This window comes from Eumetopias jubatus, unplaced genomic scaffold (genome assembly GCF_037043125.1).
Source record: "Eumetopias jubatus isolate StellerSeaLion01/CBP00866 unplaced genomic scaffold, mEumJub1_p1.0 scaffold_4, whole genome shotgun sequence".
In the NCBI taxonomy this organism is placed as follows: Eukaryota; Metazoa; Chordata; class Mammalia; order Carnivora; family Otariidae; genus Eumetopias; species Eumetopias jubatus.
The window spans coordinates 147,406,757-147,550,935 of record NW_028274810.1 but is presented as its reverse complement, the minus strand read 5'-3'; the positions used below and the strand labels follow the sequence as shown (position 1 = coordinate 147,550,935).

General features: G+C 43.9%; 3 protein-coding genes across 5 annotated transcripts; 1 reads left to right on the top strand and 2 right to left on the bottom strand.

Annotated features, from left to right (window-relative positions):
• Positions 1-32,273: 32,273 nt before the first annotated feature.
• On the bottom strand, positions 32,274-37,513 carry UQCRB (ubiquinol-cytochrome c reductase binding protein). Its single transcript, XM_028109514.2, has 4 exons — positions 37,450-37,513; positions 35,195-35,266; positions 33,373-33,539; positions 32,274-32,485 (listed from the first exon to the last, which is right to left on the bottom strand). The coding sequence occupies exons 1-4, from the start codon at positions 37,466-37,468 to the stop codon at positions 32,408-32,410; spliced, it is 336 nt and encodes a 111-aa protein (XP_027965315.1). The 5' UTR covers positions 37,469-37,513; the 3' UTR covers positions 32,274-32,407.
• A 3,428-nt stretch (positions 37,514-40,941) lies between these two features.
• MTERF3 (mitochondrial transcription termination factor 3) lies at positions 40,942-61,264 on the bottom strand. Of its 3 annotated transcripts, none has more exons than XM_028109502.2 (8): positions 61,137-61,264; positions 56,556-56,904; positions 55,121-55,273; positions 50,279-50,468; positions 45,806-45,953; positions 45,371-45,442; positions 44,042-44,203; positions 40,942-41,242 (listed from the first exon to the last, which is right to left on the bottom strand). In XM_028109502.2, the coding sequence occupies exons 2-8, from the start codon at positions 56,887-56,889 to the stop codon at positions 41,048-41,050; spliced, it is 1,254 nt and encodes a 417-aa protein (XP_027965303.1). In that variant the 5' UTR covers positions 56,890-56,904; positions 61,137-61,264; the 3' UTR covers positions 40,942-41,047. The 3 variants fall into 3 exon arrangements, with proteins under 3 accessions (XP_027965303.1, XP_027965295.1, XP_027965287.1); XM_028109494.2 differs by lacking the exon at positions 61,137-61,264 and adding an exon at positions 60,219-60,313; XM_028109486.2 differs by lacking the exon at positions 61,137-61,264 and adding an exon at positions 59,953-60,079.
• Positions 60,370-123,234, top strand: PTDSS1 (phosphatidylserine synthase 1). Its single transcript, XM_028109471.2, has 13 exons — positions 60,370-60,683; positions 71,805-71,896; positions 85,003-85,047; positions 86,980-87,104; positions 91,268-91,426; positions 95,341-95,492; positions 98,875-99,016; positions 100,938-101,050; positions 103,944-104,009; positions 111,590-111,689; positions 119,357-119,425; positions 120,146-120,215; positions 122,183-123,234. The coding sequence occupies exons 1-13, from the start codon at positions 60,505-60,507 to the stop codon at positions 122,290-122,292; spliced, it is 1,422 nt and encodes a 473-aa protein (XP_027965272.1). The 5' UTR covers positions 60,370-60,504; the 3' UTR covers positions 122,293-123,234.
• The last annotated feature ends 20,945 nt before the right edge of the window (positions 123,235-144,179 follow it).

Sequence of the window (144,179 nt, the reverse complement as noted above, 5' to 3'; positions counted from 1 at the left end):
TGAGTGAGCCCTGTTCTCACAGCCAGTCTCGGGCCGGGAGGGAACCGTGAGAGTAACAGCCTTGAGCCGAGTACCTGCTTGGCTTGAGGACGAACACGAGAAATAGGGAAGCAAATCACTGCGGTCAGGAATTCATGGCACCGGCTCACGAAAGCCGCGACACCTGGATCTGAGAGCCAGGCTCTACTTTCAACTTGTTACCACCCCACTGGTACCCTATTGCTCTGCTGACCATAGCGTAAATGAGGACTCGGTGTCACAACATGACTGACATGCAGTCGGGAAGTGATGACTGGCCCGTCATGTGCACAATCAGAACGTGGTATTTCAACAACGCAGATATACTCTCTATTTATTTGCTGTATGTATGTGTTATCCACAGTACAAGCATACTATAGCATATATGGTATATAATGCCATGTGTACATTAAAAAAGTACAAGCCTGGTTTTTTACTGAATGCAGGCTTAAGGTGACTAAAGAAAATGTTGAATTTTAAAGTTAAAAGTTAAACAGCTATTAATATTTGACATACCTACACTTGCTCAGTAACTTTTAAGGTCATTTATTTAAGTAAATTGTATGTGATTCAGTGACTTACATAAATATATAATAATAGCAATGTAATCAAATTTAAATAAATTCCTCGATTATTCAAGATTCAAGAAAATTATTTTCCAGCAAAAGAAACAATTAGGAAATTAAATTAATTTTTTTAAAGAGTTTATTTATTTATTTATCTATTTATTTATTTATTTTAGAGAGAGGGAGAGTGAGAGCAGGGTGAGGAGCAGAGGGGGATGCTTAAGCAGACTCTGTGAGCTGAGCAGGGAGCCTGATGCAGGGCTTGATCCCATGACCCTGATCTCATGACCTGAGCAAAATCAAGAGTCAGATACTTAAATGACTGAGCCACCCAGGCACCCCAGGAAGTTAAATTAATTTCTTAAATTATTTTTAGTGAACTTAACTTTTCATCTTAATTTAATCTGAGAAAATAATTTTTGCTTTAACTAGCAGATAGATATTCACTTGATATTGTGGACATTTTTTTCTTTCCAACACTTGACATAATTATTGGTGGAATAGCTTTTGTAGAGTTTAACAGTAAACACATACTTGTATTCAGCCAGTTATTTGTTAGTTAGCTCTTTTTATTTAATTCTTAAAGACAGAGGCTCTGAGGAGCAAACACAAACAACATTCACAGAACAGCTACTATTAGCCACCTCTCGAGACAGGACTCCAGGATTGCACAATCAATTGAGAGAAAGACCTCTGATTGCACCTATTCACCATATTTTTGTAGCATTTCGTTTATTTTCCACGAACTCAGTGTCCGTGGTGAAATTATCGATAATGGTAAAATTTAGGGTAAGACCATGGGAGTAGGTGGCTAACAGGCTGCAAGAAAGGGTCACTGGAGGTGGTGAGGTCAAGGGATGAAGGTCAGAGTGTTGGGGGAATCATCTGTGTGGATGCCAAAACCTCCAAAAGTGGTGACTGGAGCGAAGACTCACCAGCTTCCGAGATGCTCTGAGCCATCTTATGCCTTAGTGTTGGTGATCCCTATGATGTTCATTCGTCTCCATTAGAGGAATCCTCACTTCTGGAGCTGCACAGAGAGTTTCCATTCCTTGTAGTCGAAAAGGCACAATTAGAGTTCACCAGGACTTCCTCCTATTTTCTCTTTAAAAAGTCAAGTTTCTATTTTATTTCCGCTGAACTAGAATGAAAGACCCGGGGGGCTAGCATGAGAGATGAGACGAGCTTGGGTCCCGGGGCAGGTAAGAAGAGGGAAGACTACATATACTTCAGTTGGTTTATTTTTGACAGTAGACTGGCCAGGTTGCTCTAAAATTGCCCTGGACTCTGCTGTTACAAGATACATGAAATCTCCTTCTTTGCACATTCTAGCCATGGTGGGTGTAGACCCTGCTCTACACATGCAGGCCAGCCCCATTGTGCTTTGTAAATTCTACCTTTAAACTTTGATTCATGCCCCAGATTCTTAAACATCGTCTTTTGCAGAGAAATGACAAAAATTTCCAATCAGATCATGCATTTTACTGGACTTTCTTGACTCTGGGTCATGATTTATGGTGAGTTAAAACTCAGTTGAATCACCTGGAAAGATTCCTTTTTGGAAGGAAGGAAGGAAGGAAGAAGGAAGGAAGGCAGAAAGGAACAAATGAAAAAATATACACAATGGCATCATTGGACATATCCTGCTTTATTAAAACTCATTGGCCCATCATTGAAAGTGATTGAAATTTTCAACAACTCCTAAGTTTGGGCTGCCTTCAACAGAATATAACTCACAGGGAGGCACAGCTGCAGCTGTCCTTCTAAAATGAAGAAGAATCATTCTCAGAAATGAGTCCCTAAAACGTGTTTAATATGTGGCAGATGTGCCCCACAAGCTAGACTGTCATCAGAATGCTGGTCTTTTCCTTGTTTCTCTGCAGGGAAACCATGTAACACAATGGATTTATCAGGTGTATTATCACTAATGTTCTCTAGATGCTTACATGTCCCTGTGGATCGGCCCAGATAACTTAAAAACAGCTGCTGCCTAGTAGTGAGAACACATGGAACAGATGAACAAGGTTAGCACATCACAAGAAAGAAACAAAATCCTAAGGGAGTCGCCCACCCCATCATGATCATCAAAAGGCACTTGGCATGTGGAATGCTTACTTCCCTCCCCAGTGACAGCACCAACATGTGGGAGACGCATGAGAACCTGAGGCTCCTGTGAATTTGTCTGCCTTTTCCTCACCAAGGAGCCATAAGGGGATTCTGGACACAAGCTAGAAGACTTGCCTATGGATTTCTATGTCCTCAGACTAGCCATGCTCTGACCTATAGCTCTATGAGCCAGGGCGGCACCACCAGCCCAGTGCGAATCTGGACATGAGGAGTTTTTCTTTGTTATTTCCAGAATGTGTGCTTAATACCTCACCGTGTGTGTGTGTGTGTATGTGTGTGTGTGTGTGTGTGTGTGTGTGTGTATTTAAGTTCTCTTAGGTTCGGAACTTTCTCTGGAGAAGGGAAGGAAGGCAAGAAAACTAACCTCATTTCCTGAGTGAGAAACTGAGACATGAAACTAGAAATTTCTATCTGTAATTATCAGAAGAAAGCTAGCACTTGGTGGAGAGTTCCTTACAGATGCAAACTGTGTCTTATTCATCTTTGAATCCTTAGTGCTCTGAGGATTCAGAAACAGTATAGGACTTGAATACAAATTGCACGTTCGAGGAATGTTTGTTGGAATGAACTGTGTTCTCCCTGTGATACTCCAGGCACATACATGATCTTATGGATCTGGAAATTATTCTGGAATCTGGAAACTGGAAACTGTTCTGTTAAATAGACGTCATTGCCCCCATGTCCCAGATAAGAAAACGAAAACTGAGAGGGCCAATAACTTTGTCAAGGTCACACAGAGCTCATCATACAGTGTGTAAAATCAAGTCTTGGCTCCCCCTTCGGCCTTGCTGCCTTCTTTTCAGTTGCAGATTAGTGGCCTCACCACCAGCCTGCTTCCTGCAAACCTTAATGACCTTGCTGAAACCCAGTTTCCTCCTCTGTCTGTGCAACCAGGGGCCAGGGACCTCTCTTAGGCCAGACCTTTAGAAGAAAACACTCTGCCCTGGGCTGCTGTCTTATTTTTTTATCCTGAGTGTCTGGCTCAAGGTGTGGCACATTGTAGGTAATAATGAAAGTAAGAAAAACAGAAAATCAATAAGCAAATTGATTGTCAGTCTAAACTACTCTCCACAGAAACCAAACCCTTGCTATGAACCATACGAACCATGTTCAGGAGCTTCATGTCCATTGTTTGACGGCTCTGTGAGTCTTACCACGTAAACGATTTCTCAGTGATTCATTCCTCCATTCGTCCCACAATGAATTGTCATGTAACCATGACTATAAGGAAGCAGACTCTCTCTTGAGCCTTTGTCCACTTCTCCAGCCCCATCTCCCCAACTGGCTGCCACCTACTTTGCCATGTTAGGTGCCCCAGAGGACCTGTAGCCCTCTACCCCCCACCAACCCCACAACACCATTGTCCTATCTCCTGCCTCTTTACCTTTGCTCACATTTGCCTTGGATTCCTTCTCCCCACTCCCCACTCTGCCTACCTGCCCCTACTCCTAACTGTATCTTAGGACTCAATGTAGATGTCACCTTTTTTTTTGGAGGCCTTCTGGGATTTCCTCCCAGGCTGACAGATAGACCTTTATTTGGAGTTTCTGCGTATCTCCTGAGCGCCGCATTTCCTCCCACCAGTCTGTGTGTGAGTTTCTCACGGACGAAAACTGTGTCATCCATCTTTGTGTCGCCATTTCCATGGGAGCTTAGAAAAGGGGGAAAAAGAGGGAGAGAGAGGTTTCCCATAGATGGAAATAGAGGTTGGGACAGGCAAAACATAAGGAAAGAGGGTAGCGGTTCCCAAAATTGGGGGACAACTTAACGAAAGACTGCGTTGGCCAGAACATTTTAAAATATCAGAGAAAAGGATATAATTACAATAGGACCAACAGGGGGGGAAAGCAGGAGAGAACAGAATGAACTTCTTGGTATTCACTGCCCATAGCAAGGGGACAGGCAACAGCAGAAGCAATCTGATTCTCTAGGTATATAGACATTGCCAGGGTTTGTACTCTCACTACTTAAGTGATGCTTACAGTATGTGCTGGACTTTTCTAAGCTTATATGGCTGGGCCAACTTTGCATAGTGTGCATATTCTGGAGAAATGAATATTTATGCTGAGTTAGTTGGACAAATACACAACTCGTTGAAGTTTCTTTCCACAAAAGCTATCAAAGTGAAAGAGAAGTCGAATCCACAGTATAATGGGATTTGCTGAATGTTCTTCCCAGGGCTGTGCCAATGTGGGACTAGTAGGAAAGTAATTCTGTGTCTATTAGGTGGTTAAAAAGCAGTTGCATAAAATCATCACCACGTATCATTTTCATAGGGCCCCAATTCACTCTCACCAAGTAATTCTAGAGTTAGGAATCTTTCCAAAGAATTCCTGCAGAGCTATCCCGGGATAAAATCTGGCTCATTGTGAATATAAAATGGCAATTTTATTTAAACAGTTGTAACTCCTTGGGTCTCTTCTGGCTGACTCTAATATTGTTCCTTGTCTATATACTTTGGACACATTTTCACTTTCCTCTAAAAAGAGTTTTACTGCTTCATCATCTTCCTCCTGCCACCTCTCCCTTCTAGCGAGTTCTGTGTCGGGACAATGGAATAATCTGTACTTGGCAGTCCAATTCCATAGGAAAGTTGTCACTAGTGACCCTCCATACATGTCCCTGAATCTGGCACCTGACTGGGCCACTTAACCTTGCTATGCCATAATTTTTCTAGCTGTAAAACTCAGCTGATGAGTCCTAATGCCTCCACTTTCTCGGCAGTCAAGGGTTGCATGGCCTTCCTATGGTTTCTTTGCCAGCGTGAGTCATGACTTCCAATTAAAAAGGCTGACTTCCATTATTGTCCCCCCTGTGTCACTTCTCTGGCATGGATGTGACCTGGAAAAGCTTTAGTGTTTTTTTGCAAGGTATTTCTAATTTATGGCCATACAATGGAATTGACTGTGCATGGGCCAAGGAATCTCAGCATCAGACTTAGCCGGCAGGATGGCTTCGAGCTTCATCCAATAATAGATTATGACTTAATGTTTGATTCGAGGGAAGCATAGATTGATTGATGCAGCCAAGAAGTATTTGGTATGTAGTATGAGCCAGGCGTGGTGAAGGATGGTAAGGGGGTAGGTTGGTTGGTTTTTTACCCCCAGTGGTGGGAATGCACTGAAGAGTAAGAAGTCAAATGCTCAGGGGCCATGCAAAAACAGTTTCCGTGGCAACAGGTGTTAACAAGAGGTGTTTATCAGTGCCTGACAGTGTCTGAGCAAGGGCTCTGTCCTGGTTCCATTCTGCCCATACTACCTGAGTATGGCCATGACTTTATGCTTTTCTCTACCAACCCCGTGGCTGGAGTAAAGGACCAAACCCACATCCGTGGGAGTGAATGAGACCTGTGGTAGGGCACCACCATCAGCTGCATCAGCCTGAATTTGAGCCCTTCCCTAAAATCTATCCTAAAAATTCCCCTCAAGTTATCAGTTTTCCTTCCCTTTGCAACCCAATGTCTTGAAACAGAAACCCATCTTTGCTGCCTTATTTTTTTTTTTTACCCCACTTTGTCCCCTCTCCAGTTAATCTTCAGCGCCACTCACATTGAAGATCCAATTGCATGACAGCTCAAAGAGCTTTTCTGGCTCCCAAGTTCTTTTCTACCCTCTAATGAGATGTATTGATATGGGAAAATAGTTAATCCTTATTGGAAACCTAATATGTGCCAGGCATTGTGCTACAAGCTTAATAACTCATTTTGTCCTCACAGCAGTGTGAAATTGATGCCATCATTAGCCCAGTTTACAGATGAGTACAATAAAGCCCAGGGAGCTTTAGTAGCTGGCCCAGAGTCAGCTGCTCAGGGTGGAAGAGGCAATCGGACCCAGATCCCCCTGGTTCACCTGGAGCCATCAATGCCTGCTGCTTCTTGTCACTTTCCTGGAGGCCCATTTAAGTGAGCCCTTCCTCCTCCACATCTCCCATCCTCACAGGATGGCCCAGTGCAAGAGGACAAGGGGTCATGCCCTTGAAACAATGTCCTTTTCCTTATATTTCCTTATAGTTCTTGGTGTAGACAGAGGCCTCCTGACCAGCCTCCCAATGGAGGCCAAAACCATGTGGGAACACAACGTGAGGTCTCGAAGAATAAGCCATGGGTTTCTGAATGACACCAAAAGCTGCACTCCCACGACAAGACATGGCCCATGTATCTTGTGTCACGTTGGCAAAGACCTTCTCCGGACAGAGGAGGGGAAGCGTATCTTTGAACTAATTTCAGCAAATACCTGTATTTTTTACCCCACCTTGTCTGCTCTCCAACTTCAAAATCACCTACAATGAGATCCAATCACATTCCTGTTGCAAGAGCTTTCCTGACTCCCGTAGGTCTGCTCTCTGCAGTGACCCCATGCCCTACACACACTGCACACCACCGGCCTCTCCTTCCGTGGGGCTCCACCATGCCCTGTGCAGACTTCCAGGTCAAGTGTTTGCTTGTTTACATTTTTTGAATTGAGTATAGTTGACACAGAATGTAACATTAGTTTCAGGTGTGCAACATAGTGATTCAACAAGTGTATACCTTATGCCCACCACTGCCGCTGCAAGTATCGCTACCCTCTGTCCCCATCAAGTCAAGTATTTTGTTTCATAATCTCAGTAGATTGTAAACCCCTAAAGGACAAATACCTTGTCTTCTTGTCTTTGCCCCTGGCATTCAGCAGAGCGTAAGCATGTGTTGAGTGGTTCAGCTCCATTTCTGGCTCTCTGAGAAGCCTTCCCTCACACCGACCCTGAGGCAATCTCTCATTCCCAAGAGAATTAGCAGAGCCTTCTGCATCCCCAAAGCACCACATTTGCACCTCTAGCAAAGCACTTGTGTTATAGAGTTCCCTGCCACCTGACCCCTGGTTATCTCTCCAACCTCACCTCCTTTACTGTCCCCTTGTTTTTCCTGCTCCATCCAGACTGGCCTCCCGCCCATTTCTCAACCAAGCACATTCCCACCTCAGAGCTGTGTACTTTCTGGGAACTCTTTCACTTCCTTGCTTCCTTCAGGTCTCTTTTCAAGGGTCACCTCCTCAGAGAGGCTGCCCCCAAACACACTACCAAAGTACCAACCCTACCATCATTGTCTAGCCCACTTTCCTCAGAGCACTGATGCCAACCTGGCTGATATTATCTACTTCTTCGTGTGCATGATTACTGTCACCTACAGTAAAATGTAAGCCCCTCAAGGACAGGGATTTTGTCTGTTCACTCTTAGAACAGAGCCTGACACATAATAAGCCCTTAACGACTATCAGCTGAATACATAAATTCCCTAAGGGACTGTGAGACCCTCAGGAGCCAGGACTGTGTCCTTCTTCAACCTCCAGCATCTGGTAATGGTGGGCCTAGGACAAAATGTAAGTTTGTTACTTGCTTTATGATGCAAATGAGAGATGTGTGCAGAAAAGCAACTGCAGAGTGTCTACCCTGGGACAGGTCTCTGAGGGCTCAGGTATATGATTCATTCCATCCTCACAGCTTCATGAGGTAGTTGCTACGCCCCCCCCCCCCTTAAGAAGGGAGGAGACTCAGCGTCAGAGAGCCAAGGTGACTTGTCCCAAATCATGGCTAGTGTAGGGCAGATTGGGGTCCTGAGACCCCACTTACACTTAAACAAGTGGATATTTGATTCATATAAAGTTCTATAATCAATGAAGTAAATCAAGATAGAAAATTTTAAAAAAATTTTTTTCTAAGTAATCTAGTTTACTTTCTGTGATTTTTAAATTTATTTTCCCCCCTAGGTCAGTGAGGTCAGTGACATTTTCAGCTTCCCTTTCCAGAGGAGGGAGAATGGAACTGGTTATGATAATGAACACGACAGTCCTTGAAACCAATTATGAATATAAAGTGCTGTATAAAGCACAGCAATTATGAAGCTAAAGTCATTGTCATCGCTTTCAAATGAGCCACATCTCTCTCAGAAAATTAAGTAACTTGTTCTTGCAGCTCTTCCAAGTTAACCTGAAGAAATTCATAAACTTTTCATTAAAAAAAAAAAAAACAAGGGATTTGCAAATATACTCCATTTCCCCGAGGTCTCAAGGAAACACTCCCTTTTCTCATAGGTGTGCTGGTTGGGGTCTGCCCTTCTGCGGTGGGAAGGGAAACGCAGCACCAAGTAGAGCTCTTGTTCAAGCTGTGTTCACAGAGGACTGTCTGGAGACTGGGGGTGGGGGAGAGAGTATTTTGCAAGAGAGCTGAAGCTTGGACTGATTTTATGAAATTACTGATTTTTAAATATTTTGCATTTTCCTAAGTCTGAAGGCAGTAGCTTTGCCAGATGACGCCATCATCCTGGTGGTTGCGCTCCATGTGCTCAGAGTCGATTAAGGACACATCAAGAGCCAACCATTATGAGTTTAGACATCTAGAGGCAATCAAGGTTTTGCAGTGCGGTGGTCCTGTCCATTAAAACACAACAACACAAATGGAACAAACACTTGCTCCCACTTGAAGAGCTAAGATGTCTCGGCTTAACTACACCCCGTGTGCCACTGGCACCTCGACTTACATCGCTAGCCTAACCCCGCACACGACTCTGTGCCATATAGCAGCGGCTAGTCAGTATCTGCGTCTGCAGGTTTAACAGGCAACTCAGAGGTAACCCTGAGTCCCAAACTGGCCCTTTACTGGCGCTTCACCTCGCCCACCAAAACCAGGTCCTACTGCCAAATGCCCCATCTCAGGAGCAGCAACTCAACTCTTAGATCCTGTTGGCTTTACCTTTGACATGTATCCAGAACCTGAGCCTTCTCACCAACTTCACTCTGCCTTCCTCCTGGTCCTAGCCCCCATCTTTGCTCACTTGAACTCTAGCAGGGGTCTCTTAACCGGCCCCCCGACTTCTGCCCCCTTGGGCCCCACACCCCGACACAGTCCCCAAGGAGATTTTTTTAAACAAAATCCAATCATGTTGTTCTACTACTCAGAACCCTCCGATGGTTCCTTATAGCACTCAGAAGTCATATTCCTTAATATGAGCTCTCAGCCCTGTATTACTTTCCTAGGCCTTCGGTAACAAATTACCACAATCTTAGTGGCTGAAAACAACAGAAATGTATTCCCTTGCAGTTCTGGAGGTCAGAAGTCAAGGTGCTGGCAGGGTTCCTCGCCCTCTGGAAGCTCTAGGAGAGAAGGCATTCCTTGCCTCTTGCAGCTTCCGGTGCTGGCACTCTGGCTTATGGTGCGTCTCTCTGCTCCGTCTTCCTCTCTCCTTCTTCTCCATGTGTCTATCTTATAAGGAGACCTAGGATTGCCTTTAGAAACCACCTGGATAATCCTAGACAAGCTCCACCTGTCATGATCCTTAATCGTATTTTTTGCCATACATGCATATTACTTCAATTCACCATTTGCCATATAAGGGAACCTTCACAAGCTCCAGAGATTAGGGTGTAGACATATATTTTAGGGGCTACCATTCCATCACCATAGGGCCCTACGTGACCTGTCCCTGTCACCTCTCTGGCCCCATCTCCTGCTCCTTTTACCCTTGTTCTCTTCATACTCACTGGCTTCCTTGCTGTGCCTTATGTTCCCGCCACAGGGCCTTTGCATTTGCTGTTTCCTCTGCTGGAGTGCTGGCTCGTTCACTTCCTTCAGGTCTTAACTCAAAAGCCACCTACTCAGTGAGGTTTTCCCTGGTCGCCTTATTTAAGATTTCAATACCTCCTAGCATTTCATTTATCCCTTCCCTGCTTTACTTGTCACTTATATATTTTGCCATTTCATCTAACTTACTATAGATTTTACATAATTGTTTATTATCTGTCTTCCCCCACCAGAATGAAAGCTACCAGAGGGCAGGGGTTTTGTCTAATTTACTGATATGTCCCCAGCACCTACAACAATGCCTGGCACAGTCTTTCAGTATTTGTTGAAGGAATAAAGGCATTGAGCACTTAACTCCTCACTAAACACTGTGCTAAACACATTGCCTCATTTTAACCCTCACAACGTTACAAGTGTAAACCATTAATCCCCGTTTTGCAGAGGGGAAAACTGAGGCTTCCAGGTTTACTAAATCATCCAAGATCCCACAGCCAGAAAGAAGCCCAGCCAGGATTCAAACCCATGCTGGCTGGTCCCAAAACCTGTGTACACAATGATCACAAATACCTGTTGTACGGCTTAGCTAGAGCTGTCATAACAGAACACCACTGACTGGGGGGCTTGAACAATGGAAATTTGTTTTCCCATAGTTCTGAAAGCTACAAGTCTGAAATCAAGCTGTCAGCAGTGTTGGTTTCTTCTGGGGCCTTTCTCCTTGTCTTGTAGATGATTGTGTCCTTGCTTGTCTTCCCATGGTCCTCCCGCTCTGCCTTCCTGGGCTGACCTTTTCTTATAAAGACACCAGTCGTGTTGAACTAGGGCCCACCCACATGACCTCATTTTACCTTAATTACCTCTTTAAAGACCCTGTCTCCAAATACCGTCACGTTCTGAGGTACTAGGGGTTAGGACCTTACCACATGGCGGCACACAATTCAGCCCATAACACTGCTTCATCAAACACCCGACCAAAGAACGAAAGGGGCCCCCCTCTTAAATCTTTGGTTCATAGTTCAACTTTCTATCTTCCGTGGCTCCTCCTCTTCAGCCCACAAATACCTATAAATCTATCCAATTCAAAAAAAAAAATTCGTAAGTTTCCATCACCTTCAGTTCATATACACTCTCTTTCCCTTCACTGCCAGATTCAACAGAGCCTCTGCTGGTCTTGTTCCATGCCTTGAAATCATTGTTCTCCTCCCAACATCCATTGGCATCACTTTTCCAAAAGTCACAAAGCCAAGGCCCATGGCTTCTTCTCAATCTTCCTCAACTCTCCACTCATCACTGCCCACCATCCACCAGCCCTCTGGATTTCACTCCACACCACACATTCATCTCTGACAACTATGATGCTCTCTATTTAACAAAAGGGAAAAGAAGGCCAGTGGTTAATTTCTGCCATTGGTGTAAGATCAGAGATGTCTGTTTAGGGTTTCAATATTTAGGGTTCGTATTTAGGGTTGCCAGGTAAAAGACAGGTTACCATGCACTAGTTGAGATGTACTTACACTAAAACCTTCCTCGTTGTTTATCTGAAATTCAAGTTTAATTGAGAGTTTTTTGCTAAGTCTAGCAACCTTGCTGGTATTCAGTTTCGGTGAATGGATTCTCCTCTCCCTGAACCTTCAGTAAAGTCTGCTACTCATGGTCAGTTGTGGTTTGGAGAGTAAGGGAACTAAGATAGCATATTCTAAAGAAGCAAGGGTTTGAGGAAGGGAGAACACTCACAAGAGACTGTAAATTCAGAGAGAGCAGGAGAGAGGTGAGCCCAGAGATCCCCAGAGATCTAGGAAAGGTATATTAGGTATCCACCTTATATGAAAAAAAATTTCAAGTCAATTGATTCCAACATTAAAGGAAACAAGCACTCATATTTTCTGTAACATCACTCAGAATACCTCAGCATCGACAGAGTGGTAAGTATGTCATCTACACCCAGGGGTACCCTATCAGAAATAGAGTTAGCATTTTGGAAGACAATATTAGGCATCCACCCTCTAGAAACAGCTACTGTAAGAGTTCCAGTGCTACAGTCGGTTCTGTAAACTAGCATTAAGAATGTTATGAAAATACCTTACAATGGAAGGGAGTGGTGCCAAAGATACAAGGATTGGCTAGACACACTATGTAGGCACTTTGCATGAACGGGATATTGGATCTGGTGAATCCAGCTACTTAATGCCTTTGGAGAGGCCTATTTTAATCACCTCTTATTCACCGCATTGGTGAAAGGAGCTTTCCGGCTGTGGGGTCATGAAGATTACTGAACACGTGGTACTCGACACTGGACAGGTAAGATGGACAGCACTTGGTAAGTCACGTACACTCACAGCCTGAGGAAAAAGGACCCAGAATGTCCCATAGGGGTTGTACTCAGGAAGAGAGGAAACAACCAGGGACTGTGGGAGGCAGGCTTTGTAGTATCAAGATGGAGAAGAGGCCCTTGGCTCTTTTGGCAGGATATGATCAGCTTGTTTGAATAATTCCATGCACTGGCAGGGAACAGAAGACTGCTACTAGGGATAAGCAGGAACTGTGTCTGGTTCTTGCGATAAGGCTTGTTTGGCCAGAGGACCTTACCTGCAGGAGCAGAGTGGGGAGAAAAATTTGTGACTAGGCCATCTGTGGCCTTCCTAATTTTACAAGATGTCAAGGCAGCATAAAATATCAAGCCTTGATCCTAGACCACATGGCCCCTGGCTTCAGGTTCCACGTGGTCCTGTGTGTCCATACGTCAAGGAGGATTCATCCCATCACCCTAGAAAAAAAACTGATCCCACCACCGTTGTCACATCCGTGCAGTATCAGACCTATGGATACAGAGAACACACTGATGTTTGCCAGAGCAAGGAGGGTGGGAAATGGGCAAAATGGGTGAAGGTGAGTGGTAGATACCAGCTTCTAGTTATGGAAGCAGTGAGTCATGGGAGTAAAAGGTACAGCGTAAGGAATATACTCAATTATAAATTGCGGTAACACTGTAGCTCCAATCACTATGTTGTCCACCTGAAACTAACGTAACATTGCGTGTCTACTAGACTTCAATAAAGAAAAACATTTTTTTTTTTAAAAAGAGAACATTGATTGCAGAGTATTGTTGGAGATCTAGGACTTCACCAAACTTAAAATAAAAGGTTGGGGGAGTGTCTTTTGCTGTACTTGCTGATGGATGTGTGTGGCATAATTCCAAGACTTGCTTTTTCCGTTGCAACATACCTCCCCATGGAGACATTTTGGGGAGGGACAATATACTTCTCATGCATGTCTAATCCTCAGACTTCTCTTCAAACTGGTCTGGCAATTGTGAAAGGCCAACAGGGGCCCTAGTGGTCTGGAAGGCTGGGGGACACCCAGGGAAACACGAGCCACCCCCCAAATCTGCGTTCAGTACCTCCTCTTCTCACTCATACTCTCCAGTGTACCTGCTCCCCGGGCTTCAGTTACATTCTCTGCCGATTTTCCTGGAACAATTAGATGCTGGTCTTCTTTGGAGCACCAGATTTACTTTCCCAGCAGTATGGCGGACATCTCCACATGCTGCCATTAATTCATTAGTTCAAGCATTTTACAGTTATCAGGAGTAAGCATTATCGATACAAAGCACGTGATAGGTCATGCTGTCTTCCTGGGGTGCATGGTTGGGTGGGAGATGTCATGTAGGCCCATAAACTCAACACATCCAATATGTTATTATTGTCATCTCTCCCTAAATTGGCTCTTTCTTTTTCAGTTAAAGACATCACCATCCCACCACCTGCTCAAATTCACAACTCCTAAGTCACATGGGTTTCTTCTCTCCCTCCCTCATCCCACGATTCCCTGTTACCTTTCTACCTGTGGCCCGATTCCCCTCCCCTTCGCTAGGCAAGCACATAGCAATATAACTGCAATAAAGGTGAGTCGGGCTGAACCAAATTTTATTAGAGCCCCTGAGCCTCCACCTGCACACTTACCACGTTAATATTTTACCAAGTTATCATTCTTAAGGTCCCCTTTAACATAGACTGTTGCCTACAAAGAGTGGCGCTTTGTACATTGTTAACATCTGCCTTAGATCTTTTACCACATATTTTTAAATCAAGGTTCTCATTCCTTTTAAGGTAACATTTCTAAGACTTCAAAAAGTTTGAAAACTCCATTGTCCGAGAAACCAAAACAAGCCAGCGGCCACGGTCTGGTTTTTTAAGGCCAGATCTGAGGCAGGGAGAGAAACATCTTAGCGGCTTGCGAAGATGCTGATGATGCCTTTTCAGAAGAGGACCCCAAGGATTCCAGTTTTAAACAGACTCTAATAACAAAGCACTTCCAGCCAAAAGAGAAAGCTGAGCTCCTGACACAAAGGTGTCAGCCACACCACCTTCCTCCCTCCCTCGGTGCGGCTGCTGACGCGTGCTGACGCATCCTCTACCCCGTTTGTGGGAGAGCCAGTCAGTTCCCTTTGAACGAAATCTTTCTTCGACTGTTGAAACACTCCTGGGGGAAGGGAGGGAGAGGGTGAGAGGAGCATTTCAGAAACAAATGGAGACCCAAATGCCAAGTTTCTGTTCTTGTTACTGTTCGGGTTTTGGCCCCGTCAAGACGGTCTCAATTCCATGTTTTTCGCTAAGCTGGTTTGTTTGGCAAAATGCAATGATAAATACAGAACTCTGAGGTCAGTCTCACCTTACTCAGAAGGCTCGAGCCGGGAAGCTGAGCTTTCTGTGGTTGGGGAAACCTTGGAAGCCACCGATCTGCCGTTGACAACGGGAGGCCAAGATATGGGCCAGATAGTTTTTTCTTTACAAATGTATGAATCTGGGACGTTTCCCTCTTAAAAACCCAGCAGACAAGCAACCCTTTGTTGATAGTTCAGAGCTAGAGCTGCTGGGGTGGGGGGGAGAAGGTAAGGGGGGGTGTTCGGATCGAGTGAACACGTGGAATTCGCAGATAGGCCACGCTCTGTTCTTCAGTGGGTCATAAGCACCACAACTGACCTGTGCATCTTCCCCCTGTTTTCTTATCCTCAGCTACTCGGGGACAGTCACACCCCTATGAGGATAAGACATTCAGGGTAAATGGGAGGGAGCAGGGCCTGGGTATAGACAGACCAGCTGGTCAACCTGGAGGAGGTGACGTTGACTTCTTGGGCCCCAGATCTGTTTCCCCAGTGTTTCCCTCCAGGTTATGAGTGCCTAGGGCAGCTTTTATCCAGGTCCGTTAAAGAAAGCCCCCCCCGCCTTTTTTTAAGATTTATTTATTTATTTGACAGAGAGAGAGAGCAAAAGCCGAGGGAGTCAGACAGGGAGAAGCAGCCTCCTCACTGAGCAAGGAGCCTGACTCGGGGCTCGATCCCAGGACCCCCGGGACCATGACCTGAGCCAAAGGCAGATGCTCAACTGACTGAGCCACCCAGGTGCCCCATAAGGAAGCCCTTTTTAAATTCCTGCCACATCAGCACCTCTCACTTAAAAACAAAGGGGTCTAAACATGAAGAATAATCTGCTTTTGTGCTGAAAATATGAAGGTCAAGGTGAATGTTTAGACGTGTTCACAACCTATGATTATGTGGAATCATAAGGGGCAGCATGTATTAAGAGCTTACTAAGTACCAAGGGCTGCTCTTCGTGCTGACCTACTTCACCAAGCAATCTTATGATCATCATCCCATTTTTTCTAGATGAGGAAACAGGGGCACAGAGAGGCTGAGTCACTGGCCTAAGGTCACACAGCTGGGATTTGAACCCAGACAGTCTGACTTCAGGGCCCTTGCTCTTAACCACCCCCATATGGACCTGGCCTGTCCCCTAAATAAAGGTGTTGGACCAACGGCCAAGTGGCCAAGTGGCCTGGACAACACTTCTCTCCTGCATTTATTTCCATAAGTAAAGGGCAGCAAACGAGGGCTGCTTGGAAGGGCAGAGAGAACCATACAGGGATAGGGCAGCAGCATCATGACTCCGTGCACTAGGTTCTGCCAAGAGTGCAGGTCTCACAGCACAGAGCCAGGTGCAGGGCCCCTCCAAGCCAGCATGCCAACCGACCAAGCGGAGAGGCCTGAGAGGGGCCTTAACACTGCATTGTGGTTGGTGGATGCCCACCGTGATATGAGAGAAGGCAGAGCCAGCAAACTGCCCTCAACTGCGGGTGAGACTGAAGTGCCAATGCTGGACATTTTGTATATATATATATATATATATATATATATATACACACACACACAAATATATGTATTATTATATTATATTATATTATATTATATTATATTATATTATATTATATTATATTATATTATATTATATTATATTATAATTAGTCATTCAGTGATCCACCAAAGATATGGAGCTTGGATTCAGTTTATGGACTAGAAAATAAACACCTTGGTGACCATAATACAACCAAAAGATCTCTTAGTTGATGCCTTAGTCTGCGCTGCTATAAAGAATACCATAACACAGACTCCTTACAGTTCTAGAGGATGGGATGTTTCTGATGAGGGGCCACTGCCTGGTTTATGGACAGTTGATTTCTCATATGCTCACATGTTGGAGAGCAGAGAAAGACGAACCAAACTCTCTCATGTCTGTTCTTATCCCCAAATCCATCACGATGTCTCCACCCTCATTGCCAAATTACCTTCCAAAAACTCCGTCTCCAAATGCCATCACACTAGGGTTTCAACATATGAATCTGGGAGGACATAAACTTTCAGTCCACAGTGAATGCCATTCTATAAGGCTTCACAGTCATCATAAAAAATTATACACACACGCACGCGCGCACACAGAAACTGTGCAGGCCTGGACCAAGCTCAGAGATTGAATTGCCCCATTGTTCCCAAATGGCTTAATGTCACTGTGTCACTAGGGCAGACCGCTTATCTGTTCTATTCACCACGTATACCCAACGTTCATCGCCTGGAACTTAGCAGAATTGTTGAATTCAGTCACTGAGATTTTCCCTTTCCTCCATGTAACATAGTCTGTCTGTACTTTTATACCTTCTTCCCAAAGCCTCCGTTTCTCTAGATTCTGATGACTCACAGCAGAGATGGCCACACTTTGTAGTTGTGACCCATGTTTTCATAATTAAAAGAAAGTAAAGGTTCTAGAGTAAAGGAAATAGTGGGTCGAGATTAATTCAAAGATTTTCCAAACTATCAGAGAGAAACCCAAACACACTGGCTCTCTATTGTTGTTTAACTTGGGCACAACCCCTATGCTTAAAAAACAGATTTGTTTGCCCAGTGACAGATTCTCTTCAGACATTTGAACAGCTGCTTTCATCAATCCCTATACTCTAAGACCCCTATCTTAAATCTCTGAACCGAAGTCCACAGACACTCTTCTCCCAGGAATGACAGAGTTATGGAATTGAGGTTATAAATTCAGTCAAGCCCCAAGATCTTCCAAGTTGGAGTGTTAGGGTCTAATGTTGATATTTTGCTTTTTTAAGTCAAAGTCATAATTTGAAACAGTTGTTCATCAGCAAATCAGTTTTCTTACTTTTTCCTGATCTTTAGATAACAGTCTCAACAGGTAAAATATTATAATATGGTTCAGTGAGCTAAGCTATGTTTTTTTTTCTTTTTTTTCTTTTATTATGTTATGTTAATCACCGTATGTTACATCATTAGTTTTTGATGTAGTGTTCCATGATTGTTTGCGTATAACACCCAGTGCTCCATTCAGTACGTGCCCTCTTTAATACCCATCACCAGGCTAACCCATCCCCCACCCCCTTCCCCTCTAGAACCCTCAGTTTGTTTCTCAGAGTCCATAGTCTGTCATGGTTCATCTCCCCCTCTGATTTCCCCCCCTTCATTTTTCCCTTCCTGCTATCTTCCTCTTTTTTTTTTTTTTTAACATATAATGTATTATTTGTTTCAGAGGTACAGGTCTGTGATTCAACAGTCTTACACAATTCACAGCGCTCACCACAGCACATACCCTCCCCAATGTCTAAAAGCTATGTTTTTAGTTCTCAATACTCAAGTTAGTTAACTTAAAACATCTTATACCAAAATTTCAATATGGATTGGAAAGAAAAGCAATTTGGGGAGAAAAAAGAAAAATGAACCATTGCCCAAAAATGTCTGTTCCTTCTTTTGGCTCACCCAATTGTCCTGTAAATATTTGAGTAAGGTAAAGACAGGAGGCACTCTCTCTAACCCCAGGGACAAATTCCAGCACGTGGATCAACATGTTCTTTGCCTTCTCACTCAGTTTCCAGTCGGAAGCTCATTCCTGGGGTGGGGGCGGGGAAGGCATCTGACTGTGTTGTTTTATACAAAGTTTTGCTCACTAAGTTAAGTGAGTCTTGTAATTTTCCCATTAAGGACATTAGGATTTGACCCTTGCTCTGGAGGGCAATTTAGGACTTACTCTTTCTGCTGTCCACAAACTGCTGTCCGACTTCAAAGGATGGGCTGGTAGTTGGGTATTTAACACAATTTAAATGGCCGAAAGCAGCAGTGGCTTCCTATACTGGAGGGTTCTGCCAGCAAGTTCAATCCACAACCCTTTTTAGATGATAACAGAGACACGAGAGACGTATTAAAGGGGAGGGGATTTCTAATCAACTTATTTCCAATAAGTTATAATAGTGCTTTCTGGTGAGATGCAAGCTATTAAGAAGAGAAAGAGAGGTGAAGAAGGAAAGAGAAGGGGCCTGAAGAATCAGCAAATATCTTAGGAAGACATGAAGAAGAGAGAGAAGGCATTCATGCCCAGGAAGGTGGGAGTTTGTTTTTCCATATGAGAAATGCGTACACGTTTGGAGGTGATCCTTAACCAGGGGCACCCAGATGATTCCGATGGGTTTTTTGTTTGTTAGTTTGTTTTCTGCATACTGAATCAGGATCTCTGGGTGGAGTGTATTGTGGAGAAGGCCCCCAGGTGGTTCTAACATAAATCCCTGACTAAGAAAATGTGTGCTGCATAATATTTTTCTGTCTTTATTTTCTCCTAATATCACAGCTTAATTTTTCAATGCCATTATTTTTTTAAAGATTTATTTATTTTTATTTTGAGAGAGTGAGAATGAGAGAAAGAGAGAGTGTACATGAGAGGGGGGAGGGTCAGAGGGAGAAGCAGGCTCCCCGCTGAGCAGGGAGCCCGATGCGGGACTCGATCCCAGGACCCCAGGATCATGACCCGAGCCGAAGGCAGTTGCTTAACCAACTGAGCCACCCAGGCGCCCTCAATGCATTATTTTTTTTTAAGTGCTCAGATGATAAAAACTATTCACCAAAAATCTGAAAAAGTACACCTAAAAAGGCTAAAACCATCTCTAAACCAAATAGCCAGACGTACTTTTTTTAGTCCAGGGAGTCTAAATTTAGAACCCCTGTATGATTTCAAGGGGTCTGTGGCCTAAGCCTCTGAAAAACTTACAGAAAGGTACTGTTGCCTTTTCCCCCTTTTATAATATTAACATCATCTGTTTTAATTTGAAACTGCTTTTTTTTTCCTAGTTAACAAGGCATATCTTTAATATCCTCATGTCCGTAAGTACCCTTGGCGAATACCACTTTTAAAGGGTGAGTATATTGCAACCCCCATCCCCTCTCGTTGACAGTAAAATTATAATAAACAACACTGGAATAAACATCCATGTACAGACATCTCTGCATTTTTGTTTATTTTCTGCTTTCCCATTCTGAGATGCAGAATTACTGGACCAAATGGTATGTCCTTTTAAAGGCTCTTGGCACCTATGCTTTCTTTCGGTAAGAAAGATCTTGCCAATCTGCACACCCACCAGGAGCGTATTAAAGAGAGGGACCCTTGTGTTTTGTCTGTACGCTTTTAGAACATACTCTGTGTCTCTGATTTCTTTTCAGATACCTTTTATTCGTATTAGTATTAGTCCCCTTTCTTGAGGAAAATGACAGCCTGATACAGGGCCCAAGTGTCCTGAAGTGAGCCACCCGAAGAAGGACAGACGAGCTCACGTGAGTTAGTCTAGTAGCCTTCTCCAGGCCACCGGCCCCAGCAGCTCCGTCCAGGGTGACGCCCCTGCTGACTGGTTCCTTCCCGGGGTGTAGATGTGCTCGTGTGTCCACATCCTAGCCGCCAGCATCTGCACATGCTCCTGGCAGGGGGCGAGAGGGAACCCTCTAGTATGAGTCCCACAGGGAGGCAATCACCCGCCTCTTGTTACTGGAGCTTCGGAAGCAAGACACCTTCTCCCAGCAGTCAGCATGGGGGGGGCCTGAGCCAAGCCCCACCACCTGGATGTTCCAACTGATGATTCTGTCTCGTGGGAACAACAGAGGTGCAGGGAGAGCTGGGAAATGACTCAGGGCCCCGAAGCTGCCGTGGCCAGAACAGGCCTTTAGTCAGTCAGTCCTGGGACAGGAACTTGGCAGGACTTGAGCCCGTCCGTCCCTTTCTGGAGGCCTCTCTTTTGCCTTCTGTGGTAGGCGGAGTAACGGCCTCCATCCCCAAAGAGGTCCTCGCTTTAATCCTTGGCACCTGTGCGTATGTTACCTTCTGTGGCAAAAGGGACTTTGCAGATGGGACTTAGTGAAGAGTCTTGAGATGGGGAGATTATCCTGGATCACCCGGGGGGGCCCAACGTACTCACAAGGGTTCTTATAAAAGGGAAGTAGCGCCGTCAAAGATACCAGTAAGCCCTGTGCTACCAGCATCAGAAACCGAGGAGCTGGGGCCACAAGCCAGACAATGCTGGCAGCCTCTAGAAGCTGGAGGAGCAGAGGAACAGATTCGCCACCAGAGCCTCCAGAAGGAACCGGCCCTGATGACACCTTGATTTTAGCTCCATAAGACTTATTAGGGGCTTCTGCCCTCCAGAATGGTCAGACAATAAATCTGCATGGTTTTATGCTAAGTCTATGGTGATTTGTTACAGCAGCAATGGGAAATTAAAACAACTTCCACTCATTCCATGACCATCTCCCAATACAGATGTCTGCTTACTGTAGCCACAATCTATTCCAGTTGCTTATCACCAATGACTGTCACCCACCTCCAGCCCTCACCCGGCGTTGGCTGGTTCCTATCCTCCATGCTCCCTCTCCATCCCCTGCTTTCTGCAAAGAAATCCTGCTGATCCTGAGTTGTGACTGCAGGTCACAGGGGCGATCTCCCCTCCAGGCCACAGACCCAGTGAGGACAAGGCTTTCGGGCAGCTCATGTTTGGAAGCCACAGCTTAGCAAGCACAATGCAGGAGTAAATGTTAGTTAATTACACATTAAAACTTAATTTGTACGCGCACATGCACACGAAAGGTGGAAATGCCCTAAGAAAGAAAAAATTTTTGAATAGCTGGAGAAATATTCACATTAGGTACCTTTTCTTTAGACAATGGGAATTATCTATTAAAAAAATGGTATACCTATCTACCTAAAAGGAAAATTCGGTCCTGATTTACGACAGGATTTTTAAAAAAGCTGACTTTTACGTGAACATAAAATACTAAACATACAATATGTTCGCAAAATAGCTTGGATAGAACTGAAAGCAGAGCAAATGTAATCAATTTATGATATTATGAAAACCTAAGGGAAAATGAAATGTCCATTTCAGTAACGCTGGGTGTGTCCATGTTTCTCACACTTCAGTGTTATTGTAGGACACTCCAGCGGCTGGTTGCAAAATCTTGATTGTCTGCTAAACCTGGCTTTATCCTGGCTAGTGGGGAACACGCATTTGAGACACTTGGGCTTAAGAGATCTCTCTCCCTTGCATGACAAGGAGTTTTAAAGGATTTTTCTCCCCTCCCTGCCAACCAGGTCCCCTGTCTAAATTTTTTAAGCCTTTGGACTCTTTCCTACAAAAATGCAAAAGCACTTTTTGTGCAGAAGGATATTCGCTGCCGCTCTATTTTGTAATAGCATTCCACTGGAAGCAACCCAAATGTCAATCAATGAGCAAGTGGTTGAATAAATTATTGGACACCCATAATCTGGAGAGTTCTGCTTTCCTGAAAAAGAATGAGGTAGTTTTATACATACCGCTTGCTTTCAAATCATGGTTCACTGCTCTGCTTAAAACCGTCCCGGGCCTACAGTTGCATTTACATAAAATTCGAACTCCTTCCCCTGGTCTAAAATGTCCTCCACCAGGTGGCTGTGCCTGCTTCTCTGACTTCAGGTTTGCCTTCTCCCCTCCTCTGTTCAGAGTCAGCCCGATAACCTTCTCCATCAGCTTCTCCTCAGCTGCTCCCAACTAGCTACCACCACGGGTCCTTTTCACTTGCTGTTTTCTCTGCCGAGAGTGTCCTTCCCTAATCCAGTGTTTCTCAGCCTTAGTTACATATTAAAACCATCTGCATTACAGGCTGCACTCTCATCTGGTCAATTCAGGATCTCCGGGGTGGCTCCCAGGCATCAGGTTGTTTTGGTTTGGGTTGCTTGCTTGTTTTTAAATTTCCCTGGCGATTCTCTGCAGAGCTCAACTTGAGAATCGGGGTGGCTTCCTATGGAGGTTCTTCTCCAACATTCAGGACGTAGTTCAAATGTTACCTCCTCAGAGAGAGTATGATTACACTACTTTTAAAACAAAAGATTTCATTTGACAGAGAGGCATTTTATAAAAAGAAAAGTATAAGGAAAGAATGAGTACAAAATGGAATTGAATTTGTAAATGTTAAGATGGTAAATACAAAATGTCAGGTATTGAAAAGACAGCATGTCGTTTCGAAGCCAACAGAATTTAAATTTCAGTTTGCTCTCCTGCTGTGATCTTGTATCAGTTACCTAAGATCTCTGAGCCCTTATGAAAATTGTACCCACCTTAAAGAGATTTTGTTTTGTTTTGTTTTTGTTTTTTTTTTAAGGAATAACAAGACTGCTATGAGCCCATAGCAAACACTAGGAAAATAGTATTAGCTAACTTTAGATAACAAATGATTGGCTGAAGCAGTAAGTGCTTCAGAAATTCAAAGAAAATAGACATATCAGATGCTTTGGGATCAGAAAAGGCTTCTTTGAGTAGGTAGAATTTCATTTTTGTCTGAAAGTAAAGCTAGAACGTGGGCAAGCCGAGAGAATGGTGAGGGTTGTGAGTGGCATCCCAGGAGAAAGGGAACAGGAGAGACAGAGACTAGAGGCAGAATTTTAAGGTGTGTTTGGGGAAGAGGGAGTTAAACAAGAAGAAAGAGCTTGCCCAGAAAGACAGCGCAGCAGTATGACAGGATGGGTGAACCTTCTGTTTTCTGTCATACAGCATCTTTTTAGCACTGGCATTTCCCTGAATTAAATTGAGTGGAAGAGTAAGTCTCTGATTGGAAGCAGATCCATCAGGCATAGAGGCAGAGAGGTGGGAGTGGTAGGAGACAGGGCTTTGGAAGGTCATTCCCTTCCACAGGAACTTGTGTGGTCTCTTGGAGGCTGACTCTGGGCCAGGAATTGGCCAACCTCAAAGAAGCAAGCTTGTAAAGTTTTCCAGGGGCGGACCACAAACCAGTTCCAAGGGGCAGCACTTGGTTCTCCCATGGGGAAACCCAACTACTCTTGAGGGGAGCCCAACTCTGTCTGAGTCAGTGTCCTTGGTTGCCACTCAGATTCCCGCAACCAAAGAACATCCAGTGAAGAAACCACTAACAAAGGGCAGGCAGGGTTAAAGGACACCAACAAAGGATGGGTGCAGAGGAGAAAGCTGCAGGAAACCTGAGAGGGACTGCTAACCCATGGCCTAGCAGCGGGTGGGCTGGGGGAGTATACCCTAGTCTCTCTTCTTGTCTGCGCTCTCCTACAGGTGACTTTCCATTGGCCAACCTCAAGCCAGAAGCCAGAGGCCAAGATGTCTATTGATATAATCCATACAGGTCAGCCTCCCAGGTGCAAAGCAGGAGGGAGAAGTACAGAAAGTAGATCTGGAATATCCAGCACAGTGAAAACTCTTGCAGAATGACATGCTCACAGAAGGGGTTGATTACCAGCCTGCATCCCCCCTAAAGCATTCCCTTTAGTGGATCCCCTCCATGCTTCCCTCTCTACCTCCTACCTCCACCCCCTGCACATGTAATTGATCATCCAGTCTTGCCAATTGGACCTCCTAGTATCTCTCAAAAATATACTCTGTTCATACCATACACCTAAAGTCCTTGGAGATTAAAGATTTATGGTTTTACTTCTTACAGCTAAAAGTACTGGATGAAAACCTCACTGGATATTTATATAACCTTGGAGTAAAGGGAGGACTTCTCAAAGCATGACCTCAAAGGCAAAACCACAGAGGAGAAGGCTGATAGATTGTGCTACATAAAAATTGGAAACTTCCATTTGACAAAAACCACCATGAACAAAGTTGAAAAGTCATCAAAAATAACCAAAACAAAACTCAAACAACAAAATGAGAAAATATCATCTCAGCAAATTTAAGCAAAGGGAGTACTGTCTAAATACATAAAGGTCTCACACAAATAGATAAGAAATGACCCAAATTTGGGGGAGGGGAACTAAGAAGAAAACCAAACAAATAAGGAAAAAACTGTAAAAATAAAAAATAGAGGCATAGGCAAAGGACACGAACAAGATTGATTAAGGAGGAGAAACAACTTGACAACAGCATATGGAAAAAGGTTTAACTACCCAATCCAAGAAATGCAACTTTAAACAAGAAACTATCCAACCAAGTTCACAAAGATTGTTCTTAAGGGGAGCACTGAGTGCACGCAGGGTGCTGATGGATTGCTTAGAGGCATATGAATCATTACAAAGTTTTGAAAAGCAAATTGGCAGTTCAGTATTGAGAAACTTTAAAATTCATCCCCCTTGACCCAACTTGAAAATTCTGGGAATTCTGGGAAAATTCTGGAAAAGATTCTCAGAATCTTTTCAAATACTTTTCCTGCTCACAAAGTCCAACCATGTCAATATGGAGTTCCCTTCCACGTTTCATCTTGCCCATCCCCCAGCTGACAGCTGCCACTCCATTAATGCAAAACTGCTGTTCTTCCCAAGATGTACACCTTGCACTTCCATGCCTCTGAGCATGTCCTTTTTATTTTCCTCTGCTTAGAAAGTCCTTCACCACCTTCTTGGCTTGGCTGACTTTGCTTACTCTTCTGGAATCAGCTAAGTTGTCAGAGGGTCTTCCCTGATTCCCCTCCAGGTTGAGGAAGTTTGCCTTCTTCCTTGTTTCCTTAATACCCAGTACATATATTTTTACAGATAATTTACACATCTATTTACATATTTATGTATCTCTTTACATATCTGTCTCCACCAGCTTGGTTTCTCTCTTTGTGTCCCTATACTGACAGTTTACAGACTTTCCATTGGCCAACCTCAAGCCAGAAGCCAGAGGCCAAGATGTCTACTGATGTAGTCCATACAGGTCAGCCTCCCAGGTGCAAAGCAGGATGGAGAAGTACAGAGAGTTGGTCTGGAATATACCGTCAGTATAGGGGCAATTCTGTCTCCCATGGAACATTTGGCAAAGTGTGGAGACATTTTTCGTAGCCACAACTGGGGGGGAACCAAGGATGCTACTAAACGTCCTACAATGGACAGGAAAGCCCCCACGACAAAGAATTATCCAGCCCAAAATGTCAATAGAGTCGGTGTTGAGAAACCCTGTCCTTTCCCTAGCTCCCACCTAGTATAAAGCACATAAAAAGCCCACACCAAAAAAAAATTTTAAACTATATAATGAACAATAGTTAAGTGATCTTTTCAAGCCCAATTTCTTCTTCCATACAGTAGATGCAATAATACCTATGTCAGAGGGTCGTAGGGAGGATTAAAAGAGACAACATATGAACAATGCCTGGTACAAAACTGATGCTCCATCAGTGGTAGTTTAGCCTAACAGTCAAGTACATAAATTAAGTCACAGACCCAGATTGTTTTGGTGCTGAAATGAATCTTAAAGACTTTACAGTTAAGCCCCTTCATTTTATAGCTAAGAAACCCCAATATATAAAGGCTAATGACTTGCCTAAATTGTTGGCATCAGATCTGAGTTTCCAGTTTAGTGGCAAACCACATTTTAAATGCATGCATAAGAAAGGAATTATAAACTGACTCTTTTGTAAATGAAATAATTATCATTCTTGGGGGGGTTGGCTTGTAAATATAGTTTTCATTTTTATGTATAAAATTTTCTTTAAAATAGTTAGAATACGAACAGAGCAATGACTCAACTGAATAATGTTACTAGAAGTTTCACAGGGATTTATTTTGAAATTACATTTTTGGCATTTATGCAAAAATAGGCAAATGTATTAAAATACAAAGTAAAACAAATAATACATACTTTTGACTGTAGGAGAGATAGAGTCAGAATCCAGAATAACAATCTAAATAGTTTGTCATAATACATAAACCCCTCAAATATTAACAGACTTTCTGGAATCTATGCTCAAAATTAACTGCCTTGTAATGATTCCACTCTTCTTCCCTGCTCAATTGCTAATACATACAATGACATTTCTTAGCAAAATACAATTCAGAGGCACCATCCAATCTGAGATCTCAGATTCTAACATGTTATGACTTTAATATGAACACCAGTACAACCAGAATTTAAACAAATTATGGCAAATAAATTAAAACATTTATATTTTAACATCTATAGACTTTATTAGGTGTTCCTTATACAGTCATCTGGTATGTTTAAAGAGTGAGCAATCATATAAAAGGAAATATGGTCATAACTGATTGAAGTAATAAAATCCTGAAACTAAATAACATCTCATAATTCATTGCACAGCATATATTAGATTTCATTACATCAGTATACAGCTTAGTTGTAAATTCTCCTGATGGCCGTAAACCTCTAAGGTGTTGTCATCCTGAAAAATGAAGGGGAGGGAGTTGGTGGGGCACAGAATGGGTAAATCTTCAACCATGCTAGTGTGTTGTACCTTGAAGTTGTAAAGTTGTAGTGCATCGCCACCTAGTGGCAGAATCTAGTACCTTATTCTAACAAGGGACCTTTCCTTGTATTTTCTGAAGTTCCGTGATTCAGTCACCCATCGACTCTGTTCATCTCTGATACCATAGTTCCTAAAATTCACGTCACCCATACAGAGTAAACTCAATTCCCTTCAACCTCCAAGTTGTCCCGGGTTTGCTTAGTACAGGTTTTCTCTTCGCCTATTAAATTCCAAGTACTTTGGTTATTTTCAAAGTCACACACAGGATGTCTGTATTAACAAAACCCCATCATGTTTGTGAATGTAGAAGGATTATTATGACTGTAGGAACGTTGGGCTTTGGCCCAGTTTTTATTCTTATTAGTGAGTCTTTTAGAAAGTCAGAATTAGTGCAGAATTAATGCCTTAAAGGGGAATCCTTAAAGTAAACATGAAATCCTTACCAAAATCTACACTTGGGATTTTATTAAGATTCTAGAGTTTTAAAACAGGCCATGGTACTGTTAGTGAAGATTCCTTCACTAACATGTTGGCACCATTCATAGAGCATCACATGAACGTTTAGGCCGCGAGAACTCCATTTGGGAATGTTACCAAACATTGCTGTGCAGTTTGGGATTACCAGAGTCAGTATTTGGGGACCTGAGGCCGCATCATTCCTTACTCTGCTTCCTATACCTGGACACCATGAAAGTTGAGTGAAGCACTACATCAGTGAGCATAAGCTAAGTGTTGTATGGAATTGCAAAGAACAGAAAAATAAAGTAAGTCACCTGAGAGTAAGCAAATCTATCTTTCTTCGAGGACTAGGAAGCCATATATTCAAAACCTAAATCAACTTCAAACTTCGAACAATAAAAGATATCAAACATTTTATGCTGTACACAGTAAACTAGCAGGATGTGAAATACTGGAAGTTTAAAAAACACTGCCAATCCAAAAGGCCAAACAAGGAAAGCCTTGGCTGGGCTCCAACCCAATCAAACTGTCATATGGGTCCAATTCCACCTGTCCTCACCTCGGGTAAAGGGTACTTCATTCAAGGCCAGACATCCAAAGGTGGCAGATGGACCAGAAATGAGAATGCCACATGGGAGGTAGAGGAAAGGTGCTCAGGACCTGGGCCTCGACTACTCCACTACTAGACTTGATGGTCCTCAGCATTTCCCCAGAATATTTATTCTCCCTCTATTCACATAGAGGAGCACAGAAGCTAGCCCTTCTAGTGCTTACCATGTGCCAAGAACTATTCTAGGTGCTTGACATGTAATGAAGTCAGGTAATTTTCACAATATCCCTGTAAAGTAGGTTCTACCATGAGCCCCACTTTAGAGCTGAGAAAACTGAGGCACGGAGCAGTTAAACCAGAGTCCTACAGTTACACAGTAGGTGGATTCATATCTGGGCATCTCTGAATCCCTCTATTCTTTTTTTTAAAAATATATATATATTTTTAATTTATTTATTTGACAGAGCGATAGAGAGCACAAGTAGGCAGAGCGGCCAGCAAAGGGAAAGGGAGAAGCAGGCTCTCTGCTGAGCAGGGAGCCCGATGCGGGGCTCGATCCCAGGACCCTGGGACCATGACCTGAGCCGAAGGCAGCCGCTTCACCGACTGAGCCCCCCAGGCGCCCCTGAATCCCTCTATTCTGTCTGCAGGATGATGAGCCTCTGTATTTCAGAGTATCCCATGCTGCTTTTTCAGACAGTACAGCTTTTGGTAACAAAATGACCCTCTCTTCAAATGAAAAGATTTCATTGACCAATTAAAAAAATTCTCACCCCTTCAACTATTCTTTCAATGGGTCAGATACTGTTTCTATTTTCTCTCTTATTCTTCATAACAAGCAGAACAATACTGGTAATTATAATTAACAGTAAAAACATCGATATAGTGTTCTATGGTTTTCAAAGAACTTTTGCATACTTTTTCCATTTAGAAGAATGAGGTCATTAAGTGATGTAGAAAAGCCTTACAGTTTGGCTAGAAAGAGCTCTCACAAAGTCACAGATTGCCCTACTGTCACACCTCATTTTCTTTTTTTTTTTTTTTAAAGATTTTACTTATTTATTTGAGAGAGAATGAGAGATAGAGAGCACGAGAGGGAAGAGGGTCAGAGGGAGAAGCAGACTCCCTGCTGAGCAGGGAGCCCGATGCGGGACTCGATCCCGGGACTCCAGGATCATGACCTGAGCCGAAGGCAGTCGCTTAACCAACTGAGCCACCCAGGCGCCCCCACACCTCATTTTCTACCTTGAGCAGTGGATGACCCAGTTCCTCCTGTTACACCTTAACCTTGGCCAGCTGTTTGTCCCTGTCTTTCAGTGGAGCTCTTAGGCTTGCTGTAAATATCAACAGCATTCACAAATACTGTCCCTAAGTTTAATGCCTCGGCCTCCCTCCACCCCATCCTTCTCCTCACACACCTTTGTAAGGGTCTGGTGGGAGGTGCTTCAGCTCTGGTCTCCTTGTAAAGGTGCACACTGGACGCTTAGTTGAATGATTATCAGACTCCTGCAAAAGTGATCTTGAAGTTAAAGGAGCCTCTGGAGAGTCCAAGTCAAGGAAATTCTCTGAGGATACAAATGCTTTCAAAAACAGGGGTTCTGGACAGTCCATTTTCTCAACCTTCTTCTGCCAAGTGGGACTACGTTGAAACCTCCTCCCAGTGGGACCTGACCTTTTTCTTAAGAACCTCCAGAGAGTCTTGATCTTGCTTGGGTGGTTTTCTGTCCTCACCGTACTAGCAAATTCACTGGCAACAAAGGAAATACAAGGGCACAGTCTACCTGCTGTTCTTCAGCCTGGTCTTCCTTATTCACCTGAACATGTTTTAGAAAAATTGTTCAGTCTTATTGCTAGCTACCTTCTCACCCATAAGAGCCCCTGGGGCAGGGGGCTCAAGCAAAGCAAGAGATCCTATGACCTACAGGTTTTGTGCCAAGAATACAAACATCTGCTATGGATTTTTCTACTGTAAAAGTGATTGCTACTCAATTATAAAAAATCGACTATCAGAGAAAAGGAAAAATACGAAACCACCCTTACTCACTAAAAGATAACCACCACTGTTACCTTGATGTTTCCCATCTTTCCTTAACAAAGAGTTGGGGATCTTGTTCCACCTAGTTGTATCTTTCTTCACATATCACAAGAAGTTTCCAAGTTTTTTTTTTAAAGATTTTATTTATTTATTTGAGAGAGAGAGAATGAGAGACAGAGAGCACGAGAGGGAAGAGGGTCAGAGGGAGAAGCAGACTCCCTGCCGAGCAGGGAGCCCGATGCGGGACTCGATCCTAGGACTCCAGGATCATGACCTGAGCCGAAGGCAGTCACTTAACCAACTGAGCCACCCAGGCGCCCAAGAAGTTTCCAAGTTTTAAAATTATCTTCATAAATATACTTTTCCCACTCAGCACAGCTTACTTAAGCATGTCCTATTGTTGAAAACTCACATTGTTTGGTTTTTCACTCTGATAAGCAATGCTGCAATAAACATCTTTTTCATAAAGCAGCACTGCATCACAGTTTTGGAGTCATACACTATTTCTGTGGATGCATGACTTGGGGCAAGTGGCTTGACCTCTGTAAGTAAGCCTTTGTTTGCTCATTTGCAAAGGAGTAACGTGCCTGTCTCACTGCATCGTTGTGAGATCAATGATCATGAAGTGCACAGTGCCTCATGCAAAATAATCATAATCACTCAATATAATGGTGGCTGCTATTGGAATTATTTAGACTTTGCCATTCTTGATACATATTGCCAAAATGCTATCCAAATGGATCATACGCTTATTAATACCCAGCAGCAATGTATGAAATTCAAATTTATTTGAAAAAGTGTGAGAGGAAGGAAACTGAATCAGAGACAGCGGGTGGTCCTTGGTTGTCAGAATTTATCTTAGTTCCTTCATTAGGCCTGATAAGGAAGCATCTTCACACAAAAAACTTAATACAACTAAGCATATGTAGTCCACTAAACCATTCTCCAACACTAGCATCTATCACCATCTTCATCTGTTTCTCTGTGATTTGTCATACTGTACAACAATGTATGCAACCAAATGGACTGCCACATCAAATCATAAATCTTATATTAAGTATGTTAAAGGAGAACTGCTTTTACCATGACCAAGACCATTATCAAATGAGGACTCATCTAACTTGGACCAGACTAAAGAAAATTGGCGAGAATGACTAGGCGTTTCAGGAAATACTCTGAATGTGAAAGAGAAGGCTCTTAGAGAATTTAACGAGGCTGATATTTTAGCAAAAAATTTAAGACATTCATGTTCATGTTGTAAAAGACAATCATAAATGTCAAACATCATAACCCATTTTGTGAAAAAAATATACTTTTGATTCTGCTTTAGGAATTTTACGAACCCCAAACTTGCTTTTCACACTATAGTTGTTGTCCAAGGGAAGATCCCAATCAGATGCTCTGTCTGCACACAGCAGAGGCTCGTGAAACCTTGCATAGGCCGCAGGTCCTACACAGCTCCTTCCACTGAAGCATTTTAGAATTCAGGGGTGGGAATGACATTATTGAATGGTTCTAATTTATACTTAAAATTATAACCTTAACACTTTTACTTTGTATTTTTGTCAATTGTTTTAATGTCTAGTTTTTGTTTTCTAATACACATTAACACAAGAGCACATATATGTATCCTACACAGACCCATATTGGGACCACATACATAACTTCTTTAAAAAGGATAGGATGTAAAATTAGTAACATTCAGAGAGCAGTGGTTGGAAAGGGCTGTTTACCAATCCTGGCAAACGAGGGGGTGAATCCTCTTTTTATCGGGTACCTTGTGAAGTCTGATAGCCAATCAGTTAAGAGTGCTGTTCGCTTTACACACCATAAAGTCATGGGCACTCATTTGTTGCTCTATTGCATCCCTGCTAAGTGAGGCCCCGAGGGATACTTCTAAGTATCTTGCTAATCTACAAAGGCAATATAAAGGTGACTATTCTACTTGCAAGAATGTTACATCCTTCAGGAAATTCAGATGTTGTCCAACCAGTGAGTGAAGTTGATTAAAGTGGACTCCCTGAGCTTCAGGAAGCAGTAAAACACTAACTAAAAAATATCTTAAAAGTCTAGAAAGAATCCTAACAGGTAAGTAAATTCAGTAGTTATTCAGAATAAGATTTAGAATTCAAACACTCCAACAATAATCACAATATTTATTTAAAGTAATATATTTGCAGCTCAGATAGTTCTAAATTGTACACTTCAGGTTTATTCAACTTCTTAAAAATATTTGAGGGCAGCTGCAACCACAGAGTTCAACTCCATCATTATTTCTTTGCCCATTCTTCTCTCTCTTTTCTTTCCCGAATAACTTCTTTCAGATATGGTTCAAGGTAGAATTTATCCTAAAGAATGAATAAAAAAATATATATATATTATATGCAGCCATCACATACTGATATATCCCAAACACTCAAGAGGTCTTCGACAAAAGAAATTCATCAAAATTAATTCTTATTTCCAACTTAAGAAAATATATTTTCAAGCAGACTAGGAACTATCTGCTTTTCTAAAATGTAAAAACCCACAAAGATATTGTAATACAAGTTGCTTTGATAGGCTGAAAGGGGAAAGTCTGCCAGAGAAGAAATTAGAGTAGAAGCTTTTGCCTACTTTTTTTTTTTTTTTAAAGATTTCATTTATTTATTTGACAGAGAGAGAGACAGCAAGAGAGAGAACACAAGCAGGGGGAGTGGAAGAGGGAGAAGCAGGCTTCTGGCCAAGCAGGGAGCCCGATCTGGGTCTTGATCCCAGAACCCTGGGATCATGACCCGAGCCGAAGGCAGACGCTTAATGACTGAGCCACCCAGGTGCCCCTTTTGCCTAATTTCAATGCAGTTTAAGGGGTGAGGGTTTACTTCAGAGTCCTTCCTGGAAGCCAGAGGGCCACTCTATGGGCTGATCACACGGATACCAACATTTTTCCATCTGAGCAGGAAACATTGTAGAGGGAGAACAACAATCCATAATACAGAGGATCTGGACTCTAGCCCAGGATCTCTGTATTAGAGACTTGCTTAGTGATTCTGGAACAGTCCATCCCCTCTAAGTCACAAAGTAATTATCTCTAAAATGGAGTTAACATTTGCTCTATTAACCTCACTGGACTGTCATGAGGGTATTTATTTGACACAACCTTAAGAACTCTAAAGCACTATACAAATGAGTGTTTCTGTTTCTAATGCTTAATGCTTAGTGGCCAATATTGTCAGATACATAAAAGCTGAGCTACCTCCTCATATTTTGTCCACTGCTCTTTAGGCAAGATCTGATGCCTCATGGTCAGGTCCAGTGCTCTCTTAATGCGAAACATCCTGTCATTATAAAGGTTCTCAGGAAGCCTTCTTATGGCCTCTTTCACATCATCATTCTCATATATTGTATCATCTCTCATTAACCCTGTGACAGAAAACAAGAGAGTCAGATTGAATACACATCTCAAAAATCAGACATTTTTAAAAAATGAGTGAAATATGTTTATGACATAACTTAAGATTCAGGTGAAATATGTACGCATTTCATACATAATAATGGGTTATTTTTTTTTAATTTAAAATCAATTAATTAACATACAGTGTATTATTAGCTTCAGAGGTAGAGTTTAGCGACTCATGAGTTGTATATAACATCCAGTACTCACTACATCAAGTCCCCTCCTTAATGTCCATCACCCAGTTACCCATCCCCCCAACCACCTCCCCTCCAGCAACCCTCAGTTTGTTTCCTATAGTTGTCTCCTGTGATTTGTCTCCCTATCTGATTTTGTCTTATTTTATTTTTTCCTTTCCTTCATAATGGGTTATTTCTTAAATGGTACTGTAGAAACAATTAGTCTTTTAAAAACCTCTGTCACAAAATTCACATTTTATCTAAAATAATTTTTAAAATATCTAAAATATCTACTTTGTTTTTAAATACACACCAATAAATCACATCTCTATTTTCTTATACCTTGAATCTGAGATCAAGGTATTAAAGAACCTTAAGATGACAGTGTACTAAGGAACCAGTAACATTTTTTTAAATATGATTTTTATTTATTTATTTGACAGATAAAGAGAGAGCACAAGTAGGCAGAGCAGCAGGTAGAGGGAGAGGGAGAAGCAGACTCCCGGCCGAGCAGGGAGCCCGGATGTGAGGCTCGATCCCAGCACCCTAGGATCATGACCCGAGCTGAAGGCAGCCGCTTAACCAACTGAGCCACCCAGGCACCCCCAAGGAACCAGTAACATTTAATGACACTTCTGTCAAGCTTCAATTAAAAAAAGATGAAGTTCATGGCAAATTATAAAGTTCTAAAAAAGTTCAGGTATCCAGTGATTTGAACATCTGATAATTTTAACATTTGAGAAATCTCTTACTTTCAAAGTTCATATAACTTAAATTTTCAAATGCCAAATGGAGGAGTTGGGAGAGGGAGCGTGCAGTAAGGAAAATGTACTGCTACCGTATTTCAAGAACGTAACTTATTTCCACCTCAAACATCTGAGATGACTGATTCTATTACTCTCTTCTCAAAATAATAAAGAGGAAATGATCGAATAAAATGTGACCTAATTTTACAATTTTCTAATGTACACAGGTACAATTAGTTAAGCTGTTTTTCGGAATCATAACAACTCTTGCAAAAGCTAGTAAAACTCAGGCACTAGGTTGGTTGTCCATAATGGAACATCCACAGATGTTGACACACACACACACACACATACACACACACAGTCTAAATCATATATAAACTATATATATATTATGATTAGTATAGAATCATATATAATATATATAGCATAGAATCATATATATATAGTCAATATCATAACTTTAAATGATTTCAATATTTGGATTTTACTGTAATTTACTTATAAACAGTGGTTCAAAAACATCTTTGTAGCTAAATCTTTGGGCAAATTATTTAAATTATTATCTAAATTATTTCATTAGGATGAATTCCTAGAAGTGAGATTGTGGGTCACATGGCATATACATGTTTAAGACCTATGATATGAACTATATATAAAGCAAAAAAAAAAAAACCAAGGAAAAAAATAGATACTCACCCAGTTTATTGAACCCTGCAGCATTGTAGTACCATTTTCGAATACCCTCCAGCCACCGGCTTGATGCTGCAACTGATATTGTCACACTATTAGTTGCTACGATTCACTTATTATACTATATGAAAACCTGGAGAGGCAAGCAACCAGTACTCTTATAGTTACCTTGTTAGAGAATGCAAACATAGGAAGGAATTTCCTTTTGAAAGTATATATTCTGTATACTGTCGATAAAAACTGCTTATTTTGTCTATGAGCAAAAGTGATTACAGGTCAAAAAAAATAGGCAGCAAGTCGTGGGAAAAAAGGGTAAACTCAAACACATGATGTACAAGAGAGTAGTTATTAGCACTCCAGCCTCTTCACGTCAAGTAACCCATCTTTTATGTACCCCTGCTACCATCAGAACTGAAGGGGTAGGGTGTGGGACTGAAACTCGGAACTCCTCCATCTTCTGCAGTTTCGGAAATAAATTACAGGAAATAAATGTAAACTTTTCTTATCAAGGAAGTTGGAGTTATATGTAAAGAAGGTAAGACTTCAGGATAGGTTGGCAAGTCTCAATGACCTTCATCTTCCAAAATCTTTATTCTACATTACCTTTACTTCACTTGCCTAGCCTCTTTAAAAATGTATGTATTTCTGGGAGGATTTTCGATACCATTAGCCAGTCTCTTAATAGTAATATGGATTAGTAGAAGCAGCCCATTTTCCTCCTCCCAAGTAGCTAACTTTCCAACAAGGAAATGGATGAGAAGAAATAGGTAACATTAAAGCTCTTTGGGGAGCAGGACTGAGCCTGTTGGGATAACCCAGTAGGGGCTAAGGGCAACATGATAGTGCCTGATGTTCGTAGGAGAGATGTGTTAAGAAGGGGAGATAGAGCAAATTTAAATTTTCTTTTAAAATTTTGTCTGGGGCTAGCCTCTCACCAAGGGATGAAAGCAAACTCTTTTATTCCAACCCCTCCTCATCCCTACTCCTTAGCATATCACAGATTACACAGCTTTGGTAAATCTTCTTGAAAATTAAGCACCATGTAGAAGATTGCTTCTAGAAAAACGAGTACCAAAGAGTCAACAATCTACAAACATACTTGTAGAAAACAAATGATCTGTATACATATTTGCCATTGACGGTGAGGATTAATATTCACTGAACACTTGTGTGCTAGGCACTATCCTATCTGCTTTACCCACACTGGCTCGGTTTATTTACAACACGCCTGTCCTTGCAGAAGAGTAAGGTTTACAGAACTTATCCTATCCAAGATCAGAGTCAGCCAGTGATAGGGTCGAGACCAGGTCGATCTTGTTCTCAAACACAAGACAGAGCAGAGTGCCTTCTATATCTGTCAAATTAATGAAACAACGAATTCCTAAATGTCTCCCCCACCCCCCAAAAAGTTCAATGTCATTTAGATTAACGGATTTTTCAGGCAATCTGATGTTTCACCATTGCTGAGGGCGACGAGATAGGGGCCAATATTATTTAAAGGCTACTCCAATTTATACCTCCAGAGGGCAGAGACCGGCAAAAAAGGTGCGCGGGAGGGAAAATCTTTGGTGTTCATGATCTGTTTTAAATATTCCGGTAATTTCTGTATTCTACTGCAGAGTGAGTATGTTTGTTTTAGTGCCTACAGTAAATACAAACTTCTCCAAATCTACAGACCGAGCTGACGTTCCAGACAAGCCAAAGTTAATCTGAAGCTTCGCTGCAACACTGGCTCTGCTGCCCTGAATTCCGTTTGAGAAGGGCGAGGGGTGGAAGAAGTTTGCAGACCTATTTCCTCCGGTCACTCTGCCTCGGTTACCTAATCAGCGTAAAAGGGAAACTAATACCGCCCTCGTCACACTGGCAGGAGAATTTATCGCACACGACAGGGCTAGACTCACGGCAAGCACTCGGTTCATTCTGGTCGAAAGTCACGCACTAATTATCTCCTAGTGTCCTTGAACACTTCTAAGGCCGAGGGGAAGGCCTGCCGAGCACGGGCAGTTGGAATGGCAGTGCTATCGGAGCCACCGCGGGCACCTTCACCGACAGCAGATCCACCTCCAACCCTTCGGATGAGCCCGGCCGGCCTGGGACAGTAAGACGGTGGGGGGAAAGCCCTTCTTTAGGCTGGAGCGGAGCCTCCACCTTCCCTGACGTCGCACACCTAGCCACTTAGAACAGAGGAAGCGGAGCAATTTACTGCAAGAATAAAAGGCTGAGTGTGGCAATTCCTGTCAGGGAGGTCATCTGGGACTTACCGGCAGGCCTGCTCGCCATTTTGACCGGAGGCTGCAGCGTTGCCTGCTGGGTAAGTCCTGGAGAACGCTCTGGGCCTTTGCGCAGGCGCCTCGCGTCGCGTCGCGTCGCCTGGCGAGGAAGGACGCCCGCGCAGGCGCAGTTTCTGGCAGCCGACTTGGGGGGGGGCCCTGCGGCTGGCGTTTTTTCCGCGTGGTTCATGCCAATGTAGTGGGGCGGGCATTTTGCGTGCCCCGTTCCATGAACCATTTCGAGGGACCCGATGGGGAAGAACATTAGGCAAGGAATAAGGGGCTTTAGCCTGGGTTCTGTGATGGACGACCTGTGAGAATTTAGGGAGTATTTATTGCTACCTTTGTGCCAAGCAACGCACTAAGCCTTTTACCTGCGTATTATTTTAATTATCGTTTAGTTCCAAATCCGTGAGGTAAGTACTATGGTTTTGCCTATTGTAGAGAGGAAACGGGCTCAGAAAAGTTGGATAAATTGTCCAAGACTACACAGCTAGGAAGAATCCAGATTTATTTTCTAGTATCAGAGGATCCGGATAAAACTTGGACTCCTTAATTCTAGGGCCATATACCACGCTACTAATCTAGGAGACACTAACCCTCTCTGGCCTTCCGTTTCTCCAGCTTAAGGTCTACACCAAGCCATTTTCGTGGTAGGTTAGGTCAGCACACACAAAAAATTTAATACTGACCTAAGATACAGAGCAGAATTTGTGTGTGATTTTGAGATAAAAGTATACTCTTAAGGTCTCAGCCCTAACATGTTAAGTCTAAGGCATTAAAATCTAGGGACAGAAATGATTATAGTGTGACTGACTCATTCAGTTCCTAGTGACCTCCTACCACCATTACTGTCATGGTCAGCTCAAATTTCCATAACAAAACACACAGACTGGATAGTTTAAAAAACAAATGTATTTCTCACAGTTCTGGAGGCTAGAAGCCCAAGATCAAGGTGCAAGAATGGTCATTTTCAGGTGAGAGCTTTTCCCGTGGGTTTTAGAGGACTGCCTCATTGTGTCCTCACAGGGCAGGCTCTTTTGTATCTTACAAGGACACTATTTGCATTATGAAGGCCCTATCTCTAAATGCCATCACATTGGGGGTTAGTGTTTCAACATGACTTCTGGAGAGACACAGTTCAATCCATAACAAGAACCCACGAATATCTACTTTTGTTTACTTCAGGCTTAAGCGGAGAACTGGGACCATATAGAGAAATCCATCTCATTGTAAATTCAGAACGTTAGATTCAGTGGTCCTAGTCACATTCCAGTTTTAAAACTTTTGTTGCCTTCCCCTTTTATCTTCTTTGTGCCACCACATTCTCACATTACTCAGTCCTCTATGCAGCACTAAAAACTGATGAATGTCTGCTCCCAGGCTGCACTAGCCAAAGTGAAGTCTGAAAGACGTGAAGTACAGTACATTTAAACACTGGCACATTGCTTTACAAGAAGTACTCAGTAAACTCTTGTTTCCTCGTTACCCTTAAGTTTCAGCTTGCTGGTTACGCGGTGAAGGTGGTAAGAGAAGGAAGACCTTGTCAAGAGACCAGATGCCCAAGACTGTCCAAAAAAATCCAGCTCCTAGAGGTATTGAGCCTAGAGGTCCTGGATGTTTGCTGGCAGTCATTAGTATTGATTCAAAAATTGTTTGATTTCCCTCCGGGCACGTGGGTAGGATTGCATTTCTCTGCTCCCTTAAAGCTAGGCATGGCCATGTGACGCTTTGGCCAAGAAAAATGTGATTAGTTTTTAAGAGCAATTCACATTCCTTTCCCCTTTCATAGATTGGCTACGCTTAAGACACAGTGGAGGCTCCATCAACCTCCGTCCGTAAAGATGATAAGGAGCAGAACTTTTTTAGTCCCGGATAGGATATGTGAGATAAAAACTTCCGTGGTTTTAAACCATTTAAGGTTTGGGGTACCTGGGTGGCTCAGTTGGTTAAGCATCTGCCGTCGCCTCAGGCCATGATCTCGGAGTCCTGGGATGGAGTCCCGCGTCGGGATCCCTACTCAGCAGGGTCAGCTTCTCCTTCTCCCTCTGCTCCTCCCCCCGGTCGTGCTCTCTCAAATAAATAAATGAAATCTTTAAAAAGAAACCATTTAAGGTTTTAGGACTGTTCATTCTAGCCTATTCTGACTGATACAAGGCAAAATGAGGTTCTGAGCCGTAGAAAGACCAGTTGGGATGGTTCCATGCTTTGTTTTTTAGCTGAGCCTTGTTTCCTGTGTATTGATCTCATCCATTAGAGAAGTCCATGAAGGCCCGTATCTATGCCACACTCACCACTGCATTTTAGGAACTCAAATGTCTGTTGGGCAAATGAATAAAATACCTAACAGGAAGGCCCTGATCAATTATAAATTTAGTTTCTTATGAGGCTTCCGGATCTACAGCACACCACAGAACCCTGATGCACAACAAACTACCCCCAAAGTTAGTGTTTTAAAAGTTTTTTATCCCAATTCTGAATTCAGCTGGATAGTTCTGCTCCATGTTGCCTCTGCTGAGGCTGAAATGTCTAAGATAGCTTCTTCCCCCCCTCCCCCGCCCCAATGTCTGGTGCTCTGTTGGCATGACTGGAATAGCTGAGGTTTGGCCAGACACCTCTTTCTCTCCACCTCATTTCTCTGAGTCACCCAACCTTTTTACGTAGTGGCTCAGGGTTCCAAGAGCAAATGTTTCAAGATGACAAGCCCCAGTGTGCAAGTACTTAATCTCGCCTCTGCTTGATAATGTCTCAGGGACCAGGTCTCATTGGCCCAGAGTCAGTGTGGAAGGGGACAAGGAGAACAAACGCTTCGTTCACTGGAAGCCACCAGTGTTAACTACCCACCCAAACTTGTGATCCCAAGGCAGATAGCTGAAGTCACAATGCCTTGTTTTACAAATAAGGATCTGACCCAGAGGTTAAAATATTGGCCCAGGATTACATGTCTAAATGATAAATGGGGAAAAGAGTATCAGTTCATGCTGTAAATCTGTGCATACTGGCAATAAGTCAGAGGTTTGTTATGGTGTTTTACTATGTCTCATTGCCCTTTACTTATCTTCACACTAGTCCTCTCCTCCCACCACCCCCCCAATCCTTTTTCCTTTCCCGATTCTCGGTAGCCAATTGTGGGCAACTCTGAGTATCTATGCTCAGGAAGATACAGCGCAGATCATCCAAAATGGAATGTGTTTTGTAGCATTATCTACGTGAATAGTAGCTATTAGGTGAATAATAATAGAGCATGCTCCAGAAACTTGTAACATTTTGAAGAAAATAAAGAGGTCTTGTGAGGAAACCACTTTAGAGGACAGTGTGCCAGCCCATAGGAAAGTGACTCTCACTCCGTCTCTCAGCTTGCTGTGGTTTAAGTTCTGTCCTCCCTGAGAAGGAAGGAAATGGTCGAGTTGAAGAAAATTAAGTCACCAGGAACTTGTAAGAAAGATCTGCCACAAGTGTACCCAAATTCACAATATCAAGAAATTGTTTCCAGCATCAATGGAGGCCTGAGGCATTTATTTAAAAATGTATATCATTCATTCATATATACATTCATTTTACATTCTTACATCTTAACATTCATCAAAAACTAAAGAGTTTTTAAGAATTTTTCAAAGTCTTGTACTGAGGCTTTGGCAATCTCTTCACAAAATATTTCATCAGGCACAGACACTAACTTGTCCAAAGAGATGTAGTTAGGTTTTGTTGGATCATATTGTGCTCTTCCTAAATAGGTAAGAAACAAATGCCTTTCTTTGACTTTAAACAACCTTGTATTAAATACCTAAAAAAGAAAAAAAAAGTTTTTAAAAACAACATTGTGCACTGAAAGATGAACAACTAAAATGTTTATTTGGCTAAAAATTTTAATTAGGCTAATAATTATAAAGGATTGACCACATGCTCAGTAACTATGATAAATGCCACAGGGTTTAAACCATATAGCTTCTGCTAAGAAATTATGATTAAAAAGAACAGAACAATTATAAAGTAATTAGGGCTATATTGTAGGCAAAGAACATTGGGTAATCCAGATGGAGGAGATGTTAAAATAGCAAATCCTCAGGCCCTGCCCCCAAAATACTCAATTTTTGTGGGGCCCACAGGCTCTCCAGGTGATTCTTATGTCAGAGTGACTCTGATGACTGCCAAGTTTGAGAACCAAAGTTAGAAATCAAGGTCCACTGGCAACAAAAAGTTTGTAAGATTTCAAATCTTGTGGGGCTTCCTTATTTTTGTAAAATTCCTGCCTGCTCCCTCTCTCTGACTAATATTAGAATGAAATGAACCTGGCCTCTAGGGGAGCAACTAGGGGAAGCACGTCTTACCCGTCTTGGGGTTAAAACTCCTAAGGAGTAGCATGAGTGGCAGCAACTTTATAAAAAGGAATCAGAAACAGGTCAACCAGAACTGTTATGTGCAAGAGAAAATTCGTTTCATACCACTAAGTTTTTAAAGCACCAGCCAAAATTTAAAGCCTATCAGTTCCCCCACAGTCCTGTCAGTTAATGTAGTTTTCCTTTTTTTTTTTAAAACAATATTAGCCAGACCCCTATGAGTCTGAGCATCCCAAAAAGGAAGTCACAGTTCTATAGCTGGGCTTCCCAGAAGCTAGGGTTTGGGGTGCCTAAAAGTCTGTGTTATTTAAGCAAGTGATTTTGATGCATCTGGTCAAGTTTATAGTTTCCCCTACTTAGAAAGTTTCTGTCCATCTTTGAGACCCCACTCATTCTACTGACCACTCAAATGTCAGTTCTTAGAATGGGAGAATATCCTAGTTAAGAGCATGGATTTTTAAACCTGACTGCCAGAGTTCTAATCTTGTCTCTGTTCCTTGTTACCTGGGTAACCACCTTTGGACAATCCTTTCATGCTTACTTTCTTCACTTGTAAAATCGGGATAATAACAGTACCTATCTCATATGATGGTTGTGAGGATTAAATGAATTAATACAAGTACAGAGCTGACACACGGTGAGCACTTAGTAGCTATCATTATTTCTATGATTTTCCTACCTCTTCTAAATTAAATTAATAAGTTCTATAAGGTTAAGACTTATCTAAGTCTAGGTTAAGGTAGACTTAGACTTAACTAAGTCTGTCTGGTTAAGACTCTAATATTATGTAAATCAATTACATTTTAGAGACTTGTCTTCCACACTAGATTACAAATTCCACAAGAATACAGACTATGTCTGATTGATTTTTGCATCCCCAAATTATTTTATCATACTCTGTCACTGAATTATCTAACAGCCCAGGGGAAAACTAACTGTTACTGCTTTTTAGTTGAAGACCACTTACTTTACAATTGTTCCAATAAGCCAAATTTGTACCCCTGCACTTTTAGTAATGAATACATACACATTTGATGAAACAGAAAAACTCTCTATTAAGGGCCCATTCATAGTGAAGTATGATAGGTAAATAAACACTGCTATTTGTGAAGGAATTGTACCAAATGCAATCTAGTTCTGAGTTATATTAAAGCCGTATTTCTTTTGCCTATCTTTATATCAAGAACACATGTAGCAACAGCGTAGGGGGATCACTCTAATGAAATTCAATCTTTCATTTATCCAGTGAATATGGAGTGTCTATTCACATGGCAAACAGGAAAGAAAGGATGACTTTGATGAAATTCAATCATTCATTTGTTCAGCAAATACTTATCTAGTGCCTACTAAATGTCCCGATAGTTCCAGGCACCGGGAATCCAGCAGTGTATAAATCCGACAGGATCGCTGCTTTTAAAGAGTTAACATTCTTGTGGACAAGCAGATAATGTCACTTGCTAAAGAAGAGGAAAGTCTCATTAGCTTGGAAAACATAAATATGGCTTTGGCACAATGGCAAACTAGAAGTGTTTTATGCTTTTGTAGGAGATCATTACAATATGGCTCATTAACTAATGGATTTATTCATTCATTCATTCATTCATTTATTCATTCATTTATTTATTCCAATTATTTAGAGAGACCACACGACTGGGGAGAGGGGCAGGAGAGAATCCCAAGCAGATTCCCCACTGACTGCAGAGCCCACCATGGGGCTCAATCTCAGGACCCATGAGATGATGACCTGAGCTGAAACCAAGAGTCAGACACTTTAAGTGACTGAGCCACCCAGGTGCCCCTAACTAATGGATTTAGATACAGTGTGAATAAAAAGTACACGTAGAATTGAAAGGACCTTTAAGGGAAGTGGTCTTTTCTAATTTAGATGGGAGAAAAACAAAATTGGGAATACGTTAGATTCCAACAGGCAGGATGAGCAATAGGTAACAACTATAGGGAACAGACTCGTCCCTTGTGTCTCCTATGGACATGTACATGTGTGCCCTAGAAGTTGTAAACTTTTCACAAGTGATCCCTCAACTTCGTTTGCTAGATGTGTTCTTGATTTAAAAGATGGGCAAAAGAAATATGACCTTACTACAACTATCAGTCTCAGAACCAGAATATATTGGTCCAATTCCTTCCCAAACAGCAAATCATTTTTGCAGCAGAACAGCACTATGCACACAGAGCAGTTCTGGACGAAGGGCAATGAGAACTTCCAGAGAGAGTTGTGCACTTGTTACCTGTGGGAACCTGACGATGAGGTGGTGGGGAATGCTCATCACATTGTGCACATAGTCAAAAGTCTCGGTAAGTTTCCTTTTATTTGCAGTCAACATCTTTGGGACTTTGGTGATCATATGTTGAATTTCATTATGTTTAAAACCTAGTTCAAGATGATAAACCTAAAACAAAGTAGAGTTGCTTGAATCACAAATGGAAACAGTTACTTTGCTAATATGACAGAGGACACACTGATTATTTTAAAATCTGAAATGAGGACATTAAAATCTGGAGACAGCTATGCCAATGCCCTCAAGGGTCCATAGCTTCCTGCTTCTGGGGTATCCTGAATTTCAAGCCCTTCTCCTGAGAGGAACTCTCACAGCATGGTGATCACCATGAAGATCACCAAAAGGAGCTATCATAACGATGAAACAGAATCATGGTGGATGTGGAAGGCCTGGTCAGGCTATCTGTCTGGGCCCTACACCACAGACCAGCAGTTAAGATTTTCAACGTGTTTTTGGAGCCTCTGCTCCCAAGCACACTCACATACATGTTATCTGGAAAAACCACGTCAAAATTCCAGACAGAGATGGTAAAACTAAATACCCCCAATGTGTGTTAGGTCCTCTGCTCCCCTACCAATCCACTGTTCTTATTACTCTGCAGGCTATGCCCCCACTAGATTATGAGCCCCATGAGAGCAGGGACTCTCTTCCTAGCACAGTGCATGGGCAGGTGCTCAACAAAAATTTCTTCAACAACTGGACATGAAACACTTTAAGCACCTCAGAAAAACAGGCCTTCTATCATAATTTCAAGTACTCCTACAGCTTTGTATACTAACTAGTCAGCTGCCTTTGGCTTTATACTACTCGCTTGGAGGAAGGACAGTAACAAGTGTCTGGTATGTCCTGTGATAGAACTAGAGCGGGCAGTGGGCACAGTTCTAAGGAGAGCAATGTGCTGGCCACTAGTCTCTTCACAGAAGTCTTCTGGATCCAGCCTCCAAATCTCATCTCCCACCGAGGTGACATAAACCTGGAGTCTCACACTGGCAACAGACGCGGTTTCCAGGCATCGCCCAGATACCTAATGCATTATTCTAGGATTACCGGTATCGGGGTCTACAAGGCGATTTACACATGTAACACCTGCTCAATGTGTGAACATATTAACTAGAATAAACTGCTTGCTATTTATTTTATCATTTCCTATGTCCATCTTTTTAGAAATCACTTCTTTCACAATCTAGTGTTCTTTAAGAAGACAGTAGCAAAATCTATCCTCCTCTTAAGCACTTAAAAGAAAGAAGCTGATTTCTGAAAATCTTAAAGTCGACCTACCTTCATGTTTTCTTTCACGGGCTCCAGACTTCCAGTTAGTAGCCTTGGGAGACGAACTACCAGATCTCTAGTCTACAGTTATAAAACAATCTATTATTACTATACATGCACATTCAACTAGTTTGGGAAAACAAGGCATTACTAGGAACACAAAACTGAAAATCAAAATATGAGCTAGGAACCCTGAAAATACATAAACTTAATACTGTTTGAGGGGGGAAAAAAAAAACTGAAAACAAAACTTAAGGCACCAACTTGATGGAATATTATACAATGATACAGTTACACATTTAACCTAGTAGGGTAATTCATTCTTATACAAAAATACCAGGCATTTACAGAATTCATATGGGCCAGGCATCTGTGAGAAACGTGAGATTTAGGTTACTAAATGTAGCTCACATGGAAATATATAAATTCTCCTCTTTTCTTTACCTTCTTCACGCTAAGTTCAAGTTCTTTCTGAAAAAATCCCAATCTGTTATCCAATCTTTCCACTGAAAAACTCAGCAAAAATGGCGCATTTCTGACCATCTGTGCAATATGTGCCTTACTGAAATTTTTTGACTGTAGATAAGCCACTCTAGAGAAACAAACAAAAAATACATGTACATACGATTAACATTTCCTAATGTCATGCTACTTTCCAAAGTAACAAACGAAAAAAAAGGATAAGTAAAAACATTCTATAATAATGGCCCAAATATGGTTAAAGCAAAATAAGCCCCCATCCAACGCTAGAATGGTTCCCATTTCTACTTAGAAACCAAATAATTCTGAAATCTACTAACAGATTCTCTTTTCAGTTAATCTGACTTATTTTATTACTTGGTAGAAAAAAATCAAATAGCTTCTGTTTAAGAATTCTTTGCTAAGAACATAAATCCATAAATTAAGAAAATAAGAGATTCCAAACTCTTTTTATAAAGACCCTCAAGCATGGCAGAAGTCGAGAGAGGAATTTTTTGGTTTATCAAATTTACTGAGTATGTATATTCATAAATAATTTTTACTATGATTTCCATTATGCATTTTGTTAACAACTGTGAAATTTCCTGCTAAGTTTCTGGGACCCAAAATATGGTAGTAAAATACAGAAAGTTTGACTATGAAATAACATTATTGATTTTTAAAAACTTACAAACATAGTAAAAGGCAGTTTTATTAAATGCCTAAAATATACCAGGACACTATCTTGTTTAATTCTGACCAAATATAAAACAAGAAACAAAAACCTGTGAACCAGGTAAATTTCCCACATTGTATCTGAAGAAACACAGATTCAGAGAAGTTAAATAACTCCTCTTAGACCACCAGCTAATTAATGACCAAGCTGAGATTTGAACTCAGGCATGCCTATGAGATTTCTATACCATGCACCACTAGAGCTTATATTTTATAAGTGACGACTACTCCTTTAAGGGACTCCCTTAGAGGATATGAGAGAAAAGACCAATAAATTTAACTACATAAAAACTTAAAATGCAAGGCACCCCCCCCTCCCCGGCCCAAGCATCGACAAAGTCAAAACAAGTGACAAGTATTTACAACATGTCACAGGGAAATAACTAATTTTGTTAAAATATAGAAGAATGCTTACAAAAGAAAGAAAAAGACTTAATTTTAAAATGGCAAAGGATCTATGTGATTTATAGAAAAGGCGATGTAAATAGAAATTCAACATAGGAAAAGATCCTCCAAATGTCATTTCTGAAACAACACTGAGGCATTGTTTTTATCTATAAAATGAACTGAAACCATAAAGTTTGATGACTCTGTATTAGTGAGGGTAACAGAGAAACGGGCACTTCTGTATGACGTTAGTGGGACCATAAACTGGAAAACCACATAACAAAGGACAACTTGTCGATATCTATTAAGATTATAAATGCACATACCCTTTCACCTAGCAATTCCACTTCTAGAAATCCGTCCTACAGATATATAGCAGTATGTGCAAAATGATATATATATATACACACACACACACACACACACACACACACACACACACACACACACACACACACACACACACACACATATGGAGAGTCACTGCAGCCTTGTTGTGGTAGCAGTGACTGGAATCAAGCACCATGTTTATCGTGAGGGACTGGATGATCCACAGTATGAACTAAACTAGCATTAAAAAAAGGGGAAGTCCCAGTACAAAACTATCTCTAACATACAGTTAAGGTAAGAAAGTGGGGTGCAGAGTAGTATGTATAAATGCTACCAGTTGTATGTATGTGGGTTCATGTGTATTTGTACACAGATATACACATATGCTAATGTATGACAGAACATTCTTAGCAGGTCAAACAAAAAACCTGATCTAGTAGCTGCCTCCACAGATGGGTCTCAGAAAGTTAATGAGGGACAAATATAAGTAGGTGGGAAGGAGGATTACTTTTTGTCCCCCCCTTTTTTTCGGTCACAGCAAAAATCAATATCTGACTAAAACATTGTCAAAACTGTTGTCTACCTTGTGATAACTTTTTTCTTTTTTTTTTAAAAAAGATTTTATTTATTTATTTGAGTGAGAGAATGAGATAGATAGAGAGAGCACGAGAGGGGGGAGTCAGAGGGAGGAGTAGACTCCCCGCTGAGCAGGGAGCCTGATGCGGGACTCGATCCCAGGACTCCAGGATCATGATCTGAGCCGAAGGCAGTCGCTTAACCAACTGAGCCTCCCAGGCTCCCATACCTTGTGATAATTTTTCTAATAAGAAACTAAGATATAAGGCCCAGCCAAAAAAAATTTAAATAATTAAATGCAGGTTATTCATTTGAAAATTCTTACAAAGAACCAAATAATTTTAAACATTTGAAATTTTCTTCAAAGGAAAACAAGTATATGAAATCAATGCTATTACAGAAATCCTAGAAATAAGACTACTGTACATACCAGAGACAAAAGCTAAGTTCAATTAAAGATTATCATACTCTTGCCTCTTACAGTAGCTTATTTTTTGCTGTATGTGGATAAACCTATTAAAAAATTCCAAGTAATTAAAATAATGCTCCAGAGTTTAGGAACCATTAGACTATGCTGTCCATGAGAGAATATCCTCTCGTTGTTAGGAGCATGTGTGATCTTGAGCAAGTAACTTCAGCTTCTTTTAAACTCAGGTTTCCTTTACAAAATGAAGAGTAGGGAGACAGCATGGGCCAGCAGCGAGGACTCCGCAGTTATAGACTAAGTGGGCCTGAATCCAGCTCTGTCACTCACACTATCCGCGTAATCTTGGGCAAATTATTAAAACTTTCTGTGTCTCCCCTGGAAAATGGGGATATTAATAATAGTGGTGCAATAGTCAGTGATACTGAAATAGTGCTGTATGGTGACAGATGGTAGCTACACATGTGGTAAGCAAAGCATAACAGATAGCCTTGTAGAGACTTGTTGAATCACTGATTCAACATTGTATGTCAACTATACTTCAATTTAAAAAAATAATATCAGCATAGTAGGCAGTCTCTGAAATGGCTCCCAATAATCCCCACCTCCTGGTATGCACATTTCCTTTGAATAAATCTTGAACAATAGGGCAAACTGGTTTTTGAATGGGGAGGGATCAGTGTTCCAGACAGTCAGGAGAAGCAGAGCTGGATATGTCAGACTGGGTTTCCTAGAATCATTCGTTCTCTCCGCTGTAATAGTCTGTCTATATTATACCAGAAGGTAAGTCCCATGAAGAGAGAGGGTGTGCACGTTCAAGTCTAGCTCAGTGCCTTGCATATACAGGAGCTCCAACTGTTCAAGTCTAGCTCAGTGGTTCAAGTCTAGCTTGAGTTCAAGTCTAGCTCAGTGCCTTGCATATACAGGAGCTCCAACTGTTCAATGTACGGAATCCAGTTTTTTGTTTAGTTCTTTTTCCTAATTCAGACAAGGCATTGGACTCTGATGTTGTTCAAGGAACTGTGAAGTCCTCTGAAATGCAGTGAGGCTCACCATCAGAGTAAGAATAATCTGGGGATGAAGACCAGAGGCAGACCAGTCAGGAGACTGTTACAACAGTCTTCATGTGAAATGGGGACCCAAGGTGATCTTCACAGTGAAGATTCAGAGAAATACACTGACTGATTTGAGAGATTAAAAAAGAATTGACAGTTGATTTACTAGATGTGGATACTATAAGAAGAGAAGCCAAAGTTAACACTAATGTTTCTGATTTGGGCAACAAGGTGAACAGTGCTCCTATTCAGTGAATCTGGGGATACAGGAAAGACTTAGGTGCGAAGTAGGGAGGATGATAAATTCAAAAGGTGAACTTAGGGACAGGGGCTCTGTCTTGTTCTCTGTGGTGTTCCCAGTGCCTAGCAGGGTTCTTATCTCACAGATCAATACTATCTCATCTCATTGTATTGATTCTCACAGATTTAATAAATTCTTTGAATGCTGAATGAAGTACAAAGATGTTTACGGAAGTGCTTTTTAAAGAAGAAAAAAAGGAACAACCAAAATAGCCAGCTTACGGAAATGATTAAGCAAATGATACAATAATGTGCCAAGAGGATATCAGATGTCTACCATCAAAAACTGCCCAGAAAATTAAAACCCACAAAAGTTCAGGCTTTCATAACTCTACGTGCACTCTCAGGTAATTTAGCCATGTGTTGATGGATTAAAAAATTTTTTTTATTCCAGTTTCTGAAGAGAACCTGTTGAGTGTTGACTTAGCAGTTAGTTGAACACATAAAAATGAGAAGTCAAATAAAAGAACTGTTTTAGATACTTAATCTTGATCAAAGAAAGTCCGTAACCAAAAAAAAATAATAATAATAATAACATTCATGTTCATTATCAGCCAATCCTTATGCAGCTAAACTTAAAAATAACTTAGACATATATTTTCTTCATAACCACTTCTTGGGTTATGTGAAAAATCACTGTAAAAGCCCTACCTGGTCTTAAGATTTTCAAGGTCTTCGGAGAAAATAGCATAGTTTTTAGTCAGGTATGTTCCCAGCTGGTTATCCTCTATACCTAAATCTTTAAGAAACATGAGTATTTGCTTAATGTCTTTTTCAAAATCCAGTCGCAGAAGGAGGTTGGCTGCATCTGGATGTTTTTCTATCTTCGAGAGATCCACTCCTATAATAAATTACAAATACTGTTTGAAGATAACTGTTTAGCTAGGTCATTAAACTTCATACATAAAAACACAAGGAATTACTGATGCAGATCAACAACCTGTCCAAAAGAGAACTGAGACAGGCCAATAGAAACTTCTAAATATATTTAAACTAAACTAGTTGCAGAAATAAAATTAAATTAAAATGAAAACATAGTACTTATGTCAAAGTCACATATAGAGGAAAACAATTCATTCAGGGTTAAATTTCTACCTGAAACAAATTCACCAAGTCATAGTGACCTAGCTAGGATCATCATCTTTATCTATGGTTCTTGAATATTGTTTGAATAATGCTTATGCGCTCCTACTGATCTCCACAGTAATTGCTTAACTGGCAATTCTACAGTGTAACAAACCCTTTAAATAAATTGTTACTTTGACATTTGTTATTTCCTTAGTTGTAAGTATTATTTTCGAAATATGTTTATGATCTCCTCCGGGTTGGGGGGAGGAATAAAAATAGCCCTATGTCTTACTCATTGTAATCTCCAGGTCTTCTGCATGGAGACAAGTACCTCTAAGGAGCACAAAAATGTCTGTGTGAGAACAGGTGAGCATATACAGCCCTCAAATATACAACAAAGCAGAAAGTATATAACCTTTGACCTTCACGTATCCTTATAATCTTAATTAGTCTAAGTAAGTGAGACAAGGCATAGGAGAAAGAAAGAAGAGGGAGAAAGCAAGTTGTTACTTTAAAGTATTCTCTGGTTATGGATATAATTAGATGGCAATGTTAATTAGGCAAGGAATCAAAGTAACCTGTAATTCAAAATTCTCATTAAAACTGAGCGTTTTGGGGTGCCTGGGTGGCTCAGTCGGTTGGGCGGCTGCCTTCGGCTCAGATCATGATCCCAGGGTCCTGGGATCGAGCCCCGCATCGGGCTCCCTGCTCAGCGAGAGCCTGCTTCTCCCTCTCCCTCTGCCTGCCACTCTGCCTACTTGTGCTCTCTCTCTGTCAAATAAATAAAATCTTAAAAAAAAAAAACACACAAAAAACCAACTGAGTGTTTTATTCTCTCATATTTTTCTTTTTATCTGATTAAAAAAATAAGCATGGACAGGAAAGCCTCTTCTTTACATTGAGAGTAAACATTTGAAGATAATCTAAAACCTTAAGGTTAGACTTAAAATTTTATATTTTTAAAAATATTTCTTCAGATGAAAAATAACTCTCAAACTGATTTCCAGATGCAACTTTCAAGTCTTAAATATAAAAGCAATGAAATAAAAACATTCTTTCTTTAATGGTGTACATAACAAGAAAAATAAGTAATTTCATATATTATTATATCCAAACATAATTCTAAGCCCAAATTTCTTGATATTAAACAGGCATTGATATAAGATGATCATGACCAGAAAAACAGATTACACAAACACACACACAGAATGAAGACCAGAAACAGAGACAGGATCAACTAAATGAATAAAATAAAAAATTAGCATACAATAATAATGGCATTTCAAATTAATGGTGAAAAGATACACTATTCATTACAATATAATGAGACCACTAGCTATACGTGTGAAAAATAATTGTTTCTATTGCTACACTTATCACGGTGAGCATGATGTAACATACAGAACTATTGAATCACTATGTTGTGTATCTGAAACTACATGTCAATTTTACTTAAATAAAAAAAGTTCCTTCTATATCTTACACAAAAGATGAAGCATCTAAATGTGTACTAACTCTAAAACTACTAGAAGAAAACAGTTTAAAAAATATTAAGCATGACTACATAAAAATATAAAACCCATGTATGGCTTTCTGTAATAAAGATATTTGCATAGGAAAGGTGGGGAAAGCTATTCAACAAATTGGTGATAGGGTTACCTCTGGAAAGTGGAAAAGGGTATGTAGAGAAGGTGAGAGCTCTTTCCCTTATAGTACTTGCATTATTAACAACTAGTTGAAATTCTAATTTTAAAATAATACTAATAAAAATAAATTAGTGGATGGATACATAAACAAGACAGAAACTAGTTCCAAATCTCTGTGATAAATGTAGGAAGGGGTGCTTTGAAAATAACATATAGGGTTCAGACTTGGAACTGAACTTACTCTTACAGCTGACCTGTGCTGAAGTGCCTTGCTCAGCATGAGCCGTCACACACTGACTGCGCTCAAACAGAAATCCTGAAAAGCTGCCTTTTAACAGCAATAGGAGAGCAGAATCTCATCAGGAGAGCACACTGCTGTCAGCACAAATCACTTGGGCTTACTCAAGATTAACTTGAAAAAATAGTCACTGAATTCCCACTATGGACCAGGCACTTCTGGTAGGCTCTGGGGATATAACAAATGAGTAACACACGCCTCTAACTTCTGGGTGACCGCAGTCTGAGTTGCTTTTATCCATTCAGTAACTACAATTATTACCACTGTATTCAGTTATGGTTACACATATCTAGTGTATTCATCAAGGTCTGGCAGGCAGCAGATATTGCCCTAGAAAGTGCGAACAAAAAGAACTTTAATGAAGGGTCTTTACACAATGGTGTGACAGATGAGGGAGCGAACAAGGGCACCCCTAGTGCTCAACAGACAGGGAGCAAAAAATATTCCCTGAACCCAGAGGGAACTGCAAGCTATTAAGAAAGGGCTGCTCAGGAGGCGCTGTTGTCATGGAGCGAGGCAGTTACGGGACCCAAAGCAGGGAAGGAACAGGGAAAAAAATATACTCCCACCTGCCTTCCCTCTCCTCCTGCAAGTGCCTCCCACTGGCTGAAGCTGCCCAGCTTTCCAGCTGGCAAAGAAGCTCTAGTGCATGGAGACTGGCCTCCTGGGACAGAGAATAGGCAGAGTAGGGCAGAAAACAGATCTGAGAAGCAGACAGGCACGGGGACACACGGGTCCTCAAAAATACTATCTGACAAGGCAATCACGGCTCCTCCGCGGTACTGTCACTTGTTACTTCCAAGATGTGCTGTTGACATATCAACATACAGAGAAGGCACGGCTGCAACATATATTCCAAAACTCTTAAGTATGCTGTAAATTATTTAAAGGCAAGGGCCACGTCTTCTGTTTATCTTGTATTAGCCCTGGCACCTATCATAAGGCTGGGGAAGCTGTTCTAGAAGGAAGGTGACTGGCTCTCCTCTTTGTAGCAGATGTCATCTTTCTCTCCCCTTTGAAGCCGCAGAACACTTTGTTTGTATGTCTTAAGTAGCACTTCTCACTTTACCTTTCATCCTTGCAGTCCAGTTATTTTTATATATGTATATTTAGATACTTCTGAGACTTGAAGCTTCTTGAGAACAAAGGCCATTACCTGCACATTTGTGTAACTTGCACAGGAACAGGGAAGTAAACAACTGTAATGCTGTTATTAGTGCTAGAATGGAACTAAGCCGGGGTGATGCGAGGGTCCAGAGGAGGGCCACCAAAGAACTTGAACTAAGCTTTCCAGTGGTCAGAGCTGGCCAAACCAAAGGAGAGAAGGGGCAAGGAGTAAAGCTGAAAAGGTAAGTAGGGGCCAGATTAGGCAGAGCGCTGACATCCCGGGGAGGCTTTGAAGGATTTCCAACAGGTCACTGACATAGTCAGATTGGCATTTTAGAAAGAGAACTGATATTTGAGAGATCATCAGAGCAATGTTGCTGATAAGATGGCTATCAAGTTAGGAAGCTCCTGACTTTCCAGTGAAAAATAAGAGCCTAAAGTATGGCAGTGACTGGAGAATGAGAGAAGCAGATGAATTTGAGAGAGAATCCCTTACCTACCCTGTTCCTCTCAATCCCCTGGGGAGAAAGGAGGTTTATCATCTGGGAAAATGAAATCAGAGATGTGCCAGAGCTAGGGATAATGAGAGAAGCAGATGGCTGCAATAAGGTGCTGGACTGAACAGAAGAGGACTAAGTAAAAAGTCTGCGGTGAGATCCCCTGGCTGTCTTCAACTATCCAGACCCCAGTGCGTCCTCCCAGCCAACAAGCTAAAATAGTTATGGAGCAGGCCTAGACAGAAACCATCCACAGTAGGGGGACAGTGGGCTCCAGGAGGAAGGGCAGGGGGTGGTGGGGAAAAGGAAGGAATTCCTCATCTGGTAGGGTTTACTGCAGGAAACACTGTCCTGACAGGCTGCTGGAAGGTGTGAGAAAATTTGGCCCGAGAAATAAAGAAAACTAATCAAAGGAAAAACAAGAACTATTAACAACTATGGAAAAATGAAAACAATCCCAGAGAGCAGCAAGCTATATTTACAGTCATAATATAATCGCTGACTGATGATTCATCTAAAAATCGTCACCATAACTATACTGGGCAAACTGAATAGGGAGAAAGTATGTGTATACATACAAGAGATCAACCAATGTCTAAAACTGTTGAACCAAACAGCACTATAAACAATGACATAAACAGAGATTAACTACAAACAGAAAGAGCTGTAAAAGTTAAGGAGACACCTCTGGGGAATAGCATGAAGGTCAGGAAGGATGAAGCAGAGTACGGTTTTTCACTAGAAGCTTTTTTCACACTATTTGACTTCTGTTCATCTCGATAAAGATTAAAAGTGCTGATCTGAACAATGTAAGGCAAAAAAGCAAATGAGGAATACACTGAAGAAGTACCTGTAGGTTGGTGAGACTTACACTTACCCAGAAGCACTAACTTCTGCAGAGTCTCAGAATGATCTACGTAGTCTCGAAGCGTGAACGTATCTGGGGGCAGTGGAGGGTCTGCGATAATCTGAATGGCCTCCTCCTCGGAAACCGGCTGCAACGGAGACACCGGAGGCAGGTCGTCCAGTGCTTTGAAGCCAGCCATATAGAAAGACAGGGGCGGTCAGCTCTCCAGTCTGTACACCTAAAGCGAAACCTCTTCCCTAGTTTGCTTCTTTTTTAAATCTTGGGATCATTTCAGAACTAAATATCTGACAAGTTCAAATATTTTCTACCCTCTAAGAGGTAAGGCTAAGACTATTTAGAGAAATCAACCACTGTTCCTCCAAGATAAGCAATCTGTTGGTAAGTTTCTATTCATAAGGAGGAGGTCCTACACAAAATTCCTTTTAGCTCACTTTTAATCAACAGGTAAGAATGCTAAAAATCAATCGACCTTCCAGTACATTTTGAGATAGATTCTACCATAGCTTGTTAAACTGGCCCAAAGTACAACATATTCTATCAGCCTGATTTGTATGAGTTAGAGTCAATTCAATCCTGAAATGTCTTTTGATGGAATCTCCTTTCCTCCAAGTTATTCTCAAGTACGTCTTTAAAAAGACTTCTGTGATTGTTTCTACCACCTGTAGTCCTTCACTATGGACATGACCCTCTCTAGCACAGCCCTGATTCTGAGATTTTGTTTTGTTTAAACCAAATGCGTAATGGGAGACACTGGGAACTGTAACCTACCTTAAGCTAAAGAATCAAGACTATGATTTTTTTTGTTCTATTTTTTGCTTCTCATAACTACCCTTTATTTCTTATAGCCAGTCTTTCCTCTGCCCTCCTTGACCCTGCTGTCTTTCATATTCTACTTAACCTAATATTCCCTCATTGTGGTGAAATATTCCTTGCACGGGAATATTCCCAGAATAGGAAGCATAGGAGAGGGAGGACTGACTTAAAAAGTGACAAGGGAGCTTTTTGGGGTGTTCTATTTGTGTTCTTTTCAGTTTGTTAATTGTGGAGGCTGTTACACTACTAGATGTGTTTGTCAAAATTCATAAAACTCTACACTCAAAACTGATGAATTTTACTTGGATAAAATTATATCCTAATCAGGAATATCATATTAGAATAAATTACACCCTAGTAACTAACTACCACCTGAGAATTTTTTATAAATTTAAATAATAAAGTATTTAAAAAGCAACTGTTACACATATATCTAGAATATAATATTATATATATATTAATCTACAAACCTTTTTTCTCAGTCAAGTAAGTAAATGAATAGAACTGGCATTGTTCTTTTTCTTACTTGGTATAAAGTATGACCTGAAATAGGCTAACAGACTATAAACAGTTAACCTGTTCAAACTACCAAAGTGGGGCAGAGGGGACTCTTCTGGAAGTTCAGAATTACCTTCTAGAGACAGCTCAGAATCAAAGTTGGGTATTTTTTGTGTCTTCTGTGTCTGTTCATTCATGGAAGGAAGCAGAGTACTTTGGGCAGAACCAATCTCTTGCCTACTTGAGTTGGTAGACTGGGAACTATTCCATAAGGAGGAAGTCCTATAAGTCTTGAATCCCCACTGGCGAAAGCAATTGTCAGAGGACATCTGTGGCTGAGCAGAAAAGCCATGCAACAACATTCTTCCTGGTCTCTGGAAATGTTTTCCGCATTGTGTAGCTGTAATGAAGCTACTCAATTTAACTGAATTGAACCATCTGGGTATCTGTTGGGCTGACAAAGCCATTTTTCTTAAAGTAGCCTACAAAGGAAATATATAACCACCAAAAAAGAGAAACTTACTTGACTTAAATGTTTAGAACAGTACTCAAACAACAAAATGATAAACTGGAAAATCTTTTTTCTAATTAAAAAATGTTTAATAGACTTAGATGATTAGAGCAGTCACATGTTACTTAAGCACAGGAAAAGCCAAAAACAAGACAGTCCCAGTTACAAACCAAAAGACAGAAACTTCTGAACTGGAAAAATAACAACTGCTTTACAATATAAAAAAAAAGCAAAACCACTAGTATAAGAAAACCATTTAAAACGAAAATCTGTAAATGTTTAAATTACAGCTGAACCCAATAATCTGTTAATTTAATATTTAAAGGAAATAAGGTGATGCAATTAAGTGTTCTTGAAATTTGGTTTGAAGGACATTGGTTTGAAGAAGCAGATTGTTGATCCAAGACACTGAATTATGCAAATGCATTGTTTATGCATTACTCACAAACTAAAAAACAAGAAGAAATCTACTTTGTCCTAAATGAATTATCACTGTCCTAAATATCATCACTGTTATCTAGAAGATTGTTTCTTGGTTAATCCTCAGGGCTGAACACTGTTGATTATTTCATATAAAGCTGTTCCTCAAAAGGGCATTGAACAAAACCAATTTTGTCAAATTCTGCTTTTTGGCTGTAGAAAAAAAGAAAAAGAGAAGCCTTCAAAAACAAAAGGTCAAAACTAGCAAGCAAAATGAAGTGACAGAAATACATAAGCAACCAGTAAAGAATACATGAATATTTTGACCAAAAATAGTTGTTTTTAAAAAGATTTTTATAAGGAAAGGCTGTTAATATTTTAAGCTCCAGGATTATGAAGAAATTTTATATTTAGACAGCTTAATCAGAAGAGTAGATTTGATGCATATAATTTTATGTTAAATAAGATAATCCATATAACACACGGCATGGAGTCCAGCATACGGAAAATCCTCAACAAATGTTAGCCATTAGTATTATTATTGATTACACATCCATATATAAATGAATTCTGAATTAACTGTAGTATACAACGTTTTTATTTGTTTTTCTACATATTGGAATTCAGCTTGTTTTATGCTCACAATTAGACAGATATTGAAAGTCTAACCTCCTCCTGGAGATCTGTAATTTAGGGAAATCTCCTGAAAGAGCTTTACAAAAGTGAAAGTCTCACTGTCATTCTGAAATGATTTTAGAAAGGAAATAGGTCGGCACACCAGGCTTATGGGCTAGGTGCTTTTTGTTAAATTCTGGCAGGAAATGACCCACCAAATCTGTCAGGTTTTCCCTCAAACCTACAACATTCATTCTCTGCACAAAGTCAGAAGGGAGTAAATTGGAAGCCAGAAGACCTCAGTTGTGCTTGTTGACAAGACTATTACTTGTGGTGGTGGGCACACTGCAGGCCCATGATGGGGGTTCAATAACTATTCTTGAAATAACAATTTTTGGGGGCGCCTTGGTGGCTCAGTCATTAAGCGTCTGCCTTCGGCTCAGGTCATGATCCCAGGATCCTGGGATAAAGCTCGCATCGGGCTCCCTGCTTGGCGGGAAGCCTGCTTCTCCCTCTCCCACTCCCCCCTGCTTGTGTTCCCTCTCTCGCTGTGTCTCTCTCTGTCAAATAAATAAAATCTTTAAAATAAATAAATAAATAATAAATTGTTTAAGGGGGGTAAATCGGAGGGGGGAGACGAACAATGAGAGATGATGGACTCTGAAAAACAAACTGAGGGTTCTAGAGGGGAGGGGGGTGGGGGGATGTGTTAGCCTGGTGATGGGTATTAAAGAGGGCACGTTCTGCGAGGAGCACTGGGTGTTATGCACAAACAATGAATCATGGAACACTATATCAAAAATTAATGATGTAATGTAAACATTAATGATTAATGATGTAATGATGTAATGTAATGATGTAATGTAATGTATGGTGATTAACATAACTAAAAAAATTTAAAAAAAGAAAAAAGAAAAAAATTGTTTAAAAAAATAACAATTTTTTGAAAAGGTTATGGATACAATAATGTGATTCTTAAGGTCCCTATCAGCTTTAAAATATTTTGACTTCTAAGTTTATCTAAATATTTCACCCTACTTCAAAGCAAACTTCTGAAATCCCACATTCACTGTAAAGCCTTTCCAGGCTCAAATTAATACTCGTCCCATAAAGCTCAAATTAACTTTTGAATTCCATCCATATTCATTTAATGACCTTTATGCATTCAACTAATGTTTATCCTGTTTGTATTTACAAGTGCAGTATCCTCTCTACATCATCATTTCATTGCTGTATGTACCTCTTAACAATTGATGAATTGTTCGTTCACTGGACCAGGGCTGGGTCCTATCTCTGGACCCACCCTCCCAGTGACTATTCCCCATTAGCCCAGAGACTTGCATTGCTCCAATGTCTGTTGGATGGAAATGAATCAGTTGCAACTATGATTAATTCCTCTACTCAGTATTCAAATGCGGATAAAGCACTTGCAACGTGCACAAAGGCCCTGCGTGGTGCTAACAGTAAATCTAACACGACTCCCTCAGGAAGATTCAAGAAAAAAGCCCTAAAGGATTCTGCATTAAAATATCATATACCAGGACTTGCTCTAATTCTTCGCTAAGAAAAGGAATTGTCACTGAAGTACTGTTTTCCCAGGGTTCAAGATTTCTAACTCTGTAAGGCTAAGTGAAGTCAGGGGATGAAAGGAGGTGTTGAGAAGATGGCTTCGTAATCAGGGGCCCCTCGTGAATGCTACACGCCCCTCCTAGGCCATTTTAACAAGTCCCCAAAGCGAACTTCCGCAGGAAGCCAGCCGCCACGCTAGGCTTCCTTCCGCGCCCTCCGCAAAAGGCGCTAATAAACAAGCATGGTTGCGTTTTCGTCTCGTCGGCCAGAGAAAAAAACAAAACTAAACTAATCGCCCCGAATGGGCCGCGGGGACCCGGGAGCCATGAGGCCCGGGCCGGCCTGGACGTGGGTGGGTCCGGACCCGAATCCCACCGGGAGCGCGCCCCGAGCGCTCCGACGGCTCCCGCTTTACCTGTGGCGAGGCGCACACTCCCGGTTTGTTTGGGGGGGGGGGTGCCGCCAGGCTGGCCCGGCCCGGCGGACAGTCCCGCAGCGTCTCACGGCCGCCACTCAGCCAGCCCCGCCGGCCCGCGCCGCCGCGCTCCCTCGCCCACGTGGACTGCGGCCGGAGTGGGCGAGACCATCTGCGAGGCTGCGCGGGGGGAGAGCTGGCGGCGTGCGGGGTGGGGAAAGAGCCGGCCCGGGGTCACAGCTTCCCTTCTCCCGCACGCTACTTACCTTAAGCCTCGTCCACTGGTAATGTGAAGACGCCACGAGTCCGCAGAATGCGGCTCCCGGAACGCCGGCGGCGATACTGCCGGCAGCGCCCCCCCGCCCGAGGCCGCGTTGGCGGCGCCGCGACCCCGCCCTCCCGCGCCTGTCCTTCCCTCGGCTTCCAGCCTCTGCTCCGCGCCAGATCCGGCCCCATCGTCCCGCTGCCCTCCTGCAGCGGCTCGTCACCTCCGGGGTCCCAGCCTCCACGGGCCGGGACCACCGCCGCCGCCGCAGGACGGGGAGGCGGGCCATGGCGTCCTGCGTGGGGAGTCGGACCCTGAGCAAAGATGATGTGAACTACAAGATGCATTTCCGGATGATCAACGAGCAGCAAGTGGAGGACATCACCATCGACTTCTTCTACCGGCCGCACACCATCACCCTGCTCAGCTTCACCATCGTCAGCCTTATGTACTTCGCCTTCACCCGGTGAGACGGGCCGGGCCGCGTGGAGGGAGCGCCCTTGGGCGACGGGAAGGGGCTGGCGGGAGGCGGTGGTGAGGAGCGTGGGCCGGTGGAGCTCTGGATGAGGAATCGGGCTGGCTGTTCCACGCACACACTCGCAGACCCACCGCCCATCAGCTCCTCCGCGGGCGCGGTGTCTCACAGCACATCCAGCTTCCTGCCCTACGGCGCTTCTGGACTGGCGTTCGCCCCTACTCTCCAACCCCCACCCTCAACCCCCACCCTATACTACCTCCTACACAGCGCTTCGGGCCACATCAGGAGCACTCGCGGGTCACCTAGCGCGATGCCCACCTCTCCAATCGTACTGAGCATCGCTCCCCACACACATCACGACGCGCCCCCCTCCTCTCCAGTCACCGTCCCTACCGAGCACACTGTATGAATCATCTCCTGTGCACCACTTTGAGCACATACCGCTACACGCTGAAAGCACCCCGGTCCACAGCGTTTTCACGCACCATACACAGGCCCAGGGCACAACCAGGACCCCTTCCTTTGGATCTCTTCCAGTATTCACTACCGGCCATGCACAAAATGCACATGTGAGTTGCACTACCCAGTCTTGCCCATGCAGCACCTCCGGTATCTGTGGCACACAAACCATCTAGCATAACCCTTCCCCCAGCCTCAAACAGACCACAACACAAATGATGTAGATCTGTATCAAAGCTGACCTTTCCCCTTCCAGCGCAGCTGCTACCTATCACCTCTTGTGCACATTGCTGCACAATGAGATATTGTCAAGCAGTTGTGGCAGTGCCTGGTGCATAGTAAGCGCTGTGGAAGTGATAAATAAAACCCATAAACCTCAGCATAGTACAACTCTTTTCTCCCTGAAGACACACACACACACACACACAGTCGCTCAAAGCTCTTCTAATATGTACTTGTGCACAGGAGCTCTCCAGCCCAACTCTTGATACCTACATCATATAACTAGTCACTGAACATGTGGCCCCTCACCTCCAACCCAGCGAAATATTCCATCCCAGGTTCATAATGACATACACACTGTGGGTCCTGCTTAACAAGGATTTGTATTTTCTGACTGAACCCCTTTAAAGGAAAGGCATGCCTACCACACTCTTATGGCTTAAACGATCAACCCAGAGAAGTGTAGTTGTGGAGCCAGACTGTTGGCTTCAAGTGTCTGTGTGTCCATGGTTGAGTTTCTCAACCTTTCTCTGAGCCTCAAGATCCACACTTGTAAAATGGAGATAAAATATGTACTTACCTCATACGGGTTTATGAGTAATAAATGAATATGTGTGAATGCACTTAGCAGAGTACCTCATTCACAATGCACAATTAATGTCAGTTACTTCTCTTAGTATTTTTATCTAGCAATCAATGATTCTCGTTCCAGGTCAGCAGAAAATGTGCAGAAGTATATTGAGTGGTCACAAGCATTGGCACTTACGGTATTTAGTGGGTGGAGATTAAGGACGCTAGATGTGTTATGTGACACACGGGACAGCACTGTACAACAAAGAATGAACTGTCCCCTGTATAAATGCTTGTGTGTGCACATATACCTGCAAGATATACACATGCACACTTGCACACACGCAAGTGCCGGGGGTGCCTCCATTGGGAATCACTGCAATCTTTCAGATTTTCATAAAATGAAGTATCTTCCCACATCACACTTGTTTCTTACCTTCACAGTCCATTTGACTCTTGGGTCTTATTTTGTGTTTATCTGTTTGCATAAGTCTACCTAAAACTATAAAGCATATGTAACGATTACTCTTAATGATTGAGGGATACAGCTACTACGATTGTAGAGCCTTCCGCTAATTCTGTGCAGTGGGATAAGACCACACCTATCCATAATATCCAACCAAGAACATATTTCTAGCCTGGGAGAAAACTCATTCTTGTCCCTAATCATGGTTACTCTCAAATACTTAATTCATCCTGTCATCTGATTTTACTGCTTAACAGCAGTGTGGCCACTTAATTTTGCTAAGCCTCAGTTTCCTTATTGATGTGTAAAATGGAAATACCTATTAATACCCCATAGGATTATCTGTCATGAGGATTTAGTTCCCATTTTTTTAGAGGATCTGTGTTTAGATCAGTGCATGCCACATAGTAAGTGCTCAGTAAACATTAGCCATAACTGCTACATCGTTTCATTGTATGCTAATGTCTTCTAAATTGTATTTGTCAAGGAGCGAGGAGGAAGTATGCTCTATTATTGAGAAAAAGGATGAAGGCAGTGAAATAGTGGACATTCCTTTGCTTGGATAACACACATGTCTGTTTAGTATTAAGTTCGGTTTAACCTCATCTCCTGTGTGGGTTGACAATGACGGAATTAGTGCAAGAGTCTCTTTGGAAATAAGAAAAGTAATTATGGTATTTTATTCTAAACAGTGAGAAAAAGAATGAGCGGTTTGTTTCAGCCTTTTATCTTTAATATTATTCTAGGTCCTCTAAGGATAGATCTCTCTTCCTCTTTTCTATTACAGAAAGTCACATTCTTCTGTAATTTCCCTTTTACAGCATATTCTGCCAAAGCAGTCGATAAACTGCAGCAGAGAATATGAATTTTAATAGCTTGTCAAAAGTAATAGAAAAGGCATAATCTGAACCTCAGACTATGGTCTTTTCCAAAAATAATAATCATTTTATTTCTTCCAATAATTTCATAAAGAGAAACCATCTATTGAAGAACTCATTAATAACAAGTTTCACCTTCTATAAAATCATAAGCACCCTTGGTGCAGTTGGTACTTACTACCTCTTACTCATTTTTTGTAATGATTTGTGACCCTTTAAAGTGGGACATTACAGTGATCGCTCTTTCTCCATAAAGATTGAAAGTAGCGACTTCTTAAATGAAAACTATTCATTCTGTGCTCTTTTGTAATGATTGTCTTCAGTACCTTATACTTACTTTCTAACAGGATTTTAGTTGGATGACTGTTCAGTGCAGTTCCTTCAGTAACAGTGAAAAAGTATGTTTTTCAAAGAGTAGTGATGTAAGAGAACAGGAGATCGAATACTTTTGGGGTGCTGTATGACCAGTAGGTGACCAGTAGGTGAGCAACAGTAGCTGGGTCCTGTCACATACTGCAGAGACACAGCAAGAATTTAGGATCGTGCAGGATTAGATACCACGCACACAAGTCTGAGACAGGTTTGGATTTGTCAAGTAGTTCTTTTGTTAAATAGCAACTAGGCCAACTCACTGTTAATTCATAGTGTTTAAATCTCCTGTCTCTTTCACTATCATTAAAAATAAACCAGATGCCATCGAATCATTCTCCCCAAGCTCATTTTGCCACGTTTTAGAATAAGTCTTCGTATAAGATAAATGCTTTGGCATAGGTCTTGGAAGTTTGTTCAGCCAAAATGGGGCAAGGAGAACCTTTGTCTCGAGTTCAGAGTATAATTACTGAGGTGTTTCATATTTATTCTGCTTTCAGAGATTGGCAAACTTGGACACAGTGAATGGCCCTCATGGCAAAAACAAAAAAACATCAGATTTGAAAACACCCAAATCTACTAAATCCCGTTCACAGCAGCCCACCCTTTCCTTAAGAGGCACTCGGCAATAAAACCATGGAATCCACCTCTCCAGGAGTGCCTGTCTGACAACCTCGTCCAGTCCTCACTTACCCCAGAAGAGATTGCCTTCCTGCAGCTTGCTGTCCCTGAGCTGCTTAGTCTGTCTTGTGCTGGCTTTCTCCTTGATAGGAGACTCAGGAGACAGAGGAGGGCAGGGACATGGACAGACTTTTGGTTGATTTGTTCTTATTTACTTGTTAAGAATGGTTTTTATTTCATTTCCCTGAGTAGACTTGCAGCTCCCATTCTTCTCAGGTCCCTGAGCCTTACTTAGTTCTGCCTTCTTTGTCACCCCCCTCATGGAGACCTGCCAACTTTCCCCATTCTTTCCCCTTTTGCCCATATAAATCCCATTAGAAAACGTCTCCTGATACTGCTGATTCAGTTGTCTTGGTTCTGTTTCCTTTGTGTACGTCATGTTCTTTCTCTCCCATTAACAGAAGGCCTGGATGTCCTTGTTCCCTGACACCAGCTCTGTTAAGTGATGGTCCACAGCGGCTGTGTGCTGGGGTTAAACCAGCCCTGGTGGGGTGGGGGGCGGGGAGCAGAGTACGCTGTCAGGTGGTGCCCTCTGATGAGGTCCAGTTACAAGTGATCTTCACGTTTCTCTTCCCCACTTCCTATTTGAATCCTATTTCTCCTTGGATTTCAGTAAGCATCTTCTCTGTCCTTTCTTATATTTACGTCTGGTGTTTTAGGTCCCTAATACGATTATAAGCTTATTGGAGGGGAAAATGAATCCATATTTCTTTGGGGTCTTCTATAGGAACTAGGTTCCTGGGTAACTTCCGACGTTTATTTGGTTTAAATGCTGCCTGTCCTCAGAGAGATTGCATGCCTACCAATTGCTACCTGGTATTTAGCATTTTAGCTATAATTCTGTTACCGAGGGTAATACAGTTAGTCTTGTGACAATAATCCCTGTAGCCTCAGATTTTTTGTAGGGAAGTTAGCAGGTTTTCGGTCTCATTGAATCCAGAAACCAGGTCTTACCAGTCAGCCACAACTGCTTTCTGAGCTCCTGGCCCTGGTAACCCGTTTAATTCAGCTCAGCTATTCAACGGTCCAGGTGTCTGGTCACCTGGAGTAGACCTAGTTTATCTTCCCTAGGTCTCACTGGGCCTTCACAGCTCTCAGAACTCTTCTCTTCTCTGAGCCAGGCCCAGGCCTTGGCTCAGCAATCCCCTTATCCTTTGGGATAGTATGCTCCCAAACCTTTATTCCACCTCCCTTACACCTGTGTTTCACACTGCTGCCCTCATGACCTTCTAAGACAAAGTTGTGACCCCATCTGTCCCTGCATACAGTCTGTCCCTTCATCCCCATCACCTGTAGGGAATGCTGGCTGGACTCTGAGGTCTTTCGTTGTGGAGGGGTTCTCCTTCTCTAGCCTTGGCCCCCACCCCTGACACCTGCACGCAGGGCACACAGCAGGCCCAGCTGGCTCACCGACCCCACACCCAGTGCCAGGCTGGCGGCCCTCTGCTGCTGGACAGCACCTCCCGGTGCCTCCTGTCTACACACGAGCCCATGGCCTCCTGCACAGTCCACCTGGATGGGTGCCTTCCCGGACACCTTTCTCGATTGTTTGAGGAAGACATGTTTATATACTTTCAAGTATCTTTTATTATTGTGTGTCTCTTACTGGCATTATAATATTTGTTACTATATCAGTTTCTTGAGGCCAAATATCTTCATCATCCCAGGATACACACCCAGTAAATGCTAAATGAATCAAATACAGGAAATCATTTATCCAATAAGAACTTTAAAAAAATATCACTCTTCTCCTTTCATTGATAGATCTTAAGTTATAATTCTCGACAAGGATTGTAACTTACTGTAAAATAAAATGAATGTAGTCTTTAAAGACAATACCAAAGCTAGTTAACACCACTCCACCTTGTAACCTGGGACTAGGTTTTCCACTGGGAGAGAGGATCCTTAACAGGGACCAGCCTTGTCAACATGACCCTACCTGTGTGTCTCAATGTCAAGGACTCCTATTAAAGGGAAGGGAAGGAGAAGATGGGGGGAGGGAGGACAACCTACTTAGCAGCCTTAGGAGTCCTGGGAAAAGGTTCCTTTCTGCCTGGCCCCAGGGAGGAAGCCTTGTCGAGGTGACATGTGAGTGACTGCATGGAGTTTGCTTCAGTTTCCTGAAGTCGGCCTCGCCCACGGCCTGCCTATAGTCAGACACTAAACTGACACAGAATCTGAGTCTACAATTTTTTTTGAGTGCAGACTTTTTTTAGTTCAGGACTTTCCTTATACCTTTCCTGCTTTTAGGACATTCTCTGTTCTCTGGGCAGTTAGTTCCTTACACTGGTTGAAACAGCATTTGACAGAAGGACTTGAAGTGTTTGAATATTTGACTCGCCATCCCCACTGGGACAGGAAAGCCACTGTTAGTGGACTCCGTGGGCTCAGGCTGTGGTTCACCCTCACGTGACCTGAGTCGCTGGGCCCACTCAGCCATAGCGTCTCGCTCATTCTGGCACCCACTGTATTGAGAAGGCCTGCTGTGGCCAAGGATCGTGCTGGGCGCCTGAGGTACCTCAGAGGAGTGAAATGGAATGTGTGCCCTCTGGAGCTTAAATTACAATTTTATTGTAATCTGCGCATTCAGTATTTTCACCGTATGTAGTCAGGGCTACCCCCACATGCTTCTGGAGCATCTTCTAAATTTGGCAGCGAGGGAAAAGGACTTGGCCTACCCCTCCCCTCCCACCCCACCCCCCAGCTTGTCTGTCTGTATCATTTTGGTAAATGTAGCAGTCTTGACCTAGAGCCAATGTTCCAGAAGCCCTGGCTCCTACTTCCACTCAGCCTCTTATTTGTGTGTAACTCTGGGCCAGAGAAAGCAAGAGCTTTATCTCCTTCCTCCTTCAAGTCAAGATAATACACACAGAACTGGGGGGCCATGCAAAGAAAATGCCAGTTGTAGAAGTTGCTTGGCAAGTCCAGAGCATCAGAGGTTGAGACATTTGTGGCCGATGGCAGCAGTAGACCTTGGGGAGAAGTCAGGGCCGTGGTCAAGGTTGTCATAACTGGGAGAGCTGGCAGGGTGGCGTGTGGGCGGGGGCATTGGGCAGCAGCCTCACCAGCCATGTGTTCGAGTTCTTTCCGTGCACCTACCTCTTGTGAGGGGCCAGCCTCGCTGTGGCGGGCACACCCTCTCCGCTCTCGAGCGAGGCTGGTCTCTGATGGTGCTCGCATTCCTTCTGAAGCTCACCCGCTCGCCCTCCCATCTTTGAGCATAGAAGTCCGATCTCCTTGTACTCTGTATTTTCCATTTCTCTAACAACACTGCTGTCCATCTTTGATAGGCTTCCCCCCCATTAGATATAAAACTACCAACTTTCAGACCCCACTGCTACTTTTTTTCAGGTTTAATCAGCCTGTTTTTTTCCCTCCTGAAACTAAGCCATCCGTTTGATCCTGTCTTTCTAATAAAATCGCTCAAAATTTACGAAATTGCAGTTTCATTGGTTTTATATCTTTTTTTATTACTGACCTAAAGTTTTTATACAGTTAATGTATATCTTCAAGCATTTTGACTAGCAAGTAATCTTAAATAGAGACTGATTTGCTGGTTTGCTATCGCCCTTTGTTTAGGCAAAATTTTAATTTAAATAAACACGGGTTTCCTCCAAGGGTGAGAAAAGAGGAGCAGAAGGGAGACTTTTCTGGCATACCCTTTGATATAGCTTGGATTTCAAGCAATGTGGATACATTATTCTTCTCAAAACAGTTAATTAAAATTTATCTCATAATGTCTTATTCTGTAGCAGTCAACTTACAGAGAGCTTCTTCCTTCTTTTTCTGGTTGCCTAGTATTCCATTATGAATAAATAAATTCTGTAATTTATTTCATCAGTTCCCATTCAGTGGACTTTGATTTAGCTTGTTTCCATTCTTTTGCTAATACATATAATGCCACAGTGAACAACTTTGTACCTATGTGATTTTTGTGTAAATTAGGGAATATCTGTGGCGTAAATTCCCATTTGTGGAATTGCTAAGACACAGGGTATATGCATTCATAAAGTTAATATGTTGCCAAATTGCCCTGCATTAAGGTCTTAGTGGTTTCAATTTATACTGCCCCTGGCAATGTGAGAGACTACCTGTTTACAGTTTTCTTCATATCCTTTCCAGCTCAGTCATTCAATGTTTACCTTTGTCATAGGTACATTAAGAAGTGGTCTCTCGGTGTTGTTTTAATTTGTCTGTCTCTTACCACGAGTGAGAGTAAGCATCTTTTGACTTGCCTGAGAGCCACTGGATTTCCTGCTCTTGAACTGTCTCTTCATATCCTTTGCCCATTTTTTATTTGTTTTTTTTCTTTGTCCTTTTGTTCTGTTTTTTTTCCTTTGTCCATTTTGTTGTTCTTTCTGTTAATTGGTTTTGCGGAGAGTGCTATGTGTATTAGGGAAGTTAATTAACTCTTTGCCTTGATCTAAGTTCCAAGTTTATCACTTGTCCTTTACTGATTTCTTTGTCATGCAGATTAACCAGTTTTTTTTCCTTTGTGATTTCTGGGTTGTGTCATACTGTAGAAAGGTCTTCCCTACTCTGGAATTGGTGTGTTTTGTTTTTAGTTTTTTAATTCATCCATTGTTTCTTCCAGAGCTTTTTTGGGTTTTTGTTTTTTGTTTTGGGGGTTTTGGTTTTGTTTTTGTTTTGTTTGTTTTGTTTACTTCTTCGAATCATCCAGAATATATTTTAGTAAAAAGTATGAGTTATAGTGTCAACCTTCTTTTCCCAGGCAACAGTTAATTTATTTCAGCCTTGCTTTTATTATATTTGTAATTTACAGATGTGTGCCCTGTCAAAATCTCTTATACCAGCCCTGTGCATCTAACATGAGTCAGATAGATTTAGGATGACATAATTTTTTTAGGAGGCAGCTTGGCATAGAGAAAGCTCATCATCTTCAGAGTCTAACAGACCTGGTTTCAAATGGGAACTCTGCAACTTCTTACAGTTATAGGCTTGGGCAAATTAGAATTACATAACCTTTCTGAGCCTTTGTTACCTCATTTGTAAAATAATGATTGATAGTACCGCATTTCACAGATGGGTTGTGACAATTAGAGATGATGTTTCGAAATTGCTTGTCCAGCGCCCGGTGCACAGTAAATACTTGATAAAGGGGAGCTGTTATTATTGTCGTTATTGTTACCGATATCAGTAGTGTGATGTTGGCCTGAATGAGGACGTTGTGTCCCCCCAGTCCCTGTGTGTAGCCATTCTTCAATAAAAGCTCGTCTTGGAAATTGGATATAGGGCTTCCCTAAGCCAAAGGCCATGGCAAGTACCCTAGTAAATGATTGGGCTAGCATTTTTAGGGCCATCCGTGTTCATAACTTCTGGGCAGATGTTAAATTGTTGGGGTGTACATTAAAATATGATTGCACTTTGCTGCAAGAAGAAGTCTGTCTGATTGGTAGTTTGGTTTTATAAGCAGATCTATGAAGTTAACAGTGAAGCATTGTTTGTCCAGCATTAGTGTTAGTGCTGTTGGGCCAGATGGTGATTTAAGGAATGGGATCTGTATGATTTCTTACCTCGGAACCTTATGTTCAGTCCTGTTATAAATCTGGAAATCATTTAATAGGGTGCAGAAAGTTAGCATGAACAGAAGTTGGTACCTAAATTAACTTCTCTTTTGAAGCCCAATACCCCAGGACCTAGTCTTTAATTGGGTAATTGATAACTATTTCATTCCACACCTCTTCATGTATTCTGATGTTCTAGATTTTTTTTATGTGTTAACTTGATTTTCCTGTAAGGTTTTTTTTTTTTTGACCTCTTTTCTTTTCCTTCAGTAATGTTTAATCTTAATATCTGTCTTTTGAAAGCTCTTTCACTGCAGTCCTTGCACAGATAAACCCAACTTTCAAAAATCACTTTTAAATTTATTGCTATTAGTCTCATTATGTCTAAATATCTTCTTCCCTTCTGTTCTTCTCTTTTCTGTCTACTCATCCTGCACGTTTTTGAACTGAAACGCTGGACTTCCCTCTCTCGAGCTTCTTAATACTTACTTATCAATAATTCAGAAAATCTTATTGTGTGAGACTTCTGTTTTCCCTCCTTTGTTTGATTCTCTTGAGCCCCAAGTATGCTACTAGACTTCCCTTTTTTTTTTTAAGATTTTATTAATTTATATGACAGAGAAGGAGAGAGAGTACAAGTAGGCAGAGCGGCAGGCAGAGGGAGAGGGAGAAGCAGGCTCTCTGCTGAGCAGGGAGCCTGATGCAGGACTCAATCCCAGGACCCTGAGATCATGACCTGAGCCGAAGGCAGACACTTAACCGACTGAGCCACCCAGGCACCCTGACCCCCCTTTTTTTTTTTAATATAAACTGTCAACCTAATTTTTCTCTGCTATCAATGTTAAGAAAATTTCCATTTGGGAAATTTTACATGGTTTTATACAATAGATTTTCTTCCTAATCAGTAATCAGTCCACAAATATCCATTGAGGGCTTATTGTGTGCCAGCATTTGAGGATACAATGAGTGAATAATGCCCTGCCTTCAGGAGTTTACTTTCTGTATACTCTTTTGTTTTGTTTTGGCAGGACAGGGGAGGGGGGGCAGAAGAAGGAGTAGAGAGAGAATCCTAAGCAAGCCCCATGCCCAGCACGGAGCCCGATGTGGGGCTTGATCTCACGATCCTGGGATCATGACCTGAGCTGAAATCAAGAGTCCGACACTTAACTGACTGAGCCACCCAGGTGCCCGAGGAGTTTACTTTCTATATTGAAGACAGACAACATACCAACTAACAAATGGAATCATTTCAGTTACTAGGGTTATGGAAGAGATAAATACAGCAATAGAATAGAAATGACCAGGCACAGAGGGAGGAAACTCATCCCCTTTCTTTATAGGGCTTTTGCTTCTGGTCTGACCGTAAATCTTGTATTCCATTTTCTCATGATTTTTCTTTTAATAATGTTTTCTGGTGCTTTCTTATTACCCAACATTTTGCCCTTTTCTTTCATCTCTTAGATGACCAACTGCCCATTTTTAAGAATTGATAATCTCATTGCATTGTGCTCTTCTTCATTATAATCTTATGCTTTCTGACTTCAAAAGATTTCTTTGCCACAGTGTACATCATAAAGGTCATCTTTAGTGATTATTGAAATCAAAAGGCATTTCTCCAAAATAAACCTTACCTTTTGACATCCTGGGTGTTTTTGTTTTTTTTTTTAATTTATAAAGAAGAGTGATTCTCAGATGTTTGTCTCAGTGGAATATGTGTTGGTATGTAGGGTTGCCAACTGCATTTCTTGTAAGACTGGGCTTTAGTATAAGATTGTGTTATCTTAGGAAAGGATAGTGAGGAGTAAGTAGCGTGTGTAAAGACTTTGCTTGCAAAATGAAGTTAACAGTCCCCGGTATTTAGAACATGCAACTCTTATGCCTTCTGGATTGACTGTTTAGGTCTGAAAATGAATACTCCTTGTTTTCTTTTCTGTTTTAGGGATGACTCTGTCCCAGAGGACAACATCTGGAGGGGCATCCTCTCTGTCATTTTCTTCTTCCTTATCATCAGTGTGTTAGCTTTTCCCAATGGTAAGTGATGTCATGCTTTACCACATTTCTCCTGTGCATTGTGCCCTTTTGGTGTTTTGTGGGAGGTATGCCATCTAGAAGATGAAACCAGAAAATGGGAATAAAAACCTAACCTGTGGTGGTTAGGGCACAGGCTCTGGAGGCAAATTGCCCATTCCACCACTGGCTAGCCTTGTGGCCCTGGGGAAGTCCCCCAGCTTCTTCCCAAGTGCTTGAGTCTCTCTCTTCTGTAAATGGAGATTGTCAGGTAGGTACTGTTCAAAGGGTTGACTAAATTAATACATGTTAAATTCTCTGAATAGTGACTGACAAATTGTAAGCTCTCGGTAAGTGTCAGCTGTTCCTGTTGCTATTTTTGCTATATCAGCTGAGTCATAAAATACTCAATTATTATTTAGTCCTTTTTGCTAAGGACAGGGTCAGTGCTGTAATGAATATTACTTAAATAATGTGTTGTCCCAGGTGATCTTTAATCACAGTAAATTTTGCTGATCATGCATTTGGGGTATGAATTTTCATCATCAGGTGAAAAAAAAACAATCATTACTGTGAATTTTATCCCCCATCATGATTATAGAGTGAGGAAAAGTCTTTTGTTTTTTGTTTTTTGTTTGTTTGTTTTTAAAGGGGTTACCTGGGTGGCTCAGTCAGTTAAGCGTCTGCCTTCGGCTCAGGTCATGATCCCAGGGTCCTGGGATCGAGCCCCGCATCGGGCTCCCTGCTCAGCGGGCAGTCTGCTTCTCCCTTTCCCCCTGCCACTCTGCCTGCTTCTGCTCGCTCTCTCTCTCTCTCTCTCTCTGTCAAATAAAATAAAATCTTAAAAAAAAATAAAAGCTGCCATACTTAAGATTTCATCCCTTTCCTCTGAATTGTCCCTTGCTTTGTTTTTTATTATTCCTCTTCAGTAACTTCTCCCTAGAATATTCTCTACTTATTCCCTGTAACCATTTCTAAACGCTTCCTTTTTATATCCTGTGTTTTTTACTCTTAAGATATTTTGAAATTGTTCAGTCTTACCTATGCATTATGCTCCAAGGGCCATGTTCGGGTTTAAACACCATACTTGAGGGTGTGTTTCTTCTCTATCCTCCCGTCTATTCAGTAGAATGTAATGTGTAATATAAGAAGCCCGTTGTGAATGCTACTCTTTGCTACTTGGAAATCTACCATGGCAACAAAGTTCTAATACAAATTCCAAATTATGTGTTTTGGGGGAGGCAAGTAGCAGCAGGGATGGGGGTGTTCCCCCACCAGTAAGCAATTTTTGGACACCAGCTGGCGGCCCTACAGTTCAACTCAATTCTGACACTGTCTACCCAGAGTTAGCGTCAGATCCCACGGGTTAAGGGCTCACAGGTTGGCCCCCCACTGCAGATGCCAGTTGTATGTTCAGGTTTTCACCTGTGCTTCTGACCAAATAGTTATAAATCAGGGGTTCCCATGACCCCTCCTTGGGTTCAATTAATTTACTGGAGTGGCTCACAGGATGCAGGAAATGCATTTACTCACTAGATGACAGTGCCAGTTTATTACAAAGGGTACTCGTCAACAGTCAGATGAAGAGATACATAGGACAAGGTACGTGGGAAGGGCCTAGGAGCTTCCATGCACTCTCCAGCGTGTCACTCTTCTGGCGTCAGAAAAGTGTTCACACTAGGGCGCCTGGGTGGCTCAGTTGGTTGAACAGCCGCCTTCGGCTCTGGTCATGATCCTGGAGTCCCGGGATCGAGTCCCGCATCGGGCCCCCTGCTCTGCGGGGAGTCTGCTTCTCCCTCTGACCCTCCTCCCTCTCATACTCTCTATCTCTCATTCTCTCTCTCTCAAATAAATAAATAAAATCTTAAAAAAAAAATTAAAAAAAAAAAGAAAAGTGTTCACCAACCCAGAAGCTCCCTAAACTCCATCCTTTTGGTTTTTTTGGAGGCCTCATTTACATAGGCATAATTGATTGCATCATAGGCTATTGGGAAGTGAACTCAACCTCCAGCCTCTCACCCTTCCCTGGAGGTCTTGGGGATGGCACTGAAAGTTTCAACTCTCTAATCACATGTTTGTCTCCACTGGCAACCAGCCCCATCCTTAGGTACTTCCCTCCGGTCTCATTAACATAGCAAAAAATATTCATTATTCTCATCACTTGAAATTGCAAGGGCTTTAGGAGCCCTGCGCCAGAAAAAGGCACAAAGACCAAATCTATAGTTCTTATTGTAAATCACAGTATCAGTGATTTACAGACCTTCAGTCTTTCCACGATGATGGCAATGGCATTTTGTTCTGTATTTTTGCTTAATCTTATGTAGCGCTACGTGATTTTTGCTGGGAGTGTAGGAATCCAGCCAGTAAAACCATGACTGAATCCTTCAGAGAATGAATTGTTTTAGATAACCAAGTTATTTGACAGCTGAGTTTAACTCTCCCACCACTCAAGCTTCTAGATTAAATTTTTAGTGGAAACCTTTCAAGATGTGAAGACCTGCTGTCTCAGTCAGTGCAGGCTGCTGTAACAGATTACCATAGACCGGATGGTTTAAATAACACAAGATTCGTCTTGTGGCAGAATTCCTCTCCAGCTGTGCACCTATGAAGCCAAACATGTGCTTACAAAGTCCGGTAGTGGGACAGGCACAGGACAGACACTCCCATTCCAAAAGGGAGAAATGGGAAAGAAGGGAGGGTGACAAGTCCCAAGCAAGTTCAAAACCGGGAAGGCAAACTGGATGAGACTTTAAGGGTCAAGAATAACCAATCCTGGGAGCACCTGACTGGCTCGGTCGGTGGAGCATGTGACTTGATCTCGGTGTCGTGAGTTCCAGCTCTATGTGGGGGGTAGAGTTTACTTAAAAAAAAAAAAAAAAAGAATAATCAGTCCTCTTTGGCTCAGTGCTCTGCCTTCCAGACCTACTGGGGTAATAATAGTCTGTTTCTATAGCTCTGCCCACCTGGAGTTTGGCCTGCCCTCATGGCTCTGCTGGGTGTTGATCTTGCCTTTTGAAACTCAGGTGGAGATATTCTCCCCACTCTCCACCCCCCCAGTGGCCCATGCACTCTAAGGCTTGTGGTGGAAATGACAGCTCAGATAATCTCCCAGTTGCCTTTGAGATCCTTCTTCCTGTGTCTTAAAGAATAGCAAATGTTCATAGCCAAGTAGCTCTATGGTCCAGTCCTGTGGGGTCCAAGAGAAGTCTTCACTGTAGGAGTTAGGATTATCACATAATGAATCATGGCAGGTGACACAAACATTCGGTCTATAACACCTGCAAACTTATGCAGATATGACAAACATAGTTTGGCCTTTCCATGATGATTGAGAGCTCTGGTAATGCGCAATTATTGGAGGATGATGATTAGATGTCCATGGTATGGCTAGGTCATGGAATGAGAGGGTATTGACCCTACTATAGAATTTTCTAGGAAAAGTCCCTGATGTCAAACCACTTTTTTGGCTATTTGCCAACTTTCTTTTCCCTCCCTCTTCCAAGACACAGAACCTCAGAGTTCAGCATTTTTGGTCAAGAGGAGAGCTTGGACGTTACACAGCCCATCCTTTCTTTCAAGGGCCCCACGTTGTAGGACAGCTAAGTGGCCACGTGCAGCATAAAGCATTCAATACACACGAACCACCCGAGTCTGTAGGTTGTCCCCTTGAGCTCTGGAACATGGCCTTTTCCTCCAAAGGTGGCATAAAACTACAGGCCAAAGCGAGGAGACGCTGAGCCTGGAAGGAGGGTGAACAGGTGACAGATAAAGGGGTGGTGACGGGCACCCCTCCCTTTAGCCATCCTACCATTCCTATCCTGTGAGAGTCTGCTGCTAATTCCTATGTCATCAGGCAGTGGCATGACCATTATTGCTCTGTGCCCTTTATTCTTACTTCTTATCTAGTCTGTCACTGTCCTACTACCTTTTTTTTTTTTCCAAACATCCATCAAGGCATGCTAGGTGCTTAGGGAACTGGTCAGTCCAGAGGTGTCAGGTCTGCTCTGCAAGCCTTCAGCTTTTCTTGGCCGCGTGTTAACTGCTGCTAAGTTCTCAGAGGTAACTTCTTGGCTCTGAAGATTTCTTTTCTGCCTTTGTTTTTTTTCTTTTTAAACTTGCTTTTTCTTTTTCCAGGGCCATTTTGGAAGTCTGAGATGTCTCAAAAATTAGTCATTCAATAGCCATGATTTTATGATTTTATAGCCATCCCTTCCGTGAGGCTTTAGCAGGAGCTGGGCTCGGGGCTTCGTTAGCAGATGGTTTCCTGTAGGCACCCAGGGCCCTGAAGGTTGGGGGATGAAGTCTATTGGACGTAACATTTTACGTGCTTTCTGCTGGTTTTTCTTCTGTTCCCTAATGAAGTCCTCCAATCTTCAAAGTCCACTTAACCCCCTGAGTCTCTCATTGTGGGACTGCACTATTGCTTTCCTTCTGGGAAGAGAAAAGCTAAGTTTGTTTTATGCTTTTCTTATTCAGGCTTGTGGACTTTGTGATGCATACAAAGTGGGGAGGACCCATAGGCCCATGGGGTTCATTCAGCCTGCTCAGTTTACAGCTGTGAAAGCTGAGATGCTCGGCCCTCATTCATCCCTGAAAGTTCACCCAGCCACTCCATGTCAGCCTGGTGGGAGGACCTCCGCTCCGGCATCTTCCTTTAGTCTGACTTGTTCTGGATATTTTTCTTATTAGGTCCATCGTGATGTGTTTTTATCTCTGTCTTTGTATATGTTTTCATCTCCTTTTTATTCTGTTCCTCTCTATCTGTCTGGCTTTTCTTTTTTCCCAGGAATATAATCCTAGGGTCTTAGTTGGTCTGTACCTCGTGGGTGGTTGTGTCCATCCTTCATTGCCCAGATGTCGTCTTGTGACCAGAGAGGCTAGCATATCACCCGGAGCCTACCTTCTCTCTCTCAATCTCTCTCGCTCTCCTCTTTTTTTTTTTTTTTAAGATTTTATTTATTTATGTGTCAGAGAGAGTGAGATAGAGAGAGCACAAGCAGGGGGAGCGGCAGGCAGAGGGAGGAATGAACTCCCTGCTGAGCAGAGGGCCCGATGCGGGGGCTCAAGCCCAGCACCCCGCGATCAAGACCTAAGCTGAAGGCAGATGCTTAACCGACCGAGCCACCGAGGCGCCCCTCCTTCTCTCTCTTTTATCCCGTCTCTTCCCCCCACATCCTTCCCCTGCCATCTCTGTGTGCGCCTGCGCCCACACCACTCCCCTACAGGCAGAACATGTAGGACTTAGGGCAGCACCTAGTTAGAGGGACTCTCTTAAAGCCCTGTGTGCATAGCAAACACATCGTGTCCACCTTGTTTTCTGAAGATTCCTTTGTCCACACTTTCCATACGATTAGTAAAACTAAGTTTTCCACAGTAAAGAATGTTATTATTGAATATTTTAAAATTAGGGGGTGGCTTCAGAAGGTGCCAGTGTGGATGATGGGGGAGCTGGCCAGGCCCCTGGGGAAAGGTACTCCCAAGCTCTGCGGCTGTCCGCTCCCAGAGCCAGCACTCAGACTTCAGGCCTTCTCAGGGGCCCCGATGCTGGGCGGCTGCTTCTCTGAGCAGAGTATACATGCCTCTTCTTGTTCCAGTCTTGTCACATTATTTTCTGTTCACCCCCACCCTTGGCACATAGTCTCGAATTAAGTAATGAAAGTGGATGGGAGAAACAGAGCCCAACATTAGCCTTCTCCTTGAAAGGCAGTTTTGGGGGAGTGCCTGCCGTGGATGGCATTCCCAGAATGGCTCTGTTTTGGCAGCTTCGAACGCGTCTATCCTTGACCTCGCAAAGGCTGCCCGCTGTGTTTGAGTGTACGCCTAAATTCGATTGTGTGAGCTCATCTGTGCTAGTTGGTAGAATCAGTCAGCTCCTTCAGGAAGTGGGGGCCCCATGATGCTTTTTGTAGAGTCTAAATAACCAAGGAAGCCCTTAACTTTCTCCATAGGGTTTTATAACAGTCAGGATGCTTTTGGCCACAAATAAGAGGAAACCCATTTCAAAATGGCTTGAAGAATAAAGGGAATGTTTACTTTCCCGAATGTCAGGAAGTTCTGAGATAGAGTGGTTCCAGGGTTGGCTAATTTAGCTGCTCGGTGACATGTGAAGACCCAGGCTCTTTGCCTTTTTCTGCTGCTCCATCCTCAGCCTGTGGGTGCTGTGCGCTGCTACCCTAATGGTCCCGTGAGAGCCGACGCAGTGCTGGACAGACGGCCTCGGGCAGTGTCCAAAGGAGGAGGAGGGCGCTTCTTCCATCTTTTTAAGGGTGAAGAGACCCTGGCTAGAAACCCTCCAGCACGCTTGTCCTCACTTCTTTTTGACCAAAATTGGGCCCTGTGCCTCTTCTCCATCCAGACCTGAGGACAGGAATTTATAGTGCGCAAACAAGTGGGCACAGGATAGATCTTCACTGACCAGAAGAATAAAAGAGAAAAAGGAGGGGCGCCTGGGTGGCTCAGTTGTTAAGCGTCTGCCTTCGGCTCAGGTCATGATCCCGGGGTCCTGGGATCGAGCCCCGCATCGGGCTCCCTGCTCGGCGGGAAGCCTGCTTCTCCCTCTCCCACTCCCCCTGCTTGTGTTCCCTCTCTCACTGTGTCTCTCTCTGTCAAATAAATAAAATCTTAAAAAAAAAAAAAAGAGGAAAAGGATTGCTTGCATTGGCTTAGATTTACCACTGAGTTATCTGGGAGAGGAGTGGACACTCAAACAGAATTTCATCCCCGGGGTGGGTGACTGGGGTAGGTTCTAGAATTCCTTCCTTCAGGCCTGTGAGCAGATGTGGAGGGAGGAGACCCTGGGGTGAGGCCAGAGAAGGAGGACCTGATATCTACACCATGCTGCTTCTTTCCTGCCCTCTTTTCTTTCTCTACCAGTTCCCTTAAAAAGAAATTTTTTTTTAAAGATTTTATTTATTTGACAGAGAGCACAACCAGGGGGAGTGGCAGGCAGAGGGAGAGGGAGAAGCAGGCTCCCCGCCGAGCTGGGAGCCCCACACGGGGCTCGATCCGGGACCCTGGGATCATGACCTGAGCCGAAGGCAGATGCTTAACCGACGGAGCCACCCAGGCGCCCCTCCCTTAATTTTTTTTTTTTTTAAATGCTACCTCCATCTCATTATAGCAACTGGCACTCCAGCAGAAGTGTGATTTTAACTATACCGGTGTATCATTAGGGTGTAATTATAACTATCACTCTATCACTGCGGTGAAATTTAAAAATCTGTTTGGCTGTGAGATTTCTTTCAACAGGTGACCTTCAGGTGTGCTTTTCCAGCTTCTGGGGGCTTCCTTGAACCATTCCTTCCCCTTGCACCCCGCTCTCCCCAAACCGCCCAAGCCTTTTCTGTACCCCCAGTGCCTGGCCCACAGGGCCTCTCAATAAGTGTTTGTGGGATCAAGTCATGAGTCTGCCCAGAAGAAGGTTCACAGAATCAGCCCTCTCTTTCCCAATCCTTGTCTGCAAGAGGAATGCCATTCAGCACTTCTTTAAGGTATTTTGAGGAGAGTGAAATACTAGTATTTCTTGATTTTCCTGAATTCATCTTTCGGTTTGTCCTTTGGCCTCATTTGACTTCTCTGAGCTAAAATAGTGTTAATCACGTCTCCTTGAGGTTTGAAGGTGATCCAGAAGATTCACTGCCCCCTAAGTTTGAAACAAAATTCTTGTCCTCCTCTCATCCTGTTTCCTGCTCCACTACTTTCTCTTTAAAAAAAAAAAAAAAATTCTTTCTTAGGTTTGAAATTTGCTTAAAGGTCATTTTATTCACCTTTTCTAGGTTTTTCCTAGAGGAATTTAAAATTGCAGATAATAATAATCTTTGTCAATATACCTCATTAAGGCTGAAAAACAGTGATAATCAAGAGAAGCCGCAGACGAAGAGGGCACAGGCGCATAGCTCTTGGAGACGCAACTACTTCCCTAAGGTCCGGTCCCTTGAACTTAGTTATTCATGGGAATCATAACAGGCTGCTGGCGAGTGGAGCTGTGATCTTATTTTCTTTTTTAATTTTTTTTTATTCTTATTTTTTGTGTGCTATCTTATGTTCTCATTTCTGAGGTAGTTTTTTTTTTTTTTTTTAAGATTTTATTTATTTATTTATTTGACAGAAAGACACAGTGAGAGAGGGAACACAAGCAGGGGGAGTGGGAGAGGGAGAAGCAGGCTTCCTGCCGAGCAGGGAGCCCGATGTGGGGCTCGATCCTAGGACCCTGGGACCATGACCTGAGCTGAAGGCAATCACTTAATGAGCCACCCAGGCGCCCCTCTGACGTAGTTTTTGAAGTGCTAGCTCTTCTTATGGCAAGGCCATTTGATTTGTTTCCTTTGAAATCAAACTCATTCTTAATATCTGATTGAAAATTACATGTCCTAGATGGAGGGACTGATAAAGTAAACCAAGCCACATTTGAGCGTGGCCCTGGGAAGAAGTCACAACCCGGAACCAAACAGCACTGGTTCGTCGCCTGCTGGAGAAGCCCTTCCCCGTACCTTCCATGTGATCTAGAAGAGTAGCTCTTGTTGGCACCTTTTATCAAGTCAGAAATGTGGAAAGAGCCAAGATGCCCTTCCACAGATGAGTGGATAAAGAAGATGTGGTCCATATATACAATGGGATATTACCCAGCCATCAGAAAGGATGAATACCCAACTTTTACATCCACATGGATGGGACTGGAGGAGATGATGCTAAGTGAAATAAGTCAGGCAGAGAAAGTCAGTTATCATATGATTTCACTCATTTGTGGAACATAAGGAATACCATGGAGGACATTAGGAGAAGGAAGGGAAAAATGAAGGGGGGTGGAAATTGGAGGGAGAGACGAACCATGAGAGACTACGGACTCTGAGAAACAAACTGAGGGTTCTAGAGGGGAGGGGTGTGGGGGGATGGGTGAGCCCGGTGATGGGTACTAAGGAGGGACGTACTGCCTGGAGCACTGGGTGTTATACACAAACAGTGAAGCGTGGATCACTACATCAAAAACTAATGATGCATTGTATGGTGACTAACATAACATAATAAAGTAGAATTAAATTAAAAGAAAAAGAAAAAGAAATAAAGCCTAGAGAAGACGCAGACCCTGAGATGGAGCGCCCCCTACCTTCCGGACCGTAACACGGGGCGAGGGAGAAGGTGCTCTGCCGGGACTTGCCCACTGACAAAAGTAGTCCGCTGACAAGTGGGATCTGTGGGGAAGGCACGGAGGTAGCGTGAATGTTCGGGGAAGACTGGTCAGCGCTAACATGCCTGGGCAGCGGAGAGCTGCAGGAAGCACTGCTCTAAAGCGGCACCTGACTGGAGCAGGCAAGTGTGGGTGATGTGATCATCAGCGTCAGGGTTCGTAATAAGAGAAAAACACACCAGCCTCATCCTCCATGTTTTTTTAAAACTCAAAATAATACAAATAGTATTTTTAGCAGTAGTCCCGGCTTTGATGGTAAAGTTGGTAATCTTAGTGAGTAATGCTGCTAGAATGTACTCCTTGAAATACTGCACCAAAACATTTAGAGTACCTTTTCAGAAAGGAGTGGGCAGATGTGATGACTGAAATAAAGCCTGGAATGGGTTTTACAAGTAGCTGCTGAAAGTCTCACCTTACATTCCAGGGCCTTATCTACACCTGTTGTAGCAAAAAACACCAACGCTTCCCACCTACGTGGTTCAGGGTAGAGCAGCTTGTTCTCTGAAACTCACATCAGATTTCTGAAGCCTTTCTCGGATTCATCCAGTACATTTCAATTTGCAAAGCTAAAGGACATTTTAATTTTTTTTTTTTAATTTCATTTATTTGAGAGGGAGAGAGAAAGAGTACAAGCGGGGGGGGGGGAACTGAGGGAGAGGGAGAAGCAGGCTCCCCGCTGAGCAGGGAGCCCGATGCGGGACTCGATCCCAGGACCCCGGGATCATGACCTGAGCCGAAGGCAGATGCTTAACGACTGAGCCCCCAGGCGCCCCTAAAGCACATTTTAAAAAACTGTATTTGTTGGGGGCGCCTGGGTGGATCAGTCGTTAAGCATCTGCCTTCGGCTCAGGTCATGATCCCGGGGTCCTGGGATCGAGCCCCGCATCGGGCTCCCTGCTCAGCAGGAAGCCTGCTTCTCCCTCTCCCACTCCCGTGCTTGTGTTCCCTCTCTCGCTGTGTCTCTCTCTGTCAAATAAATAAATTAAAAAAAAAAACTGTTGAACACTACATCAGAAACTAATGATGTACTATATGCGGGCTAACTGAACATAATAAAAAAATGTATTTTTTTCAGAAACGTAGTGCGAAATGTGGAGAAAAGAGGAAAAGATTCAATAGGGAGAAGTCAAGACAAGACTTAGAACAAACAACTGCACTGCACTGTAGCAAGAGGAAAATTCTCATCCAGAGTCTGGAACAACATGTGCCTGTCGCAGGCATCACAGACTGATGGAGAGAAATACCCCGAGGCTGAAGCAGCTCCATATCAGTTTAAGGAAGAGCCACAAGGCCCCATCAACCCCAAACTCCTCACCCACACTATCCTCTTATTTACACTGGACACGCTGCACAGGGTGAGAAGAGAGAGCTGAGTTCTGTTTTCAGAAGGCTGCTCTTCAAGTCATCGTGGGCTGAAGATGACTTTGGGGGCCCTTCTGTTAAGTTGATATGAGGGACCTTAATCAGTTCCTCATCATGCCCCTTGTCCTTCCTGACCTTGCTTACCAGTTCCACACGGCAGCACCTGTAAACACCACTCATTAGCTTGCTTCTCTCCCCTCATTCTCCTGGCCCTGAGACAGTCCTGGTTGAAACCCTCAACGTCTCCCCACCCACTGCCCCCACTCCGTCCTCTTGAGCCAGCCCAGGCCTGGCCAAGGGGATCAGAAAGCACAAAGTGCTCTCAGACCAGAGTTGGGGTCCTGTGGGCTGTGTGACCCTGGGCAAGTACCTGTGCCTCCGTGTCCTGAGCTGTAAAGTGGGAGTGATGATACCCTCTCGCCACCCAGCTGTCACGACAATTAGGAGACAACGGGGGGGTTCCCCCCCATCTGCTACGCACTAAGTGCCCAGCAAAGTACTATAATAGTTGTGATTGCTCTCGAGAATAACCCAACTTATATGATTCTAAGTGTTGATTGGGCATGGAATTGTGTTACAAGCCAAATAATTGTACCATTTTAGAGTTTCACCTCGTGAGAGGAAGCCTAGAGAAAGGTGGGGTCCCGTGTTCTGTCTAAAAGGTGAATGCGGTGATTTGGATGAAGTGATAATTTGCACGCCAGGCAGCCGCAGTAACACAGAAGCCACTCGTGGTGACCAACAGCAGTGGAGAGGGCATTGGGAAGAGGAAATTAAAAGATGACCATTTTAGCCATCTGTTTTCCAGGGACTTGAAGAAAGTTAGCCGTGTTGTTAGCTGGAAGGGGACCCTGGTTTCTATGCTTCACTGTGCCTTTCTGAGAAAAAAAGCGGCCAGTTAGGAAGAATACAGGTATTCCTTGCTATCTGAGCCTTTGCTACCAGAACTCAGAAATGGAACGGGTTTGGAGACGCTTTATTTAAATCCCTCAATCTGAGCTCTCACTCCTTGCCATTCCAAAACTCAGACACCATATTAACTTGGATAGAGCGGAGGCCCACATGAACCTCACTCACCTTCTGAACTGCCTCTGTCTAAGCTCAGGAACCGACTAGATTTGGATGGCAGGGGATACTTGTAACTGATTTTCCTAATACGAACCTGATCCATCAAAAGAAAGCAGTTAAAATATGTTTCAAAGTCGTCATCTTAAGATGAGGTGGGTGATTGAGAATGAGTTCCAGAATAAAAATTACAACGTAATGTTTCCTTCAGACAGGATTCCAGGTTGCCAGCAACAGAAGCTGATTACTGATTGAAAAGACTTATAGGATGTCGGCTGGAGGACTCCTGGGGGGGCTAGGAGGCTGGGTCCCAGGCTAAGCTTCTAGGAACTGGCCGGTCACCCAGAACTGGTCTAATGAGGAAACCCCAGTGAGCACTGGCTATAGTCTGTCCCACTGTCACCTCTGCAGGGAACTGCCCTGATCACCAGTGCCATCTCCCCCCTACTGTCCATGGTGGTCCAGGCAGAGGGAGAGGGAGAGGTGGAGGAGAGCTCCTCACCCTTAGGTCTTTATCGCCAGCTCCTGAGATCAAGTCTGGCACAGGTGCGACTGAAGAACCAAGCCCCGGTTAGGAAGGGGGCTGGGCAGCCAGCTCCCGCATCTCCCCGGGAGATGTGGGATTCTGATGTTGGAAATCCTCCAGGAGTATGTAGGTAGGCTGTTCCACAGGAGCGGGCAGCCCCAAATAGGTCAAGTGCCCTCAAGAGCACTGTTCAGTATTCGTGAACTGTAACCCTTCCGTTGATGGTGAGTCAATTTAGTAGATCAAGGCCTGGCTGGCTTGCTTGCTTGCTTCTGCTTTTTTTTTTTTTTTTTTGAAGAGATAAACAAGAGAAAGTATTGGTGGGTCACTTGTAGTCAGAGTAAGTTTCGTCCTGTGAAGCCTGTTTTCATGGTGCAGAAGCTGCGTCTGTGTGTCTGGAGGGGTTGCCATGTCAGGTATTTTGTTACCACAGTTCATGATCAAAAGCCACTGCACTAGCACATTCCAGTGCTCAAAGGATTTATTTTCAGTTTCATACCCCACTTCACGTGTTCTCAAAGCAGTGTTTCTCCTGTTTAATTCCCAGAGCTCTTGCTCACTCTCTCACTTGCGTGCATGCACGCACACACACACGCACGCACACATGCCCACACACACACACACTAGCTGGGCTGGGAGATTTCACTTGTTAAACTTCAGTGTGTTTGAATAACTCTTTCAGGCTGGCTGGCCTGGTAACCACTCGCTGTTGTAACATTGTTTCCCTGAGAAATTAGGGTCAGAGTTGTAAAGACAAAGCTTTGCAAACAAAACGTCTGTTGTGAAGACTGGTACCTGTTACAGTTGTGGTGACAGTTGCTACAATGCGAATAAAATATTTCAACCTAGACTTGACCTCAAAATATTTATGTAGAAAAAAATTTTGACAGAGAGCTTTTTTTTTTTTTTTTTAAATCGCTATAGCGGCAGCACTTTGCTTTTTAGTTTTTGTTTGAAACCCGTTTGTTCTAACCTTACATTTTCCCTCTGCAGGCCCATTTACTCGACCTCATCCGGCCTTATGGAGAATGGTTTTTGGTGAGTTACCCATTAGTGGATTTAGAAATATATTGTACTTAAAATCCATTTTCTATATATCACTGTAGCAGTTTTGCAGTAAAACTTAATAGCCTTTTACTTTTGGGAATTGGGTACAGTTCCATGCCCAATTCCATACTTCGCTTCTGTGAAAGAATGCTTCACAGAAACGTGCTTGTGCAAAGTAGGATCTGGCAGGGATTGGGGTCGCTGGAAGCCAGGCAAAGGGAAGGGCTCCTAAAATGGTCCCCAGCCAGAAAGAGCACGGTGTGTTGCAGGCCAGTGTGGTGGAGCCGAGCAGGCCCTAGGGGAGTAGTAAGAGAGAGGCCAGAGTCGGGCAGGGACAGAGCCCCACTGGGCGTGTGGGCCCGTAAGGGGCACAGACAGGAAGGACAGTGGGAAGTCCCGGGAGGATTTTTCACAGAAAAGTGACATGATTCATTTTCATTTTTAAATAGATTGTCCTGGTTGCATCATACTTAACGTCTCATGGACTTAATGTTGCTGCTTGAAATTATGATTTATTTTCAGGGTGTTGGCTACATTTGAGTTTTTCTTATTTCAGATGATCCATTATCGGTAATTATATAATCTTACCTGGGATCTTTTTGGGATCATGAAGCCCTTTGATAATCTGATGAGAACTAATCCTTTCTCAGTGTGCACGCACACACACATTTGTGCATTTTACATCTGGGGCTTCAGGGACTTCGAAGCTCAACCATGAATTCCAGTTTAAGAAGCCCTGATCCACACAGATGGTTTCTTTCTGTCTTAAAATAATTATTTTGAAAAGATTATAATAAAATAAGAATATAATAAAATAATAAAATTATAATAAAATAAGAATATAACAAAAAGGTGTAGTGGTGGGCGTTTGAGATGGAAATTTATAAAAGCAGCTGGTAATAAACATGCGGAGGTCCTTATACTAACGTGTGTGCCCCTGGGGCCCTGGGGTGCACAACCAGGTCAGCCATGCTGTGCTCAAGTCCCCTGAGCTCCCTGAGGACAGGGAGAGGCCTTTTTGGAAGGCTTGGCGCTGTAGATGTTCCAGGGGATTTCAGTCCAGCCATGGACACTGTCTCCTCTGGAGCAGCTCATGGGAGATTAGGGCTGAGCCAAGTTCACACGGAGTGCTGTGATCCAAGGTCATTTGTATCACAGTGTCTAAGTGTCCTACACAAATGTTTTAATTCTAGCAGGTTCGAGAGAAAGAGAAGTGATAGAGCCACTGGTGGTTGGTTTCCAAATCTTTCCAAAAGGCTTTTGCTGTTTTAAAAGCAGATGATTATTTTTGAACGATGTGGGGTGATTATTAGGATACCGATTCTGCTATGATGCGACAGGAACGTAATGCCCACAAGGGCTGACAAGACGTGGATGTGTAGCCCTGGGCCACCTCTCGGCCCTTCACACCTGTCTCTGCTGATGTTGCCCCCTGACTGGGCTGTCCATAACCGGCTTGCCCACCTCCCTCCACTCTCCACACAGCAGCCGGAGCCCACTTTGTAAGAGCGTTACCCAGATCATCTTATTCCCCCGCTTAAAGCCTGTCACGTGCTCTTTGTTTGATTTATGGTAAAATCTGAGATCTTTCCCATGGCCCCCAAGCCCTTTCACCTCAGGGCTACTGTGCTCCCTTCCCCTTTCTGCTTCTGATGTCACGGGCTTACCTGGATGCCTTTTCTCTACCTGAATTTTGGCCGGTCCTTCAAGACTCAACTCGAGCATCGTTTTCTCAGAGAGTATTACCAACCCTCCCAGTGTGAATTGGGATGGTGTATCAGACTCGCTCATCAAAGGAACTGCCAGACTGTAACAGGGATCTCGACACTCACTGCAATATCCATGTCTGACTTGAGTCTCTCATGTGTTGTGCGTCTGACCCCCAGATCTCTCCTAAATGTGGGGATGTTTTGTTTCCCTCAGGACTCAGTGTGCTCTACTTCCTTTTCCTGGTATTCCTCCTCTTCCTGAACTTTGATCAGGTTAAATCCCTGATGTACTGGCTGGATCCAAATCTTCGATACGCCACGAGGGAAGCAGACATCATGGTATGTACTTGTCCATGGTCTCTCAGAGAAATCAGTAGACTCTTGGGTATAAGAGATAGTCGGCTTCACTAAAGTGAAGTTCTAAATTGTTACTTCTGCATATTTCCCATGTAGATAATGTAAAAGCCGGGTCTCTGGGAAGGTGAGGTGTGTGGTTTCCATGAGTGATAGGGTCCAGGGAAATGATATCCCCTCTTGGAGCGAAGGGGGATGGTGGGAAGAGGGTGACTGTTATCGTCAGACAACCTTGGGTGTGAATTCTGCCTCTGTCACTTGTTAGCTGTAAGACTTTGGGCAATGTACTTGTTGGCTAGCTTCTTCCTTTCTTTGTAAAGTGAAATAATAGTACTTATTTGGGGAGTTTTACTGTGAACTAAACAAAGTAACCTTATCTCCGAGGCCTAGCCCGGCACCTTGCACATGGCAGATCCTCAGTGATGGCGGTGACCGCCACTCTAGCAGTGTGGCCCTCAACACCTCTGCTCCCCACTCTGGCCCCGAAGCCATGATCCTTCTCCATGAAGGGGCCGATGTGAATGATCCAGGCCATTTCGTTCATTATTTTTCTTAACCCACAAAAATAATTTTATTCTTGGGTAAAGCTTCTCTGAACTTCATTTTCAGGGAAGAGACTATTTTATACTCTAATGCTGTTTCTTTCCTTTTTAATATATTTTTTTAAATAATACCTAACATTTGGTACAGACTGAAGGAAAAACCTAGCAATGCTCAGAAAAGGAGAACAGGCATCTGGGCCATAGGCAGGGCCTTGTTTAAGAAACAATACAAAGGGGCACCTGGGTGGCTCAGTCGGTTGAGCCTCTGCCTTCAGCTCAGGTCATGATCCCAGGGTCCTGGGATCGAGCCAGGTATTGGGCTCCCTGCTCGGTGGGAAGTCTGCTTCTCTCTGTCTCTCTCTCTGTCTCAGACCCTCCCCCTGCTCGTGTTCTCTCTCTCTCTCTCTCTCTCTCTCTCAAAATAAATAAATAAGATCTTAAAAAAAAAAAAAAAAAGAAACAATACAAAGGGACTTAATAAAAGGTCCAAGAAGTGATTGTCCTAGTGGAGTTGAGATTGGTCAGACCCTTCTTGAATGGTGTTTCAACATTTTATCTTTAACTTTATAAAGGACATGCTAAAGGCAGAAATAAGAGTGCCAAAAATTATTTGAAAGTCTCAGGAAGAAAAGTCTGTCCGGGAGTTTCTTACTTTAAGGAACAGAGTGGCGTGGGGTGACTTGGAGCTTCTACTGATGGTGATAATGATAGTGATGGGTATGGTGAGGGTGGTGGCAGTTACCAACTGTGGGTTGTCTGTTCTGCCAGCACTTACGTATATTCTGTGTAAGCCTCACACATGCATGCTAGGCATTAATATCCCCCATTTTATCAAGGAGGAAATGGAAATTTAAAAATGGATAAATATCTCATTCAAAGCACAAAGCTGGTGAGATCCCTCTGATTTCAGGACCTACCCTTTTCCTTGGGACTGTGCCATAAGTACATAGTTCCAGCAGTGACAGTGCTTTGACCCTCACGGGAGCCTTATGAAACAGAGATTGGGAGAAAGGTGTTCCAGGTATATGATACTTTCCTCCACTGTTTTCTTGGGTTTTTGAGCAAAGGGGATTGTATCACAAAGTAAACTGACCGAGCCCAATGAATAGGACTTGGTATTTGGTTAAGTGTTGGGCAAGCGAGGAAGAAGGTGGAGGCACCAAGATCAGACGTGCGACCAGTTAGAGAGGTGGGTGCAATTTGTCTTTACCTACCGTTCACTCATGTGCTCACGCCTTCCCCTCCTTGCCCCCCTGGCTCGGGGATTCCCTCATTTAATGCCCCTTCCCCTTGCTGCCCAGAGTTGTGCCTGCACTCGGCTCCCTAGCGGCATTAAACTGCAGGGTCCGTCTTCCTCCCACGACCAGGACCTCAGAGATCTTCCTGATGTGATCACTGGCAGATCTGTGCATTAATAATTATAATGCTAAGAGTTATGTTTGGCTCTCTGTGACTTTCAAAGTGCCTTTGCCTGTGTTGAAGCCTAGAAATATTCTCACAGAGAGTCGAAGGGCCCCCAAAGTCATCTTCAGCCCACGATGACTTGAAGAGCAGCCATCTGAAAACAGAACTCAGCTCTCTCTTCTCACCCTGTGCAGTGTGTCCAGTGTAAATAAGAGGATGGGGTGGTCGAGGAATTTGGGTTGATGGGGCCTTTCGGCTCTTCCTGAACCTCACGGAGCTGCTTCAGCTTCGGGGTATTTCTCTCCATCGTCTCTGATGCCTGCGACGGGCGCATGTTGTTCCAGACTCTGGATGAGAATTTTCCTCTTACTACAGTGCAGTGCAGTTGTTTGTTCTAAGTCTTGTCTTGACTTCTCCCTATTGAATCTTTTCCTTTTCTTTCCACATTTCCCACTTACGTGTCATAATATCATATCATAACGTTTCTGAAAAAATACAGTTTTTTAAAATGTCCTTTCAGCTTTGCAAATCGAAACGTACCAAATGGATCTGAGAAAGGCTTCAGAAATCTAATGGTGGTGGGTTTTGGAAGAGGAAGGAGTACCACATTGCTCTTTTGCTCCCTTAAGAGGCATCATTTCTGGAATTTAAAAATATTAATACTTTACAGGAATACTTTCAACTGGCTGATAATAGGTGGCTGTTTTCCAAATCTTACTCCATCCTATCAGATTAATTTTGGGAAGAAAGAATGTTAAATGGAGAGGTTCGAGAAATATTTTACATTGTCATATGACAATCACTTTCTTAATAAATACAGAAATATAAGGATGTTGATTTAAAATTTCTTTAAAATATGTCATATTAAAAACAGATATTAGAAACAAAACCAAAAGTCTTAAAAGCTTTGTCATTTTTATTATTTATTTGTTTTTAAAAGATTTTATTTATTTGAGAGAGAGAGAGCATGCACACAAGCAGGGGGAGCGACAGACAGAGGGAGAAGCAGGCTCCCCGCTGAGCAGGGAGCCTGATGCAAGGCTCGAACCCAGAACCTGAGCCAAAGGCAGACGCTTAACTGACTGAGCCACCCAGGCGCCCAGCTTTGTCATTTTAAATATTTACATTATGTAGCATGTGATAACATTCGGGGATGGGAGGTTTATTCTTTTTCCTTCTAATTTCTGAAATTGGATGCTTTAGCTTTTCCTCTTTTCTGACAAATACTTAAGGCTTTATGTTTTCCTGAGTTCTACTTAGCTTCATCCCATCATTCATATATATAGTATTTTCATTACTATTTAATACTGACTGTATTTTACATTTCTATTCTGATTCCTTCTCTACACCATGATATTTAGATGTGTTTTTAAATTTCCAAACCGAGGGTGCCTGGGTGGCTCAGTTGGTTAAGCGACTGCCTTCGGCTCAGGTCATGATCCCGGAGTCCTGGGATCGAGTCCCACGTTGGGCTCCCGGCTCAGCGGGGAGCCTGCTTCTCCCTCTGACCTTCTCCCCTCTCATGCTGTTTCTCTCTCTCTCTCTCTCTCTCTCAAATAAATAAATCAAATCTTTAAAAAAAAAATTTCCAAACCGAGGGGCGCCTGGGTGGTTCAGTCATTAAGCATCTGCCTTCGGCTCAGGTCATGGTTCCAGGGTCCTGGGATCGAGCCCTGCATCGGGCTCCCTGCTCAGTGGGAAGCCTGCTTCTCCCTCTCCCACTCCCCCTGCTTATGTTCCCTCTCTCTCTGTGTCTCACTCTGTCAAATAAATAAATAAATACATACATACATACATACATACATACATTTCCAACTTATTGGGATTCTACTTATTCTTTATTAATTGGGATTCTATTTATGTTCTTATCACTGGCTTTAACATAGTTGCCGTACGGTCAGGTAACATGGGCTGTGTGATTCTGCTTCTTTAAGACAGGTTAATAAGCCTTTGTAAAATTATTTTGCTTCCCATTTTAATCAAATTTCTGCAATTCAGAGCAAAGCAGTTCTGATTCATAAACTTTAATATTTGTCCATTTTTCCTAGAGGATGTTCATTTATTAAAGCTTTGGGGTGTGGGGGGGCAGGACAGGTATTAGTTGTCAAGGTCATATCAGTTCTTTTCATTTATTGTCAGGATCCTGGAAGAAAATTGATTTTGAGAGTATCCATTAACTATTTCCCTTTTTATTTTGAATAGGAGTACGCTGTCAACTGTCACGTTATCACCTGGGAGAGGATTATCAGCCACTTTGATATATTTGCGTTTGGACATTTCTGGGGCTGGGCCATGAAGGCCTTGTTGATCCGTAGTTATGGTCTCTGCTGGACAATCAGTATTACCTGGGAGCTAACTGAGGTAAGAAGGGGCTGTGATCAGTCAGTTTACATGTAGGAGGAAGGTAGTCTGTCCATTAACAGGCAGTTAATCCATTCTCCAACCTCTGTGGCACAAGCTGTGTTTAAACCACCCCCTGGGAATATTTTATGCCTTTGGTAGGGGGCGGGGTGCAAATTCCTTATTAATTTAAAACGTGTCTCTTGTCTCACAAGTCTTAAAGAGAAACAAATGAAATGAAGCAAAAAGAATGAAGTTAAAATCCCCAGTGAGACAAATACATGATAACGAGATCTGCTTAGAAGTAAATAAGTAGGTTTCTCACCAGCTAGTTTCCAGTTTGAGATAAATAGAATTATGGTGTTTAGGGATTACAAGAGCATCCAGGATATTTTGTAGCTGAAAAATGGATTCCTGATATAGCTCTAATATCTCAGTAGTCAGGTTTGTCTCATTTAATGAATGAAAGAAATAGTCTTTTTTTTTTTTAAGATTTTATTTATTTATTTGACAGAGAGAGCACAAGCAGGGGGAGTGGCAGGCAGAGGGAGAGGGAGAAGCAGGCTCTAGGCTGAGCAGGGAGCCCGATGTGGGACTCAATCCTAGGACCCGGGATCATAACCTGAGTCAAAGGCAGATGTTTAACTGACTGAGCCACCCAGGTTCTCCTGAAAGAGATATAGTCTTGAAAAACTATTAGGAACATGAAATTTGGGGGACTTACTCATTTATCATTCAGTTATGATATTATTCTTAGTTAATCACTCCCAGGGAACAAAATTTGGCCATGTGTACAGTATATTTCTTGATGACAACTGTTGTCTTTTTTTTTTTTTAAAGATTTTATTTATTTATTTGAGAGAGAGAGAATGAGAGATAGAGAGCACGAGAGGGAAGAGGGTCAGAGGGAGAAGCCGACTCCCCGCTGAGCAGGGAGCCCGATGTGGGACTCGATCCCGGGACTCCAGGATCATGACCTGAGCCGAAGGCAGTCGCTTAACCAACTGAGCCACCCGGGCACCCGATGACAACTGTTGTCTTGACCCTAACTTAGGGAAGCATGCCAGCCACATCAGGCTTCTGTTAATGTGCTTCTTATAGCCCTGGGGGCTAGAAGTCTGAGTTCAAGGTGTTGGCAGGATTGGTGTCCTGAGGCCTGTGAAGGAGAATGTGGCGCAGGCCTCTCAGCTTCTTATGACTTGCTGGCCATCTTTGGCATTTCTTGGCTTGTAGGTGCATCACCCCAGTCTCTGCCTTCGCCTTCGAATGGGGTTTTCCCTGTGTGCATTCACTGTGGCGTTCTTTTTGTAAGGACGCCAATCACACTGGATTAGAGGCCCACCCTATTCCGGGATGACCTCATCTTTACTAATGACATCTGCAGCAACTCTCTTTCCAAATTGAGTTCACATCATGAGGGCCTGGAGGTTAGGGGTTCAACATGTGGCTTTTGAGGGGACACAATTCAACCCACAACAGTACCCAACACTGTACATGTATTATCCTAAATCCTCACCATAAACCGAAAAGGCTGAGTATATCCCCAGTGGACAGAGGAAGGAACCAGAGCCTTGCTTCATGAGGTGAGCCAGGATCGGACTCCAGCTGTGCTTGATTCCAGGTGTGCAGCCCACGTTCCTGCTGTCCCACCACGTTCCTCTTGGAATTCCAGGCATCTTCCTAACCTCGCTGCTGTGGGACCCTGGGCCAGGCTCCGGGCCTTTCTCGGCCTGCCTGCTTCTCTCCCCTCATACTACAGATGGCCCCGTGCCTTCCTTCCCTGCTCCTCAGTTGCCTCTCAACTCTCGTAAGCAGTGCTGCTGCATGCACATCTTTCACGCCACTGCTCGATGTGTATCTAACCTCCTGTCCTCTCCTGGCTGAACTACTCACCTCCTCCCTTCACTGTCTCTTCCCAAAGCGATCTTTTTTCACCTCTCGATCTGGTTACATCCTTCTTCAACTGAAATCTTGTAGTGTTTATCCAAAATCCAAACTTCTGGACCAGCCTGCGAGGCCCAGTGTTAACCGGCCACGGCCCACCTCCCCTGTCTGCTCGGGACCCTTCCCATCCTGTGGTTCTGTAATCCAGCCATCTTTGCTTTCCTCGTGTTAAAGATTCCGTGTCTTTTCCTACCCCAGAGCCCACCTGCAGGCTCTTCCTCCTTTCCCTGCTCCCTGAGCTGGTTGCGCTCCACGTTGTACACCTGCAAATGGAGCACCTGGCCCTTCTCCTTTGAGACGGTCGTCACATTTTAGATGCTTATAGTGTCTCTTTGCTGCCAAGTGTTAGGCCTCGAGAGGGCCGGGCCCGTGTCCACATCGTCCCAATACTGTGCCTCACAAGTGGCAGGTGCTCCCCAGATTCCTGGTGAGTGAGTGAATGAATCCAGCCCTATGCAGTGTCTCCTCCTGCAGGTCTGGACAGACCAGAGGGCCAGAGCCCAGCACCTTGCTTCGTTAGGTGAGCCAGGACGTGCTCTGCTCTGGATGGGCAGCCCACGTTCCTGCTCTTTTACCGTGTCCCATCCCTGGTTCCAGGCATTCATCTGGACGGCGTGTCTCGCCCCCAGTATCTGGTACTTTCCAGGAAAGCTCTTGAGGCCGAAGCCTGTCCTCCACATCCCGCTCCCCTTGCATAGTCTCATGTCAGCAAATGTGTGTCATCGGCTTCTGTTGACGAGTCCCTCTTCCTTGTGTAAAGCAACAGTCAGTGCTCCGTGCCATGGCTGGGAACCTGGGAATACACTTCAGGGGCTGGGCCTGGCTCGCCTCGGAGAGGAGTGCAGCCCCCCACCTTCGTGACCAGCCGCTGCGCTCCGTCTTCTCACTGGCTGGCAGGCCAAGCAGGCAGACTCCTCAGATGTTTGCATTGCTTTCCCTCTCTGGAATGCTTTCATAAACAGTTTTACTTCGCAGTATTGATCATATGACTTCAGAGGTTGCCTCTTTCCAGAAAATGCCCAGGCGCGGTCTTCGTCATGTCAGACCTTCTTAAAATGGGCCTTCACGCAGCAGGGCATGCTGCTCTGGACGCGGCTGATCCGCTCTTTGATCTGGACAGAGCCATTTCCGTAGGAGATTTCTGTCTCCTTCCCCCTCCCTTCATCCTGCTGTTCCTCCGTTCTGGAATGTCCTCAGTCTTCATCTCCCATCTCCTGAAAACAGTCATTCCTGTCCTTAACGGTTCCAGTGCAGTATGTCGTGCTCTAGTTGCCATCTGTCAGAATGAATCTTCCTTTTGTCCCCACCATGCTCTGTTTATGTCACCATGGAAACATTTGCCACAGGCTACCTTATTTTGTGGTCCTAGATAAACGTCTGACTCCTGCCCTTGAGATCAAGAAACTTGACTTTATTTTGCCTCACCCCTTGTGCACCATAAGCACTTTTAATAAGATTACGATTGCGAATCGGTTATCGAAAGGCTTTCTGTTAAGCTATGGGTTTCCTAAAACATGCCATCAAAACCTAACCTTTCTACTTTTGCAGTTTCCTCGCTGTTTTACCTAAATATCTATGGAATATTTCTAAAATGCGCGGCTTGAACTGTCAAGCTGCTGGTTTTGAGGATTATGCCAGCGCTCTGTTGGCGGGCATGAAGACTTCTCTCCTCCCCCCTCCCAGATCCTTGTCTTGTCGTCCTTGGCCAAGGTCGTTCATCAGTGGTATTTTTTCAGGAGCAGTTATCATTTCTTTAAAGCCCTATTTACAAAAAAAAAAAAAAAAAAGGAACTGTTTGGATTCATAATATTTGTAAACCGTCCACAGCATAAAAACACAAACCTAATCACAGACATTGTTTTTATTTATTCCGTTCATACGTCAGGAAAACCTGACACGTCAACAACTCTTCCTAATGGAATATGTTCGTCAAAGGAACTCTATCGTTCTGCAGTTTTGTTTTTAAAACCATGGTCTCTTGTGTTTCTCAGCTCTTCTTCATGCACCTGCTGCCCAATTTCGCCGAGTGCTGGTGGGATCAGGTCATCCTGGACATCCTGCTGTGCAATGGCGGCGGCATCTGGCTGGGCATGGTCGTTTGCCGCTTTCTGGAGATGAGGACCTACCACTGGGCCAGCTTCAAGTGAGTGGCCTTCTTTCTGGACACGAGTCACAGGGTTTCACAATGCGCCCTTCACCAAGTTAGGAGCGTGCAACTTCAGTACGGTCTTGGATGATAAGAAATTAATTGCACGTTAGTAATCGAAACTCATGAGCGATTATAGACCTAATTCCAGGCATTCATCCAGAAAACTGCCAAATCATTTATGATTTTCTCCCATCCATTTTATTTTTATGCTTAATGCCTCAGCCTGCATTCACCCTGCCATCACTGGATTAATTGGCCCCCTGTTCCCCGGTTACCCCCTCCGAGCGATCTTTTTCAGAACGTCAGATTCATTGTGTCATTCCTCTGTGATGGCTTCTCATGGTGTTTAGGACAAAGTGCACAGAGGGCGCTGGGCAGGTCCGCTCCTTTTCTACAGGCCCTCTGGGGCACCTGAGGTTCTGAGCCCGAGCACGTGTGCCTCTGGACTTGGGTTTGACCTGTGTCCCCATGTGCCGGGGTGATGGGTCCTCTCCTTTCCTACGTCCACTCCCTTGATACCTCTCCAGGTAGTTGTCTCTGACTCTCTGATCCAAGTCGCACGTCCCTCCTCTGTGCCACCATGGGAGACAGCGCCCACTTTCTGTCATGGCTCAGCCTGCTCCCCTGAACTCGCTCCTCAATTTGACGGTCACAGGAACTGTGCCGCTGACAAGGAGGGAAAGTGATCATGAAAGTAGTTGTTTTTATTGTGTTTTCACCTTCATTTATTTATCAAACAAAAAAGCATTTTCCCACATCGTTAGTCCCCTAAACCATGATTTTAAGGGCTTCTTCAGATCTCATCCTATGAATAAATCATGAGGTATTTAACCAGTTCCCTTTTGTGGTCATTTAGTTGTTTCAAAGTTTTCAGTTTTATGAAGAAAGCTAGAGCGAACATTCTTGAACATATATCTTTGTGTAAATTTCTGACTTTTTTTCTGTAAATAGATTTATTTATACCCATTTATATTCTCACCCATGTTCACTAATGTATGTATGTGTCCATTTCACTGTTCCTTTGAATTTTACCTTTAATCCTTCTTCAGTGTTATCCCACATAGAATTGTGAGATACTGAATTTCTGGGCTATGTCTATTAGGTTTTCTCTCTTTTTATTAGTGCTTTTTTTAGGTTAAGGGTATTAACACTCTCATAAATGTGACTTCATTTTCCATTTTGTCATCCAGTTTTAATTTTCTTTGTGGTAGGTACTCTGTTTAAACTTCAAAAACTTTTAGTCTTTTTGTTTAGGTAAATGTTGACCTGTATTTTTCTTCCAGTTCTTCATGGTTTGGTTTTTTATTATGAGTAACTTACTTACTCTTTCTCAAACTTAATTTGGTATATGGTGTGAGGGAAGAATTTCATAGTGTTTTTGCAATTGATTCAACAGTTTTCCCCACTCCTTCTTAAGTAACCCTTTCTTCGGGTACTGGCTTGAAAACACACTTTTTAATATAGTTAAGACTGTATATAACGGAACAAAAACCATAGCTGTGCCAGATGGTGCTGTAAGCAAGCTTTCTCATTTGAGCCTGACCTCAGTCCTAGGGATTGACACTACTTCTCTCTTCCTTCTAGGGACAGCAACAGTGAGAACTAGGTTTAGTACTTTGCCTAAGGACACACAGGTAGCAAGCAGCTGAGTCTGATTTTACGTCAGGCTGCCTGGGTCTTTACACACTGCCATAACGCTTCCCGGTTTTCATACATTTATGCTTTAGATTCAACTTGAGAGTCGTTTTGTCAGTTTACCAGAACACAAGCCCAACTAATAAGCAGAAATCCCACTGGTGTATTTTTTTATGTTAATGTCAAATATATAAATTAACATAAAGTTGAAGTGGCCTCTTTACAGACAATCCTGACCTACGATGGTTTGACTTCATGATTTTTGACTTTACAGTAGTGTGAAAGTAGAAATGATACTTTGAGTTTTGAATTTGGATCTTCTCTCGGGCTAGGGCTGCAAGTAGGACCCCCTCTCACGATGCTGGGTGGTGGTAGCACAGCTCCTGGTCAGCCAGGCGATCATGAGGGTAAACAACCGAGATACTCACAACCATTCTGCACCCAGACAACCATGGTTTTTCCACTTTCAGTACAGTATTCCATAAGTTACATGAGATACTCAACACTTTATTATCAAAGAGGCTTTGTGTTAGATTTTTGCCCAACTGCCATAGACAAATATAAGTGTTCAGAGCAAGTTTAAGGTGGGCTGAACTAAACTATGATGTTTGGTAGGTTAGGTGTGTTAAGTGCATTTTCATCTTATGATATTTCCAATTTATGACGGGTCTTTCAGGACAGAACTCCGTCGTAAATTGAGAAAGACCTGTATTAAGCATTCCACTACTTAATCCCACTGTGTCCCTCTCTTTGTTCCCAGATTCCTCTTCCTCTTTCCATATAGTTGGCTTTTTTTTTTTTAAATATAGGTCCTTCATAGTTTTTGTTTATCTTTGGATAATCTCTGTTTTTTTGTTGTTGTTGCTTTCGTGCCTCAGATCTTCTTGCTGCGAGATTTCCTTTTTTTTTTAAGATTTTATTTATTTATTTGTCAGGGAGAGAGCGAGCACAAGCAGGGGGAGCAGCAGGCAGAGGGAGAAGCAGGCTCCCCTGATGAGCAAGGAGCCCGATGTGGGACTCGATCTCAGGACTCCAGGATCATGACCAGATGCTTGGCTGACTGAGCCACCTAGGCGCCCCGAGATTTTCTCAGTACATGCTTATTGATGCGTTAGGTGAATGAATGAAGGAACAAACCCTCACCTCTTCTCTCACAAGAATAAAAAGCCTGACCTGTTCTGTCATGGGAGTTTGAAGTTTTTAACTGAGTGATTTCTAGGATTAAAACTAAGGAAGGTTAAAAATCGCTGTTTGTCATCCCCAGCTGCTCGCTTATCTTAGGAACACGTAGGATGAAGAAATGGTGTGGGTGACCTCAGAGTACGGAGCAAGTTGTCTGTTTGGCTAAAATGCCCTGACTTGGGGGATGCACAGCGGGTGGGATCCTTTCCTTGCCGGCACCCTCATTCTCCCCGGCCTGGTTCCAGGGGCTGAATGCCTCAGCCTGTTTTGTCCCCCGTTCACAAGTGAAGGCCCTCCTGGCTCTGCAGTGACCTGACCTGTACCCAGTGCCTGTCATCCCTGAAATGCCCCATCGAGTACACAGCTTTCCACACTTCGTGTGGATAGAGAGATCATTGTTGGAGAGACGGTTCGACTCGACAGGAATCTTTTTGTTCTGAGCATGCGTTGTAAAACTGTCAGTGCCGGGTTTTTTTATTTTTTTCTTGTCTTTTTGTTTTTTTCTTCCTTCTCTTCCTTATCTCTTCGGATTTTCACTGGGGCCATTCTCTTCTTACAGAGACATCCACACCACCACTGGGAAAATCAAAAGAGCTGTGCTCCAGTTTACTCCTGCTAGTTGGACCTACGTTCGATGGTTTGACCCCAAATCTTCATTTCAGAGAGTGGCTGGAATATACCTTTTCATGATCATCTGGCAGGTATTTTTTCAGATGCCCAGAACTCGGTGGGGGCGGGGGGAGGGGGCAGAGTACAAAAGCAAAATAGGAATCATCCCGGAATTTAGAGTTAATGCTAATTGACACTGCTTAGCTGCTGCTGGCTGGTTCGGAAGACCGAAGATCCTGCAGCTGACATGTAGAATAATTAAACCAAATGGTGTTATCACGCCTAAGGTCTTGCTTCCTGGGGAAGACATTTTCAAGTATCTTTCTTTGAATTGCAAATAAGAAATAGCTTAAAATTCCCCAAAAGAAGCTTTTGGTCAGCATCTGTCACCCAAGGAGTTAGGCATTGGATAGCTTTTCGGAGTGATCATTTGCAGGACCAAAGGAACAAATGCAAAGGCTTTTTCTTACATTCCAAATTTAATGTTTGATTTTTAAAATTGTGCCTCAGCTGTTACCACTCTGGGTAATATGTAGAGAGCCGAGTAAAGAAGCCCTCGACTACCTGTGGGGCACTGGAGCACTTTGGGGACCTGGGTCCTCCAGGAAGGTGCTGTCAGTGGAGGGAAGGTCTCCTTCCACGCAGCCCACCATGTGCTTGAAATGATGGAGACAGGCAAGGGTCTTGGAAAAGGATTCCCAAACATCTCTGTTTTCTAGAGATAGCCTTTTGTGTTGATCCTCCTGCCCCAGGTTAATTATTTTACAACTTTGGGAGACTAGCTTTTGCCTGAAGAGAAATTATATTTTGAACACGTGCACAAAATACTCTCCGCATAACAAAAAATAAGCATGTGTCACCTTTAAGACGATCGTCCCGGTCCACATGTGGAGAATACTAATGCTAATCTCAGTAAATAGACTTTAGGGATACAGAAGTGTATGTGAATACACTTAAAATAGTCACCGTGGTTTGGGGAAGTCCGTATGTATAAAAATGGGAGTTTAAATGGATGGGGATTAAGTTTTACCACATGAAAGCAATATCCAGGAAGGTGTAGGTTTTCCTTTAATCCACGAACTGAGCAGGAGTTTGGATTTGCCCAGGAGAGATAGCAGACTGTGCTCCTGGAAGGGCAGCATTACCCGGAGCACACCTTTCCGGTGAGCACGAGCACCGAGCTCTAACCAGCTTTCCACGTGTGTGGTAATTAGTGGACCATTTTTTAATTTTATACCCTTAAAATCAGTGCTATGGGAAAAGACACACGTCTTACGTCACTGAAATGAGCCTGCTGGTCCATGTTTTCCAAGCAGTGACCTTCCCTAATCTCCGCTCCTTGCTTAATCTGGATGGGAAATGCACCCAGGCCGGCTTGGCAGGCAACACATCCCCGTGCTGCCTCATGTGATGAGCTGCACCGGAATGCTCACCTCACAGGAAAGGACCACAGCCGGTAGACGAAACCTTGAACCAACCCTTCACACCCACCTTTAAGAGCTGCCTTTGACCAAGGCACATGCTACATGCATTCCCAGTCATTTCTCATTCTCAAGCTTCTTCTGGTGATTAAAGAGCTCACTTTTCCTACAGTCCTATATCTGTTAGACCTGGCCTGATTTCTGTAAGACTGCATAAGTGTTCCATGGCAAATACTTGTCTTCATGATTTCTGCTGTTCTCCAAGCATCTCTCTCCCAACTGTTCCAGCAGATCATGCATGACCCAAGTGACAGCCATGCCCCAGGAAACACGACAGCTGATGCCACCATATACCCCTTCCCCCACTCAAGCACCTCCCCCGTAACCCCCAGTTGGTTGGTGCCAATATTGTACTGGCTGTTACTTAGTTTAAAAATAGCAACTATTCCTGTAGCAACTTGGAAGACCCCATCTATTTTCTGAAAATGCTTTGAACATACTAATTATTTTTTTAAGAGTGTCCATAACAAGGAATATATTATTATCACTTAGCATGCGGTATCAAGTTGACTAATGTCTCCTTCTTTTTCAGCTAACTGAGTTGAATACCTTCTTCTTGAAACACATCTTTGTGTTCCAAGCCAGTCATCCATTAAGTTGGTGTAGAATTCTCTTTATTGGTGGCATCACGGCTCCCACAGTGAGGTAATTCTATACAAGCCTGACTTGTCATTTGAGCACATTAAGCTGCTATGTATTCTCCTGTTCAGCATAAGGAAAGTCACGTAAACTAGCAGATTTTCCCTGAAAATATTAAAGGAGTATACATCTGAATATGAAGAAAATGTTTTGCTCTCAGACCTGAGTCACACGAAGTGAGAACACCACACACACCATTATCTTTAAACCTTTTTATCATCCTCCACTGCTGTTCCTTTTTTACCCCTGTTTAAGATCCTTTAAATAAAAAAAAAGGGTAGCAGTGATGCTTTTTTTCTAAAATGAGGTGATTAAAAAATACGAAAGTTTTAATGGTGGATCAGAAGTCATACATGACGTTATTTTAGAATGATAATGATACTTTATTCACTCTTTTAGAGCCAGTTAATCTCCTTTTAACAGTGTCCTTCCTGTCGTCCTCCAGGACAACTGAGGGTAGCTGGGATATTCATGCTATTGTTCCCCCGATTTGGGTGGGGCCCCAGAGGTGAGGCGTTCTTTGGAGACTGCCCTTCATGTAGACTGATTCCAGTGACTATCAGACAGACATAGTTTCATCTGTTTAATTTTTCCTACTTAGAGCATTTGGGTTTTACAATTAACATTGGAGCACCGGCATTAAACAGTAGTAAGTAACACCAAAGATATCTGCGCAGTTGATTCAAATATAAACTAAGCAGTTACAAGGGTTAGCTTTCCAGACTCTGTGGGATAACTTAATTCACCATTTTTAGTGTGCTTGCATACCACATAAGCAGAGGGCCTCACTTGCCAAGAAGAGTGGGTGTTCTTGGTCAAACAAACCTTACTCCAGCCAGCATGTCTTCTGGTCCTCATTAATTATTACAAAAAGGAAACAAACATCATAGGTATATAGATGTATTATATATAATATATATCTCTATAGATATTTATGTATCTGCATCTATCTGTATATATTTCCCCCCAGATCCTGGATTGAACAAACCAAATAAGATACAACTGAGCCCTGTGGAGTCGAGGCCCAAAATTCTATCTCTAGTGTTCATTATGAACCAAACGAGAAACCAGGCGTTGGTAGGCAGGCAGCGTTCTGACATGTCACAGACCAGTGGCCTGTTGAAGTCATTTTCTTGTAAATATGCTATTTTCCCTTTGTGGATTGGAACCTCCTTCTCTCATTTAAAATTTAATTTAATTTGAGGCTCACAATTATCTTAAAGAAAGATTAGCAGCAGCTTCTTCATAAAATTAGGAATAATCACCAAAGTCAGTATGCGGGGAAAAGAAATCTCTTATAAAACAGAAGCACAAACCCCATCTGATTGATCATGAAATTTCAGTATTGTTAAACATCTCAAAACAAAAACTGGAGACTAAATGCCCAGTATTTTGAGTTTTTTTGAGAGCTTAACATTTTTGCCGGACCCTGTGGGTTTCTACATGATTCTTTTTTTGTTTAAAAATCAGCCACTTTTCCTATGCTTTTATACCAACCCGAGGCATTTCCTGCGTAAGAAGACGCTGTGACAAGCTGCTTGGAAAGATGGAGGTGCTCCTAGTGGGTTTTAACACAGCTGCTCCAAGGAGTGGGTGCCAGGCCCCTAAAAGGAGAGGAAACCTTCAGGCTTCAGGATAAATCATACAGACCATATCTCCGTTTTCTTCCCTTTCAATTCGACTCTCTTGCTTTGAGAAGATGTTTGACTGAACATTTTTTGAATCTGATAATATAAAGTGCAGTCTAAGGGGATGGGTGCGATCGGAAGGTAGAGTCGCTAAACTGGTAAAAGCATATTAGGTTATGAAAATGTGAAGTTAGAGGTAGAACTGAATTCTTTATGACTAGAATTCTCCACTCAGGCCTTTGGCGTGAGGAGATGATAGTTTGTAGATGACCTTCAGGTATCCATGAATCCCCTGAGGCTTAATGCAAAATTTTGTGTGTATGGGTGTTCATGTGCCTTGATCATGGGCTTCATTAAATCCTCAGAGTCTGTGACCCCCATAAAGAGGATGAGCTCCTGCTTCAGATTCTACTTCTGAAGGGATGGATTGAGTTTGGGAGTAGTTTTGAGGGTCTAAGCTTGTGCCGGGCTAAACGGCAGCCGCTCACACGGGTAGCGGTCGAGCAGTGAAAATGTGACTAGTCTGCGTTAAAATGTGCTATACGAGGCAAATACACACCAAATTTTAGACTTAGCGCAGAAACAATGTAAAATACTTCATGATAGCTGTTTTCAGTATGTTGGATTAAATAACATAGGTTACTAGAATGAATATCACCTGTTCCTTTTACTTCTTTAACATGGCCGCGGGAAGATTTTAAATCACACTTGTGGCTTGTATTACATATCTATTGGACGGTGTTGCTCTAAGCCTTACAACTCTGTATCATTGCCTCTTTTTTTCTGATCTCATCAGTAGCATTCAAAATCGTTGGTATTCAGTGCACAGTGAACTGCCACTGGGGTCCCATTCCAGTTCCTAAGAGCCAAAAATGTGTGTCTGCCCTGCCTGGGTTACAATCAGCAACCTTTGTCCTGGAGAGTGCCAGAGGAGACTGTGACTGACAGTGTACATGACCCTCTGGAACCACTTCCACACAGAGAGATTTGAAGCACCCGTTCTGTCCCTGAATTAAAACCGCCTTTGCGAATAATTGGCTCTTTAAACCGTGCTCTCTCCTTCCAAACCCAGCCTGAACTCTTAACCTTTTACAGGAATGTTTCAGCAGGCACTGGCTTCCTATTCCCTGGACTAGAAGTAGACCAGGCAGCTGCAGTGTGTAGAACCAGACGGAACATCTTTTATATTTACTCTGTCAAAGTGATTTAATTCTGTACCGACTCCTTGGTCTTCCAGAAGCTCTCAATGAATTCCACCTTTGTTCTTTCAGGCAGTACTATGCTTACCTCACTGACACACAGTGCAAACGCGTAGGAACACAGTGCTGGGTGTTTGGGTGAGTAATAATCTCTTACTGTGGACGTTTCAACACCACTTGAGCCTTTCAATTTCCTTGGTTGGTTCTTGACCCTACATTAAGTGCCTCTCAGTGCAATTTTCCTATGAAGGCTTGCTGTTGTTTTTATATGCCTTTTCATTTTTTTAACATTCTCTTTTCTGATTTAAGTTTAGAATATTGTAGTTGATTGGCAAATTATAGAAAAGATGATATACAAACTGCTTTTTAAGAAAAATAGGAAACCAAATGGTATTTTCTGCATAGAACGTGGGAGGCTTTATTTTATGAAGTAAATAGATGATGGATTGTTCAAATTCCCTCTAAATTCAGTGACAAGTTTGGGACATCATTTTGTGATAGGCTTACTGATGCTTTATGTTACTTTCACATCAGAAAGGCCCCTTAAAACAGCTGCTTGCTACCTACCAAGGCATAATTTTATTGTTCCAAAGAGAGCTAACACAAAGTCACATGGTCACAATTTATTGTCTTGTTACAGATACCAATGTTATCATAATATACTATTATTTAAATGTTTTGAAAGACCATAAGAGACTCTTAATTATAGGGAACAAACAGGGTTTCTGGAGGGGAGGTGGGCGGAGGGATGGGGTAAGTGAGTAATGGGCATTAAGAAGGGCACTATTTTAATGAGCGCTGGGTATTATATGCAACTGATGAATCACTAAATTCTGTGCCTGAAACTAATACTACACTATATGTTAATTAACTAGAATTTAAATAAAGTCTTGAAAGAAAAAAAATGATTTGAAAGAGACCATAGGCTATGTAGTTTAACCCCGCAGTGTTAAATGCGAGACCATCTTCAGTATCTCAGGTAAGTGGTTCTTTTGCTTAGATATCACCCACAGTTTACCATTCCCCGTAGCAACTGAGGTTCCAGAGATGGCCAGCACATCTGCGTGTGAGGTTCAATCCCTGAGGCAGCTTAGATTCAAGACCTAATCTAGGTTCTAAATTGAGTGTGATGGCATAAAGAAAATTTGATGAGTACCCATAGTGGGGAAGAAATTACTGCTTTCAACAGATTTTTAAGCAGAGTTAACTTTCTTTTTCCCAGTTAAAATGGCAATACATATGTATAGATAAAAAAAAGTGGCAAAAGAGGGGTACCTGGGTGGTTCAGTCATTAAGTGTCTGCCTTCGGCTCAGGTCATGATCCCAGGGTCCTGGGATCGAGCCCCGCATCGGGCTCCCTGCTCCGCGGGAAGCCTGCTTCTCCCTCTCCCACTCCCCCTGCTTGTGTTCCCTCTCTAGCTATATTTCTATCAAATAAATAAATAAAATCTTTAAAAAAAAAAAAGTGGCAAAGGAAGAAACTAAAGATGATCCAAAGAAGTCACCCAGTCAGAGATAATTGTGGTTAACATTTCTATGTTATTCCTTCTAAACATTTCTGTGCGTGTGCGTGTGTGTGTGTGTGTGTGTGTGTGTGTGTGTGTGTGTCCAGCTCTCATTTCAGAGTCTGAGGGGTTACTCAAGTTCGCTGTAGGCAGGCTTTCCCCCCCCTCCCAGAACACAAAGGGTCATTGTCCTTATTTCTCATACATTCTGTGCTATCAACTGATTTTCATACCCAGAGTAGCTTACCACGTGATAACATGGATTAGCTTTCCACTGTTTAGTGATCTGACAGGAGAGAGAACTTACTTACATAGACTGAGCCGAGGCCGTGTGAGGGCACATTTATTGAGTCATGCAGAGGAGGGAGGTGGGCTCTCCTTCTTCCTTTCCCACCCAAAGAGGACAAGAAGCATTAGTTTTGCATCTCCTTGTCTACAGAGCATTTGAGTCCTCCCCCACCGCTTACGGGAACCTTCTGTCCACATGTAGTTTTCTCTTCATATTCTGAAGTCCTTGCCAGAGTCTTCACTCCACTGCGAGTAGACGTATTTTCCACACAACCATCTCTGTTTACCTGTTGAGGGAAAGGAGATAGTGATCAGAGAGAGAGGTGGTGCTACAGCAAAGTTGGTTTCTCATCAGGCAGCCAAAAAATACAGTCCCCGGTGGTGGGAGAAATGGCAAAATCAACAGGGCCCAAGCGGCAGAAAATGCTAACAGAAAAGTCGCAACTTGTTGAAAGTGACCAAATAAAGCAAAATGCAAAGGAGTGCTCATTGGGCTTATTTAGTCTGCTTCTTCAGAATGGAGAGCTCCCAGCAGGGTGGTATCAGGACTCCGGAATCTTGAGAACTAGTGGGTCATGCTGAAAATAACAAAGGCCTCTCCGTGAATCACACACAGCCATCGCCTGGGCGTCTGGACACTGGCAAGAGCCACCTCCCGTCAGCCGGCGAAGAAGAAACAACAGGGCCTGAGCCTTGTCTCCTCTCTCTGCAGCTTTGCCCCTCGGAAAATCACCTCCCCTCTTCTGCCCCATCCCTCCCCCTGTCTCCCTGCCGCCTTCATCTTGTGTTATTTCCATCTCCTATCAAAACAGCAAATGTTGGGCTGCCTGGGTGGCTCCATCCTTTAAGCATCCCACTCTTGATTTCAGCTCAGATCATGATCTCAGGATTGTGAGATCGAACCCTGCATCCGGCTCTCAGCGGTGAGCATGGACCCAGCTTGAGGATTCTCTCTCTCTCTTCCCTCTGCCCTCCCCTAGCTCACACACACACACACACACTCTCTCTCTCACAAAAACAGAACTGCAAATGTTTAAATGTCTCATTTCTTTTAATAACTAGGAGCTGCTTTGTAGCTTCCTTTTCACTAATTTTAGGTAATTTCAGGCTTTAGCACGGTGTGGAGATGTGGGGGAACAGAGTAGAGCGCCCCTTGTAGTGACAGTGGAATTTTGCTTTGGGGGAGGTGGGCGGGGCGGGGGGGGGAGGCAAACAGGACCACCTGAGGTGTCTTTCCCACCATTCCACAATTTTTTCTCCTGAAGAGGACACTCTTCTTCTGTAAATGTTATACCCAGAAAAAGTTTGTGTTAGTGACTCGCTGATGTAACTAAATACAGACTTACAATGTGGTCTCCCACAGTTGTGCCATAGACCTGAGCTTTTAAGCCTTTTGTACTCAAACATGCTGTGCCCAGCAGAGAGATAGGACTCCATCCAGCTCAGGAATGGGAACCCCACCAAGGAGAAAGCAGTAGTGTGAAAGAGCTGGCCCCTCCTCTCTTTAGAAAGTCCCATCACGCTATTTCCAGCTGTGTGGGGGCGTTAGGGCCAGACCGATATGAACAGATGCCCCAGGGGTGCACTTTATACCATCTTTATCTTCTCTTTCTCCCCATGCATCCCTCATTATAATTGAGTTTCCAAACAAGAGAGAAGTAGCCTGATGTATAAAGAAAGAATGTTTGATCATGTGGCCCTGAAGGAAGGTATCCAAAAGCTTTAGCTGTTGTAGGAGTGAGCCGTCACTTTTCCTTCCCGAGAAAGTTCCTGGCTGGGACCTTGGGGGTGTTGGGTAAGAGTCTGCTGAGCACCGGGGGCTCCAGGACCGCATCCACCTCACTGTCAGAACTGCCCTTAGCTCCATGTCATCCTAACCCTACAGGTGCCCCTTTGACAATCAGCTGCTATCTCCGGTGCTCTGCTGAACTGTCTGGCCAAGGCCAGTCCCGAATCAGCAAGTCCTTCCTCCATCCACAGCTCTCCTGTCTTCTCCCCAGCATCTGCCATCTTGAAACTGTTCCTTCTGCAGTAGCTAGCCTGGTTTTCCTCCTACTTTTCTGTTCCTTCTCAGTTTCCTCTGCTGGCTGCCCATTCCACGTCTTACTCCACTCCACAATTTCTTATAATTGTGCTTGTTCTTCCAGCCTTTTTTGGGTCCCCCCGCCCACCTCTCCCGGAAGGACGGACAGCAGCTGTGAGGCACAGGGTCCTTCCAGGAGGAGGGTGTGTGTGAAGGGAACAGACCTCTGTGGGAGGTCTCATCCCATTTGATCTCTCCCAGCATGACCCAGTCCCCAGTCTCTTGCTGCTGACCTTTGTTCACAGCCTCCTGCGTCCCTCACCTCCCCCCCCCCCCGCCCCTTTCTGCCCATCTCTGGGTCATGCCCTCTGTGCTCTCACTCCTAGGGTAACTTCATAGCCGGTTGCCCTTTCCCACTGTCTCTCCCTTCATCCAATCCTCGATCCTGCCACTCCCTGCTTCCTTCCTCAAAAACACCTCCACTGACAGCCCAAAACCTCGGGCAGTAGGTACGAAAATTTTTTTAACAGCTGAATCCTGTTCCCCAAATGATATCTTTTCCCACATCCTAATAGCAAAAACAGTTGAGTAGAACTATCCTGGGTATACCACCCAGGACCCTTTGCCCCTCTTCCCACCCTTCCCACCCTGCCCTTGGGGTTCTTGGGAAGTCAGCAAATTCATGGAACGCAGTTGGACCTTTTATTTCTATATGGTAAAGCCTAGCTCAGCATCACTTCTAAAAAGCTGTCTTTGCTCACCCTAACCAGAACCGGAGCCCAGTTCCTGGGGACCTGTGTGGTTGTGTGGTTGTGTGGTTGTATGGCAGGTATGCCCCGTGTGTACACGTCTCCTTTACACTGCGGGAGGGTCCCACCGTGAGCCATCCCGGCAGTGGGTTCTCGTGCAGTCAGGGGGCAGTATGTTCGGTACATGCCAGGTGCACCCAGGCTGTGGCATCCTCCTAAAGTGGGTTTTGTTGGCCAACTGAAAACATCCTCTGCTTCTCCGGGTTGCCTCGTATGCCCAGTGCTTTTGTGTCTCAAGTTTCTGTAATGTACCTGCCTACGTGCTTGTCCCACCCACTGAGGAGCTCCTTACCCTGGACTCTACGTTAATGTCATCTTTATTTGTACCATGTCTGGAAGGAGCAGGCTCCCCAGGGAAGGGGAGCCGAGAAGGTCCGAGTCAGCAGACCAGCCTTGTCCCCAGGCAGGAGCACCTCAGGCAGCCCAGATGTTTGGCTGCCTTCTAACCTTGCTGATTAAAGATAAGGATGGGCAGAGGCATCAAACAGAGTAACAGCCACGACTGAATTCCATCAAGTCAGGATCTGGCCACTGAGTTCAGTCTGGTAAAGATCAGAGAGATGTAAATTTGCGCCCCACCCCACCCCCTTGGTGAGGAGGTTGTGCAGTTGCCGCTGACAGGCTCAGTAACACGGGCTCCCTGTGTGCCCAAGCCTTTGGACTCAGCCCTAAATGAGCAGCCACTTGGGTCTTGTACAAAGTAACGTCAGCCTTCCGTAAGGACTTTATCAGGATTCCCTCAGGGGGCCAGGGATAATGGGTGGGGGGCAATGACTGGTGGGAAAAGGTCCATGTGATTGTTGGGTTTAATGCATCCCAGTTCCCACTGCTTCTCACACCTCCGTAGCAACTCCCCTGGTCCTCTCCCCACATTAGAAACCTCCCTGCTCCTATCCCCAGAATGACCCTATTAAAATGGAAATTGAGTCATGTTTGCTTTGCCCTTTGTTCGAAACCATTCCTCAGACTAAAAGCCCCACCCTCACGTGGCCCTCAAGACCCATGTTGCTGTGTGCCTCATCTCTTCCGCTTTCCCCTCGCTTCCTGCCACGGAACTTTGCTCAGTGGTCACGTGCTCACTGAGAAGGCCACACGCAGGTACCACAGCTTAGCTAAGATCCCTCAGCACGAGGGAGCAAATCCTAACCCTGAAGTTCCTGACTGAAACGCTCTGTTGTCTTTAACTTCCCCCCATTATGAAGTCAATTAGGTGGGTTCTGACCAGCATTTTCTTAAAACGAAATAGAATACAAAAATATCAAAGTAAAGGAACAAATTATTTTGTGGAACTTTTGTTTCAGTTTTGTGTGTGTGTGTGACACAAAGAAAAATGTGTTTCTTGGCTGTGGGTCTCAGGTCATAGAAGTTTGAGAATCACAGCCCTAGTTCCTGTGGTTTTGAAAGGTGACTGGATCGAGTAGAGTACCCAAAACTCTCACAGTAAACTCGGTGTTTCGTCTGGCTGAAGGGCAGATGAGCACCCTGACTTCCTGGGCTGAGCACTTGCTCTTGTAATTCTTCAGGAAGCCCCAGCCAAAGGTTAAGTATTCTTTCGGAGTCCCCCCCTCCCCGCCAGGCCCCTGCCTGTGCTGTGCTGCCATCTAGCGTCAGCTCACAGTCCTGACTTGAGCATTCTGGTGACACTCAGCCCAGCACTGTATCCCAGAGAAAATGATGCTTTGTTGGGGGTGGTGTGGGGTGGAGGTGGTCTTTAGAGGTTCAAGCCAACCACTCCTAAACATTGTTTGGTCGGGGCTAAGGGAAAAGAACCTCAAACTCTCTAATGATGCGTTAAGGAGATTTTCTGCTTCGGTTCAGATTTGAGGTGTTCCGTTGTTTAGAGCCATCCATACATTTGATGATGTCAGTGACCTTTGTGTCTGCCCTTGGGTAGGGGGACCAAGGACCTCCTGAGCCCCTTCTTGCCTTTTGAGAGAGTATCTGTGCAACTACACCAATCCCTAATTGACCAGATTCCATCTCGAGTTAGGAACACCTAACGTGGAGTTGTGTGAAATCAGCATTCTTGGGCAGTCTTTGGGATCACACAGCCAGCGCTATCATCCTCACTTCCTCTGTTCTTACCTTCAACCTCTGAACTTTAGTAAAGATCTCATCTTTATATTCATACGTGAAGATGCAGAACCTTGCTCTTTTAACTAAAGAGTCAAACAAAATTGTTTTCTTTAACATTTTTATGTTTGGAGGATAAAGGATTATTTATATGGTCAGCAAGAACGGGGAATATTAAATCTGGAAAGGCTTCGAAGTCTGGGAGGGAATGTGATTGCTGCCTTCAAGTCACTGAAAGACTACTCGGAAGGCTCGAACTCGCCCTGTATGACTGGAGGACAGGGTCCATGGGCAAAAGGAGGCAGATACCAGCCTGAGACAAGGAAAACTTGCCAACAGCTGAAGAGATCGAGTGGCAGAATAAGTGGGTTCCAACAGGGGCAGTGACAGTTCATCCCAATGGTGATAGGCTGAGTTGGAGGCTTCCGGCTCTTAAAGTATTTGGTCTGGGAGAAAGGAAGATGTGAAAAATATTTTATTATATCTGGGGAGGTATGGAGAGACAAATAGGCAGAACACAGGGTTTTTAGGGCAGGGTCCTATAATGGTAGATGCACATCACTATACATTAGTCCAAACCCCCAGAATGTACAACACCAGGAGTGAACGCCAATGTGAACTGTGGTCTTCGGGTGGTGATGATATGTCCCCGTAGCCTCATCAGTTGTAACAAATGGACCCTTCTGGGGGAGGGGTCGTGACACACAGGGAGGTATATGGCAGATCTCTCTACTTTGCCCTCAGTTTTGTTGTGACCTGAAGCTGCTCTAAAAAAATTAAGTCTTAAGAAAAAACAATAAAATAAACTTTGTATTAAATCTAATATATATGTTATTTCTGAAGAAATTGCTGTGGAATAGAACATGTATCATTTTGTGGGGAGCCTGCTACCAGTGTACAATGATGGAATAATGCATATTTCTGGTAATGCATTTGCTCAGCCCTGCACTGTATATATGCATATGTATAATGCATATGATAAGAAGAATTAATATTTAATCTCTTGTTCCGTCTGACTAGGGTCATTGGTTTCCTGGAAGCTATCGTGTGCATAAAATTTGGACAAGATCTCTTCTCTAAGACCCAAATACTCTATGTTGTGCTTTGGCTTCTTTGTGTGGTAAGTCATTACTTTTTTACCCAAAAGTGTTAGCAACACTCCCCATGGTGTCTCTTTAAAAAAACAAAACAACAATAACGACAACCCTTGTGCATCAAGTTCTTTCAGAAATTTGCAGACAGGACCTTCTACTTCTAATAACCCAAAACCGGCCACTAGTCTAAAGGTCAAGATTAAACACATGAGACCACCCAACATCCAAAACAGGTCACCTGGGCAGGTGCTGGTCAGATGCCTTCTGCAGGTGCACCATACGTGCATTTATTTCACTTATGGGAATTCAGCTCCATGACGGGACAAGGACAGTTAGAGTGCCCCATAGCGTATGTGTGGCTGCTCAAGGGTCTGTGTACAAGATGACAGACTGTGGTTTGTAGGCCACGTAAGATGTTCTTGTAGGTGTTCAGACCATGCAGTTTCTGCCCCACAGACTGACTTTGATGGGCCACGCCCTGTGGGATGATCTTCCTCTCTGAAGGGAAGAGCCCTTGGGGACCTCTAGCTCCACTGTCCTGGGACTTTTTCCTCTTCTTTAAAATGAAGTAAGATCTTCCCCCATCCTCTGTCTTGTTTCTTAAATTGCACATATGAATGAAATCATATGATAATTGTGTTTCTCTGATAGGGGAAGGGAGGGAAAAAGAAAAGACAAAATCAGAGGGAGACAAACCATAAGAAATTATGAACTGTAGGGAACAGGGTTGCTAGAGGGGACGGGGGTGGGGGGATGGGGTAACTGGGTGATGGGCGTTAAGGAGGGCACGTGATGTGATGAGTACTGGGTGTTCTGTGCAACTGATGAATCTCTAAACTTGACTTCTGAGACTAATAATATACTCTGTGTTAATTAATAGAATTTAAATTAAACAAAAAGAAAGTAAAGTAGGATCTTAACCTACCGTTCTGTGTCTACTCTTCTTAAATTGTTTTATTATTTTGGAGAAAAGTCTTATTTTACATTTAAGCTTAAGATTCTTCACTTTTCACTTACTTGGTCCAGAAAATGAACTCAGGCTTTCATTATAATCATAGAAAATTTCAAATGTATGTGGAAGTAGACGACCCCTCAGGTACCCGTCCATCATCCAGTTTCAACAATGGCCACCTCATGGATTTCTTGTTTCCTTGTATTCCCCACCCACCATCCCCATGCTGAATTATTTTGAAACAGATCCACCTTTAATAGTTCAGGATGCATCCCTAAAAGAAGGTCAGAATACTTTTTTGTTTAATGCAACCACCATACCATTATCACATCTGAAAAAGAATAATTTCATAATGCTATCAAATACTTATCAATGTTCAGACTTCTACTGTTTTTTAAAATTTGGTATTTTTAGTAGTTTATTTGAATCAACATCCACTTGTTAGACTTGGTCAGCAGGCCTTTTAAGTCTCTTGATACATAGTTTTTCCTGTCTCTCTCTTACAGTTTGTCGAAGGACCTAGCTTTGTTGTCCTGTACATTTTCCCACAGTCTGGATTTTACTGATTTTCTAGTGTACTCTGATTTAACAGATGTTTTTATCCTCTGTTTTTGTTTTTTTTTTTCTGCAAATTAGTAGCTGAATCTAGAGGCTTAATCAGATTCGGGTCTTTTTTTTTTGGCAAGACTAAACTTTGTATTTTTAAGGTGTTTTTTATTGCCTTTCATTTCACAGCATCTATTTTTAGGGTCACTTGTTAGAAATCTGAACTGTGCCAGAGCACCTTCAGCCTGTTCTGTCCTGTTTTATCTTGAACAGTGAAAGGGAATAACGATCTCCTTTGTACCTGTACACCAGAATGAATGTTCAAATGTATTTTTTCCATCCCAGTGAGACTAGATGTAAGGATCGGTTAGGGGAGCGCGTCGGAGGAGCCTGGAGATTTTAACCGTGTGCTTCTCACATGTCTCCCTGGCACGTGCATCGGTGCGTGAATTGTAGCAGGACCAACTGCAGAGGGCGGGCAGAGGCGGGTGCTGCCCTCACCTGGTGCCAGAGCCCTGGAGACCACCGAGAGCTTGAGGCAGGAGGCAGGGCTCCTGGGACAGAGGCAGCATCCCTTCTCACAACACCCGCATACAGCCCCACCTTGGAGAATCAGTGGCCAGCAAGGTCTTTCCAAGGCCATGGCCAAGAAGCCCTCTCCGGTCATCTGCCCTGCAGGGGCTCCTCCAGCCTCTCTAAGTTTTGGAGACTTTTCTGTTTTACTTATTTGACACTTAGTGTACGCTCCCTTGCGTTGGTGACTTTTGGTTTGCCTTGGTGCCTGTGTGATTGTCACTTCATCGAGGACGTGAACCGCTTCGGTCTCTCCTTCACCCAGCGTGGTCCCTGCAGGTCTGTCATTTGTTCACAGGACGTTTACTGAGTGTTCATCAAAGCAGCCTCTGATGCTGGAGCTGCACAGATAGCAGACGGTGATGATAAGATTATATTAATGCTCACTGTGAGCCAGACGCTGGTCTAAGCACTTCTCATGAATGGCATGTTTGAGGATTACTTGGAGGGGAGGTACTTTATATGCCATCTTTTATAGATGAAATAAAGGCCCAGAGAGGTTCACCAACTGGCTCAAGGTCACACAGATAGTACGTGGCAGAGCTAGGGCCCACATCCAGACAGCCCAGCAAGAGAGTTCCTGTTCTCCCTACAAGGGTCTCCCCTTCCGAGGATCTCCAGGTCCGGATGGGAATGACCCATGCAAACTCATCATGTTCCTATGTGACAGACAGTATAAAGGATGTGTACCTAGAGCTGAGGGAGCACTAGAGAGCATCACACGAGCTGGGGATATGCTGAAGTCTCCCTGGACCTACCGTGTGAGCAGGGTTTTGAAGGGTTGCAGTGGCTGCTCTCCCGTCCGTCAGGTGCCCCAGCTAAAAACCTCGGGCTGCTTCCTCTCCTCTGTCCCTCTCGAAACCAGCGGGTCACCAGGTTCAGTCCATCCAGCTCTGTCCCCACCCCCCCATCCGCGCTGTCCTTGCAGCTATCTGAACCTGCACTTCCTCCCCATTCTGCTCCTTGGCGCCATTCTCTATGCTGCCGCCACGCCATCTTCCAGGACTCAGATCCGAATCCCTTTCCCCGCTCAGAACCGTAGCCTAACGTCGGGGGCTGGGGAAGGCCCAATAATACAACATTTTTCAGTTCAGAATAGTTTAAAAGATAGGGTGAAAGAAGGCCGTGGAGAGCAGCATAGCATCTCTATTACTGAGTTTTCACATTTTTCAATATCAGCTTTAGATGCACGGCAACAAGGGGCTTCGGAAGAGTGAGGCCCAGAATGAGACACACTCTCTGGCCTCAGGAAGCAGGCCTCCTCCCGCTGTGTGGGTGGCCCAGCACCCAAGGAAGGACAGGAAATGTCCAGCCTCCTTATTTCAGATTCCCCCGTCCGTGAATAGAGAGAACTCTACTGCGAAAGGAGTGAGGGGTAGAGAGAAGCAGGAATATTATACCAGCAAAGCCTCCTCCGTGTAGAAAGAAGTATCAAGAAGGAAGAATCCCCGCCACAAAACCTACCGGCTGAATGTGAACTCTGACGGGTGTGTTTAGGACCGTCTTCGCCTGGAGCGCTCGTCATACCCACCCTCTTGGACTTGAATCTCGGGCTACCCCAGACTGCTCTTAGTCACCTCAACGAATCATCCTTCCAGACTTCTCTTGTCTTCACTTAGGGTGCTTTCTTTGCCCCCATCTGAATGCTTTTCCTTGCTTTTTCTACCCAGTGACTCATGCCAAGACCAAACTAAATTCCTGCCCTCCATGAAATGCGCCCCAGCCAGGCGGGCTGGTTACGTCCCCTTGGGGGACCGGTCGCACCTGGTACATATTTCTTTGAGTTCTAACCTCAGTGTCACGTCATTCTGAGTTGTTTACATTCTCCCGTCAGCGTTGTACCTCTTGCTTACGAAGACTGAAGTTTTTGTTGTCCCCTTGTCCGCACTGACCCTAATACAGTCTCTGATGCATAGGACTCACTTGGCAAATGCACGGAGAATAAAGGAGTGGGTTCAAGAGATAGGGGCCAGGAGCGACATCCAGGCAGGCTGAGAGACTGGCACATGCAAAGACATGCAGCGGTGCCCGTGCCCAGCGTCTCAGGAAGACGGCGCCCTGTTCGGGGGAGTGGGAGGAGGAGAGTAAGGTGTGGGGGAGGGGACAAGGGACATCTGCTTCGGAAGGACTCCTGTGTGTCTGTAGTTGGAGATCCAAGGACTGTCTGTCGTTCAGTGGGAAGACACTGGTTCACAGAGAGAGGCTGCATGGTGTGGGAGAGTCTGGGGGGAGGAGAGGTGCTGTCTGAGGGTGTTGAGGGTCCCAGGCAAGAAATGACAGAGGCTGACCCAAGGCAGCGGCATGGGAGGACGCAGAGACAGGGCTGCATTTTTTTTCTTTTTAAAGGTTTATTTATTTACTTATTTGAGAGGGCGGGGGGAGAGCGCACACAAGTGGGGTGAGGGGCAGAGGGAGAAGCAGACTCCCCACTGCTGCGGGGCTCCATGGGGGGACTCCAGGACCATGACCTGAGCCAAAGGCAGACACTTAACGGCTGAGCCCCCCAGGCGCCCCAGAGGGCTGTATCTGAGAGCCCTTGGAGAGATCAGCTCCACAGGACGCCACATGGCCCCTTGTGATAGCATGAGGGGAACTCCAGGGCTTCTAGTGTGTGCCCCTGGGTGGCTGTTGGCGGCAGTAACAGACTGGGGGATATCAGAGAAGCTCGCTGAGTGAAAGGAGATGAATTTGATTAAGGCGTCGCGGGGAGATGAATTTGATTAGGGTGTTGGGGTTTGAGGGACCCTTAGAACTTGGAGGCAAAGGTGTCCTGTATCATTGGAAATTCCAGTCTGTCCAGTAACACTGGGAAGACTTGGTCAGCAGTGGAGGTGAACGAGTTGAGGGCCACTGGCGCGCAGGGCGTGGTTGGAGCCTTGGGATTGGGTTAGGGGAACCGAGCCGGGGCAGGAAAAACTGGCTGAGGATGGGCTTCTCGGGAGCATACGCATTTAAGAGCCCCGGGCCTGAGAAACAGCCCCAGGAAATCAGGCCTTTGAAGACCAAGCCGAATCCCCTGATGAGTGTTATCAGTGATGAGTGCCATGGAGGGGGACCTGGCCTGAAAAGAGGCCATCGGTGGCTGGGATGATTGGGGGTCCCCACTGCCCATATTCAGGGCCGTTATTAAACATCAAGATTGATCTCAAACTCAGGAGGGTGAGGTGCACCTTATTCAATAAGAGAGAGAAGTGTGGCCAGAGAAACAGCCCCTAATTATTCCCCTTGCTTGGTAAGAGAACAGATCCGGACCTTGAGATGAATGCAGAAGCAGAGATGCCGTATGCTGGTTAGTAAGCTTCTCCTCAGCAGTTGTCTCATCAGTTATGTAAATTTGCCTGCTCCGTACTCTAACTGGAAGTCAAGCCAGGCCTACGGCCTTATTGCCACCACACCCCCCTGGCTGTGTGCTGCCTTGGCCCTCCTCCCACGTGTTTTTCTTTCTCTTTTTTTTCCTTTCCCTTTCTTTAAACAAAATCTGTACAATTGCTTTTTTAAATCCAGGCCTTGACATTTTAAGTGGATATGCGCCTAGATTTTCACAGGTGTGATTGCAAACCTGTAAATTAAAAGCTTTTGTCTCCTCGGGACAAGTGTGAAATGGGCCTCTAAGTACCCCGGGGGGAAGTGGTAAATTGGCCACCACGGCAGGCTCTTTGTGTGGCGATTGTGATGATAAGCACCTGTTGCTCACCACCTGCCAGTGTTTGCCTGCCTGCAAATTGCAGAGCCCATTCTGCGGGAGCAAGCCCCAGCTGCCCCCACCTGCCCTCTCGGGGACAGGGCTGGGGAAGGCAGAGCTCCACACTCCTGCCCTCCAGTGGGCGGAATTCGCAATGACAGCCAGCCCGGAGTTCACCACCCCTTAGTCTAGTGGAGTGACAGCTATCTGGCCAGCCTTCTGGTCTGGGGAGGTAGAACCTGCCCCCCACTCCCCACCCCCTACCCCCAAACCTAAGACAGCCTATTTTGCTCTTTGTAAAGGAGGGAACACCTACATGAGCTTGACACCCTGCAAATCTAGGCTTCCCCACTCTTTCCATCCCATGAAAATGGTACATTTAATGGTGGTGTAGATGAGAAATTTTGAGCAAGTCCTAGAATATGTTAAAGGTTAGAAGTTATTTTCTTTTTGTCATCTTAATATATTCATTCATTGTCTAATTTTTTGATGGGGGAGGATATGAGCTTCCTTTTCTTTAAATCCCTCATCTGCAGATATACGCCCACTTGCATATGGCTTTAAAATAAAATGAACCAGTGAGTCTTAACATTTCATGTCTCCACCACGCCAGTATTCCCACTTCATTGACATAGAAGGAGGCCCTCCAGAGTACTCGGACTCCTGTCTTTTTTGCACTTAAGGTGACACTGTGCACCCAGCCGACACTCCATAAACATGGCTGACTGACAGGAATTGGGCCAGAGTTGGACTGCACGCTGGGGTGATGAGAATTCAGAGCCCCCCCCCCCCCCCCCGCCTCCACCCGCCTTCCCTGCAGGCTCGGCTCCACCCTCAAGTGTTCCCCTGATGCTTTTCTTTCTCCGGTGTCAGTCAGTTCCCGAGGCGAGGCATCCTGAAGACAGAACGGGGATGGACAAGGGTAGTTTTGTTTTGGTGATTCACTTACAGTCGGGAAGGTCAGGCTTGGCTGCAGGGCCTGGCGGGGACTCCTCTGTCCTCACTCTCCCTCTCTCCTTCATTGCTCCACCAAGGCAACCAGAAACTTCTCCCTGATTTTTAGTGCTTTGGCACATTTGAAGACTTTGGATTTCCATAGATGCTATTATTTGCTTAAATTAGAGTATAATTTAGGGTGCGGTGCAAGGTGGGTGGGGAGTTGTCGGGGAAGTAGAGGTCATCCCTGCCTCTGGGTACCCACAGACCACTCCCTTCTCATTTCACTCTGGGGCTTGCTTCCAAAGCGGTTTTGTTTTCTCTGTATTTTCCTGTGGACTCAAAGAGGAAAAACAAAAGCAACCAGAACCGGGGTTGGGGTGGGGCCGCTGAGACAAAAAAGGAGTTGAGAAAGTGGTGCAGAGACATGGGCAGCTGTGTCCCGCGGTGCCCGCCACCCACTCAGACACCATGGGCGTCGGTCCTCGATGCCCTCCAGCGACACTGTGATCCCAGACTGAATGAAACTCCCTTCTCATTTAGAACTCCTCTTCCCCACAGAAGCTTACCAGCTGAGTCCTTTTAACTTCCCAGTGCTGGCGGCAGAGGATGGGCCATGAGAACCAGACATAAAGTATATAAAAACCTGCAAAGCCGTGCAGAGAATGCATCCCACCTTATCCGCCATCGAAAAATGATCTTGCATTCTGATTATCGGCATCATAAGTAGTCACTAGGTTCTCATCATGACTCGTGTCTGAAGCTTTGGGGGATGCCCTCCCCCCCCCCTCACACACACACACACACACACACACACACACACACACACACACACTCGTCTCCTGGGGTTCATCTCTGCCACTGTGTAACCGGTGTCCTAGGAGAGATGGCAAAGCCACATCGAGCCGTCTTGTATGCATTACTGTTGAAACCCTGAAATCCTGGGAAATGGGATTTTTTTGGTGCAACATTGTGTATGAAATGTGCTTGTTTTTCTCTTCCAGGCTTTCACCACCTTCCTGTGTCTCTATGGCATGGTTTGGTATGCAGAGCACTATGGTCACCGAGAAAAGGTATGGAAGGGTCCCACTTTAAAATGATCACGTTCTGCTTGGAGCGTTGGTGGGGGGGTTCATCTGAGACTATGGCGTGGCCAGCACTGTGAGCACACACCTTCAGTCTTGGCCACTGCGGAAACAACCAGTTCAGGATTCGTCCCCTATCAGTGGCTGCCCATGCTTGTGAGTGCCCTGCTCAATAGGTCACTATTTCTGTCCTCCTTTTGTAAGGGGTTTAAAACCCAGTTATGTGTCTGTTTAAAAATAAAATCACACAGAGAGCCCTGGACTGGTTTTTGAAAGGCTGGGTTTTCTTCCCAGCTCTTGGACGTTGTGCGGGCCTCTTTGTGACCCAGCCTGGGGCTCCCCCTCATAAAACGCCTGCCCTGCCCACCTCGTAGAAGACACAGGGGTTACAGTTAGGAAATAGACGTGAGCAGGCTGAACACACCATGCTACATTGGTAGTCTACCACAAAGTGTAATACCTTCTTAAGTAAAATACAGCTTTCATCCTTGATTCATATCTTAAGTCTGAGGAACTGACCCCAGTACTTCTAGAAGATTGATGCTGTAGCCCCTGGGAGACAGTTGTGGTTTTATAGCTGAGGAACAGGAGTGTGAGGAGGTTCTGCCACTTGCTGGTGACCCAGGGGCGGAGCAGCCTCACTTGCTGGCCTTGCCCCACCCCGGAGAGTACTTGAAGCTCCATCACTAAGTTTCCCTCTCTCCCTAGACGTACTCAGAGTGTGAAGATGGCACCTACAGTCCAGACATCTCCTGGTCTCATGGGAAAGGCTCAAAAGGTATCTCTCACTCATTGTTCAAAAACTTTATTGAGTTCTCTTCCTCCTGAGGCCCCATAAGGAGATTTGGAATCAGTATTTATCCTCTGAATGTTGATAAATGTATGCCCTGAAGGTTCTCAGACCTTCTTGTCATATGTCCTCCATTACCTTTTCGTGAAACCTGCCAAATACTGGCAGGATCTGCTCAAGAAACTTGCCTCATAAGAAGAGGCGCCGTGTGGTTCTGCCTCTCCTAAGACGGGAAAATGTCATGAGGCCTGCACCTGTCTCAGGCATCCTGATGGTAACGTTCTTCCTCCTGGCTTTGGTCATGAGTGAGAAGGATTAGGAAGAATTACGTACCAGGAGGAGAGGTCTCTCAGAAGAGGTGGATTAATTTAATTTCATTTATTCAAGAGGCAGTCCAGTATAAGGTTTCAGTAGTGGAGCCAGGAATTTCCCATTGGCCTCTGCAGGGAGCCTCTTGGAAAGATTTGGGGCCACCTGGCTATTTTAAAGAATTAGGCTTATGGAATGACACCAAGGAGGCTCCACTGGACAGTAATCTCTTGTCAGTTCTTATGAGCCAATCAGAAGCCTTGGCTGAAGGGAGAGAATTATGAATGCTGGAGATGGTGAATTTGAGCTCACAGAATTGCTCCAAGAGGCCGTGGGCCCACGGAGAGGAAAGCACTACCATTTGCACTGCTTTCCTGAGTTTTTGGGGGTCAAGCTTTCCAGAGTCCTTTCCAGGGAAGAGGCAAGCACGCTCTCTGCTGAGTGGCTGGGCACCTGAATCAAGGGGTCGATGGGCACCCTGTTTTGGAATGCTGATACTAGCGGGCTGAGGGGCTCCCTAGGGCTTCCTCATTCAGAACCAGCTCCTCACAGATCGATTCTTGGCACTTCTAAGCCCCTCTCCAGTGAAAAGACTGCAGGAAGTAGGCAGTGGTAGAGGTATGTTGAAAGGAAAGGTAGACAGAATTGTTAAAAAAAAAAAAAAAGAAGAAAGAAAGAAAAAACTTCAGAGTGATCGAAGAATCCCTTGGACTAAGCCAAATGGCCTTTGCAATGGAGACCAAAACTCTGGGAACTTATGTTTTTAGTGGCTGTCTTGGGTGGAGGGCCTGGATCTGAGCCCTGGAGCAGAGAACTGTCTGGCTTGACTGCTGGGCTGGAGGGTGGCCTTGTGCTCAGCCTCAGGGCAGAGGCAGCCTGATGCCAGGCAGTTTTGCTTCTCTCGCAAGCCTTCCTTACACCCCACTACGTGGAAGGCCCACCCGCAGCCTGCTCCCCTCCACTTTCACCCTCCACCTGGCTGACAGCTGCTGGCAGCTCAGCATCCGGCTGATGTGGAAGTTTTTCTCCGAGGTCCCAAACAAATAATAAGTGTGTCCCTGCAGACCGTGAGCATCTCGAACGAAGGTGTGTGGCATCTTCAGTGGGAGGCTCCAGAGCTGTCATGAGCAGCAGGGGCCTGGTTTTTAAAGGTATTCTCTGGATCGGATGATAGAGGGCATAATATCTTTCATTTTGTAAAGCCAGGAATCCTTTCAGTTTGGGGATGTAGAAACTCTAGTGTGTAAACGGGTCAAGGCATGGAAATCTAGGTGAGGCCTCCTTTGCTTGTGAGAGTAGACTCGACACCCCTGTAGTTTCATTGTTCTTCCTTGTGCTTTGATGTCATTTGTCCTCTCCGTTCTGGAGCCCATCACCATGAGAACAGTCCACCTTACACAGCAAGAATGTAAAAATTCTTCGGGAAGCTCCCCCACCCCCACCCCCTTCTCCTTGCATACGCAGGCATAAGCTGTATTTCTGGGCCTTGCCTTTGTGTATTCATGAGGCCACTAGATGGAGTGCAAGTATCAGCAGAAGAGCCTGCACTTTGGGCAGGTCTGAGCAGGGAGAACTGCAAATCTGAGAAGTGAGCCCTCAATTCCCCGCAAGCCAGGGTGACGGCGTATTCTCCTTCCTTTGGCCAGGTTCTGAGGACAGCCCACCCAAGCATCCAGGCAACAACGAAAGCCACTCTTCCAGAAGAAGGAATCGACATTCCAAGTCAAAAGTCACCAACGGAGTGGGGAAGAAATGAGAAGAACCTGGCTCATCGCAGATGTCCCAGAGAGTGCCTAGAACTGAGAGGGGAAACAGAATGGTGTGGCTCTCCCTGTGAGGAGGGCAAACATGCAGTGCCATCGGGATGAGGAGAGGGGGCTCGGGGGTCATTCTTTGAGAGCGTGAGTCTTGTTTCCCACAGACCCGGCCACCCCAGGCATCCTTTGCCAATTCAAGGTCTCTTCCAACTTCAGCACTTGGCGTGCGGTCACGGGTAGGCGTGCGGAGCGTTGGCGGGCGGGGGGCGGCGGCTCCCTCCCTGCTGCCCCGGGCAGCGCCGCGCTTGCACCTACTGTGGTCCGCTGCGGTCGCGAGTCACTGAGACGGGGCGTTCGCAGCACGTTTGGACTGGTGACCAGACTTTATTTTTATGAATCTGCCTCTCCCATTCGACCGATGGGTCTGAGTTCAGGCCCCTATTCTGTCTTTTATTTTATCGTTGTTGGTACGGTTTTAAGTTAGAAGCCACTGCTGAAACTGAGTTGGGGAGGGCACCTCTCTCTCCCGGAGATAAAACGCGGGAGAGTGTTTGTTGCTCTCTTGCAAACGCGTCCCCTCTCCAGGACCTTATACCGTGTGCGGTGGGTGGAAAACCGGCTTGAGGAAAGGTTCGCTACCCATAGAGGCTCCCGGGCTTCAGGTCAGAACCTGGTCCATCCGTTCCCAGTGTCGTCTGTCCCGACGTATCCACAGTGCACACACAGTGCCCGCCGGGCTTCTCTCCTAGCCAGGTGCCTTCTCCATGGTGTTGGTTTTCCTCCGTGCTGTGTGGCTCATTGTCTTTTAGTCCCATGTGAGGTGCTGGTGAGTATTACCTTTCATCCGTGCCATGCTCTAGCACATTTACTTACCCCGATAGTTCACCACCTCTGATGGATTCCTGTTTTAAATAAAATAATTCACGTTAAAGTCCATCAAAGAGGAGTCTCTGTGAAATGCTCGTTTCTTCGCATCGTATTGGTATTTTTCACCGTTTGTAAGCAGTCACTGGATTCTTCAAGTGACTTGAGGTTGATGTGAATGCGTACGTGCTCTATACAGTGAGCAGAGGGGGAAGTGAGGTATTTTAGAGGGCTTACAGACGCACGTTCTGTTTCCTCCGATCCCCGGGTGAGCCAGAGGAAATGAACAAGATCGTCATTGTGTGTTCATGTGGTTACATCCACCGGGCTGGGTTTTTTCCTCTAACAGGCGGCCGATGCTCAGCTGATTGGCCTAGAGATCTAATTTTGCCTAAAGAAATCCTCTTCTTCCTTCATTTCACAGAGCAGAGTTTTCAATGTCTTTTCCCCCTTCGAGGAAATCTTTCACCCTACAAGTGTCATGTTTTTCTTTTTCTGCAAAGGAATTCCAGGGTGAAGGGGTTAAATGAATCATGCAGAGCTGGGGTCACATCCTGTGCCCTCGCTCACTTGGGTGAGAGCATCAGGCAGCGTTGCTGCAGTAGCCGGGCGCATTGCCGGTGGAGGGGCACCTGTGTCCGTTCTCCTGGAACGGTGACTGGGGGGGTCGGCTCTGAGGCTCCCCCCCGGGCTCCGCGTTCACATGTGGTCCACACGGCAACCCCGTCCTTCCCAGAAAGGGCTGAGACAGCAGAGGTGCTTGTTGCATAAACCCACCTACATTTTGATAGCCCATGAAAGAGGTGTTTTTAAAACATTAGATACAACATGAACTTTCTTTGCAAGTATTTCCCCACGCATTCTGCTTTTCTGAGCACTGAGTGCCAGAGTGTATCACAGTATCCTATACGTGGTCTACCTCGACTCTCCTTCCTGTGCACCTGGCCCACATTGCGGAGTATTTCCAAGTTCATTATCTGGGAGAGCTGGGCCGGGCACTTGAACGCTCCTAACTCTTAGCTCAGTCAGACTGGTGCAGCACGTTCCTTTCTCCAAGGCCAGCGTAGAGGGAGGCACCTGTTAGCACGAGGCAGCTGACTCTCCTGTGGGATATCTGAAAAGCAAAGCACACATGGCACCGTTTTTCTTCCGTGGCTTTGTCTGAAATCCCAGCAAAGTCCTCAAATAGTGTCTGTGCCTGCTCTTTGAGTTTAAGCTTCCCCCCCCCCCCTTTTTCAGTAAAAGCTCTTGACACAGTGGTTACAAAACCAGTGCTTTCCGTGACTGGCTGGAACCTCAGCTGCCGTTCCTCCTAGAAACCATACTGCCAGCTTTGGCCTACTTTTCTACTTGTTTCTATGGAAATGGACCTCTCACTGATGGCAGTAGATCAGAGACATCATTTAATATCAGAAACGATGCGTTTGCAAATCATCTCACATTTGCCATTTGCAAACCGCCCTTTTAAAAGACACCATTGTTTTGGACATAATGCGCAAAGAGTGTTTCGCATCTTTTTCTCCATCAGTAGCACTGTACTGCATGTTAGATACCTTTCCCTTTTTGTCATTGTTGGTCTTTCCGTGGCCTTTCCCTGCTTTCCTTGTGTCTCCTTTCACTGTTTGTAAAAGACTTGGCCAAACTGCTCCCACGGCAATGCTAGGACATTTCATTGACCTGGTAAGCATTTCGATGATAAAAGACATCCCATAAATGCGAGCCTTATTTCCACTAGAACGTCTTCTGTAGTGAGCTCATGAGTAAAGTACTCACCCAGGAGAAATAAAATAAAATTCTTTACCAAACATATCAGGGGTTGCCCTAGTGGTCTCCCCTCTGAAGCTGCCTCTCTGAGTCATAGCTCCTTTTGTCCAGGATCTCCCTTTGGAAGTGGACACGGGATTGTTTTGTTTGTTTCTAAGAGTGCACTTGGTCAGGCCCTTACAGGGGGGAGGCTAAATGCAGGGTGGAATAAAACCACCCCATTCACTATTGAGAACCAGACTGAAGTGAGCATGTTAAACACCGGGGATTTGACTTGTGTGCTCTTTGAATTATGCTCAGCATCTCCTGCAGAATCCCTGGGCCCACCACGGAGTTCACCAGCTGGGCTTCATTTATAGCGTTCTTGCTGTCAGAGAACCAGGAATCCCACAGGCAGCTATTGTTATCCTTAGTATATTTCTCACTTATGTGATTGAAATCAAGATGTAAGGAGAGCCGAGACTTCTGTCTATCAGTGAGTGTTTCATCATAAATGCATGTCTTTCCTTCATAAGTGTGTGTGCATTTGCAAGGGTTGTATTTGAGATTTGGTGCTTTGCAAGGGTCGGCATTGGTCATGGCTAAGACCAATGGGCTGCAGAGTCTCGTTACTGGCTCATAATAATTCAGTTTTTACAATATTTCCTTGATCACATTTTGTTCTAAACCTGATGCTAAGACTATCACAGGTGTGAAGGTCACAAAAAATTTTAATTAGAACTTTGGTATTTTTGGTGCAATAAATATGGCTTTTTTACTTTCTTCTGTGAATTCAGAGGAATCATTTATGAATGTCAGTCAAAAGGAGAGAAGCAGTTGCATGTGAGTTGTTTGGTTTTGTGTTTTTTGTTTTGTTTTGTTTTTTGGTTTGTTGGAATGCCGAGTTGTAAAAATCTTCCTTGTTTCCTCTCTTTACTAAAGACTGCCTTTAATCCATTTCAGAAGTTCATCTGTGACTTTGTCTATCCTGACATTCCCTTTCTTGCAGGTTTGTTGGGTAGATTTTGAAGCTGCCTGTTCTGTAAGAAAATACTTGTTGTTAAAGTCTCCCCCTGTTAAGGATCTGTAACAGGTCCAAGTAGCTCCAGGGCCTCCCATAACTAAGCTTAGTTTTGATTATACATCATGATGCTGTGGTTGGAAATCAGTCTCTGTGTAGAGCACACCTAGCTGGCTAAGGGGGTGGGTGACAGGCAAGCTTCCTGCCTACAGTGTTGGCAAAAGGGACTCCTAAGTCCCCAGCATTCTTGTCCTCTTAGAGCAAGGAGAAGAGCATTGGCAAATCCATCCCCTGCTCATACACCCAGCAAGGACAGGAACACCATTCAAGAAAATAGAATTTGCTCAAGAGTTTTGCTTTCACAGCTGATGCAGCCGACCGCCAGCCTCCTTAGCCGTTCTGGGCTCACACGTGAACCTCTGTGCCCCGGGTATTAATTATTTTTTCTGTTATTGGAAGGCTCTGAAAACATGTTCAGAGGGCCTGCAAGTTGTGGGCACCAATAATGTCCCCCAGTGTCTGGAAGGTTTTCTTAGATCTGCCTGGCCTCCTATCCTACCCCCACCCCCACCCCCAGTGCAGTCTCCCCCAGGCCTCAGACGCTGGTGTTTCTACTTAGGCCGTGTCCCCGTTCTGGATGCTCAGGAAAGACGACTTGAGGTTTTACAAACCACCAGAAATAAGGTTTGTTTGCCTTTAAGAGAAAAGTAGAAAAATCTAGGACTCAAGAACCAAAATACTGTATTTTCATGTCTGAAGGATACATAGAATATCCTTAATTACAGTGTCAAATCGCAGGCAGGGTTTATGTAATAATCCATACTGGAAAATCTGGACCATAAACCTTAACTATTCCCGCTCACCTGACAAAGGGCTGCTTTGGCTCATTCTCGTCATTCTGACTGCATACGTCATGGACTGATCAGGTATTTTATGGTTGCAACCCAGGAAAGGCTTAAGAAAGATCTCCAGCTTTCAAAATGTTTAGAATCCTCTACCTTATTTTGGAGCAGACAAAATCCAGACCAGGAGCAAGGGGATGCGTTTAATGGGGCCCCTGCTAACATACCTCCCAGACAGGCTTTCAGAGGACTGGGAACCTTAGAAAGACCTCTGGGTGGAGTCCCCCTCGCCCCCCTGAATCTTCCTAGGGCAGGAGAAGCACTCAGCTGGCCTTGCTCCTGAGCCAGGCACCACGTATTTTCAATTCCAGGGGAAAAGAGCATCCCTGAAACCGCCCCTCGCCTGCCCCGTGGGTCCAGGTGCATGTATGTATGTGTATTATCTTTGAATCCAGTGAGTTTGGTGGTGTTATCCCCATTTTCTGGGGTCATGAGGCTTAGGGAGGGTAAGTATTTGCCCCAAGAGCACACAGCCATTAGAGGCTGTCGGATCAGCGCAGAGCTTAATGCTCTTTCTTCACTCCAGGCTCCTTGAATCGATTCTTGTGCACAGGTCTCATGCCCCATTGCCAGACCAGAGCCTCCACGGACCTGCCGTCACCTTGCTTCCAGCCGGCATCCGTGGCAGACACATGGACAGTGAGAAGCCTGCTCAAATGGGGGAGCCCGGGCCCTTGTCTGCCCTCACCCTGGAAGGCGACAGTGTGACCCCTCTCTCAGGTGCTCGCTGTGTTAGGGATGGCCGAACCTCCAAGCCTCTCTCCACGTGTTGACTCCCTGTGTGATTTTGGCTGGTTGCATGCTGGATGGAAGGAATACCGGTGTCATATGAGGAGATGGACTCTGGCCTCATCAGCCCTTTGTGTGGCCTCAAATGAGTCAAGCTGTCATTCCTTGAAGCAGATCCCATCTCTGTTTGGGTTCTTTTCCTGATGTTTTGACGCATTCTGCAAGCTGTCGGAAGGCAGCTCCTCAGCCTGCAGCAGCTCCCTCCACCCTCAGGAATCGGATTTATGATCTGGTGAGGCCATAAACCTCTGCTCTTCACTTCTGAAAAACAGCGAAGTATGGGAAAGAATGTAAATTATAAATACTGAATTCCTATGGTCAGCAATAACGGAATGGCCTGGGTTTGGTTTGGTTTTGTTTTAATATGGTATGCATATGGCTTTGATATCTAAGGGTCTGCCCCCCCCCCCCCACCATCACCACCATATTTCTAGGGAGAACAGAGAGCCGTGAAGTATCCCGTGGAGATACGAATGAGAGAGAGCAGTTTTCTGGTGACTCACCGGCCAAATACTTTGGAAGCCACTCTTCACAGACAGGATAGTAGGTGACTGTCCCATACCCACACTCTTCCTGCCGACCTAGTGCCACGCCACCCCACACCAAACCCTGATGTTCTCACTTAGCAAGCCCGGGTGTGTCACCCCAGTTGTAACTCTCTAGGAGGAGGTTTTCCTGAAAGACTTTTGAAATTCACCACCTGTCCCTCTTATCAGTCAAGGTTCTGCACCCTCTCTGGGAACAGACTTGCTGCTGCCACTAGCAGTAAGGACGGGCGCAGAGTCATCCTGAAGACCAAAGGGTGGCGTGGGTTTGAATTTTCATTCCGGTGGTGGGTCAGCTCCAGCTTCAATTTCACAAGCTGGACAGAAGCAGCTCCCCACTCTGCTGAGGCGGAAAGGAACCACTCGGTCACCGTATGAATTCTTCTTGCCCATCTCAGACCACAGACCACAATGCCTGGGATTGCTGTGCTGGCGTTCAGCACTTTTCCCCTTAAACCCGACTTCGACCCAGCTCACAAGGATGGGTGAAAGCTGAAAAAAAACACCCAGAGTCTCAGAGTTCCCAAGCCACTGTTATCATAGCCCAAGTCTGCCAGAGCATCTATTAAAGTCGATAGGATTGTGTGTTTCCGTGTGTGGTCAGCAAGGATGCTGACAGCAGAGCAGTGCATGTGAGAATACGGCACTTAAAGTCACAATCATGTCCCCCCACGGAAACACATGCTCTCACAGGCACCTACTCACCCCCACACTCACCCTTCACGACGTCTTCCTGTCCTTTCCTTTGGACCACATTGGATTCACAGAATGCCAGGCTCAGCTCGAGGGTGGGACCAGCCAGATCACACACACGGCACGGATGAGAGGGCTAAGGTTCCCAAAAACGCCCACGTGGAAGTGTACATTTTGCCCCCCCGGATCACCTCCACTGCGGGTCTCAATATTGTGTCCCTGCCGGAAGTTTCTGTTTATGGACATCTAAGTAATTTCAACAGAAACTGAAGATAAGCCCAGCAGTGGTGGCCAAAGAAAATGTCTAGGTCAGTGGGGTGGTTAATTTTACATGTCACCCCTGACTGGGCTGAGGGAGGCCCAGACAGCTAGTAAAACGTTATTTCTGGGTGTGTCACCACAGACAGGGTATCTGTGGGAGAGATTAGCATTTGAATCAGTGGCTGAGTAAAGCAGATGGCCCTCACTAACGTGGGTGGGCATCCTCCAGCCCACTGATGGCCTGAATAGAACAAAAAGGTGAAGGAAGGGCGAATTTGCTCTCCCTGCTTGAGCTGAGACATCGATCTTCTTGGACATTATTGCTCCTGGTTCTTGGGCTTTTCAAACTCAGACCATGACTCCCCCCCCCACCCCCCCACCCCCCCACACATGCACAGTTCTCAGACCGTTAGACTGGATTACACCATTCACCAGCTTTCATGGTTCTCTAGCTTGCAGACCATGGGTTTTGGGACTTCTCGGCCTCCGTGTAAGCCAATTCCTGGCAAGTCTCATATAGACAGATAAAGATAGAGGTATCCTATTGCTTCTGTTCTCTGGAGAACCTTGACTAATACAGCCAGCCTTGTATTTGGACTGAGGTTTGTAAGTTGAACTTCAAAAAGGAAATGAGAAAATCAAAGTGGAGCCCGGTTCACCAGCTAGGCACCTTCTTCCTTCAGGGTGAGCCCTCCTTTGGGGCCTCAGTATCCATCACTGCCGGGGACCAGCTAACCCATCCGGGAGATTCCCCTAAGCACGGGAAGAGTTAAGCTTTACCCCCGTCCTCGTGCCCTTTGGCCTCTCAGCAGCTCGTCACATGCCCGGGACAGCTTGCCCCCAGCACATGCTGCAAGTGGGTGCCAGGTTATGAAGGCAGACGACAATGTTCTGCTGCCACAGATTTCCTGTTTCCCAGGGTTCTGGTTCTTTCCCGGTGAGGCTGGCTGGATGTGCTTCATCTCATCTGACAGTTTACAGAGAAGTTCCTGCTCCCATGTAAGCCGCTTCCTTCCTGACGAGACCTGCAGCCCCTCTGGTTCTCAGATGGTGACAGCAGTGTTCTTGGGGGTTTCTTCCGGAGCCACAGGGGCTGGGCCGCCAGGGGCTGTGTCTGCTGGGCTTCGAGGGAAGATGTTCTTTTCATATCTTGCAAGGCCTGGTTACTGCTTTAGTGAGAAAAGAGCCCCCAAAAGAAAGGCCCTTCCATTGGTGGTTCTCCCCAAAGTGAAATGATTCTCTTTCATCCTGCTGACTTTATCCTGCTGTGACCACTTTAGTTTGGGGAATTATTTCTGCTTTTGAACACAAATGTTCTTCCCTCTCGCATCTGCTTGCCACAAGCTTTCCACACAGGCAATGACAGACCGTTGAGTAAAATGTTTTATCCCCTGGATGAAGCACTTCTGTGTTTCCTCAAGAAAGCCATGTGCAACATCTGCCTCTTCCGAGCAAGTGTCTGTGTGAATCTGACTTCTCTGGGGGTTAACTCAGCCAAAAATAAATCACTCCCTTGGCTGCGGGGAGAGGCCGACCGGCCATTCTGCAAGATTACGATCCCGTAATCAGCCTACCGATCCCTCCTGCTGATTGAAGCCAGAAGACCGGGCTGTATTAAAGATGGCTGAGGAAATGACATGGAATAGCACATTTTCACCTCCTTTCCAATCCAAAAAGAGTTGCTCCCAGATGCTGTTTCTGCAGTCCAACTCTGCCTCGCAAACTATTGAAGAAGGAGGTTGTGGATGGATGGCGAAGAGCCCGCGTGACCTAACCTTCATGCTGTAACACACACACATACAGATGGAGGAAGCAGGAGACACTCAGAGGAAGGGGCTTAGGGTCAGCTTGTGGTTAAGACCCCTGTGGTTCACAGGTCAAGACAGCAAGGGGCTCCTCACACCCACTAGGATGGCTGCCATCCAAAACAACAAACAAAATAGCAAGTGTCAGCAAGGACATGGAGAAATTGGAACCCTTGTGTGATGTTGGTGGGAACGTGAAATGATGTAACTTCCGGGGAAAACAGTATGGTGGTTCTTCAAAAAACTAAAAATAGAGCTACCAGATGATCCAGCAATTCCACTGGGTAAATCTGGGTATATTGTCCAAAAGAATTGAAAGTGGAGTCTTGAAGAGATATTTGTGCACCCGTGCTCACAGCAGCCCTAGTCATGATAGCTGAAACATGGAAGGAACCCAGGTGTCTCTGCGTAGGTGAACGGATAAACAAAATGGGGTACAGACATAAAATGGAATATTGTTCAGGCTTAAAAAGGAAGAGAATGCTGCAATATGTGGCCACATGGAGGAACCTTGAGGACATTGTGCTGAGTGAACTAAGCCACTCGAAGGACAAATACTGTAAGATTCCACTGACGGGAAGCACTGTGGTCAAAATCACAAGGACAGAAACATAAGGGTGGTGGCCGGAGGCAGAGGGGAAGGTGGAAATGGAGAGTTGTTATTTAATAGATACAGAGTTTTGGTTTTATAAGGTAAAAAGAGTTCTGGAGATGGATGGTGATGATGGTGGCACAACATTATGAATATATTTAGAACCACTGAACTGTACACTTAAAATGGTAAATTTTATGTTATGTATGTTTTACCACAATGACAAAGAAATTGGGCGGGGAGGGAAGGAAAGAAAAAAGAAAAGACACGGAAGCCCAGAGTAGTCAAGTAACTTGGCCAGAGTCACAGAGCTGGCTGCACCAGAGCTAGGGTTTGGGCTGCCCCCAGATCCATGCTCCCGTGCTCCTGCCCCCGTCCACCACGTCCTCCTGCAAGTTACTGAAGCAAGTGAGCCGTGTGTTGCTCGTGCAGCCACCAAGGCTTCCTGCGTTTAAGGTATTCGTCCTTCCAACCAAACATCTTTCTTCCTCCCCCAGCACTGTGTATTTCTCACCTCCAGAACCGGCTCCACCCTCAGAAGCCTTCTATCACTAACAAGTTCAGAATTTTAAAAGGCGTGTACAAGAACAGCACATCGATAGCCAGGGATGCTTATAAAAAGAGGGACAGAACCCACGGAAAAGTCGCGTATCCATAGTGGCCAAAGCCTGGGCTGCAATTTGGAAAGTGCTAAGGACAATTTTTTTTAAAAGGAGGTAGGGAGAGTTTTTGCAAGTAACATATAGGACAAGAAAGGAAAACGAAAGATTGGTGTCTGCTGTTCGAAAAAAAGAGTTCAGTCTGATTACATTTTATTGTGTCTTATTTCCCTGCTGTAGAGCCTTAGCCTTCTGTGATTTCTCTTTGCTCTTTACTATGGCTCCTGAGTCCATTTCTGGCCCTCCTGCGTACCATCTTCCCCTCACCTCTGCGCTCCAGTCATTCTGGCCTGTTTTTATCACTTGAATATTCACCGGGGTCTTTCCCATCACATCCTGCCTCCACTATTCCCCTAGTAAACTCATCCCACATCCTTTTGTTCTCAGTTAGAACATTGCTTTGGTAGGAAGACCTTCATCAACACCCAGACTAGCTTACCACCCCCACAGCACGGTCCACCTCCTCTTGTAACTCTTACTTCCTGTACATCATCTGTCTTCCCTGCCAGATTATTGACTCCATGATTGGTTTTGGCTTGTCCACTCTCAGATACCCCACACCTAACACAGTAGGTATATTTGTTGGATGAATGAATCCTTGAATGAAAAGATGATAGAGGAAACAGGACAAGTCAATACATGCACAACACAGGAATATAGGAATGGAGAGATGATGTGGGTCAGGAAGAACCTAAATGAAGTAAGAGATCATCCAGCTGGTTCTAGAAGGAAATGACTATGAATTAGCAAAGAGGAGGCAGGAGGTCCATGGGAAGCAGTGGGAGAAACAAGTCTGACGCAGAGTCAGTGAGGACTCTACCTTGAGCACAAGAGAGTTATTCCTTTATATGTTTCCCATCAATAGCGTGATATACAACCTGGGAAAAGGCAGAACATGCATTGGTAGAAAGGAATCAGAGCCCAAGGTAGCACCTACCTGTGTTAGAAATGTCAACTCCAGGTAAACACCATGTCAACATGGTGCTGAATTTTAGAGCTGTTGTTGGTTCAGCCCTGAGAAACAAGAAAGCGTCATTAGGAGAGAGGAGAAAAGAGGTAGATTTTGTAAACTACAAATCAACATGCTTGGCATTAATCCACAGTAAAGTTCTAGAACAAGTTATTAAAGGTGGTCTGTGACCATCCTTACAGAAGAAAGCATTAATCACTGAGCATTAGCAGAGGTTCACTAAGAACAAACCACGCAAGGCTAATGTGTCCTTTTTCACAGGATTACCAGACTGGGAGATCAAATCTCCAGAGTACAAATCCCATCTAAGCTAAAAAATAATACTGATTTAAAAAACAACCCACCTCAACTTTGAGAAACCCAGTATGCTAATATACCTCCTCCTAGTCACAGTGCATATTAGCACATTAAAGTTTCTGAGAAATCCTGCACCAAAGAAACCTATTTAAAATACTCTACTGAGCAAATGTTCCACAGAACACACTGGGAGAAAGGATGATTTGGGCAAATTTCAGCAAGGTGTTTTTACAAAGTCTTTTATTGTATAAACTGTGAAGGAGGTGAAGAAATATATGGTTAAAAATAGCTCACTGGAATCACAATTGGGTAGACAACTGTACAAAGAACATTAATTAGTAGCCACTCTTTGGAAGTCTTTAATAGAATGTCTTGAGGCTTTGTCCTTGGTCTTGGCATGGTCAACATTCTTACAGTGACTTGTATCACAACATTGAAGACTAGAACTACTTTTAAAATTTTCCAACGACCTAAAGTGAGAGAGGCAGCTAATGTGCTACATAACATATTGAAATACTGTCTCAAAACTAACCAAGAGAGGAATCCAACAGAATGCCATCAAAATTTGTTAGAATCAGTAGTATAAGTAAAGGCTAGATGAACTCTGACTTGAAACTAGCTCATATGAGAAAGACGTGGGGTTGTAGCTCTATCAGGTAAATGTATGATAGGGCTACCATGCTTCTGAAGTCAGTGAAGCCATCCTGGCATATAAGATGGCTTTCCAGGCAAGCAAGGCAGGCAAGATGGTCTGGCCACTCTGGGAATGGTATTCCAGTCTTATGTTGCATTTTGAGGGGGACAGTGACAAATTGGAGCATGTTTAGAGAGTGACCACCATCAGGAAAGGTCTGGAGAACATGTGCTCTAAGGAGGAAAGTCTGAAGAAACCAGGGACATTTAGGTGGTCTGTAGAAGAGATGATAAGGAGCATGTTGATAATGGACTTTGGGAGGCAATGTAGTAGAGTAGAAAAGAGGTGAGTTTGGGCTCAGATTTCTGCTCTAGTACTTCTAGGCCGTGTGTCCTTGGACAAGTTTCTTAACATTTCTTACCTTCCAAGCCCTTAGATAAGAAATCATCATCCCTATTTGGTGGGGTTATTGTGATGTCCTGGAGCAGAGTAGGTGGTCAATGTGTGCTTCTCTTTCCTTTCTCCGTGCAAAGAGGGGCAATCATAACAATCAGAAAGGTGATTTATTTAATGTAGATCATGGGGGCGGGTACTGGGACCAATGGGAGAATTCCCTTAAGGAAAGTACATTTGGCTGATGAAAAATAGGAACTTTGTACTAATCAAAACCTGGAAAACAAAGGAAGTGGCTTAGTTGCCTTTAAGTTGACAGTGGAACTACCACAGATCCTGTAGAAGAGATCTCTGCTTTGCATAGGAGGTGGGATTAGATGACCCCCAGATCTCTTCCAATTCTGAGGTTCTGTGATTCAAAGACTCAGTCAGCTAGAGTGTTTATTGTTCTCTTCCGTATATGGTCAACTCTGTATTGTTCTACTCCCATGCATATATATAGAAGAGATACTTAGGTGTACTTCCTTTAAATTGTTCTTTGGCCATTTCCTATGTATGGATGCTTTCTCTCCAATTTTGGGGCTCCATTACAGCCTAGTTCAGGGATTTGTTCTCAATGGGCACTTAATGTTCATTTGTTCAAATCTTGGCTTCACCTCTTGGCCATGTGACCCTGGGCAAGTTGCTCTTTGGGCCTCCATTTCCCCATCTGTAAAATAGAGTACTTACATTTTTTGAGATAAAATGAATAGGATATTTTAAGTCCTTAGAAAAATAGTAAGTTTGCAATGAATGTTAGATATCATTGTCTTTATAGTTGCTGTCGGTGAAATCAAATCTACTTAGTACTTACATACGAGTTTTCTGACTACACAGTAAGAGTCTTAGGGATGAATTTGTTCTTCCTGTACCATCTTTCCTGTACAGAGTGTACAGGAATATCTTCTCCTACAGAGTGTTCTTGGTTATCATGCCCCAAAGCCTACTTAAGTCTATTACCCTACTTCCTGCAGCATTCACAGCGGAGACAAAGAGGAATTAACTGGAAATAAGCAAAAGTAGAAACACTGAAGAGGGGGCAATTTAAGTTTGGCCAGAAAAATCTCTGACAAGGCCAAAGCTGGTCTGAAACATCCTCCTGGGGAATGCCTGGCATGCAGTCAGTCCATGCTGGAGACTAAGCTAGCCTCTAGCTGGGTCCTGCCTTTCGTTGATGTGCTCTACAGAATAGGGAGTGCTCATCGGCATGTGCTGGGGTCCTGTGAGTGTCTCCATACAGAGCCCACACCTTGGTTAGTGCATAACCCAGCATGACCCATGATTTAGACCTAAAGATATTTGACTAGGAAGGGACAGAGGGAGGGAAAGAGGAAGGAAGGGAAGGAGAATGAAGTAGAGATGCTTTTTTAAAGAAATTTTTTTAATTGCAATAGAAACAACATAAAATTTACCATCTTAACCATTTTTAAGTGTACAATTTTGTAATGCTAAGTATATTCACATTGTTGTACAACAGATCTCCAAAATTTTTCATCTTGCAAAACTAAAACTCTCACAACTCCCCATTTACCCCTCACTCCAGCTCCTGGCAACCACCACCTTACTTTTTGTTTCTATGAATTTAACTACTTTAGATACCTCCTTTAAGTGAATCATACGGTATTTGTCTTTTTGTGACTGGCTTATTTTAATTAGCATAATGTCCTCAAAGTTCATTCATGTTGTAGCATGTGACAGGACCTCCTTCCTGTATCTCCATTGGAGATACAGAGATAGATAGATAGATAGATAGATAGATAGATAGATAGATAGATAGATAGATCAGTCTATCACATTTTGCTTATCCATTCATCCATTAATGGTCACTTGGGTTGCTTCCACCTCTTGGCTATTGTGAATAATGCTGCCATGAGCACGGCTGTACAAATATAGACAGCTTTTAAAGGAATATAGAAGTGAAGATTTTGGGAAGTTAGGGGAGATTTAGGGAAATAAATTTGTAGAGACAAAGAAACTCAAAAAGCAATTTATGCCCAACAATGGCAAGGTTGAAAGAATACCTGTGAATAGTTGGCAAAAAAAAGTCATTAGTCAAGGATCATTGAGTTGTCAGAAAGAGAGCCCATTCATACTAGCTCAAAAAAAGAGAAGTACTTATCATAAGAACACAGTGGTGTCTCCTGGTACCCAAGGTGGGACCTCAGGAAGGACTGGATCCAGAAACTGGAGTTAAAAACCAAATTCTTCTCTTCATCTCACAGAACCCACGTTTGTCCTTTCAACTGCAGACACTGCTATTCTAGGATTTGAGGATTCAATTGTAAATAAAACAGACTTTACACTGGGGAAGATGAGTAATAAGCAACTATATAAACAAGCAATTTCAAATTCTGTAAATTGTGTGAAGAAAAAAGCAAATGCTGTGAGAAAGAGTATCAGGGAGGGGAGAGTGGCAGAGGGACCTGACTTTATCCTAGCTGATCACTGATTGTTACTCTGAGGAGGCAACACTGAAGCTGCAACTGGAAGGACCAGGAGGTGACAGCCACATGACAGGCAGAGTAGATGTTGTGTTGATGAAGTGAGAGAAAGCCATGAGCCTGGAGTGGGGTGAGCGAGGGATAATGTAGCAGATGGCAAGGAAAGGAGTGTAATGGTGGGCACCAGATCACACAGAGCCTTGTTGACTATGGAATGACTTTCTTTTCTAGTGCAATGGAAATTTACTGACAAGTTATAAGCTAGGGAGCAACAATATCTGATTTATGTTTCTAGAAGATCCTTCTGGAAGTCAGGGGGAGAGTGGATTTGAGAGGGGAACGGGTGGGAGAGGGAGGCAGGAATGGAATCTCATAGGCAGTGGCTTAGGCCAAGACCAGGGAGGTAGAGAGAAGGGGCCAGGGTCAAGACATACTTGGGGTACATGAGTGTTCATAGCAGCATTATTCATAATAGACAAAAAAAAAAATGAAAACAGCCCAAATGCTCATCAACAGATGAATGGATAAACAAATTGTGGTATATCCATACAGTGGAATATTATTCACCCACAAAAAGGAATGAAGTACTGATACATGGTACAGTGTGGATAAACCTTAAAAAATTGTGCTAATTGAAAGAAGCCAGTCACAAAAACCACATATTATTTGATCCCATCCTTATGGAAGTGCAGAATAGGGAAATCTATGGAGACGGAAGGTAGATTAGTGGTTGCCGAGGACAAAGGGGTGGGGTGATGGGAGGGGAAGTGACAGCTAAAGGGTAGGGGGTTTCTTTTTGAGGTGATGAAAATCTAAAATTGGCTGGGATGATGCTTGCACATACCAATGAATATACTAAAACCATTGGATGGTATACTTCAAATGGGAGAATTGTATGGAATGTGAATTATTTCTCAGTAAAGCTATTGAAAAAAGAGACTCACACCTGGGAGGCAGAACTGACAGATGAGCTTCTGGCTTGGAGGAGGAGTGTGCAGCCTGTCATCTCTCTTCTCTCTCTGTGCTTCCATTTTGTTCCCCTTCTCTCACTGGGCTTTCTCTGTGCACAAGGAGAAAAGTGGCCTATCCTAGGGCTTACTCTACATTGCATCCAGCCCCCGTGCTTGTACAATAGAAATCTCTGTAATCCAGCTTTAAGCCCCCTGGATGGAGACTTGTTTGCCCAGCCAGGCTGCCCCTTAGTAGGGCTATGTGGGATGAGCTGTTCCCATCTGAAGAGGTAATAGGAATCTATTGTCAGAGTTTTCCAACAGAACCAACATATAATGAGCACCTTCCATGTGCCATACACAGTGTCAACTGCTCTCACAGCCCTAATCCCATATAATCCCTTATGAACACTGTATGAAAGCATGTGCTGACTAAATAAACTTTCTCAGTTGGGTTCAACTTGTGGGGTATGCATAATGTCCCATCAAGGCCACAACTGGTAAAATCTTCTACCCGAGGGTAGGAAGAGGCCTCCTTGAAATGGGATTACCAGCCACAGAGTCTGGTTTCCAGAGGGTAGTGTTTTCAGTTCACCAAAACACAGGGCTCAGAGTTCCTTCTGGTTAGTTGCATTGGCCAACAGAGAGATGTTTCTGAAAAATGCTTTAAAACCAGTCTGATGGGAAGAGAATCTGTTATAAAAACTCTTTGGATCTTAAAAATTAGCAATCTATAAATTCCCTGTTTAAAAATCTTCCCTGGCCTTCCTGATCTGACATTACTCTTTGGAAAGAATGATGGCAAATGCCCGAGGCTGAAGGTAGAGAGTGAGACCCGAGGAAAATCCATATTCTTTAGCTTAATCAGTGTTTGTGGAGTAGGCAGAACCCAAATCCAAACCATATTTTCCAAAAGGATTTTCCCTCTTAATTCTTAAATCCATGTGTATTATATGAGAAATCTAATCCATATGTTTCTTACTCGTTTACACTTAACTCATCAAAGCATTTCCTCTGAAGAGCTATTTGATGTCCAAGGAGACTTGAGAGACTTTTTTTCTTTTTAACAAGCCTTTGTTCTTAGAAATAAAGAAGCTGCTGAAGTTGTTATATGCAAAGAATAAATGAACTTGAACCCCACAAAGGTTAAACTTTGTTTCAAGGAGGTTCTATATTGGGAAGAAACGACTTTAGGAATGAACTCTTTTCCTTTTAAAATTTTTTTAGGAGGGGCCTTCAAATGGGTGCTTGGGTTTTCATGCCAAAATAATTTGCTCTTCAGCTGTTGTTGGTAGGCACCATTAGATAGATAAAGTCCATCTTCTTAAGGCATTCCTAGGTGGTCTTCAACTTTTTAGTTAGAAGAAACCACAGCTAATTTTGATCTCTATCTGATCATTTGAGGCAAAATCTGCCCAAGGCAAGATGAATCCTTCTGAGATTCCCAAGATGTATGTTGTAAAGAACAAAGCTCTGTGATGAAAGAGGTGCCATGGAACCAGAGGGCTGAGAGGTTCATCCTTTCACTGGGAGACAAAGTAATCCAAGTGAGAAGTTTATCAGGCCTGTGCTTGGTGGGTATTCCAGGAGCTCCAAGAAGGGAAGGATGGTCAAGGACAGACAGAGCAGGAGAGGCTCACCAGGGCAGCTGGGCCCTGGGGGCTGAGGAGTAACAGCCTGAGTATTGATATGGCCATACCCAGATGAAGACACAAGCACCCTGGGCTGGCATCAGTTGGACACTCCTTCAAATCGATGTGTTAAAAATATTTGCTTGATGTTTATTGGAAGAGAAACTGAGGACTGAGTGTGTAAAGCGTGCAGGACTGAAGGTGGCAGGACTCACGGTCTCTACCACCTCTGCAACTCCACTCTATCCCAATCTGTCCACCCCACCCAGCAAACCCAAGCCCTGCAGTCTGCTACTGGCCTGTTGGGGACCATCAGTTGTGACTTTTCATGCCCTTTGGGAATCTTACAGCCCACTGAAAGTGCTCTCCCTGTATTCTAGTAAATACAGATTTCTTTGCCTTGTACCATTTCTAATGATGCTTTAGCAACCCTTATAGACTATTCTTGGACAACTGCCTGCTTGGGATGATATGAGATATGGACAAATATTTGGCTTAGTGCATAGAGGAAAGGAATAAGATTGAATAAGAGAAAATAAGGTCTAGGAAGCCGGCATTGTTTATTTTCTCCTCTGTGCCAGGCTAGTGCTTGATGTCATACAAGCATTGTTCTTGTTCATTCTCTGTAACAGCACTACAAGGCAGGCGTTGTGATCCCATTTAGTAGGCGAGGAAGGAGATACACAGAGGATAACACACTTGCCCATAGGCAGCTAATAAGGAGAGAAGCTTGGATACAAACACAGTATAGGGTTAGGATAGATTTGCAGTGCGGGAGGAGGATGGTTGGATGAAGATCAGAGTCAGGAAGAGCAATGAGGAGCCACTAAGAAACCTGAGGATAAAAGGAAGGGGCAGTGAGCTAGAAACAGGGCATATTAGTGACCACCACATTTGAGGTTTAGGAGTGGGTTTGGAGGGAGAGGTAAAGAAGCTTCTGGTCCTGAGAAAACATTGGTGACATTGAAACCTGGATGTCAAGGGAGGGCATGGGTTTGAAGGAAAAGATGCTGAACCTGTTGTGTTTGAGGTTCTGGAAGAACTGCAGTGTAGGCTTCTGGTCTGTGCTGGAGAGCGGTCAGGGCTGGACTGGAGGACTAGCCTCAGGTTGACATACTGAAGGATACAGTTGGGACGCCAGGCAAGGAAACAGAGCAGCCCACTGAACACTGAACTTTTGGGACCCCCGTACTGTGTTTTCTGATGATACAGTATCTCTGCTTCTCAGTGGGGACTCTGCTACCTCTGATGCAGAACACTGGAAAATGGAGGGCTTGTTTTTGTTGTCCCAGTGACTGGAGGATGCCACTGGTCTTCAGTAAGCATACAAGGTATACAAGGATACAAGATGTCCTACAATGCATGGGACAGTTTTGCACAGAGAAAAATCACTCTGGGGTCCTCTCCATTTCTAAATATCCCATTGGACATTCATTTAAGTGAAAACTCTTTGTAAGTCTCTGAGCCTGGACTCTAAGTTTCCATATATACATATATATTTTGCTCCATTTAAATTTATACTCAGTTTCATAAGAATGTAAACCTGTAAATAAAAAATTGTGCTTTGATTTACTGGAACTTGACCGAGTTGTTGCATTTCAGGAAATCACATCTCTGATGGTAATATCATTCCTAGATTTGACTTATTACTCTGCATTAATACCTATTCCACTAATGATTCTGCATATGCATTCAAGCATGATTATTTTGTCTTCAAGTACTCATAATCTAACCATAAGTTTGAATTACATTTTTTCCTATGGATTCCTTTCCTTTCACTGATCCTTCACATTATAGTTAGGCCATTATGTTGATTTTTTTTAAATCATGCATTTGGTGAATTTTATATAACATTCATTTTAGGAGAGTGAAGAGGGTGTTACAAGCTGATCATTATAAGGGAAGGTTGAGACTAATGGAGCTGAGAACCCGTGGTTCTAGACTAGTGCCATCCTATGGAAACATAATGCAAGCCACAGTAAAATTTTAAGTTTTTTTAGTACCCACCTTAAAAAATTAAGAGGATGGAATATTACTATGCATCCTTAAAAAGGAAAGGAATCCTGTCACATGCTATATAGCATGAATAAAACTTGAGGATATTGTGCTAAGTGAAATAAGCCAGTCACCAAAAGACAAATACTGCATGAAGTACTTACTTGAAGTATCTAAGGTAATTAAATTCTTAGAAACAGAAAACAGTTGCCAAGGGTTCCGGGGGAGGAGGAAAAGGGGTTATTTAATGGGTATAAAGTTGCATATTTGTAAGATGAAGAAGTTCTCAAGATCTGTCTCCCACAAGTGAATATACTTAACACTACTGAACTGTATGCTTAAAAATGGTTAAGATGAGAAATTTGTGGCATGTGTTTTTTACCAATTTTTTAACAGGAGCAGGTGAAATTAAATTTTAATACTATATATTTATTTAACCTAACATATCCAAGATGCTATCACTGTAACATATAATCAATATAGCAACTGTTGATAAAATATTATATATTCTTTTTCTCGTACAAAGTCTTTGAAATCTGTGTATTTTATACCTATAGCCCCCATCAACCCAGACTGGACACATTTCTAGTGCTCAATAGCTACATGTGGTTAGTGGTTACTCTATTGGACAGCCAAGTGCTAGAGAATAGAATAATAACAATAGAACACTTGTTGAGTAAGCTTTAAGTGCCAACCACTGCTGTGAATCCTTCACATAGAATGACTCATTTAATCCTCATAACGGCCCTATGAGATTGGCACAGTTATTGTCCCTGTCACACATGAAGAAACTGAAGCCCAGAAAGCTTCAGTGGCTTGTCTGAGGTCACACACCATTGTGTCCCCGAGTGGAAAGCTGAACCTGGCTGTTCTGGCCCCAGAACCCTGCCTTAACCACTGCAATGGGTGCCTTTGTAGGATTTTTCCTTAGGATTCCCTTGCTGGCCCACTGGGAGTCTGCACAGCCCTGGCAGGTCTTAGGGCAGCAGGGACATGGCTGAGCAACCAGGGAGCTGGTTCGGCTTGTCTTTCCCTGCCATTCCTGAGGAGCATGGCAGAGGCACTGGCTAGCCTTCCGAGAAGCAGCTTGCTTCACAACCCCCAGCAATGTCCTCTATTCCTCACTGTATTTCCATTAAAAAAGGTAGTGGGGCTGGGCAAATCAAAATGAAACACACAAGGGACAGAAAGTCTGTCCCAATTCATGCATCTAATAAGGACTTGCTACCAGGACCTTGCTGGTGAGTTGTCTGCGTTCCAATAACTTTCTCCAGGATTCTCCGTAATAAAGACAGATTTCTCATTTCCTGGGACTCCATCAAGATTATGCTGACAACTTCCCCATTAATTACTAAATTATGCACTGTCACAAAATGATTGCATTTGCTTCTTATCTAAACACCACACCTCACTGATGAAAAAAATCTCATTTAAGCTAATATGCTTTTAACTTGCTTAATTTCAACACCTCCGTGGAGGCTACTCATGAGCTGACTCCTTGCCCAGCTGGTCCCTCGACCGTCCTTTGTGTTCTCTGTTCCAAGACCAGTCTTGCTGAGCAGGAAAGGGGACTCACCATTTGAATAGGAGTCTTGGCAGGAGAGTTCCTGAGGGATGTGTATACTTAAACATGCGACTTTGAGTCCGAGCGCTCCACAAAAGTAAGACTCTACCAATTGCTTCCAGAACCACGAAAATGGCCTAAGAGTGAGCCCACAGGAGTGAAACGGCCTCCCAGTTTCAAGTCGGCAGCTTCATGAGTCAGGTAATTATACCCAGATTCCCTTTACGGGGACTTCCTAATTATTATTTAATAAAGAGATGACTCCAGGCTGTGACCCACAAGGCTGGCGGCATCATAACCCTAGAGCTGGAGAAGTGCCTCCTCCCAGATGTCTCCCTCCTCTGGCAGGGAGACAAGGTGTTTTGAAAGGACCCCTTATTGTTGATTTTGGAGAATATCATTGCCAACCAACTCATCTTCCTGGCACTGTCTTCTTTGGGCTGTCAGATGGGTCACTTCACTGGAGTGCTGTGAATCAGGTCAGTCTGTTCCTCTGATTAACCCTGATCTCATTCTGTTGGCAGCAGGCTGTAGCCTGAGGCCCTGCTGCCTTCTGAAGGCTGCCCACTCATGCCAGGGGTACTGGGAACAGGAAGAGCTGACTGAGCTCACACCATGAGCCAGGCTCCGTTCTAAGTGCTCTTGAAACCTGTCTCCTTAAATTTTCACATAGGTATTATTTTACTTCTCTCCTTGTTTTACAGATCAGGAAACTGAGGCTCACTGGCGTTATGACCATCGCTCAAGACTATACAACTAATGTAATTGGGGGAGCTGGGATTTGAACCTATATCTCTCTGGCTCCAGAGCCTAAGGGCTTAACTCCTATGCCATACTGCTAGGGGTTAGCTAGCCAGAAAGGGAGTTATCTGGGCCATATTTTCATGGCCAGAACTTAGCTAGATTATCCAAGGGCACCCGTTTTCATCAATATGGATGGCGCATCATGCTTTTGGCCTCTGATTGGGGGCATATACGATAATCATAGTTTTCCTTGCCCATTGCAGCCATATTTATTAGACCAGGGATGGGCCCACTATCCTAGCCAGAACAATAAGAGGTTTCCCTAGGAATTTTCAAATTGAAATTGAAAAAAAA

Coding starts and splice junctions, on each gene's coding strand:
- PTDSS1 (XM_028109471.2), top strand. CDS start 60,505: ATGGCGTCCTGCGTGGGGAGTCGGACCCTGAGCAAAGATGATGTGAAC. Junction 85,048..86,979: donor CTTATGGAGAATGGTTTTTG/GTGAGTTACCCA, acceptor TGTTTCCCTCAG/GACTCAGTGTGCTCTACTTC. Junction 104,010..111,589: donor ACACAGTGCTGGGTGTTTGG/GTGAGTAATAAT, acceptor CCGTCTGACTAG/GGTCATTGGTTTCCTGGAAG.
- MTERF3 (XM_028109502.2), bottom strand. CDS start 56,889: ATGGCTTTGTCAGCCCAACAGATACCCAGATGGTTCAATTCAGTTAAA. Junction 45,443..45,805: donor TTGAACTTAGCGTGAAGAAG/GTAAAGAAAAGA, acceptor TTATAACTGTAG/ACTAGAGATCTGGTAGTTCG. Junction 41,243..44,041: donor TCATCGTCAGGTTCCCACAG/GTAACAAGTGCA, acceptor TTTCTTTTTTAG/GTATTTAATACAAGGTTGTT.
- UQCRB (XM_028109514.2), bottom strand. Junction 33,540..35,194: donor TGCAGGGTTCAATAAACTGG/GTGAGTATCTAT, acceptor TTTCTGTCACAG/GGTTAATGAGAGATGATACA. Junction 32,486..33,372: donor AGTGGACAAAATATGAGGAG/GTAGCTCAGCTT, acceptor TTCATTCTTTAG/GATAAATTCTACCTTGAACC.